Genomic DNA, 144,179 nt, shown 5'->3' on the forward strand with positions numbered 1-144,179 from the left:
ACATCCACCATTTCTTTCTCATGAGCAGAATACCACTGCTTGAGCCCATTCAACTTCGACTCCAAAGCAACTAGGATGTCTTTCTTGTACCAACACCCCACTAATAGCTTCTCTGAAGCATGTATGACACTTAAATGGTAACCTCAAAATAGGCCACCTCAACACCGATTCTGAGGCAATGGCTTTCTCAACATTGAAGTCGTGATACATGTTTCTGTCCACTCCCACCGTTGCCATTTCTTCAACAAATCAGTCAACGACTCTGCTTCTTAAGCACCCCGCAATGAGCTTGTGGTAAAATTTTCCAAACCCAAGAAAGATTTCAAATCGGGGACCTCTGTAGCAGTTGGCCATTCCATTATTGCCTACACTTCTTTGGATCCATCCTAACTTGGCCTTTAATCACCAAGTGCCCCAAGAACATGATTCCTATCTAGCAAATTCACATTTCTCCATCTTCACATACAATTGATGCTCTCTCAATTGCATCATTCCCTCTCAAGTGAACCAAATATCATCCAAATCCTGACTATAGATAACACTATCTCTAAATACAAACCACAAAATTCATTCAAGAACTCAATAGCACATCATTCATCAATTATAGAATGTAGTTGGCATTTGTCAAGCCAAACGATATGACTAAAAAAATCATATGAACCATAACTGGCACACAAGTGGTCTTAGGCTCATCGCTCGCAACAATTTGACTGCCAATACCCTGACTGCCGTCTAATTTAGGGAAAATTGAACCTTCACTAACCTGTCCGTGAAATCTGAACAAGGGGAACAGGATACTTGTTCCAGATGGTATTTTGTTCAAGCCCATATGACACACATACGAAGGGAACCATTTGTGTGCTTTTGTCACGCTATTCCGCCAATGTTGTGACAAAAGCCGCAAGTGTGGAGAGCGAGTGTACATGGTTGAGTGGTTTCACGAAGCATTCACATGTGGTGTGATAGTTGAGACACATGTGTGTTTCCTCCTGGCACTTGACAATGCTTCATACGAATCTGAGGACGGAGGTGCTTTGGGAAAGGAGTTTATGAGTCCTTCATAGAAGAAGGGATTAGCCATCCCACACAAACTGGTTGGGAGTTGGAGCTGCTTCGAATGAGTCCATGGCATGACAAAAAAAACCAGTAGACTTTGACCAGTGAATGTCACACGTGTAGGCTTACCCCTCTCTGCGAGTGTTGGGTGCACCCGGGCCATTCCGCTGCGTCAAAACTCTTGGGCGTGGACACCAGGGAAACCTCTTATCCTTTTCGGCAAATTGGTTAAACTATTTTACAATTTCTCTTCTTGTTGTGGCATTGTTATCCATAATATTATATATATATAATCCAGTAATTGTACCCGTACTCAAGTGTCCAACAATCCTTTGATTAATAAGTAAAGCCGTCTCCTGTTGAAAGATTGGACCAAAAGAACATGAAGAAATTTCTGAATGTACCGATTTGAGACATCAATAATATATTATAGTTATAATAAATTACTACTTGAAAGTTAACGTCAAGTGTTTTGCAGATCAAAAACGTGGTTCAAATTTTTAGTCTGGAAAGAATGATTAAAATGAAAATGCTCTAAATCTTGTCATTAATTGTTGAAAATTCTGAAACAGAATATCTTGGTGCAAGTAAAGATGGACAATTCGGGAGATATGAAAGAAATAAACCTAATCTATTGTTTAATAAGTTTTAAGGGCAAATTCATTTGGCAAAGTTCGACCACCCAACTGATACTCTTTGGTGCGCCAATCTCGCCGCGTTGGAGGAAGCTCGTGAGCCGAGCTATCCGCTAAAGAAAACAAAGTGGGCTTAATAGTTTGGTAATGGAGTCGAAACGATGGCGTTGTTATCAAATTAATAAAAACTCCCCACACCCTGTTCTCTACTCGGTTGTCAGAACTGTGGAGTAAACAGGGCTCTCTTGAGTATGTGAAATTCAATTCTGAGCCAGAGTACGGTGAGGGTTTAGCTTATGAACTAACTCTAGAGAAATCAACTGGCGGCAGTCGTGTTTTGGAGAAGGCGCACATTGTCATCTCAGGATCTTCACTTCTACGACAGGTTACTTGGAGCGCATGGAAGAAACTTTCACTCCTTCTCCAGAGATTCAATTTGAGGAAAATGAGTGCCAATTGCCAAGAGAGATTCCTCGGGACCATTTCGGGGTGTGTGATGAATATCACAGTGTTGCTTGCCCATCGGAGAAAGGCCCGCGGGGTTGGAGCCAACAGTGTGAAGCTAAGAAGTAAATTTTGTGGGGTGAATGATTTCATTGTTAAAAGGTTGAAGGAGTGGATCATTTCTTGAGCAATTATAATTCAGCAAGTGAGACCAATAAGAGATGAATGGGTGAAAATGTACAAAAGAATGCATATTTTTGGGGTTATGTTACAGCAGGAGATATCAAGACGTTGGATGTGCTAGAGTTGAAGAATGTAACTAAGTTTCAAAATGGACACATTTTGGCTACATTAGGTACCCAACAAACAAGTAAATTTATTTGGCTTTTCTTAGTTTGTTGTAACTTGTGTTTCTGTGGGAAGCATCGGAGACCGCTTATTATAAGGAATACAGTGGAGAATCCAAGTTGCCACAGGAAAGTTGTGTTGTTAAACTTAATTATACAGAAAGATGAAAAAAAAGCTTAGTTGCCTATTTTCATAAGCAATATCCCTCTTTTCATTAATTTATAAAAAAAAAAAAAAAAAAAAAAATAGGACACAGTCGAAATCTATTCCAAAACTTTAGAAATGAGGATAAATTTAAGGAAACTTCCTTTAATCTTCAAAAGCAGAATAAGATAAAAAGCGTTCCACTTTGAACGCTAGTAAAAATCCAACAGCCGCTGTCACCTAATGAAAAAAATAAGATAAAAAAAAGGTTCCAATTATCCTAATGTTGTCCGGACTCGCCTCTCACTATATAACCTTAAACCAAAATAACAACAACATCAAAAAAATACTTTTTACAAACAATTCGAAAATCTAGCTTAAGTAATTTAGCTTCTAAAAAAGTACATAGAGATCGTGGGAACTAGGAAGAAAATTAAAGTGGAGAGAAATGAGAAAATAAGTTTTAGTATATATATATATGGGTCTTGGGTTGTTAATTTATGAGAATTTCAAACATGGGTTAATTTGTAGAGTAGTTAACGACTTTCCCATCCAAATGATGGCCTAATACAGTTTTCCACCCGTAAACTTTAAAATCATCAACTACTATCCAATTATATTCCAATGGTAAATAGAGAATAAACTCGGTCAGAAATTGCTAGAGCTTTTGAAGAGGGGAAGCCATGAGTCTTTGGTGTGGAAGGATTTGATTTGGGGTTATGATTAATAAGATTACTTGAGAGGAGCAATTGCGCCAATCCTATCGTTGATTGCCTACGAAGTGACGGGGCGGGGTAGCGAGAGTAGAGGTGAGAGGTTTGGTGGAGTGATGATCGGAGAAGAGAATGGTTGTGTGGGGTCGTAACAATACAAGAATCGGAAGCAGGATATAAATTTAGATAGTAAAATGGTTATTTTAAAAAGTTTGTCGATGGGAAAGGTCATTAAGTATTATTTGGATGGGAAAAACCGTTACTCTTAATTTGTATTTTGTTATGTGGAAAAATGGTCAATGGCTCTAATTTCTTTAATCTCACAATCCCCCTAAGGTTTTATAAATTACAAATATCATTGAGGTTGCAAAAACAAAGGAAGAGTAAATTTCCTTAACCATCCCTCAGGTTCGTAAAGTGACGGTGCTTATCAAGTTTAGAGTTTTTCGCACGTAACACCCCTACGGCCATATCATTCTCAAAATTATGGTTGGCTTAATGAAATTTTAGTTTTTTAGGAATCTTTTAGTAATGCTGGGTTCCTATAAAGACATGTTGGTGCCTAAGGTTGTTAATTGCTAATCAGAGGATTAGCTAATCAGAGGGACCAAAATGTTACGCAGGGACTAAACTTACTAAAAACTTTTGGTAGACACATTTACTAAGCCAAACTTCATGGATGAAATTTGTCATTTTCCCGTTTGGTCTCTAGATTTCGAAAGCTGTGAAATATTTGTAACTTTACTAGGCATTTAAGGACTATAAAGTTTCCAAGATCCCAGTTCCCAGGAAAACAACAGTCTCTTTGACCGGTTGCCACTATGTCCTGTTTTGTCTTTCCAATTTTGTCTCTTGACTATATTTCACACACACACCGACTTTCCTAAACACTGTAAGCATTCATTCATTTTCATTTTGAACACTAGCAGGAACCTTTGGTTCCAAATTGTTTCTGCTCGTGACTTTGAACACTAGCAACCCTTTGAATGAAAGCTAACAAGTATGAGTTATAGTGTTTTCATGCTAGGCTCTATAAAAGGCTTCGGTAACAGAGCATATTGCAACACAAGCAAAGAGAGAAAGCAAACTTGCACCAAGAAATATCTGCACATTCCTTATATGAAGATGGATTATCAGTTGATGATGATGTTTGGAGCACTTTTAGCATCATACTTGGGGCTCCTTTTCTTGCAAAGTTCGAGAGAAAAGAAAAAGAGTAAATATGATTTATGAAGATTCAGAGAAATAAAGTTCGAAGGAATCAGTATAATGTAACACACCATTCGGAGGTTCCGGAAGCCAGATAAATATTGTTGGTGCTGGAGTTGCGGTTCAGCTCTGGCTTACATCTTGCCAAGGTAGTTACACTGCAATGTGAAATTGGTTTTCTTTTTTTAAAGACTAGGAATATGCTTTTTTCCTTATTCTGAGAGCTTTTTTGGATTTCTTTAAAACTCTGTGTGATTGCCAAGAAGCATAGAAGGAAGAAATAGAAAACTAACATCTTTATTTCCAGCCTTTGTTTTCTTAGTAAGTTCACTGAATCTGTTTGATGAAGATCACATATTGACAAAAGGAGGATATTGATTGGATGAATGAAGAATATCATATCCATACTTGTTTGAGTATGATATCAGAACTTGATTTAATTTCAGCTGTATGTTGCAGGATGGTCGCCGAGTGCATGTGATTGAAAGAGACTTGATGAACTGACAGAATTGGGTGAATCCTACAACCAGGAGGCTACCTCAAGTTGATAGAGTTGGGTCTTGAGGGTAAGCACAAATTAAGCTCAATCACTGTGCCTTTGGTCTTCTCATATTATGGCTACAAACACTCTATTCTAATCGTGAAAATGTTTGTGTGGCTGCAGATGTGGAATACGATTGATGCACAGACAAGTTTGGATATGCTCTCTACAAAGATGGAAAAAGTAACAAAGTATCTTTATCCTTGGAGAATTTCCATTCAGATGTGGCTGGAAGAAGCTTTCACAATGGCGGTTCATTCAAAGAATGAGAGAAAAAGCTGCGTCTCTATCCAAGTAAAGTTTCTCCTCGAACATCTCTTTCAAATTGCTTCTCTGTTCATAAGACGAAGCTTTAAAGTTTACACGTATGTTCCTCCAGGCTAGCCATTACAAATCTCATAGTTTGATATTCCTGGGTAACGCTGCAAAGTTATCTTAACTTATCTTTCAAAGCAATATCATATCAGCATTTTGTTTAAAAATTTTTCTTTTTCGCGCAGTGTAAGATTGGAACAAGGAACTGTAACATCTCTAATTGAAGAAGAGGGGATTATTAAAGGGGGACATACAAAACAAGACAGGTCAAGAGTGACAATATGTACCCTCACGGTTAGTATGTGATGGCTGTTGTTCAAATTTCGGCGCTCTCTCAGCAAACCTAAGGTTAGATCCTTGTCTGTTTGGTAGCATTTCAACAATCGATTAATGACTTGAATTTGGTAGTTTGAAAGTACAACCTACTTACAAGCTGGGTTTCAGCTATCACAGAAAACCTACTTATTGCTATAATTGTTTTGCACTAGAGGTTATTATAGGGTACTTATCTTTTAGGTTGAAATCCCCTCTTGTTTTGTTGGTTTGATCCTGGAGATTGTGAGCTCCTCCATACAAAAATCATGGCATGTATACTGGCAGATCCTTCTCCAATCTTGTTTTATCCTATTAGTAGTTTAAGTGCGCTGCTTAGTAGATGTACCAGGCCAGAAGTACCATCAATTCAAATGGTGAAATGACAAATTATTTAAAAACGTGGTGGTCCCAGGTATGTGTAATTTGTTTGAATGATCTCTACACAGTTGTTAATTTTACTACTATGCATAATTAGTTTAATGTGTTCTTTTGCAAATCAAGTGAATGAGATGTCACATTTGCTTATTCCTTAAAGTATATGGTGATTCGGCGATGAAAAAACAATTTTAAGTTTTAAATTTTCTTAACAAAATTGAATTAGCTTGTGACTGATTCCTAATACTATCGAAACTTGCATGTTTCGATTCCCCATGAACTCCACTTGCTTTCATCGCTGCAATGATAAAGGAAACATCAGAACAATGACTAATAGAAGCATGCCTTGCCCCGTTCGCACTACTCCCGGTGCTCTTTCTTGGGGACGATCGTTCAATATGCGGCATCCTAACTGGAGGAGGAAGACTGTGGTTATCTGAATTGTTACTAAGGGATTGTTAAGACCTATCCTCTCCCCCCTAACCCGCCCCTCTGGCGCCCCGCACCCCGGCTAATATGATGACCACCCATGACCTTTGCAGTATCTGGAATCTTTCTACACCCTCCGTAAGGTAAGTAGCATTCATCTATTCAACATCTGACAATGTCTATGCTTTGGCTATGGTATTTATAGATCACTGTTGGATTTACATGATTCTCATTTGCAGCCAGTGGCATCTACAATAAATACATTAGCTGGTGCCCTCTACAAAGTTTTTTGTGCATCACCTGATCCATCAAGAAATGAATTACGGAAAGCATGTTTTGACTATTTGAGCCTTGGAGGTGGTTTCACGAACGGACCAATAGCTATACTCTCTGGTCTAAATCCTCGTCCACTCAGTTTGGTTAGCCATTTCTTTGCTGTCGCAATCTATGGTGTGGGACGTTTATTGCTTCCATTTCCTTCACCTAAACGCATGTTGATTGGTGCTAGACTGATTTTGGTACGTATGTCTTCTGCTTTGTAACTTTAAATGGCCTAAATAATTTATCACTGATTTGTGTATCTTCTAATGGATTCAACTTTTTTTCATAATTTGTCAATTCTGTTCTTTTTCAGGATGCATCAAGTATAATTTTCCCGATTATGAAGGCTGAAGGTGTAAGAGAGATGCTCTTCCCTGCGACCATGCCAACACATTACACAGTTCAGGATCTATGCTTAAGTTAGGTGAAGAAATATGAGAATCATCAAACAATTTTTATTATATTTGTAGGATTTGTTCTCAATATATGACAGAAAGTTCGAATTGAACTGAAACTAGACATTCTTTGTACAATGTAAATTAGTTATTCAGTTTATTAACATGCCTTTTACACTGGAAAAAGGACTTACAATGTGATTGTGTATGTTGAAACTTAACATTCTCTGTGTATTATAAACTATTTGTTTATTCTCTAACATGCTTTTTCACTGGCAATGAACTTATATTGTGATTGTTTATGCTTAAATTGAGGGGAAAAAAAGTAGCTATTGTGAACTGCAGTGACCATATCCGTAAGGAATAACAATGATAGGCTAGTTTATCCTTGTGAATGTGTATACATTTTCATACAAGAAATGTTTAATGCAGACAGTATCACATTCTGTAGAAAGAAAACATGCAGTCAATCCTAATGTTATGAGTAGGGGAATTCAAATTATGGATCTTCATGAAATGGAAAACATGGCGATAGACATTTTTTCATTAAGCAACCATAAGGAGGAACGGAGCAATATCCTGTTCTGCAAGATTACTCAGTTATTGAAGGTTTTATTCCGTCCCAAAAACCAAATATGGTGTTTCTTACTTACAACTTTGCTGGTTTGAATGATGAAGGAACTTAGAGAAAGGCAGTTAAAGAATTGAAAAAACAAGAATTATAAAGCTGAACAGAACCCAGTGTGGCAGTATATCATTCAAGTTGATACATAATAATCCTAATAAATTTAAATTTGGTTGACTTTCTCAACCTCTGAACAAACTTTTCTACAAAGCACAAGTTCACCCGAAATTTGACGAAGTGGGCAAGTCAATTGTACTGCCTAATGAAACCATAAATGCAGGCTCAAGTTGGCATCAAAGATGAGAAGCTGCTTCAAAATTTTAAAGATTTCTTCAAACATAAATTAACCCATAACCCAGATTTTTAATAAAAATGGATGTATTCCGCTGCCAGGATTTGACTTCAATTAATTAAGCAAGTTTTTAGATTCCTGGGAATCCCAAAACTTTATGCTCAAGGCTTTTTTTTTGTCTGCGAATGCATGGCTGATGGCTCCTATCATGTGGATATCAAAATTTAAACGAGACTGTTGTTGGGACTGTCTTTTAGTTTATTTTAGGTGAAACGACATTTTCCCACCCGTCAGGTTTCAAAATGACACTTTCCCACCGTCAAGTTTCAAAATAACACTTTCCTACCCTCAGTCAGATTCCGTTAGGGTTTTTTGTTATAAAAAAGGGTAATAGGGTCAATTTTAATCTAGCCGCAAAAATAAAAAATAAAAAATTGAAATCTCAGTGAGTGTCGCCTGAATGGTTGGCTGCCTTTTCTCTCTCTGCTTTCTATAACTAAAACCATTGCGATCGGGTTATTGGTTGTGTGATCAACACATCTCCACCCTTTCTTCTGCTCATCGTAGATATACCGTATTGGCTTCTTTTTCATCTTTTGTCCGACCTACTTTTTAATATACTATAGCACCACTTTGACATGGGTATTTCCGCCCATTGACACTCACTCTCAACGCTCTAACCTTGTTGCAGAACCTTACAAAATTTCACTAAGGTATGTCTATATCAACTTATATTTATCTACACTACACATATATATTTTCCCTTTCCGTCTCCTCTCTTTTAACAAGTGTGTTTACTTCAACTTTCATTGCTTTTTGTTTTTTGGGTTGGAAATGGTGGTGAAGATTTGAACTCATCAGAAGCTTAGTTGGGCATTCAATATTCTTGTTGAATTTGGAGTTAAAGATAATGGGTAGTTTTGAATTTAGAGGAAATGCATTGTTAGATTATGTAAGGGCTAAGTAGTCGAAAATCTATCTATTGTTATTTGTAGTAACTACTCGATGACCAAACTTTGCAAAGCTTTGATTGAATTTTGAAACTTTTTGGAGTTTATATTGCTTAAATTGTAGCATTAAGATGTTGTATCGTTATTATACATTGTTGATTTCGCTTCTAATGGTCTCATTTCCTATCTTTAATTTCTTGCAATGTCTAAATTCAATTGTCATTTTTTTCCTCCCTGTTCCCACATTTTGACTAACTATAAATTAAAAAGTTTTCCGAACCTTGAATTTTCCATGAGGGAAAAAAGCGTTCTAATATGAGAAAACGACATGTATATTGATATAAGATGATTGAGTAGTTTTCAATCACTTTTGTTGTCATTAAATTATGTAGTAGATTGCGTCATTGAGATTTTCATTTCTATTCAGCTTGTGTTTTCATGGTATTGATGAATCTGCTTGAAAAAGTCCTTTTAGATAAGCTCTCTTAATTATGTTTTCGTTTGCTTGATATTTCAGAATATCTATCAGTCAAATAGCTAATGGGTGGGATACTTTAAAAACAAACAAGTTCTCGACAGTCTTCTTTTGGATCTAGTTCACGTTCATGGTGTCACACAATTATCCACCGCCAACATATGCTCAACTAAGCCAAGATTATGTGTCACAGCAGCATTATGCGCCTCCTCAAAATGACTATGGTTGGGTCGTTGAGTCAAAAAGGAAATTGGAAAGGAAATATTCAAAGATAAATGATGATTACAATAGCCTTGAGCAGGTTAGATAGTGTTCTTTGTTTCTCAGTATATCTAAATTTGTATTTGTTGGATATGAACAATATAGACTATTTCCATTCTGAGTGCACATAATACTCATTCTAGCAATGTGTTCTAAGGATCCATTTCATTAAAGATGATTTTTTACTCTGTAATGGCATTTCTGACTCTAAAGTTATTGACATGAAAAGTCCATTTGACATTTTTTTCCCTTATATTGTAAAATTAAGGATCTCCGTTTATTATTACTGTTATAATAATCTGTAAGCTTCTTAACAGCGTGTATTAAGGAACTGAGATTGTATTGGAATGTTTGTTACCCTTTTTTATAACAGAAAACTCAATTTTTTATAAGTGACATTGTTTGTTTGGGCCTTATTTTTTTGGTGCTAACCGTAAAAAAAAAAAAAAAAAAAAAAACAATTCCAAATCAACATTTCAATTGATTGACTCAAGGAAAAAGTAGATAATTTTAATAAAGACTGCATTAGTTGGTGAGGGCTCATATGGAAGAGTGTATTTCAGTGCTCTGAGAAGTGGCCAGTCTGTAGTCATCAAGAAATTAGATTCCAATAAGCAACCAGACCTAGATTTACATGCTCAGGTTTGGCTTATTATTGTGCATTATCTCCAATTCTTCTATAGTGTTGCACATGTTTGTAACTCTCTGTCTCTCTCTCTCTCCGATCTCTTAAACTGAAACAACTAACCTAGAGTTCAATTGTAACTCTCGTTGCTCTCTGAAATTGAAGGGTTCTCTCCCTCTTCTGTCGTAACCCTTTCTTCTGCTCATCATACGTAATAAGGGTACAACATATTGGCTTCTTTTCCAAACGCAGTTGCCTTCTATTTTGGTGTCTTCTTGGGCTGAGATAGAGTGATTATGGTAGTGGTTTGAATGGACAACAATTCTGTGGACTAACAAAAAGCAGATTTTGTGTTCTTCCTATTCTTCGAAACTAAAGCGATTGGGGACTTAAGCTTAGCGACTATGACGACGACTAACAAAAAAAGGTTTGAAAGGGCGAGTGACGATTGGCTACGACAACGAGTGAGAGAAAAATAATGATCGCTAGATTTCATTATAAAATTAAATCCCCTGATCCGATAAGGCAAAGCTTCCTCTATGAAATTTTTGTAATTTGTGGCTACTTGGTTTTTACACTTTTTCTTCTCTATTAGTTCTACAATACTATTTTTTATCTTTGCACACAGTTTGTGGAAACCTACTGTCTTGTTATTGAATTTCCTATTCGTATTGGGTTTCACACACACACACACACACACACACACACACACACATATATATATATATATGCACTGCAATTTTACAATTTGGATTCTCGTTTTCAAATATTAGTAACGCTAGTACTTTGTTTAATTGGGGTTTAAATTGACAAAATTTAAATATAAATGCCAATTTAGGGTTTCAACAACTATAAGGACAAAACGGTAATTCTATAGGTTTTAAAATTTTTAAAAATCCAACGGTAACTTCATACATTTGAAACATTATTTTTAATTAAAAACAAGGACAAATTGGTAATTTAATTATCATATAAAGTGGAGGGCATACTAGTAATTTCATATTTAAAGAGTGTATATTTTGATAATTGTTCTGTTGATATGACAAAAATAATAAAAAATTATGAAGTCAAATATGTAAGGGTATTGTCTTTTCGGTCAAATATTAACAAAAAATACTAACAGAACTTGATGGAGGGTGGGAAAATGTCATTTTGAAACTTGATGGGTGGGAAAGTGTTGTTTTGCCAAACCTTGGGGTTGAAAAAGTTGCTCTCCCTTTATTTCAATTAACATAATATCCAAATAAAGATTTATTTAATATGCATGGTACCCAAATACAGAATTTTTACTTCAACTGTTCCATATCATTCTTTGGTTTGTTTCTTTAAGAGTAAATGCCATTTTGATGAGAAGGATGAGGGGATGTTGATGGTGGTGTCGGGGAGGTTCAATAGTGTCAGAATCAGGTTGGATTTTTGGCTTGGCCGGGATCTCCTCTGAGGATTATTTTGGAGAAATTTGAGATGTAGGAATTGTTTTGAGAGAAAAGTAATGGTGTTAATTTAAGGGCAATAATCTATAATTTATGAAACCAGGGGTGGGAACATAGAATCACCAAACCTTGGGTGCTAAAATGTCGTTTACTCCTCCTTTAATGAGGTAATCCACGTCATACTAGAGCCTATGCCCTATTAATCTATTATTACAGGAATATAAATATTTCTAATTAAAAGAACAACATTGCCAAATATCAAAGTAAATGCTGAAGATATTGGAAGGTAGTATTCACGTGATTCAAGATGATGCACAACAGGAAAGGAGCCACCAAGGGGTGAGAATGGGCTCTAGCCGCCCACTGAGGCACTGACCCTATGAAAATTTTCAATTTGTACCCTTCTATTATGTGTTGTAACATTATCACCCGTTTGTTTTATTTATCAAAGTAGACTAAAATCCCCACATTATCACCGCTTTTATTTTATTTTATTTTTCTCAAATCTCAAATACAATATTTTAATTTTGCTGCTTCTAATGTATTAAAAAGTCGTTTTTTCATGAATAATTTTTTTATATATCAAATTTTTTTCTTTGCCTCCACCAAAACGAAATCCTGGCTTTGCCGCTGATGCACAACGGTCTTAATAAATGTGTTGGCAGCTTAACCTCCGAACAACTCAGATCTCAGGTGCACAAATCCAGCAAAATTCCATTCTTCTTGCTCCCTTGGTAGAATAAGTGATTGTTGAAATTGTATTGTATATACTTAAAGACATTCATTTGGGTTAATCTTGGGGGCCACAATCACAATGTGATCACAAGAGACAATTAGATGAAATAGTTATTTTAAAATAACCAACAGACACAAATAGCTAGTTCACATGGTATTCAGCATTGAGAACATCGCCACTTCAATTTCAACTATAAGCATTTGTCAGGTTTTGAGCTGTAGACATATAAATAATTTTATTTTGTCTAATACTGAGAACTGGATAGTCCATTATTTTAATTCCTCTACCACTGTTTGGCTCCAATGATTTGGAAAGCCTTGGAAATATTTGTTAACCTTACTTGGCATTTGATGAATTCTCTTTGACCAATTTCAGCATGCCCTGTTAATCTTTTGAATGACAATTGTTTTCACAAATTTTGTTTATCAGAGACCGACTTCTTCCTCGACCTTTTCTAAGTATTCATTACTTTTCATTTTGAACATTAGGAGGACCTTTTGGATCAAATATTTTTCTCTGCTCTTGTATTTTGAACACTATCATAAACCTTTGAATGAAAGGTAAAAAGTATTCAGTTATAGTTCCGTTGGCAGGTCTATAAAAGACTCGTAAACATGCAAATTACCAACACAAGCCAGAGAGAAAAGTAAACCTGCAGTTATAGCTTAAAAGATTCATCACATCTTTTCAAAATTAATTCTTGATATCTTAAGATGGTTTATCAAATGATTATGTTGGGAACAGTTATAGCTACTCTCTTGGGGCTGATGTTCTTGCAAAGTTCAAGAGAAAAGAAAAAAAGTGGAGATGCTTTAATGAGGAATTCAGAAAAATGAGTCTTCAAAGAGATCAGAAAATGTAACACTCTCTGCTGAGGTTACTGGAAGCACTACTGATACAATCATTGTTGGTGCTGGAGTTGCAGGTTCAGCTCTGGCTTACACTCTTGCAAAGGTAATAAACTCTGCAAACTGAAATTTGTCATCTTGTTTTCAAAAACTAGGGATATGCTTTTCTTTTTGAACTTCACACAACATTTCTTCTAAACTCTGTTTCATAACATAAGAAGGAAGAAATAGAAATCATTACTAGCCTTTCTTTTCTGGCACTAGTTCACTTAAATCTGTTTGATGCAAGAATAGAAGTTGACGAGTCTCAGGAATACTCTGATTGTGAATGATCATTGAATTTGTCCAAGGAGCCATATTGATTGGATGAATAAAGAAGATATGCCTGTCCACTGAGGTTTTGAGTATGATTAAAACCTTGGTTTTTGGCTGTTTGTTGCAGGATGGTCGCCGAGTGCATGTAATTGAAAGAGACTTGACTGAACCTCATAGAATTGTAGGTGAACTCCTACAACCAGGAGGCTACCTAAAATTGATAGAGTTAGGCCTTGAAGTTAAGCAAAAAAATTAGTATAATCTGTATTCTGTTATAGTTAGAACGCTTGCATTCTAATCTGTGATATGTGTGTGCGTCCAGATTGTGTGAATCAGATCGATGCGCAGCAAGTGTTTGGATATGCTCTCTACAAAGACGGAGAAAGTACCAAAGTATCTTATCCCTTGGAGAATTTCAATTCAGATGTGGCTGGAAGAAGTTTTCACAATGGCCGGTTCATTCAAAGAATGAGGGAAAAAGCTGCATCCCTATCCAATTCATTTCAAATTGGTTTTCTGAACACTAATGAAAATTCTCCTGACGCTCAAGTTATAGAAATTATCTAAGTTTGAGATAATTTCATTTAATTTACAAACATCTTGTTTAAATCATTTTTCTTGTTTTTTGCAGTGTACGATTGGGACAAGGATCTGTAACATCTCTAATTGAAGAAGAGGGGATTATTAAAGGGGTGACTTACAAAACCAAGACAGGTCAAGAGCTGACAGCATATGCTCCCCTCACGGTTTTATGTGACGGCTGCTGTTCAAATTTGCGGCGCTCTCTCAGCAAACCTAAGGTTAGTATCCTTGTCTGTTTTGGTATGCATTTAAACAATCTGATTACTGGCTTGAATTTCTTGGAAGTTTGAAAGTACAACCACTACTTACCAAACTGGGGTGTCAGCTATCACAAGAAAACCTACTTATTGCCATAATTGTTTTGCAGTGAAGTTTATTAAATGGTACTTATCAAATTTTGCAGGTTGAAATCCCCTCTTGTTTTGTTGGTTTGATCCTGGAGAATTGTGAGCTTCCATACAAAAATCATGGGCATGTCATACTGGCAGATCCTTCGCCAATCTTGTTTTATCCTATTAGTAGTACTGAAGTTCGCTGCTTAGTAGATGTACCAGGCCAGAAAGTACCATCCACTTCAAATGGTGAAATGACGAATTATTTAAAAACTGTGGTGGCTCCTCAGGCATGTGAAATTTGTTTGAATTGATCTCTCTGCAGTTTGTTGTTTTATTTTACTACTAAAGCATAATTATGTTTCAGATTCCCCGTGAACTTTGCTCTGCTTTCATGTCTGCAATTGAGAAAGGAAACATAAGAACAATGACTAATAGAATATGCCTTCTGCTGCCCCGTCTCCACTCCTGGTGCTCTTTTGCTAGGGGACTCATTCAATATGCGCATCCTTTAAACTGGAGAGGAATGACTGTGGCTTTATCTGATATTGTTGTACTGAGGATTTCTTAGACCTCTGCGCAATCTAAATGATACACCTGCCCTTTGCAAGCATCTCCAATCTTTCTATATCCTCCGTAAGGTAAATAGTACTAGGGTGAGCGGTTCCGGGTACCCTGCATTTTCGGGGGAACCGGAACCGCACAGTGCAGGTTCCACAAAAAGGAATCGGAACCGGAACCGCACAGTACAGGTTCTTCAATTCAAGGAACCGGAACCTAAAATGCAGGTTCCGGTTCCTTTCAGGGGACACCTATAAAAAATACAATTACCCCCTATTAGTTTTAAAAAATAACAAAAACACCTTATAAGTTTACAAATACACCCCTAACAAATTTTCATTATTTATTCATTTGTGTCCAATGTAACTCATACCTGTAATCTCTAAGCAACACTTGAATTGTTAATCTTATTAATTAGTATAATATTGTTATAATGAATGTTATAATTATTAAATATCATAACCATAAATTTATAAATATATGTTATAATAATTGATTAGTATTGTATAAATTAGTAAATTACTAATGTTTAAATATAATGTCATAATCAATTAAGTAATCATTTAATTATGTAATGTTATAAATTATATGATATAATAAAGTATAATGAATTGTATCATACTATAAATCATTTAATTTATATATTAATTAAATTTCAAATCATTTAATTAATATACTAATGTTTATAGAATATTATAATTGATTAAGTAATCATTTACAAATATATAAAGTAATGTTATAATTATTAAATTTTTAATCGTTTATTAAGTAATGTAATAGTATAGTAATTACTAATGTTTATATGTAATATTATAAATTCATAACTAATTAAGTAATTAGTAATCATTTAACTTATATATGCTATAATTAAGTAAGTGATCATATCAATGTAATATAATAATATTATAATTAATTGAATAATTATTAACTATAAAGTAATGCTTAATTAATGTTTATAATGAAAGTTTATAAGGTAATTTATAATTAATTAATTCTTATCATTTAATTAAGTATTGTGCTATTGTTTATGAAGTAAATTACTAATTACTAATATTTAAAACTAATACATACTCATAATCAATTAAGTAATCATTTAATTATGTAATGTATATAATTATTGATCATACTATAATAGTATAATGTAATGTTAATGAATTAAGCAAATCATACTTAAATCTAAATTTAATCTTATAATTAATTAAATTTAAAATCATTTGATTAATATACTAATGTTTATAATGGAATATTATAATTGATTAAGTAATCATTTATAAAATATATAAGGTAATTTTAATTAATTAAATTTTTATCGTTTAATTAAGTAAGATTATGATTTATGATTTATGTTTAACATTATAAATACTTATTACTACATAAACATTAGCACCAATTTTTAATTAATGATAAAAATTTAATTATTAAAACATTACCTTATAAACATTAATTAAGAATTACATTATAGTTAATAATTACTCAATTAAATTATAATATTATTATATTACATTATATATTATGATCACTTACTTAATTATAGCATACATAGTATTATGTACATAATTACATAATTATGTATGAATTTATAACATTACATTATAATGATAGAAATTTAATATATCATAACATTACCTTATAAACATTTCATTATAAACATTAATTAAGTATTACATTATAGTTAAATATTACTCAATTAAATTATAATATTATTATATACATATATATTATGATCACTTACTTAATTATAACATTATATAGTTAAATGATTACATAATTACATAATTAGTTATAAATTTATAACATTACATTATAAATATTAGTAATTTACTATATTATTACATTACTTAATTAAACGATTAAAAATTTAATTAATTTAATATTACTTATATATTTTAATAATTTATACTTATCAATTATAACATTCCATTATAAACATTAGTATATTAATCAAATGATTTTAAATTAATTAATTATAATATAAATTATAGAGATTTATAGTAAATTACTTATTCATTATAACATTACATTTACTATTATAGTATGAATATATTATAAAGCTTAATTGGTGTAATTATGTGTAATAGTATATGTATTGTATATTTATTTAATTAGGTATTCTAAAAATTTAATTTTTTCTATTTAAATTTTTTTATTATAAATAATAGAACTCCCCCATTATTTAAATTTATAAAGTAATATTAAATATGTAAATTATAATTTTATAATGTAATGTTAAAATTCATAACTAATTATGTAATAATGTAACTTTAACTATATAATGCTATAATTAAGTAAGTGATCATAATATATAATGTAATATACTAATATTATAATTTAATTGAGTATTATTTAACTTATGTAATACTAATTAATGTTATAATGAAATGTTATAAGGTAATGTTATGTTATTAAATTTCTATCTTAATTAAGTATTATGCTAATGTTTATGTATATTAGTAATATTAATATTTATAATATAATGACATAATCATTAAGTAATTAAGTAATTTAATATGTTTAATTAATTATATAATCATACTATATGTATGTTATGTGAATTACATTAAGTAATCATACTATAAATTTTTAATGTATATTATAATTAATTAAATTTTTAATCATTTAATTAAGTTTGTACTAATGTTTTTAATAAATGTTATAATTGATTAAGAATTATACTAAAATCTATAATGTAATGCTATAATTAATTAAATTTCTAATTATAAGTCAATTAATTAACTATTTAATTATGTTTAACTTATATTAATTAATTAAGTAATAATCAATTAATATAATGATATAATTAATTATACTATAAATTAATTAAGTAATGTTAAATTATAATTATAAGTAATCATTTAACTATAATGAATGTTATAATTTAAGTATGATATTTAACTAGTAATAAATTATTAATGTTATCCATTTATCATATATAATTAATTAAATTACTATTTATTTAGATATACTTAGAACTTGATAATTGAAGTAAATAACTAAATATTATTACTCAATCAAATATACTATTTTATTCAAAATAATTCTTTTAATAACATTAAAAATGTTAAAACACTTTTAATGGATCATAATTCCAATATTCACTTAATTGATCAAAACTTTAATATTAATGTTTATAATATATTAAAGCTTTTAATATGTGTGTAATTATATGTAATAAGTATAATTGTATTTGTATATTTATTTAATTAGGTTATTCTAAAAATTTAACTTTTTCTATTTTAAATTTTTTTATATTAAATAATAAAACTCCCCCTTATTTACATTTCAAAAATATTCATTCTAGTCTAGCGTTCCAAATAGGTTCCAAAACAGGTTCCAAAACAGGTTCCAAACAGGTTCCAAAATAAGTTTCAAACCGGGTACCCCCTACAGGTTCCAAACAGGGTACCCTTTTTACAGGTTCCGGTTCCGGTTCCTCCACATGCAAGAACCGGAACCAGAACCGCACAGTAGCGGTTCCAAAAAATTGGAACCGGAACCTACCTGCACAGTGCAGGTTCTGGGTAGGTTCCAGTTTCGGTTCCGGTTCTTACCCCCGGTTCCGGTTTTATCCGCTACCCGTGCTTACCCCTAGTAAATAGCATTCATCGATTTAACTTCTGATAGCATCATTCTAGGATATATAAACAAGTTGAATTTACATGATTCTTGTTTGCAGCCAGTGGCATCTACGATAAATACATTGGCAGGTGCCCTCTACAAGGTTTTTTGTGCATCACCTGACCCACCAAGAAATGAATTGCGTCTAGCATGTTTTGACTATTTGAGCCTTGGAGGTGCTTTCTCGAATGGACCAATAGCTATACTGTCGGTCTAAATCCTCGTCCACTCAGCTTGGTTAAACATTTCTTTGCCGTCGCAGTCTATGGTGTGGGACGTTTATTGCTTCCTTTTCCTTCACCTAAACGCATGTTAATTAGTGCTAGATTGATTTTGGTACGTATCTCTACTTGTAACTAGAAATGACAGCCTCAATAGTTTTTTAATGATCTGTGTATCTTTCAATGGACTCAATTTTTCGCTAATATGTCATTTATGTATTTTTTTTTTTTTTTTTTTTAAGGATGCAACAAGTATAATTTTCCCCATTATAAAGGCTGAAGGTGTAAGAGAGATGCTCTTCCCCGCAAGCATGCCAACAAATTACGGAGTTCAGGATCTATGCTTAAGTTAGGTGAAGAAATATGAGAATCATCTCATAATTTTTATGAGATTTTGTAGGATTTATTATTAAATTGTGACAGAAAGTTCCAATTGAACTGAAACCAGACATTCTTTATACGATGTAAACCATTTTTTCAGTCTATTAATATTCAATTTTTATTTATTTATTTTTTTGCACCGGAAAAATCAGTTGCAATGTGGTTGTGTATGTTGAAACTGAAAAATAGTTGCCACTGTGAATTATGATACTTCAAGAAACAGAAAAGGTGGTAAAAATGGAGTAAAGTTCTTAGGGGTGAGCGGTTCCGGGTACTCTCCATTTTTCGGGGGAACTGGAACCGGAACCGCACAGTGCAGTTCTCAAAAAAAGGAACCGGAACCGGAACCGCACAGTGCAGGTTCTTCAATTTAAGGAACCGGAACCTAAAATGCAGGTTCAAGTTCCTTTCCAGGGTACTCTATAAAAAATCAATTACCCCCTATTAGTTTAAAAAATAACAAAAATACCTTAAAAGTTTACAAATACACCCCTAACAAATTTTGATTATTCATTTATTGGTGTCCAATGTAACTCATAACCTGTAATCTCTAAGCAACACTTGAATTCAATCAATTCATCACAATTTACATACAATTCGTCAATCAAAACCAAAACACAAATAATTATTCATCACAATTAATGTTATAATTGGCCAATTGGGTATTTATAATATACTAAATATAATTTAGTAAATTTAATATTATAAATTAGTAATGTTATAATTAATTAAGTGATCATACTACAATGTAAATTGTAATGTTATAATTAATTAAGTCATATGACTAGTTATTAAATTGTAAATTTAAGTAATTTAAATTGTTAATTATTAATTAAGTATTGTAATATTGTTATAATAGAATGTTATAATTAATAAGTAATCATACCATAAATTTATATTAATGTTATAATTAATAAAATTCTAATCATTTAATTAAGTATTGTGTAAATTGGTAAATTACTAATGTTTAAATATAATGTCAAATCAATAAGTAATCATTTAATTATGTATGTTATATTAATTATATGATCATACAATAATAGTATAATTTAAATATAATGAATTAAGTATCTATAACTAAATCTATAATTTAATAATTAAATTAATTAAATTTCAAATCATTTAAAAATACTAATGTTTATAATGGAATGTTATAATGATTAAGTAATCATATTAAATATATAAGGTAAAGTTATAATTAATTAAATTTTAATCGTTTAATTAAGTAATGTAATAATACAGTAAATTAATAATATTTTATAATGTAATGTTATAAATTCATAACTAATATGTAATCATTTAACTATGTAATGCTATAATTAAGTAAGTGATTATAATATAATGTAATATAATAAATTTAATTTAATTGAGGAATATTAACTATAATGTAATGGTTAATTAATGTTTATAATGAAATATTTATAGGGTAATGTATAATTAATTAAATTTCTAATAATTTAATTAAGTATTGTGTAATGTTTATGTAGTAAATTAGTAATTACTAATGTTTAAAACATATCATAACTCATATCCGTTAAGTAATCATTTAATATGTATGTTATAATTAATTATGTGATCATACTATAATGTAATGTTATAGTGAACTAAGTAATCAGATATAGATATTTAATGTATATTATAATTAATAAAATTTTAATTATTTAATTAAGTAATTAATAATAATTATGTAGTAATTGCTAATGTTTATAATATGATGTTATAAATTTATAACTAATTAAGTAATCAATTTAACTTGTAATCTATAATTAATTAAGTGATCATAATATAATGTAATTTAATAATGTTATAATTTAATTAAGTAATTATTTAACTATAATGTAATATTAATAATTAAATTTCTAATCATTAATTAAGTAATCATGTGTGTTTATAATGTAATGTTATAATTAATGTTTATAATATAATGTCATAATCAATTAAAATCATCTAATTATGTAATGTTATAATTAATTATGTAATCAACTAATCATACTATAATGAAATAGTGAAATGTTACAATGAATAAGTAATCATACTATAAGTCTTTATTAATATTTATATTAATTTGTTTATATAGAATATTATAATTAATTAAGTAATCATTTATATAATGTAAGTTACAATTAATACATAATCGTACTACAAATTTATAATGTAATGTGTAATTAATTAAATTTCTAATCATTAATTAAGTATTATGTAATGTTATGTAGTAAATTAGTAATTATAATATTTATAATATAATGTCATAATCAATTAAGTAATCATATTAATTATGTAATGTTATAATTAATTATATAATCATACAATAATGTAATGTTATAGTGAATAACTATTAAGTAATCATACTATAAATTTTTAATGTAACATTATATTACTTAAATTTTTAATCATTTATAAGTTTATACTAATGTTTATAATAAAATGTTATAATTGACTAGTAATTATACTATAAATCATAATGAATGCTATAATAATTAAATTTCTAATTATTTAATTAAGTATATACTAAATGTTAACTTATAATTCAGAATTAAGTAGTAATCAATTAATGTAATGCTATAATTAATTATACTATAAATCAATTAAGTAATGTTATAAAATTATAATTAATTAAGTAATCATTTAACTATAATGTAATGTTATAATTGATTAAGTATGATATTTAACTAGTAATTAAATTTATTAATGTTTATCAATTTATCATATATAATTAATTAATTACTAATTTATTATAGATATACTTAGAACTTGATAATTGAAGTAAATAACTAAATATATTATTATTCAATCAAATATACTATTTTATTCAAAAATAATTCTTTTAATAACATTAAAAATGTAAAACACTTTTAATTGGATTATAATTCCAATTATTCACTTAATTAATCAAAACTTTAATATTAATGTATTATAATATATTAAAGCTTTTAATATGGTGTAATTTATATATAATAAGTATAATTATATTCGTATATTTATTTAATTAGGTTATTCTAAAAATTTAACTTTTTCTATTTTAAATTTTTTTATATGTAAAATAATAGAAACCTTCCATTATTCACATTTCACAAATATTTCATTGTAGTCCAAGTTCCCAAACAGGTTCCAAACAGGTTCCAAAGCAGGTTCCAAACAGGTTCCAAAACAGGTTTCAAACAGGTTCCAAACCGGGTACCCCCTACAGGTTCCAAACAGGATACCCTTTTTACAGGTTCCGATTCCGGTTCCTCCACACACAAGAACCGGAACCGGAACCGGAACCGGAACCGCACAGTATCAGTTCCAAAAAATTGGAACCGGAACCTACCCGCACAGTACCGGTTCCAGGTAGCTTCCGGTTCCGATTCTACCCCCAGGTTCCGGTTCTATCCGCTACCCGTGCTCACCCTTAAATTTAAGTTCTTGTCACCTGTCTTCCAAAATGGAATGCTAGTTTTTCAGGAAATTCAGTTCAAGAAGGTTTTAGTGTCAAGTAAGAAAAGAAAATGGAGTTCCCCTAATAAGGCTTCGGTAGCAAAATTGTGAATTAATGTGGAAATGAAGAATCTGAATTAGAAAATCTATTTGAAGATCTTAAAATCTTTAAACGGCCGAACAACATCCTCCCACCCAAACTTTGCCTAAAAGATAATTTAGTACCCAAAAAGTTTTGAAACGACAAACAAACACTTTCCGCCTGAATCAATTAGTAAAACCCGTTTGATGAAGGACATGTTGGTAATTTTAATGTAGCCAAAAATACTCTTTTCAATTTTCATTATACTATTTTCACAATTAATTTTAATGTGAAAGAGGAGGAAATGCGAAAAGCTCAGGAAGAAGAGAATGAAGTGCAGAAGTTGTCACATGAGCTAATTGCATATGAAAATTTCACGAAGTTCTATAAGATTCCCTATCTGGATGGCCAATCACATATGCCCAATAATATTGTCCAGGAAAGTATTGTTGGTGATCTTTGGAGCTTTGATGATGAAGCCAATGCTGCTACCCCTTTGAACTCAACACCTCTGTAACCATGCCCTGTTTTGTTGTTTTTAATTTTTTGCATCTTGTATTGTGTATTAAGTCCTTGAAATGGGTCATTAGTTCTGTCTTTCTAGGATCGTGTTTAGATTCGTAATTTTAGCTAAGAAAGGAAGAGAAGAAGAAAAAAGATATGAGAAATAGGAGGCGAAGAAGATGAAGAGATGAGATGGAAAGAAACTGAGAAAAAAACTAGGGTTTATAAAACTTAAGAAGTCAAAATTACTTTTTAAGAATGAAAGAATATCAATAATATCATGTTAATTAACAGATTTTACTAACCGATTCTGATGGAAAGTGGTTGTTTGTCATTTCAAAACTTTTTGGGTACTAAATTGTTTAAGACAAAGTTTGGGTGGGAGGATGTGGTTCGGCCATCTTTAAACCCGTGGAATAATTTGTTTTCTCACCAATTTCTTCAAATTGAATTGCTTATAATATTAGACATTTATTTGTATGTACCAAAATGGCAACAATTCTATAAGAGAAAAGAGGAAAAAAAAAATCCTAGTTCAATTTGGCATCAAAAGAGTTTCATAAATGCTTGATGATTATTTTGAAATAGTTAAAATCCTTTGCATAAGCCAAATGCCTCATTCCATTCCACCAATCTCACCATGAAAACAACTAAGATCTCAGGATGAATTTTACATCTCCTAATCTTCCTCCTTCCAGAACCAAATCCAGAAAAATTCTTAATAGAATAAGTGATTCTAAATATGAACAAAAAAGAAAGAAAGAATTAGATGAAATATTTAAAGACATTCATTTGGGTTTATGTTGGAAGCCACAATGTGATCACAAGACACAATTTGATGAAAGAGATAAAACTATGTACTTACTTTAATAGGTTACATATTCAAAATTTTAGTCCAATTATGTTAAGATCTGTTCCATATGAATAAAGAGAAAGAAGAGACTTTTATTAATTCAATCGATACCCTATTTTCCAGACTACTACTCTTAAATACCTAACAAACCAAGCATTCCTAATGACCCTAGGAAACCTACTTAATGTAAAATACTATTTCCATTAACCAATACGAAATAGATCCTAATTAACTAATAACTTATCAGAACCCAAAACCAACTAAACTACCTCTATTGCCGCATAATCCTTGGACCATATTGGAGGCTGCCAAACCCTTCTTGAAACTCTTCTTTCATTTTCATCATTTTCATCCACATCTTCATCCACTCCCATAACGTTGCCCATCCCATTCAACACAACCTTGTCCTCAGGTTGGAAGGCAACCCCCCATATTTCTCTGCCAAATTTGCAGCATCTTCCTAGGACGCATCCTTCAAAGGTAGTCCTTCCCACTGCACCAACAGCTGCTCCACCAACCCACATTTCTGACGCATTGTACCACAACCAACCATTGTTAGAGGCGAAACCAAAGGCTAACCTTGATATGTCGAAGGCGGTAGCCGTACTGTATCTTGCAATGGCACAACGTGACATGGTTTCAATAAGGATACATGGAACACGGGATGAATCTAAGAGTTTGGTGGTAGCTCCAGCTTATAAGCGACCTTCCCCACATGCTTGATAATCTTAAATGGGCCATAGAATCATCTCCCTAGCTTGGAATACATACCACCACAAATAAAGAGTTGTCGGTATAGTTGCAACTTCAAATAGACCGAGTCCCCTTCTTAAAACTCCAAGAAACGTATGTGCTTGTTAGTTGACCGTACCATTCGTTGTTGTGTACAAAGCAAATTGTACTTCAATTCTCGCAGAATGCTATCATAAGTGGCAAGCATGTTGTCCACTACATCCAACTTAGATTCCCTTGCAGCATATGAACAGATCAAAGGAGGATCTCGACCATACACTAACTTGAATGATGTAGTGCCGCAGCTGAATGGAAGGAGGTGTTGTAGAAGAGTTCTACGTAAGAAGTCAAACCACCTTTGCACCTAGTCCATAGTAAAACAACGAAAGACTGCTCTAACATGCAGTTGATAACTTCCGTTATGCTATGCATCTGTGGATGATAAGCCAAACTATGGCTAAGTGTAGTACCGCTAAGCTGAAATAAATCCTGCCAAAAAGTACTTAGAAAAATCAGATCATGATCACTTAATATGGACTTGGGTAGACCATTTAATTTACAGACCATATGTAAGAATAATTCTGCAGCTTTAGCCATTGTAAATCCCCTACGCAGTGGACCAAAATGTGCATACTTCGACAATCTATCAATCACTATCATAATCACTGTATAACCCGCTAACATAGGTAGCCCAATAATAAAATCCATTGCAACATCATCCCCAACTTGAGTCAGAATTTGCAGGGGTTGAAGAAGGTCGGATAGAGAGAGAGCCCGATGTTTTGCTTGTTGACAAACGTGGCAAGCACGAATGAAGGATTTGACATCATGGCCTAATCCCTTCTAATAAAAATTCAAGGCGATCCTACTTTTCGTCTTGCGAATGCCACTAGTCACCCTATGGGAGAAGAGTGAAACTCATCCAATAAATGTCGCCTCAAGTCATCCCGAGGTGGCACCATAATACGCCCCTGGTAAAACAACAAATTATCATGAACAAAATAACTCGGTTGCAAACTTGGGTCCCTTTGCACCATTGTGATCAACTTGGCACATGTGGCATCTTGAAGAAGGGCCTCTCAATTTTGCTATAAAATGTCAAAAACCAGGACTGTTAAAGCAAATACTGTAGGCTCCTAGGTTACCTCATGATGGTAGGACAAAACATCGACAATAACATTGTCTTTTCCTAGCTTGTAAGGGACGGTAAAGTCAAAGCCGAGCAACTTGATGAGGTACTTGTGTTGTTTGAGTGTATGAATCACTTGCGATCGTAAACTCTGCTGATAAGTGTAGATAAGAAATTTACACCCCAAGAGATACTGACGCTAATGCATCACAACTTCCATGACTACGAATAACTCTCTCACATATGCAAAAGTTCGTTGCAGTCTTGACGATAGTTTCTTACTAAAGAAAGCAATCGAATGACCTTGTTGCATGAGAACAACCTCTAAGCCTATGCCCGAGGCATCGATTTCAACCACGAACATGTCTTGGAAATTTGGTAACGCCAAAACATGCGCTTTAGTCATTGCCAATTTTAGATTATCAAAAGCGTTCTAAGCTTCTGTGGACCACACAAACTTGTTCTTCTGCAGTATGGAGGTAAGGGGTGCCCAACGTAGCATGAGACTTTATGAAACACTAATAATACCCAGTTAACCCTAGGAAGCCAAAGAATTGTCGTATTGTGCTTGGAATAGGCCAATCGGATATGGCTCGAATCTTTGCTAGGTTAGCTTCTACCCCCTCAACTGAAATAATATGGCTTGGGTACTCCTGAAGATTGACACCAAATACACACTTTTCCCTTTTTAGCAAACAACTGATTTTCCTTCAAACACTATAGTACAATCGAAAGATGGTGCACATGATCCTCCAGCCCACGACTATACACTAAGATGTCGTCAAAGAAAATAATAACAAACTTACACAGGAATGGATGAAATACGTCATTCATTGTACTCTAAAAGGTTGTCGGAGCGTTAGTGAGACTAAGTGACATCACCACAAATTCATAGTGACCCTTGTGAGTGCGAAATGCCATTTTGAAAATGTCTTCCTCTGCCATTCAGATTTGATGGTAACCAGAACGAAGATCAATTATAGAGAATATAGTCACACCAAGCAATTCATCCAGAAGCTCATCCACCATAGGAATGGGAAATTTGTCAAGAATGGTGATTTTATTTGAGGCCCTATAATCCATGCATAAACGCCATGAACCATCACGTTTTTTAACCAATAAAACCAATAAGGAAAAAGGATTGCAACTTGGATGAATAAACCCGCTCTTTAGCGTTTCGCGCACCATGCACTCTAACTCACCCTTTTGAACATGGGGATATCGATACGATCTAACCTGAACAAGTGGGGCAGCAGTAAGGAAATAAATTTGATGATCACTAAGGCATTGAGGAGGCAGCTCTATAGGGATCCTAAAGACTGGCCCATAATGTGTCAAAATGCTACTAATGGCTGGTGTAAGAGCTGAATTTTGTAGTTGTGTACCGGGTGAAATGGAACCTGAAATATCAAAACATTGGAAAGATTTATCAATGGAATTCATATTGAACAAACATTCTAATCGATGTAACTGAATCGGTGGAATGCGTTGAGGTTGTTGGCCTTGCAAAGTCAAAGAGTTTCCCTTCTAATTGAAGGAGATGGTTAAGGCCTCGTGATCCATAACGATAGGACCCAAACTCGCCAGTCATTGCGCTCCCAAAACAAGATCGGTGCCACGAATTGGTAGGACAAATAAATCCACTGGAAATTCATGGCCATCCAGTTGAAGAAGAACATTTGCACACAAACCAAAACAACACATGTGATCCCCATTACCAATCATTATGGTAAAATTGGTAAAGGCAACTATAGAGAGACCAGGATGAACAACCACTCACTCTTGTATGAAATTATTGGTAGAGCCACCACCAATTTACACTTCCACTTGCTGTCCTTGAAAACGCCCACTCATTCGGATGGTACTTGGATTGCGCTGTCCCAATGAGGCATGTAGACTAATTGCCGCCACCTTTTGATCCCTTAGATCGTCATTGTTCGTGGTCTTAATCTCAGTTAACAGATCCTCACCCTCATCAATAGTGAGTAAGTAAAACTTGGCCTTACATCAATGTCCAGAATGAAAACGTTCATCACAATTAAAACACAGTCCCTTTTCACAGCACGCCTAAATTTCAGCTGACTTCTTTAACGCAAGCAATGGGACTGGATCGTCTTTAGGAAGATAAAAAGGGTTTATTAAGACAGCAGTTACGTGTTTAGGTTCACGTAATTAGGATTCTCAAAGACCAGGATATAGACCATCATTCAGGCTACCACCCCTTCTACCCACACCAGAGCCACTTCATCATTTAGATGCCTGAAGACGATCTAGTCCCATTGCTTGCGTTAAAGAAGTCAGCTGAAACGAGTGAACCTCATGCTAAATATTAGATTTCAGCCCGAAATAAAACAACTAAGGAGAAAAGAATGAGAAACACTTGTGACTTTATTGGACAACTCCTCAAATTGATCCTGATATTCAATAATTGACCCTTTCTACGAAATCTTGGCCAATTGCCCCTGATAATCCACAAAAGCCGATGAACCAAAAAAAAATTTGTAAATCTTGTAGGAAGGGTAGCCATGAGCGAAGTTGTCCATTGGCGTGCACCCAATGATACCAAGACAATGTAGGGCCTTCCATATGGAAGGAAGTGATGGTCAAGCTCTACGCATGCAGAGTATCCTAATAATCAAAAAATTGTTCATCCTGAAATTGCCAGCCTTCAAGGTCTGTACCATTAAATAAAGGAACTTCCAACCGAAAAGGCTTGAAAAGAATGCCCCTAGAATTAGTGTGTTGGGATCCTGAAGCAGTAGAAGAAGTAGCGCCTCTTGTTGGGGCAATCGCACCACCTCCCGTCAACAATGGCTCACTAATTTGTGACTGTTGCCTGTTGGTGTCTTGAGCCAGAGAATGCTAAGGAAAAGAAAGTAAGAAAATGAGTTGAGAGAGGTTGAAATTCATTGCATTAACACTAAAAATTTATACAACAAAACAGCCCACTATTACACCAACTTTTCAAATATATTTACAAATTTGAAATTTAAAACAAAGCTTACAACTAATATAGCCTTAATTACAACTGAGTACACCTAAACTCATCACCAAAAGATATCAACTTCAGTAGCTCTTACATGGCAGAATGCAAGGCAAAATCAGGGGACTTCTTGGCTCAAAAAACTTTCAAACTAAACTGAAATTCAGTTGAATTTCCAGCAAAATATCACTGCATCAACATTCTTCCTTGATAATTTTGTTGGAAACACCAAGTCTGAGTCTGAAATCTTCAAACTTGGTTTTGGAAACAGCCACTTGAAATTCATCCCTGCAGTGAATCAATTCCACTTCACCAACTTGCTCAGCCTCTCTCACTGCATGAAACTTAATTTTTATGTGCTTTATATGTCCATGGTGCACTAGATTTTTAGCCATTGCAATAGCTGATTAGTTATCACACATGATTGTAGTATGCTTTACTTGTTTCAGCTTCAAATCTTCTAATATTTTTCTCAGCCAAATGGCTTGTTTCATAGTAGCGGCAGCCAAGATATATTCTGCTTCTGCTATGGATTGAGCCACAGTTTCTTACTTCTTAGATAACCAACATATTGCACTACAATTCAAGAAAAATGCATACCCTGAAGTGCACCTCATGTCATTTGTTGAACCAGCATAGTCACTGTCAGAAAAACCAACCAATTTGAAGTCTTTTGATCTCCTGAACCACACCCGAAAGTTAGTGTTGCCCTTCACATATCTTAACACCCTTTTTGCGCCCTTGAAATAAGTCATTGTTGGTTAACTCATAAATCTAGATAGGTTGACTCATAAATCTAGATAGCAAAATCGTGGCATACATTATGTCTGCCCTAGTTGTTGTCAAGTACAATAAGCATCCAATTAAGCTTCTAAATAGCCCCTCATCCACTATCATTGCACCATCATCTTTGCTTAACTTCAGATTGGGAACCAATGGAGTTTTTACTGGTTTGCAATTCTCAATGCCAAACTTCTTAAGAACTTCATTTGCATACCTTTCTTGGTATACAAAAATCCCTTCACTGGACTGATCTATCTCCATACCAAGAAAATATGTCATTTCCCCTAAATCAGTCATTTCAAATTCACTTTGCATGGACCTCTTAAACTGATTCAATTGCTCAACATTGCTCCCTATAATTAGCAAATAATCTATATATAAAGAGACTAAAATCAAGTCACCTTCAGCCTTCCTAACATAGAGTGTATGCTCATTAGGGCTCCTAGTGTATCCTAGGTTACATAAATAGTCATTTATTTGGTTGTACCAGGCTCTAGAAGCCTACTTTAGGCCATACAAGGCCTTCTTTAAGAGATACACCTTGTCCTCTTTACCTTTGACTTGATAGCCTTCGGGTTGCTCCATAAAGATCTCCTCACTAAGCCAACCATTTAAGAATGCTGATTTAACATCTAACTGGAATATTTTCTAGTTAAACTAAGCTGCTAGAGCAAGCAATAACTTGATGGTGTCATGCCTCGCTACCAGGGTAAAAGTATCAGAAAAATCTACTCCTTGTTGCTATACAAACCCTTTAACCACAAGTCTTGCCTTGTGTTGTGAACTAATCCATCAGGATTGAGTTTTTTCTTGAAGATCCACTTCACGTGGATTACTTTTCTATTTGTAGGTCTGTCAATAAGTTCCTAAGTTCTATTCTTTTCTATCATTGACAGCTCCTCCTGCATTGCAGCCCTCCATACTTTTGACTTTGCAGCTTCATTGTAATTCTAGGTTCAAGCACAACCATGTTGCATCTTGCATACACATCAGCCAAAGTTATGGTTCCTCTAACCAAGAACTCTTCATCCTTTTCGGCTTCTGCTTCATCAATCAAGTATTCTATCTGTTGGAGTGGTCTAAATTCTTCATCAATCTTCTTCTCTTCCCAGTTCCAGATTGATCTCTCATCAACCCTTATATCTCTTGTGATCATAACTCTCTTGGATTTAGGAATGTAGACCCTATAGCCTTTGGATTGACTATTGTACCCTATAAAGATTCCAACTTCAGCTTTGTCATCCAACTTTGTCCTCTTGTTTGCTGGAACCAAGACATAACAAATATTCCCAAATATCTTGAGATGATTCACTGCTGGTTTTACTCCACTCCAAGCTTCAAATGGAGTTTGATCATTAACAGCTTTGGTTGGAAGTCTATATTAAGAATATAGACCTCTGTATTAACAACTTCAACCCAAAACATCTTGGGAAGTTTCTTCTCAGCAATCATGCATCTTGCCATCTCCATGATTATTCTATTTCTTCTTTCACTGACCCTATTTTGCTGTGGGGTGTATGGAGTGGTGAATTGGTGCATAATCCCAGCTTCTTTACAAATAGAACCAAACTCACTTGATGTATATTCTGTCTCATTGTCACTCCTTACTGCTTTGATCTTCAGCTCTGCTTGATTCTCCACTAGAAGGTTGAATTTTTTGAACACAGCAGTCACCTCATTCTTCTACTTTAGGAAATGCACCTAGGCCATCTGGGAGAAATCATCAATGAATAGAACAAAGTACTTACTTCCATTCAGTGATTTAGTTTTCATGGGGCCACACACATTAGTGTGGATCAGTTGGAGTTTATCAGTTGCTTTCCAGGTCTGATCTGATGGAAAATATGGCCTACTAAGTTTACCAAGCTGGTAGGTTATGCAAAGGCTCTTATTCCCTTCAATTTCAAGTAAGTCTAAGACCATGTTTCTACTTAATTTTAAGCTCTTTAAGGCCAATATAGTGGAAATGGCCAAGCCTTTTGTGTCAAAGCTCAGACTCTTCTAGCCTACTGGTTAGTGCAAGCGTTTTTGATTTTTTTCCACTAATCGGGAAGCTCTTTCCCAACATCTTCACACTCATCAATTCATTTCCCTCTTTATCTAATATAACACATGATTGATTTTGAAAAAGCAAGGAGTAATCCTTTTCTAACATTTGTCCAACACTTAATAAATTCTGATTAATCTCAGGTACATACAAAACATTTGAAATAATTTTTATACCTGATTGTGTTAGGACAACAACATCACCAATTCCCTTGGACTCCACATAATCACCATTGCTTATTTTGACTCTGGAGCTGTATGACTCATCCAGCTTGATGAAATTTTACAAATCTATTGCCATGTGGTTGGTGCAACCGCTATCTATCAGCCAAACCTTATTGCTGACCTGAGTTGTATAACATGAAGCCACAAAAAGCTGTTCAGACTCATAGCCTTGTTGTTGTGGCTGAGTTCCTTTGTTCTTACACACCTTCTCAATGTGGCCAAATTGTTTGCAAGCGCTACATTGAATTCTAGGCCTAAACCAACACCTCTTCTCGAAATGGCCTTTCTTTCTGCAGTGACAGCAAGGTGGATACTCCTTCATCCCATCTGGTTTTCCCCACTGGTCATTACTTCTTTCTTTCCCCTTCTTATCTCCAGCATACCTCCCATTATTTTCTTGTGCAAGCTTGCCTTTGTAAGTTGCCATCATTGCACCCTCACTTGTGTCTTCTTGCCTCAAGAGTCTTCTTTGCTCTTGAGCTTGCAAGGCATAAGTGTAATATGAGACATGTCCTTTGAGTCCTCAAGAGAAGAAATTTTGGACTCAAACCTTTCGGGCAAGCTCACCAAAACTTTCTCTACAACTCTTCTATCGTCAACTCCACTCCTCTCCTAACAACTTGATTTTGTTGACTACACTTATCAACCTGTCAACATACTCCTTCAACTTCTCAGATTCTTGCATCCTCAACTTCTCAGATTCTTGCATCCTCAACATCTCAAACTCATTTCTTAGATTCAGCACTTGCATATTCCTTGTAGTGTCACTTCCCATGAATTCCTCTCTCAACTTGTCCCAAGCCACTTTTGTAGTTTCACAGGCCATTATCCTTGTGAATACAAGGTCTGTTACAACATCATGAATGTGGGACAAGGCTCTCGAAGCCTTAGCAGCTTCTTCTTCAAAGATTCTAATCTGATTTAGAGTTGGATTTGGACCTAATTGTGCTGGCTGCCTATTCTCCTCTACATACTACCACAAGCCTTAGCCTCGGAGGAAATCTTTCATTTTTACAACCCACGTGTGATAGTGTTCACCATTAAAAACTAGAGGTGACATCAAGGCTGATTGAGCAGCCATCGGTTCAAGCTAGAGGTCCGAAGCAAGAGAAATATGAAGTCTGAAACAGAGAGCTCTTGAGCTAAGATGAAGGATTGAACATGGAAGGGAGAGATTTCAAGTTTTTAGTATGGCTCTGATACCATTTGTTGGTGTCTTGAGCCGAAGAATGCTAAGGAAAAGAAAGTAAGAAAATGAGTTGAGAGAAAGGTTGAAATTCATTGCATTAACATTATAAATTTATACAACAAAACAGCCCACTGTTACACCAACTTTTGAGAGATATTTACAAATTTGAAATTTAAAACAAAGCTTACAACTAATATGCCTTAATTGCAGTTGAGTACACCTAAACTGATCACCAAAACATATCAACTTCAGCAAATCTTACATGGCAGAATGCAAGGCAAAAACAGGGGACTTCTTGGCGCCAAAAAACTTTGAAACTTCTAATTGAAATTCAGTTGAATTTCCAGCAAAATATCACTGCATCAACACTGCCTCAACATGCGTTCTGCATCCAAAACGGAAACCTTCATGCCCAGTTCTTTTAAAAACTGCCCCAAGGACTCCAGTTGTTCAACCATGGTGGCCTGACTTATCACCAATTGACTAACCTGCGTATCAAGAGTTTTCAAACAAGTATCGTCGGCCATTGGAAGAGAGCACCAATTGTTAAGATAAATCTGCTCTATATGAGGGAACAGTACCTGCCAAGAATAAAGAGAAAGAAAGACTTTTATTAATTCAATCGATACCCTATTTTCTAGACTACTACCCTTAAATACCTAACAATCCAAGCATTCCTAATGACCCTAGGAAACCTACTTAATGTAAACTATATTCCATTAACAAATACGAAATAGATCCTAATTAACTAATAACTTATCAGAACCCCAAATCAAGTAAACTACTTCCATTGCCACTTCCATTGCCGCATAATCCTTAGACCATATTGGAGGCTGCCGAACCATTCTTGAAACTCTTCTTTCAATTTCATCATTTTCACCGTATCTTCCTCCACTCTCCTAACAAATTATCTGGTATTAAGCCTAGAAACATTCAGCATTGAGAACATCACCAATTCAAAATAAGCATTTGTCAAATTTTGAGGTATAGACAGATCATTTATTTTGTCAAATAGTGAGATTTGGATAGTCCACTATTTTAATTTTTCAACCACTGTTTGGTTCTATTGATTTGGAAATACTAGACAATATATTTAACCTTACTTGGCAAGCATTTGAGGAATTATCAAATTCCAAGCGGATTTTAAGATAACACCAAAATTGCGGTACCTCCTGTTTATCTTTTCCATTGACTTATTTTCACAAATTTTGCTTACCATAGACCGACTTCTCCCTCAACCTTTCTAAGTATTCATTAATATTCATTTTGAACATTAGCAGGACCTTTTAGTTGAAATATTTTTCTGCTCTTGTGTTTTGAACACTATCAGAGCCCTTTGAATGAAAGGTAAAAGGTATTCAATTATAGCTTTGTTCGCAAGTCTATAAAAAGACTCGGAGTTGTAATTAACACAAGCCGGAGAGAAAAAGTAAACTTGCACTTACATCTTACAAGAATCAAGTTTTCAATATTAATTCTTGATATCTGAAGATGGTTTATCTGTTGATGCCGATGTTTGTTGCACTTATAGCATCTACCTTGGGAGTGCTTTTTCTGCAATGTTCTGGAGGAAAGAAGAAAAGTGGAGATGTTTCAATGAAGATTCAGAGGAATGTGTGCTCCAAGAGATCAGAAAATGTAACACTCCCTGCAGAGGTTTGTTAGAGTCATGAAAGTGACTCTATTTTGGTGATAAAAATACCCCATGTGTGATTAAATTGAAGTATATTGAGATAATTAAAGAATTTATGAATTTATTCACGAAAATCGCTTCCTAATACTTTTCTTATGAATTTAACGTGTTTGGAATGATTTTGGAAAGTATATGAGTTGATATTAGGTTGTGGTTTATGGATTAAGGGTGATTTTGTCTCATTTATGCTGTTTTGGGGGTAAAATGTCATGTTTTAATGGGCTGATTCTGTCATGTTTCAATCATGCAGGGACCAAATAGAAATTTGCCAAATTTTGTATAAAACTCCAGTTCAAGTTTGCAGAAACGTGGCTGCCGCTCACCAAAACTCTTCACCTTCTCCGATCAAGCTCCGGCGACCCTCCATCTTTATTTCCGGTGACGTTTCGGCTTCCTCGTGCACCGGTCACCATCATCCCATCGTCCCGGACCACCACCGCGAATCACGGAAGAGCCGCGGCGTTTCATCTTCCACCACCACGACTCTTCGTCTTCCCGGCCAGTTTTGACCGTTTTCCGGTGACGTTCCAGCTCCCCAAGGGTAGATCTTCATTCCCCATAGCCGGATCTAGCATTTCCAAGCTTCAGCCGCCGCGAAAACCGCCGGAATCCGCGGTTTTGCAGTCGCGCCTCTTCATCTTCCAGGCCAGATCTTGCTCATTTCCGGCAACTTCTCACCTCCCCAGGACCTGATCTGAACTCCCCATCACCAGAGCTTTCTATCGGTACCTTCGGATCCCATTTCTGCCACTGTTTTCCGGAAGAACCGCCGAAAAATTAACGTTTTCCGACGAACCGCGGCTGTTCGTATTCCGGGCTATCCGTTGGTCGTTTTCGGCCCTTCTTCGCATCATATCGCTGTCGGTTACCTCCTCTTCGCCATGATTAGCTCCGTTTCCACTGTTTCAGCCTCCGTCATCACCACCATGAGCGGCTGAGTTCCCGGTTGTCTGTTACGGTGTAGGCGAGATCGAGATTGACTCCACTGATCTCCTCATCAGCTCTCGACTAGTTGGATGAGCCCGAATGTTGGATATTTGGTTAAGTTTCTTGTATTCAGATTATATTTGTTTTCGTTTCAGTTTGTTTGCGATACTTTAATATTATTCTGATACTCGACGTGTTGAATTGATAATGTCCATTGAGAACGTTTATTGATATATAACTTTTCGCATAATTGAATGTCGGTTTGAGATTATTGAATGTTGATTATGACTTTAAATTGCTTCGGTACTGATTGCAATCAAGTTGTAGTAGCGTTTAATGTCATCTCTACTAGGAATGCATTTATTGTGTAATTAGTTGATTGGATGATACAGGTTGATAGGTTGTACTTGTTAACGTTGTACCAACTAGTGGTGTTTAAGGGTTTAGCATTTTTCGGTTAGTCAATGATAGTCTTTAACCAATCGATCTGTAACTAAGACGACGGGGAGACAGGATAGATTATGCCTAGATTGCTGGGAGATATTTCTATGGATTTGCCTAGCCTTGTAGGATTAGGAAATTGAAGAGCGAGGAGAGGAATTGTGAGAGTTGGTCTTGAGTCAAACCGAACCCGTAGCGACAACGTTTTTAATATTGTGTTTTAGTTAGCAATTTATTTAATGCTTTTTAATTTCCTGCAAGTAATTAGTTTCTTTAGTTTTAATTAATCATTCTGTCAATTTCTCTTTCGTTAACTCAAATTTACATTAGGTCATTAGTCTTGCTCTCTGTGGATTCGACCCTGCTTATCGCTAACTATGGTATTTAGGTTTAATTTTGTGACCGTGACGACCGGTCTAACAAGGTTGCTGGAAGCATTACTGATATAATCATTGTTGGTGCTGGAGTTGCAAGTTCAGCTCTGGCTTACACACTTGCAAAGGTAAAATACACTCTGCAAACTGAAATTGCTGTATTTATTCTAAAAGCAATTTTTGTTGGATTTCTTTAAAACTGTGTCTGATTGCGTAGAAAGCATAAGAAGAAATAAATAGAAACCTGTATATCTTTCATTTCCAAGCCTTTCTTTTCGGTCAGTAAGTTCACTTCAATCTGTTTGCTCTATAAGAAAAAGCTGTTGAGTTTCAGGAATACTTAAATTGGGGAATGATAACAGAATTTGCCAAGGAGCCATATTTGATTGGATGAAAGAAAAATATAAGCATATGCATTCTGGTATTAGGTATGATAACAGAACCTTGTTTTCGGTTGTTTGTTGCAGGATGGTCGTCGAGTGCATGTCATTGAAAGAGACTTAACTGAACCTGACAGAATTGTTGGTGAACTCCTGCAACCAGGAGGCTACCTCAAGTTGATAGAGTTGGGTCTTGAGGGTAAGCACATATTTAGCTATATCACTCTATCTTTGTCATCTCTTATGGCTACAACACCGCTATTCTAATCTGTGAAATATGTGTGTGTGGCTACAGATTGTGTGAATACGATTGATGCACAACAAGTGTTTGGATATGCTCTCTACAAAGACGGAAAAAGTAACAAAGTAACTTATCCATTGGAGAATTTCAATTCAGATGTGGCTGGAAGAAGTTTTCACAACGGCCGGTTCATTCAAAGAATGAGGGAAAAAGCTGCGTCCCAATCCAAGTAAAGTTTTTCTCCTCTAACATTCATTTCAAATTGGTTTTCCCAACACTATTGCCACTATTGCCAATCTCAATAGTTTGAAAATCCTTCTGGCGCTGATCAAGTTATAGAAATTCTAAGTTTGAGATAATTTCACTTACAAATATCTTGTTTAAATTAGTTTTCTTGTTTTTTGCAGTGTAAGATTGGAACAAGGAATTGTAACATCTCTGATTGAAGAAAAGGGGATTATTAAAGGGGTGGCATACAAAACCAAGACAGGTCAAGAGCTGACAACATATGCTCCTGTGATGGATGTTGTTCAAATTTTAGGCGCTCTCTCAGCAAACCTAATGTTAGTATCCTGGCCTTTTTTTGGTGTGCTTTTAAACAATCTGATTACTGACTTGAATTTCTCAGAAGTTTGAAAGTACAATCATTATTGCTATAATTGTTTTGCACTAGAGTTTTCTAAAGGGTACTTATCATTTTTGCAGGTTGAAATCCCCTCTTTTTTTGTTGGTTTGATCCTGGAGAATTGTGAGCTTCCATACAAAAATCATGGTCATGTCATATTGGCAGATCCTTTGCCAATCTTGTTTTATCCTATTAGTAGTACTGAAATTCGCTGCTTAGTAGATGTACCAGGACAGAAAATACCATCCGTTAAAAATGGTGAAATGACAGATTATTTAAAAACTATGGTGGCTCCTCAGGTATGTGTGATTTGTTGGATTTGATCTCTATGCAGGTTGTTGTTTAGTTTTACTACTGATGCATGATTATGTTTAGTATTCTTTTGAAATCAAGTGAACTGAGAATGTTCTAGTAGCTTATTCATCAAAGTATAAGTGATTGTGATTATGATCTAAATTTTTAATGCTTGTGCAACCAAAGGTTTGAATTTTCTTAACAACATTTGAATTTAGCTTGTGACTGATTCCTTAATACTTATCGGAACTTGCATGTTTCAGATTCCCCGTGAACTTTTCTCTGCTTTCATGTCTGCAATTGATAAAGGAAATATCAGAACAATGACTAATAGAAGTATGCCTCCTGCCCCATCTCCTACTCCCGGTGCTCTTTTGCTAGGGGACTCATTCAATATGCGGCATCCTTTAACTGGAGGAGGAATGACTATGGCCTTATCTGATATTGTCATCATAAGGGATTTGCTTAGACCTCTAGGCGGTCTAAATGATGCACCTGCCCTTTGCAAGTATCTTAAATCTTTCTGTGCCCTCCGTAAGGTAAGTAGTATCCATCAATTTAACATCTGATAGTATTCATGCTTTGGCTATGATATTTATAACATCGTTCTTGGATTTACAAACAATTTTTATTTACATGATTCTCGATTGCAGCCGGTAGCATCTACGATAAATACATTAGCAGGTGCCCTCTACAAAGTTTTTTGTGCATCACCTGATCCATCAAGAAATGAATTGCGCCAAGCATGTTTTGACTATTTGAGCCTTGGAGGTGGTTTCACGAATGGACCAATAGCTATACTCTCTGGTCTAAATCCTCGTCCACTCAGTTTGGTTAGCCATTTCTTTGCTGTCGCAATCTATGGTGTCGGACGTTTATTGATTCCATTTCCTTCACCTAAACGCATGTTGATTGGTGCTAGACTGATTTTGTTACGTATCTCTTCTGCTTCTAACTTTAAATATCCTAAATATTTTCTCTTCTAATGGATTAAACTTTTCTTACTAATATGTCAATTATGTTCTTTTCAGGACGCATCAAGTATAATTTTCCCGATTATAAAGGCGGAAGGTGTAAAAGAGATGCTCTTCCCCGCTACCATGCCAACACATTACACAGTTCAGGATCTATGCTTAAGTTAGGTGAAGAAATACGTGAATCATCACACAATATTTACTAGACTTAATTCGGAGGATTTGGTCTCAAAATATGACAGAAAGCTCGAATTGATGAACTGAAACTAGCCATTCTTTGTACGATGTAAACCATTTATTCAGTCTATTAATATACAATTTTTTAACACTGGAAAAATCACTTGCAATGTGGTTGTGTGTGCTGAAACGGAAAATAGTTAAAATTATGATTCTTCAAGAAACAGAAAAGATGGAGAAAATATAATTCGTTCAACTGCAGATGGAGTTCTCCTGATTGGGTTTCCCAGTAAATCTCTTTAAAAAAAATTCTAGAAACATAAATTCAGCCAATAATTGAAAAAACTGGGCAAGTCCTCTATTATTTAATTGAATTGTTTTTACTTAGTATTGAGATGAATTGGAATCCTAAGATGTAATTATCAAGACAAGTGATAATAACAAATTTAAAATTTTGTTGATTATAGTTATCCATTATCATAATTCATAAATACAACATGATAAGATAAATTATAATTGTTGCTGCCATATCTAACATGGACCGATGTTTTTAACAATTATTAGATTAGAATTGTAAATCAAGTATTTCAATTATTTTAATTATAAAAATTTCTAATAGTTTATTGAAATAACATGTTGATACAAAATTCGCACCAATAAGAGTGATCTGATTGACCATGACAGAATCGGAACCAATGTGTGTGTGATTAATTAAAACCAGAAATGACAGTATAAAAGTGCAGTAATGTAAAGAATGCAAACAACTTTAAAGTGGTTCGACAAGTTAGAACTTAAGCCTACGTTCATTATTCTCTTATTGCGTTGGAGAGCTTACAAGAGAAAAATAATGTAATCCTCAGAACAAATTGCTAACCCCCTTCTCATAATTGGAGGGGGTATTTATATAAGTTTGAAATTCAGGAAAGAGCGAGAATATCGGGATTGCAATCAAATTCAAATTGCAACTCCGATATTTCTCTGACTGGGAGCTAAGATCGTGCTGCCACTAGTGTCAACCTTATCCCTTCCGAAATATCCGAGATTTGAGCTTATCTATGGTTTTTCGAACAACTGCCAGGGTTGGTCGCAACTAGCTTATGTCAAGTCAAGCTATCACTGTCGACAAGCTTATGTTGGGTCGGACCAATGCTGAGTCGAACTGATTCTGGGTCAAATTAGCTCCTTGTGGGCTTCTGACTTCTTTGAGCTTTATGGAAAAAAATCACACACAACATCCCCCCTCTAGTGTTCGGAGTTCGTTTCAAGCTTCAAAGACTAATTTCCTGCTTTGCCATTTTAGCTCGAATTTCTTAAGTCGCAGACTTGGTCGAGCTTCGTGAATAGGCCTTGGTTTCAATCGACGTGAGCAGGACTTAGCTTTTATTGTGGTATTCTTGATGAATTTGAAATTTGAGATGAAGGGCACACAAGTAATTTCCATGCGATTGTGTCGCATTAAATATGGTCAGCTTTTGCAGTTACTTTTTGTCGCGCGTGGGCGACTATAGTTGTCCACGCACGAAATCAAGGCGACATGTAGTAACAGTTATGATTGATGTATTCTGATGGTTTATCGCACTTTGTTGATGACTAACACGTGAATCCATTGAGCGGTCAATATCGCTTGGCAAATGGAGGGCTAAGATTCGTCGCAGATCGACGGCTTGGATCGAATCCTGCCCTTTCGTCTCCCCGCTCATCACTATATAAATGGGCTTTTTTGCCAGAATTACAGTTGCAAGAATTCTTCTACACCCAAAATCATTTGCCTTCTCTTCTCAGTCGTTGCTTTCTAGATTCACAGACGACTTTCCGACGAGTTCTCATCACATCTCGTATTTTGGTAAGGTTCTCGTCTTTATTCTTTTCTATCTTTTAAGCTTTCTTGCTGTTAAAGGGGTCATTGTCGTGGCCGCATTAACTTATTTAGGTTTTTTGTAGACCCAATAGCTTGGGTTTTAGAAATGTTTAGATGGGTGGTTGTTGCAATCTTGGTAGCTCACTTGCATCCCTAGGTTGATGCAAGCTATCCTGGATGCCTGAACTGAAGGCAAGTGTGGATAGGTCGTCTATAGTCTGAGCTCTAACACTTGGTCCCTTATGTTTCAGGTATCCAAAGGCAAGCTTTCATGACATCTTCATCCAATGATTGCAGTATTGAGCGCCTGTTTAAAGTAGGTTGCCCGACAATCTTATTTGTTCGCGGGGAAGGAATCCCCAAAGAGGTTTTCGAGGAGGTCGTTGTGAGGAGCTTGGATAGTGATGTTGCAGGCTCTTCAAATGCAGCTTTTGCCAAAATAGCCCCACCTAGGGGCTCACCGGTCCCTAGGTTTAGAAAAGACAAATTCCTCGATTAATTCAAAGGACATTGATCGCATACAGGACATTGATCGCATACAGGACATCTATGCGACCCAACTCCCATTGATGGCTCCGGGAAATTCTTCCAGAAAAGATCCCCCCACGGGTTGGGTGGTGATCTTTGAAATCCTTCGGAGGTGTGGTATGTCTGCCCTAACTTATTTCTTCATTGCCGATGTGTTGAGAAGATTTGACATTGCTCCCCTTCAGCTCATAGGGAATTCAGACAAAATTATAGTAGGACAGTATATAGCTTACCAAATTGTTAACATAGGTGAGCTATTGGTGGACGAGCTTGTCTACTTGTATAGACTTTAAAAGAGTCAAGACCGGACGTAATACCTTTCCAAGGCGAGGAAGACGCGTTTGAATGGTCTGGTCGGAGTCCTAAAAAAGTTGGGTAATTGGGACTCTCAGTAATTCTTTTACCAAGATAGAGAGAATGGCACATTCACCTAGGATGCTTTCTCACACTCTTCTGTCCATTTGAAACCCTTGTTGCTTTTCAAGGTTTCAGAAAATAGCGGGCACCTGTTAATTGCTCAGGAGACAAATTTGCTCAGTACAGCTACTCGCCCTATCAAACTCTGAACTTGCTTTATTTTGGTTGGACTTTGCATGTTCAGAAGAGCGTAAATTTTGTCCGGGTTGGCCTCAACACATTGTTGATTCACTAGAAAACCCAAGAACTTCCCCTGGCTTACTCCGAAAGTACACTTTAAGGGATTCAGCCGCATTTAGTACTTCCTGAGGAAATCAAACATTTCTCCGAAATGCTCAATATGGTTTTCATCGACCTTTGATTTGACGAGCATGTCATCAATATACATCTCCATGGTCTTGCTAATTTGTTTGGCGAACATCTGATTCATTAAAGCTGGTAGGTCACCCCAGCGTTCTTCAGGCCAAATGGCATAACCTTGTAACAGTAAATATCCCTGTTAGTAATAAAGGAGATGTGCTCTTCATTAGGCTGATACATCAGGATTTGATTGTACCCTAAGTATGCATCCATGAAGCTTAGTAGTGCGTTCCCTGCTGTCGCATCTACTAATTGGTCGATTCGAGGTAACAAAAAGCTGTCATTAGGACAGGCCTTGTTAAGATCTGTGAAATCAACGCAAGTCTGCCACTTGTTATTTGATTTCTTCACTAATACAGGATTGGCAAGCCAAGCCAAGCCAATCCATGTATTTTAGTTCTCTAATGAAGTTGATGTTAAGGAGCTTATTAACTTCATCCTTAAGCGCTCGAGATCACCTAGAATCCATAAACCTTCTCTTCTGCCTTATAAGGCCAGCTTCTGGGTTGACGTTCAATCTATGACACATTACTTCAGGGGTGATCCCCACTATATCTGTATGAACCCAGGCGAACACGTCGAGGTTCTTCTTCAGGAACCCCACTAGACTGTCTGCTAACTCGTCACTCAGATTGCTTCCAATTTTTAGAACACGAGTTGGGTTTTTCTTGCTAACAAACACTTCTTGCAACTCTTCTGTCAACCTTGCTGCAGGCTTTTCTTTATGAATGTGAGGGTTTATGGTGTCTTTCAGTGGTTTAAACTTTGGCTCATACTCGATAATGATCATGGTCTTCGGCAATGCCCATTTTTATGCTATAGGTATAGCTTGGTTGTAGCACTCCCTTGAATCTTTCCCGTAACTCCTTATGACTCCAATCCGAGGTTGGGAACTTAACTGCCTAACATCACACTGAAGTGATTGCACTCAAGTCATCGAGGAGCGGCCTACCCAAGATGACATTATAGGTAGTCGGGCAATCGACCACTAAGAACTCCGTCATCATTGTTCCTATCTGTGGCTTCTCCACAAGAGTCACGGGTAGCTCGATTGTTCCCTTGGGGACTGGGCTATTCCCTTGGGTACTTGAATATGTATAACGGTGATGGACATGCTATTAAATCCCATTCGGTGAACCCCATTTCTCGGAAAGCTCCCAAGAAAATGATGTTCGTTGTACTGCCGTTATCAACCATTATCCGGAAGACTTGAGTATTGCCAATCCTCGCTGCAATTACAATCGCATCATGGTTGTGGTGAGGGAATTAATCACACTCTTCCTTAGTGAAGCCTATGACCTCACTTTCCATTTTAGGCCGTTTTGGCAGCTTTACTTCACAATTCATTATCTGGGGGACCGAGTTTGTCTTGGCTTCTCGCACTTATTTCTCACAAGAATGCCTGAAACTTCCTGTAATGTTGGGTCCCCCATAGATCATGCCCACCAGTACGTCATCATCGGGTTGGGCTAGGCCGATCTAGTCTGGTTAAACTGGGTCTGGTTACTTTGCTCGCTCTGTTTGTTGTGAGCTTGGTTCTTTTTCACAAATTCTTTCAAGTGACCCTTTCTAATCAAATCTTCGATGGCATCTTTCAAAGTCCAACACTCATTAGTGTTGTGTCTGATATCTCGGTGGAATCTGCAGTACTTTTGGTAGTCCTTTCTGCCCGATGCCCCTCTCATTCTCTCTGGTACGGGTAACCTTTTAGCCTCGCAAGAGACTTTGTAGAGGTGCGCCACATCCTCTGTCAAAGGGGTGTATTCTGCATATAGCGAAAAAGGTTGTCTTTCCCCACAAAATTATTCTCTGCCTTTTTGGGAACTTGTTTCGGTTTCTATCACCTCGATCCTGGCCCCTTATTTTGTCTGTTAGGCGGTCTTGCTGCCTCTTAGGGGCTCTCCTTAGTGAGTTGCTTGTTAAGGCCATCACGAGCTTTCAACTCGCTAATGCCTAGCGGCCATTCGGTAGAACTTGGTTAGACTCGCATGATCCTCACTCTGGATCTCTTTCCACAATTCTGTTTGTAGCCTTATACTTGCTATAAGCAAAGTGTGTATTGACTCCTTAGGTGCATCTGTGACCTTTGCCTACTCGTTCTAGAACCTCGTTAAATACGAGCTCAGAATTTCGTCTCTTTCCAAACGAATGTTGCTCAAGTAATTGAGCAATATTGCGAACTATCTCCTTGCTTGAAATTGCTGCAAATATAGCAAGGAGAATTGCTACCATGACTATATTGAGTTCACCTTGAGCCTCTTATACCACCTTTTGATGTCTCCTACCAGAGTCATCGCAAAGTAGCGACACTTTGCCTAATCTGAGACCTGGTGCAGCTCCATTAGGTCGTTGAAATTGTCTGGGTGGTCTCATGGGTCCCTTTTACCATCGAATTATTCTCGGGAGCCTTGAAACCCTATGGGAGTGGCGCTTGTCATACTTCCTCTGCAAACAGGGAACTCACTATCTTTTCCGTAGCATTGTTCTAGCGGGCTTTTAAATCATTGAGCATTTTCTACACCCGATCTAAATCCTCTTGTGAGAAGTGTTTTGACTATGAGCTTTATTTAGCCTTACTTCGAGTAGATGAGTTCAAAGATCAGTTGCTTGTGAGCCTGCTCTATTGTGCACACTAGTACGTGAGGTGGAGTCATGATGGATGGGATAGTAGGTGCTATCATGCTCCTCAATACATTGATCACGACGTTGGTTAAAACCGAAACGTCAATTGTTGCTAGACTGGTGTACGTGGCTGACCTTGCAAGCTTGCGAGGTTTGAGCTTGCCTTTAGCGTGGGTTAAAATCGACACGCTGGCATTGGGCGTTTCGTCGATTAGGACAAGAATCCCTTTGGAAACCATTATCTTCATTTTCCCCTATGGGCTGCTTGCCAGGTCACCTCCCAGGGTTAACTTTCCCCCAAGACTCTCACTCATGAGCGGAGTGTGCCCTAAAATGTCGGAGGTGATGGTCTCTCTTTGCTGCGGACAAAACGGATTGGTCGCCAACAGAATCATTAAACCTAGTAGGTGTAACTTCTGTGAAATATGGTTGATCGAGATTATGGTTGGCCTGTTGCTCCTTTCTCAGCTCAGCTACATTCTGTTGCGCCATCTATACGACTAGCATCCTTATCATCTCCATCAGTTTGCCATTCTCAATATTAGAGGTCCCAACCCCCAGTTGATTTGCAACCTGTTGCACCGATGGTACTGGCGGTCGACCTATGGCAACGACCTGATTCACCTCTTGGTGGGTGATTTCCGCATTGTCATGGTTTCCAGTATTTGCTTTGTATCTTGTATGGGCCATTGTGAATTTCAGGTGCTCGATTGTTCACTGAAATTGCTTGCTTCTTGTCAGAACTAGGAAAAGTAGGCGGAGGCCCTATTTCTAGCACCAAAATGTTGATACAAAATTCACATCAACCAGAGTTATCCTATTGAACATGACAGAATCGAAATCGATGTGTGCATCATTAATTAAAACCAGCAATGATAGTATAAAAGTGCAGTAATGTAAAGAACATCGGCAAGTTGGAACTTAAGCCTACATCCACTGTTCTCTTATTGCATTAGAGAGCTTACAAGAAAAAAATAATGTAATCCTCAGAACAAATTGCTAACCCCATTCTCATAATTGGAGGGGTATTTATACAAGTTTGAGATTAAGGAAAGAGAGAGAATATCAGGATTGCAATCAAATTCAAATTGTAACTCCGATATTTTTGTGATTGGGTGCTAAGATTACGTTGCCATCGGTGTCAACCTTATCCCTTCTGAAATACCTGAGATTTGAGCTTATCTATAGTTTGTCAAACAACTGTCAGGGTTGGTCATGACTAACTTGTGTCGAGTCGAGCTATCACTGTCGACGAGCTTATGTTGGGTCGGACCAATGCTAAGTTGAACTGATTCTAGGTCGAACTAGCTCCTTGTGGGCTTCTGACTTCTCCGAGCTTAATGGAAAAATCACACACAATATAGCACAATAATGCTTGTATTATTAATCTAATTTTAACAATTTGATTATTGATATTTAAAATTACTTTAAACATGTAAATATTTAAATAGATGATAATTGGTACTATATGCATCAAAAGGTCTGGCCGGAAAAGGCCAAATCTACGGCTAGATATGGCCGTTGACAACTAGACCTAGCCATGTTTTGTCATCAACGACAACCATATCTTGGCCGTCATTGACAACTAGATGTGGCCAAAGATTTGGTCATTAACAGCCAGATCTTTGGCCTTAGATTTGGTCTTTTTCGACTAGATCCATGGTAGATCTGGTTGAAAAAAGCCAGATTGATGCATGACCGACTAGATCCAACTGGTCATGCACCATTACAGTGACTTTTGGCCACCCTCTAGTGGTGGTGGTTGGCTAATGGCATTTAATGGATGGGTATGGGTGTTTTTGTTAATTTTCAAATCATATCCTCGTAATAACAACCTAACTCAACTTTTTTAAAAATACTACTCAAAATAATAAACCAAACATAGCCTAAATGTTTCATTCAACAAAGGAGATACAAAATCTAGGGTTACAATTTAAATTAGAGCAAATGACATGTTCCCACCCAAGGTAAAGCTAAATGGGAAGTTCTCACCCGGTTTCATAAATTCCAAATTTTCATTTTCCACCTTAAATAACAGAAAATTATTTAATTGAACGGTCAAAGGGTAAAAAGGTCATTTCAAATTTTGGATCCAAACTAAAAATGGGCCACCACCAGAACCACCGACAGGAAAATAACACATATAAAGTTATAATTTAGACTAGAAAACACTTCGTAATTGATCCCAAACGACCTCCAAACAACACACAAGCAGTCTCCTTTCAGAATCTCAACAAACAAAACTCCAATGAACCCCAATTTTGCCGAAAAAGCAAAACACTAAGAGAGTCGGCCCACGAACGGCAGGCAGAGAGGGTCAAGTCTGTTGGGAGGTTTAGATGAGTCAATTGGCTGTATAACGGCTGATTTCTAACGTTGGCGGCGATCGAAAAATTGCAAGAAGCGTGCGATGACGGTGACGATGTTGTGGCTAGCAAATGGTGGATGAAATCGAGTGGGGTTGGATCGAGGTTTGTGGAAGAAGATGATGAGAAATTGCAGAGTTCTTCTTTAACATGAAACTACAGCTACTGACTACTGTGTTAATGGGGTAGATATTGATGTCTTTGAGCCTGTCGTTTCTAACCTCAGCAAAAATGCATCAAGCAACAACAAAAGTCTCAAGCAGTTTGAGATATTGTGAAGTGTTTGGTGATGATTATGGTGTTGAAAAGGGTGAGAAATCTTATAATCTCTTCTTGGAGTTTGGTTGATTGGGTGAAGAAGAAGAAGATGAGAGGGAATTTGGCTGATCAGGTGAAGAAGAAGAAGATTGGAGGGCTATTTTATAATAGCATCCTTTGCATCCCTCAATGTTAATTTAAAAGTGAGAATTTGGAATTTATTAAGCCAGGTGGGAACTTCTTGTTTCAATAAACCTGGTGGGAATATGTCCTTTATTCTTTATTTTAATAGAGTAACACTACAATTACTAACACTTTTTACTAATTTTCTCTCATTAATGCCACGTGTCAATTTACAATTTGTCAGTTCATATGGGTCTCGCCTGTCCAATAATAGGTCCCGTCTAACTAAGCCAATCACAAACTCTCACATGAAGTTAGTGAGAGAAATTAGTGAGAGGGGTTAGTGAGGTTAGTATTATTGATTTTAATATATATATATGCAGGACAAATGTTGATCATATTAAAGAGTTTTACCCTTATCCTATAGAGTAAAAGACTTTTTTTCCACCCAAATAGTGGCTTAATAACACTTTCCCACTCATAAATTTTTAAAATATCATTTTACTATCCAAATTTATATTCTGTTTCGGATTTCGATATCGTTATGACCCCACACCACTATTATTCTCTTCCCTGATCATCACTCACCAAAACCCTTCAAACCTACTCTCGTCGACCCCTCCAATCGCCAGAAATTGAGCAATTAGGGTTTGCACAACCACCCCTTCCAAGTCAAATTCTGATTAATCTCAATCACTAAAATCTAACCTTCTACCACCAAAAAACTTATCGACCTTCCATCTTTAAAATATCTAATAGCGTACATCGAGTTTGCTCTTTGTTCGTTAATGGAATATAAATGTGAGTAGTAAAGTGATATTTAAAAATCTATGGGTGGAAAAGTGTTATTAACTCATTATTTGGGTGGGAAAAAAACGTTAACTCTATCTTATATTATATTATAGTATTTAATGATATAATCGAAAATTTGAGATAAATTTAGATACCATTGATAACATCTAATTAGTAGTTAATCACAAAGCTTATGCTAATCTTTATTTAATTAGTTAATATTTTAGACGATGTAAATGGAAATCCCCTTTTATTCCGCGTGGATTATTGGAAAAAGTTGATGATTACTGCTCATTTACCAGCATTGCTTTTAACAAAACTCAATGTCATTGTCTTCAACTCAAACAACTTCAAATCTAACATAAAATAAACAAAACCAAAATCTAAAATCCAACACCTAACATTCATGGCTTCCTTTCACTTCACTCTCCTCCTCGTCCTCTTCCTCTCTCTCTTTCTCTCCACTTCAGCCAATCTCCACAACACGAAAGCCCTTCTTCACAAGTCCTCAAATCTTTACGATTCACAACTCCTCACTCTCCCTCTCAATGACACCCCACCAACTCTTTTCTTTGAAGTAACCAAACCCATTAAGCATCCCAACACCGAACCTTGTTCGCATCAAATTCTCCGCCATGACTTTGGCTACACATACGGGAAACCCCCGGTTACTGCTAACTACACGCCGCCTACTCATTGTTCTTCCCAGAAGTTCTCCACGATCGTCCTCGAATGGAATGCCACTTGTAAAGGAAGACAATTTGACCGCATTTTTGGGGTTTGGTTAGGTGGGGTTGAGCTTTTAAGAAGTTGTACAGCTGAACCGAGGGCTACTGGGATAGTTTGGAGTGTTGAGAAGGATATAACGAGGTACTATTCGTTGCTTCTTAAGAATGAAACTCAAACTTTTGCTGTTTATATGGGTAATCTTGTTGATAAAACTTATACTGGTGTGTATCATGTCGATATAACTATGTATTTTTATCCTGCTGAAGAGGGTTTTGATAGGAATGAGCATGTTTTGAAGCATAATTTGAAATCTGGGTATAGTCCCGAGGCTGATTTGATTTTGCCCATTTCACGAAATTCGCCGGGAAATGATGGGTTGTGGTTTGAGATTGAGAATTCAACTGATGCTCAGGTGAAGGAATTCAAGATTCCTCAAAATGTGTATAGAGCTGTGTTAGAGGTGTATGTTTCTTTTCATGAGAATGATGAATCTTGGTATGGAAATCTTCCGAATGATTACATTGCCGAAAATAATCTGACTGGTTATGCTGGAAATGGACCTTTTAGGGAGGTTGTGGTGAGTCTTGACAGTGAGGTTGTTGGTGCAGTTTGGCCTTTTACTGTAGTATATACCGGAGGGATTAATCCTCTCTTATGGAGACCTATTACCGGCATCGGTTCATTCAATCTTCCTACTTATGATATTGAAATCACTCCCTTTTTGGGGAATATATTGGAAGGAAAGACTCATAGGATTGGGTTTAGTGTTACTAATGCTTTGAATGTGTGGTACATAGATGCTAATTTGCATCTTTGGTTGGACAGTGAGTACACGAAAACTGAGGGAAAGCTTTTGAAACATGAAACCACACCTCTCCATGTTAATTATGTATCAAATTATACAGGTTTAAATGGAACGTTTTTCACAGATGTAAACAGGTCCATATCCTCAACAGGATGGGTTAAGTCATCCCGGGGAATGATTACAACTAATTTTATTCAAGACTTTAGTTTCAGTAACTCAATGGTCATGGGCAATAATGCCGATTTGCAGATTGTGAATCAGACAATCCATTTTAATGACAGCGTTTCTGCCAACATGACGTCCTCTAAGGTCCACTCAGCGAAATCATTTAAAATGTTCTCCTTCTACATGTACTCAGATTCTTTGGATCAAGGAAATGGAAGTTATTTAGCTGTTGCAAATGTCAGTTTGGGATTTAATGTGAAGAAATCTAAGAAGGCTGGTTTTGGATTCTTGAGCAGCACTCTCAATAACTTGCAGAATGGACAGGGTGTCATGGTTGTGAAGGACAACTTAGTAAGGAGTGGAATAGGCAGCACACAACAATTGTACAACTATCGTGGTAGAGAGTTATGTTATTTTAGGAACGTAAGCAGCTCAAACTACACCATTCTTCATGATGAATTTCGAAATAATTGCCCTAAAAGAACAGTGTCTCGGTTCGGTTTTGGGGTGGCAAAACTACCAGCTTCTGCCAGCTAGAATGGCTCCTGTAGTATCTGAATAGTTTGATGGTGTCTTGTGAGCAACTAATTTAACGTTTGGACACAGTTCATTTGTCAGTTTCTTCATAAAGGTGCTACTTTACTTGGGTTTTCGGAGGGGTTCTGGAATGTGGCTGCAAGAAATAAAATTGTAATTGTCCGGTGTTCTTTATTTATTATGAACATATCAGCTTTGTGGATAATTTTATATTAGCCTTTTCAACTATATTACCATATTTTGATTGTTCATAATGGCATTTGGATCCAGTGTTGATGTTTGAGTTCGACGAACCATGGTTTTGAAGAGTATCTTTTTTTATCGTGTCATATACTAGTCGAAGCATGAGCTACAGATATGTTCTAAGCACAATTTCTATGGTAACATGGAGTATTCCTTGCTTATGATAATATGATCAGCTGAATTAGATGAGTCTGTTAAGATGGCTGCCTTACGACATAAATGAATCACTATCATAAGCTTATATTACCAGCAAGGCTGTAACCTTGTTGGATGCATCGTACAATAGAACTTCAGTGTTAGCCTTTGATAATACATGGCATGTGTATGTTCAAAACTAGTATAGTGTATTCGAAGAACAGGACAAATGTCTTGTTATGATAAATGGAAAGAGTACATAACAAATGTTATGAATACCCACATTTTAGATCTTTATTTATTATACCCACATACGGATCCTCTGGAATGTTTAACGAGAGGATTTTTTATGAAGCAATTACAGAATCAACTTATTCAAATAAGACTCCTTCCTTTTACTGCATGCATGTATTTGACACAATATCATAGAGAATGTTGTCTTTTAAGCTGCTTATGTTCCTGAAGTAGCACATGTCACTGCCACGATATTCATATGCTTGTTCTGTATTCCACAAAGCATCAAGAACATAGTTGCCCTCAATATCTATAATGACGTGCCCATTCTGCAGATTCTTGAGAGAATTGAATAAGAAATCAGAACCAGCAATCTTAGATTTCTCCTCATTGAATCCTAGCGTGATGTTTGTTACCAACGAATAACTTTCATCTCCTTTATCCAGCACATCAGTGGACATGCCAAGGGGAAACCTTTTATATGAATTCATTGAGAAAACAGAATAGGAAGGCATTCTGGTGTAAACACTGTCATTAAAATGGATCATCTGATTAATGATCTGCTTATTCGAATCTTTACTCATCGACATGGAGTTACTATAGCGAAAATCTTGAATCCATTCAGTTGTCATCTCTCCATATGAGGATTTGACCCACCCAGTTGAGGATATTGACCTGCTTACATTTGTCCAGAGTGTTCCATCGAGACCCGTAAAATCTGACTGCGAATGAACATCAAGAGCTNATTTATTATGAACATATCAGCTTTGTGGATAATTTTATATTAGCCTTTTCAACTATATTACCATATTTTGATTGTTCATAATGGCATTTGGATCCAGTGTTGATGTTTGAGTTCGACGAACCACGGTTTTGAAGAGTATCTTTTTTTGTCGTGTCATATAATAGTCGAAGCACGAGCTGCAGATATGTTCTAAACACAATTTCTATGGTAACATGGAGTATTCCTTGCTTATGATAATATAATCAGCTGAAGTAGATGAGTCTGTTAAGATGGCTGTCTTACGACATAAATGAATCACTATCATAAGCTCATATTACCAGCAAGGCTGTAACCTTGTTGGATGCATCGTACAATAGAACTTCAGTGTTAGCCTTTGATAATACATGGCATGTGTATGTTCAAAACTAGTATAGTGTATTCGAAGAACAGGGCAAATGTCTTGTTATGATAAATGGAAAGAGTACATAACAAATGTTATGAATACCAACATTTTAGATCTTTATTTATTGTACCCACATACGGATCCTCTGGAATGTTTAACGAGAGGATTTTTTATGAAGCAATTACAGAATCAACTTAAATAAGACTCCTTCCTTTTACTGCATGCATGTATTTGACACAACATCATAGAGAATGTTGTCGTTTAAGCTGCTTATGTTCCTGAAGTAGCACAAGTCACTGCCACGATATTCATATGCTTGTTCTGTATTCCACAAAGCATCAAGAACATGGTTGCCCTCAATAGCTATGATAACGTGCCCATTCTGCAGATTCTTTAGAGAGTTGAATAAGAAATCAGAACCAGCAACCTTAGATTTCTCCTCATTGAATCCTAGCGTGATGTTTGTTACCAACGAATAACTTTCATCTCCTTTATCCAGTACATCAGTGGACATGCCAAGGGGAAACCTTTTATATGAATTCATTGAGAAAACAGAATAGGAAGGCATTCTGGTGTAAACACTGTCATTAAAATGGATCATCTGATTAATGATCTGCTTATTCGAATCTTTACTCATCGACATGGAGTTACTATAGCGAAAATCTTGAATCCATTCAGTTGTCATCTCTCCATAGGAGGACTTGACCCACCCAGTTGAGGATATTGACCTGCTTACATTTGTCAAGAGTGTTCCATCGAGACCCGTAAAATCTGACTGCGAATGAACATTAAGAGCTGAGACGTTGTGTTCCAAAAGCTTCCCTTGAGTTTTTCTGCTCTTGCTGTCCAACCAAAGATGCAAATTAGCATCTACAAACCACACATTCATACCACTCGTGATGCTGAAGCCGAACTTATGGAAGAAAGGTAGATTATACAACGGGTTCTTTCCTCAATAAAGCTATAGTATTCTTCCTTCTAGCTTACTTGGTTACGGCCACTACCCTGAGGTCTTATCCTTCAATTAAGGAGGACATATCTAATGTCATTTACCGGTTTAACACGGTTGATAAAGTAGTAGTTCTCATTGAACAACCTCCCTAAAAGGTCCATTCCCTGGCGTGTTGCCTAGATGATTTGTTGAAACGTACTCATTGGGAAGATTTGAATACCAAAATTCATCTTTCTGATGGAAAGATAAGTAAACTTCCAACACAGCTCTGTAAGCATTCTGGGGAATTCTGAACTCCTTCACTTGAGTATCCATTGAATTCTTTATTTCAAACCACAACCCGTCATTCAATGGTAAATTTTGCGAAATGGGTAAGATCAAATCAGCATTAGCACCAAATCTAGATGCTGGATTATCTGAATTGTTCTCAGTAGAATTCAACTTCGCTTCAGCAGGATAAAAATTGATGGTTATATTCACATGATACACCCCAGTATAAGTGTTATCAACAACATTACCAAGATGAACAGCAAAAGTTTGTGTCTGACTCTTTACAAGCAATGATTGATACCTTGTAATATCTTTATCAACACTCCACACAATCCCGCTAGCTGTTGGCTCTGCTGTGCAGCCCCTGAGAAGCTCCACACCGCCTAACCAAACGCCAAAAATGCGATCAAATTGTCTTCCTTTGCATGTTGCTTTCCATTCAAGTATGATTTTGGATAACTTTTGGGAAGTGCAATGAGAGGGAGGCGTATAGTTTGCAAGTACTGGCGGCTTTCCATAGGTGTTGCCAAAGTCATGGCTGAGGATGAGTTGGGAACAAGGTTTAGTTCTGGGTAGTTTGATTGGTTTGGTCACTTCAAAGTAGACGGTTGGTCTGGTGTCATTGAGGTGTGTGGTGGTTGACAGTTGGGAAAGGATGGTTGATGTGAGGAACTTGGAGTTGAGAAGTTTGGCTTTGGTGGGCTGAAGTTGGAAGACGAGGAGGAAAAGAGAGAGAAGGAGAGGGAGGTGAGAGGAAGCCATTGACTAACTGTTGCCCTGGTGGTTTTTCTAGCCGGAATTTATATGCATAGTCTTGATCACCTTAAACCATGCATATTGGAGTAAAACATAATGCTGAAACCTGAATTAATGATGGAAAATTTCATGAGAAGTGGTTCCGGAGAGAGACACGGGGAATTTTGGAGTAAGAACACAGTAAAACTACTAAGAAACTGAAACTTGAAGAATTCTGATAGAGATTGTAAGGAGTGTTGTAGAATGCCAACGATTGCTACCATTTTCCAGCATCCCTCTAGCTTCTATAGGAGGAAGTCTCGAGTAAAACAGACGTACCGAATCGTCTAGAACGAAGACTTTTTCATGTATTAGGGTTTCATTGCCTCACATAGGGCCATTGTGTGCTCAGGGACCAGTGGGGAGGCAGGAAGTTGAGAGGATTTAGAGGGGAAGAAGGGAGTTGAAATGCAAGTGAGAAAATAGATAACAGCAGAAATATAATTGGATTATGACACCAGAACAAAGAGTTAACTTGGAGCTAAATTACTTGCAAGATAAAACTATGTAAATATAAAGGGTAAAGTTTCCATCATTTTGACAAAAACCAGAATTAAAGCTAAGCAATGTGCAAGCCAACATAAAAAACTATATTATACCCATATCAACAGCCTAATTGGATTAACATTGCCATCCTCATTCATATCAAACATGATCTATATCCAACCTTAGGTAGAGTGCAAGCTCTATTTCAGAGGTATGGTTATATTTCAAGCTGCAGATAATAATTCTGCAGAACATATTTTAAGAGTACCATAAAAGTTCTGTTCTTTGGCCATCAACATCATGGTGTGAGAAAATCAATGCGGAAAGCGCTACCTGAAAAAGACCAGGGTACCATGCCTACTGTTATAGGCCAAGTTCATTCTCCGCTCGATGAAGAAAAGGCCAGCTAAAAGAAGACTCAAAATATAAACATAATAAGTACATTTTTAGATGTCAAAGGTAACTCTTTCAAATAAGGTTATATTGCAGAAAGTATTTTCATTGAATATATTCCTCGGGGAGCTTTTAGGAAAAAAGAAAGTGTATGCACTAGTAGATTTACAGCTCAAGTTATCAGTAAGAAGTTTACATACACCAGTAACTCATTGATGCGAAAGTGTGAGCTTGATTTTCTTTTTCTATAAATAAAAATATTTGACTCGTTTTTATTTGATTCTCATAAGATAAACGAGATAAAAATATAAATACCCAGGCATAGACAGGTCACACAGATTAGGTAATACATTGACAATAAGTGTATATAGATGATCTTCCAAGCGTTGGACTATTAAGTAAGAATTTCATTGATAAACAATAATGAAAATTAATTCCAAAAACACTGAAAACGCCAAAATAGTGTTTTCCACTTTTCTTCAGAAAACTTATAGAATTCGTGGCTTACTCACGAGGGAAAATTGAAGTTGATATTTCCAGAGATCACATGTCAAGGGAAATATTTTTATACTTATTTGCTAGGCTGGTATGCTATATCATCAAGAAATTGGAGTAACAGCAATGGAGAAATTTACAGATTCAATAGCACAGAGCATTCTTGCATATTTATACATCAAGTGGAACATTTCAGATTTTGAAAAAGTGAAGTGCAATCAGAGATATATGTCATTTTATATAAGGAAATTAGGAACAAAGAATATTGTTCTTCAAAAACTCAACTAAGGGATCGATTCAGAACTGATAATTGACCAGAGTCTCCATTTAACAAGAAAACTTCCAGGGGAACATAGGGAGAAGAGGTCATTGACGATCCAAACCTATAGGAGGGTTGCAGAATTTTGCTACCTTTGGCACACTGAATTGTTAAGAGACGCGGTCCTGTTCTCATCTGCCAGACCTGCAATGAGTTGCACAGAGAATAATTATAAACAGGCATTAACTCAAAAAATTCCTAAACCATGAACAGAAGTTATGTACTGAAGAGAATAATGGCAGAATAATATTATCAAATGTCAACAACCAAGAAGAAAGATGGATAGATTAAAGAATTTATAATTTAGTCACGAAACATGATTAGTTGTTAGTTGCAAAACATCCAAGTTTCCCGTAAAAAAAAAATAGATAAATATCCAATTTTTCATCAGTTTTAAATAGACAAACCCACAACATATGGAAAATTTTGATTATGAAAACCAGCTCAGACCAAAACCCAAAAACAGTAACTAGGTTAGGGCATGGCTTAAGTAAAATCAGAACCTACCCATTTAGACTGGCAAAAACACAAGATAGAGACTCAGAAGTGATAATTTGCAATCAGACAATTCTCAAGTCATCAAAAACAAAGTTGAAGCAGGATTATGGTAGCAGTAAACATCCTTAAATACTAAGTTCATGATAAATGTACATCCATCAAAACACTAGAAGAGGAGAGGGGAACTGAATGTACCTCAATAATTCCTTTTCTAGGTGCATGAATAGCTAAACAAAGACAATAATCACTCTTCTCTGGTACATGATATGCAGAACTTGATGATGCGGTGTCTCTTTTGACTAGCATCTCCATAAATACACAACTAGCATCACGATAACCCTGAAAAAACAAGTACAGTTCATGGTTAGAAGATATAAACTCTCTCCCACCAGGAAAATAGAAGAAATGGGGAATTAAAAAAACGTTACAAAAAGAAAAAGGAAATTCATGAATGATTAGAGAAAACCTTCCACAAACGCACGACTACAAGTGCCTGAGTGTCTAAGAGCAATATACGACCCAGTGAATCTGTTATTGCAGCTAATGTACCACTAGGTGATAGTGTGAGCTTTTCACCCTTTCTAGGATAATCTTTCAAACATGTCAAAGGGGAAGCTGCAGCAAATCATTGAGCCAACTACTCAGCAATTGTGTTTAGTAAGTTGAAAAGAAAATGTAAATAGATTTATCAAAGCTTCATAACTACAATGGCAATAAGCAAGTAATGATATTTGTATGATCTTAGCGTAACTAAATTATATGAGATAATTACAAGGGAGCTTTTGTATGCTCTATTTGTCTATGTAACACTTTTGAAGAATATTCATTGACTATACAAACTTCTCTATCATATATTTCCGAAAAAATGCCATAATTGAAAAATATAATGCATAGGTACATGACAGTAGTTAATGAATGATGCTATATATTCCAAGTTTTTAAACAAAATATCGACTGCCATATTATTTCATCATTCATACAACACTAATCAAGCAACGGCATATCACTTGGGATCTTAAAATTGGGATACATGGTATTGTTTGCAGTGAAAATGAAAAGGAAAAACACTATGAATAGAGAAAACATCAGCACCAGAATTAAGGAGATAAACAGGCTCCTCATAAAGCTAAGATACAGCAATAATAAGCACATAAAAGAATGTGTGAATAGGACAAGTGGACAAAAAACACCATAAACAAAATAACCTGCTACTTTAAAAAGAAATATTAATTAAATATCTTAAAATAAGAAACAAATAAAAGATATCAATTAACTTCACCTCGAGCAAATGGCTGTGGCTTTGGTTCTGTTTTTGTTGGTGAACTTTCACTCCACCAAATCATCTTAGAAACAGAAGCAATTGTCGAAAAAGCTGCAGGCACAACTTTTGATAAAATAGCTCCAACTAATGACCTGCTTCTATCTTCTGAAAGTCTTTAACAGAATGAAAGAACAGTTGGTCAATAGAATACACGAATGAGAAAAATGAAACAAGAGATCAATACAACAGAAACACAGAATATATAGAGAAATCCTAACAAACACTAACCTGAATGCTGAAATCACAGCATCTTCTCCAATAGTGACTGCACAGTAATATCGTTGACTTGACTGCCCAACAATAAAAGCAGCTGAATTCAAATATCAGAATAAGTTCAGAAAGCTTCCATCATTTAGCGGGCAAATTACCAGCAATATCATTGCATTTGCAAGAGGTCAAAAGAAACATGGCATTAAGACAACAATTGGTCGAAATATTTTAGAATGCATTTTCGTCATTACAAATGCTAACTAAATAAACTAGCGTACATCCCAAACAAAGTATCAATGGGTATATAGAATTAAGCAAACAAATTATCACCTGTAATTCCATCAGTGGTGGAGGCATTACGCCAGTAATAGCTGCATCAGCACATGGCCCATACTTGTTGACATTCCACAATTGGTAAGGCAATCTCTCTGAAGAATTCCCCAAATATTCCGAATCTCGCCGTTTCTGATCCCAAAAGTTAGAATTTGTTTCTTGAAACCACTTTTGCAGCATTCTCTACATTCCAGCAATACAAAAATGTTATAAACCATACCAAATTTTTGTAAAGGCTTAAATTGAATCACCAGAGCTAATATTTTTGTTAATCTACCTCAAAAGATTACATTATGAACTAAAATTCAAACAATTACCTGAATATCAGAACCATCAAAACGAGCAATCACACCGGGCATAACAACACAAACCTCCTCTGAAGATGATGACTCATAAGTCAAACCACTCTTAGTTCCACGAGCCCTCAACTTCAAAATCCGCCCAGAATGAACCAACTGCAAAAATTACGACTTTGATCGACGATTTCATATGCTGTAAATCATATCACCTTCTCAAAAAAAAAGAAGTAATCTTAACACTAACCTGCCTGTGAATCAAACCGCCATTCAAATCAAAGACCAACATGTACCCTCTTGAAGTTCCAACAGCAATTACTCTAATTTCGTCAAATACCAACCACTCTATGGCCGTAATGTACTCGGCCTCGATGGGGGAAAGGTCGGGTCGGATCTTGGTTCGGAGTCCAGAATCATCCGGGTCGGCCCAATTGATAATGAAAATAAGAAATTTGTTGGAGAGAGCGATGGAGTGGATGTCCAAGGCGCAGAGGAGGTTGGGGTCGTTGGCCAACCAGCCTTCCTTGCCGGCGCCCAGATCGCTGAGATTGACGTAGGCTATTGAGCCAACGTCGGTTGTGTGGTTGCGTTTTGACATTTTGGTTGTTGTTTTGATGGGTTCACGGCATTGGATTTCAGATCAGAGAAAGAAGAAGTGCGAGGAAAGTTAACGGACAGATAGAAAAAGTGATTAATATTGCCAGAACAAAAGAGGAAGTAAAGTTGAAGAGTGAAGTACTGAAGTTTCACCAAAACGCAGTGTTTTGTCTCTTATAGTTTAAACTATTTACCTCACTTTTGAACATGAAAATTATTAAAATACCTGAGAAAAAACAATTTATTAATCACTATTAAATACACAAATTTGAAATGAAGCAAATAAAATAATCTCTATGACTAAAATATAATACATTTCATTGGAAAATTATATTATTATTATTGGCAAAATATTTTATATAATTAACTATTATATATAATGTCAAAATTAATTATATTAATATAAAAAATTAATCTTTTCATTTTTAGATAATTCCTTTGTTTTCTTTTAATTTTTTTCTTTCTTGGCTCAAATTTTTATTTCTAATGTAACATATGGAATACCTTTTTTTAAGAACCTTAACTGTTAAAGAATCATAATAAAGATTTTTAATTTATAATTTTAAATACTTAGAACAGATGTTGAAAATATATTAAAATGTTATAGAGGTAAGAATGAAGGGTAAAAAACTTGAATTTAAATTTTTTTTTAAAAAGACTGCAATTACAAAAAAAAAAAATATTTATATTATTAATAAAATAGATAAAATATATTTTCTGATAAATAAATATTTGTCAATAACTGAATATAATAAGCGCGTGATTATGGAGCATTTTCTAAAGCATTTTTTTATATCAAATCATGAGTTTGGAGTAAAACGACTTTCATACCCTTCAAACGGTAGGTTTTAAGTCATTGACATGTCTGCGTAAATATGTCATACTGCTGGATTTCGGATACTTAGGGAGAGGTAAGGCAGGCGCCAGGCAGGGGGTTTTGCGTCATTACTGGTACTTGAGGGGGTTTAAGGTAATGATACCTATATCTATACAAACGCAGCCATAATGTAGATAATTCCCTTGCAATCCCAAATGTCGCTGCTTCCCCAAGACCTCTCCTTCTCTAAAACCCTGAACCCTGCATTCTCTCTTTTCCCCAAACCCGAATGCAGATTTTCCCGCCAAATTCCCCAATTTTCACGCTTAAACATTTGGGCAATGGCCGGTCGAAGCAAGAAACCGAGACTAGATGGGACATATCGACCGCCTAAGCGCAGACCAAAATTCAGAACCGTTAACTTAGCGGAAGCCCCCTTTTATCGTCTCAAAAACTCCAACAAGTCCCATCCCGATAATTTCACAGAAGCGGAGCTCGAAGCCGTTGGGCTTGGCTACGACCGCATGGTCCGGTTCATGGAGAAAGACGACCCGGATCTGCGACACCCTTATGATTGGTACAAGTATGGCGAATACGGACCCTACTCGTGGCGCGGAGTTGTCGTTGGCGAACCAATACGTGGTCGTTTTAGTGATGAACGCGTGACGATTTATGGGGAAGTGAAGGACCATGAGGAGTGGGAGAGGATTGAGCAACATGAAATGGCGGTTGATTTTGGGAATAGATTGAAATCGATGGATAAGAGTGCTGGGTTTAGGTACTTTTGGGTGTTTGTGAGACATCCAAGATGGAGAGTTAATGAAAAGCCGTGGCAACAGTGGACTTTAGTTTCTGAAGTGGTGCTTGAAGCTGGAAAACAGAGGTTGGATAAGTGGAGTTTGATGGGTAGATTGGGGAATAGAGCTAGGGCTTTGATTACTCAATGTGCAGCTTGGATGAGACCTGATATAATTTATGTTAAGAGGCCAGTTTATCAGTGTAGGTTTGAGCCTCAAGATGGGTTTTTTAGGGCTTTAATGCCTTTTCTTGATCCGAAGACGGAGGGGAAATTTTTGTTTGAGTTGAGGAATGAGGGTGGGAGTGTGGAGATGTGTACTTATTTTGGTGGGTTGTGTAAGATTGTGAAAGTGAGTCCAAAGGCTTTTGTGGATGATGTGGTGAAAGGGTATGAGAAGTTGAGTGACGAGGGGAAGTCAAGGTGTTTGGAGTTTTTGTTGGAGAATCATCCGGTGCATTTGTTGCATCCCTATACGAAAGAGTGGAAGGTTAAGTTGGAGGAGGAAGAGCTAGGTTGTGATGCCCCGGATGATGATGAGGATGTCCGTCATGGTAGAAATGCTGGTGAGACCGAGTTTGTGGATTGGATTGAGGATGATGCTGACAATGATGGCAATGATGATGGTGATTTGGGTGATGAGGATGATGAACAGGATGGTGTGGTTGTGGACATGGAAGCTGGAGATGATGAATTGGGAATTGAAGAAGAGGAATCTAGTCCGGAGGAGGATGAGAAGTATTGGGAAGAAGAGTTTAATAAGGCGGTGAGTAATTCTGAAAGAATGGAGTTGCTTGCAAGACGAAGTGTGGAGACATCTACTAAAATGTATAAGAAGCAGATGGAGTCTACGGAAGCAATGGAGAAGGAAAATATTGTTGAAGATGGAGATGAAACTGCTTTGTGGGGAAAGAGAGCCAAAGTGAGTCCTGAAGAATGGAAGAATGTTGGTTTGGGGCAAAATAGGAGAAGGATTAAGAAAAGTAGAATTCCTCCCAAGTTGTTTTTGCGAGCAGCAGTTAGGCCTTTTACATACAGAAACCTGGTAAAGGAAATTGTTTTGACAAGGCATGCAATTTTGGATGGTGAGATTGGTGTTCAAGAAGACTAACATGAAGGATCTTTGCCTTCTCATCCTTGAAGCCAACTTGAACAAGCATTTATGGCTTTATCAGGCAGTATAATGGACTTGTCCACTTTGTAAAAAATTTGGTGAACTTGTACCTTTTAGAAAAGTTTGTTTAGAGGTTGAGAGAGTTACCAAAATGAAGATTTAATAGGATTGTTATGCATCACCTTGAATGATATACTGGATTCTGTTCAGCTTTATAATTCTTGTTTTTTCAATTCTTAAACTGCCTTTCTCTAAGTTTATTAATTCACCGTTCAAACTAGCAGAGTAAGAATACCATATTCGGTTTTTGTGACGGACTAAAACCTTCAATAACTGAGTACTTTTGCAGAATAGGATTTATTGCTCTGGTCCTCCTTGTGGTTGCTTAACGATAAAATGTCTTTTGCCATTTTTACCATTTCATGAAGAACAGTAATTTAAACTCCCCTGTTCTCTATCATTAGGATTGACTGCTTGTTTTCTTTCTACACAACATGATACTGTCTGCATTAAACTATTCTTGCATTAAAATGTATTCATCACTGCATGAAACATTTCTCGTATTTCAAATGCTTCTTTTTTCTTTCTTTCCTTTTTTTTTCCGTCAATTTCAGCATACACAATCACAATATAAGTTCATTGCCAGTAAAAAGGCATGTTGTAGAATAAACAAATAGTGTACAAATACAGAGAATGTTAAAGTTTCAACATACACAATCACATTGTAAGTCCTTTTTCCAGTGTAAGAGGAATGTTAATAGACTGAATAATTAGTTTACATTGTACGAAGAATGTATAGTTTCTGTCATATTTTGAGAACAAATCCTACAAATATAATAAAAACTGTTTGATGATTCACATATTTCTTCACCTAACTTAAGCATAGATCCTGAACTGTGTAATGTGTTGGCATGGTCGCAGGGAAGAGCATCTCTCTTACACCTTCAACCTTCATAATCGGGAAAATTATACTTGATGCATCCTGGAAAAGAACATAATTGACATATTAGGAGAAAAGTTGAATCCATTAGAAGATAGACAAATCAGTGATAAATTATTTAGGCAATTTAAAGTTACAAGCAGAAGAGATACGTACCAAAATCAGTCTAGCACCAATCAACATGCGTTTAGGTGAAGGAAATGGAAGCAATAAACGTCCGACACCATAGATTGCGACAGCAAAGAAATGGCTAACCAAACTGAGTGGATGAGGATTTAGACCAGAGAGTATAGCTATTGGTCCATTCGTGAAAGCACCTCCAAGGCTCAAATAGTCAAAACATGCTTGGCGCAATTCATTTCCTGATGGATCTGGTGATGCACAAAAAACTTTGTAGAGGGCACCTGCTAATGCATTTATTGTAGATGCCACTGGCTGCAAACGAGAATCATGTAAACAAAAATTGTTTGTAAATCCAAGAAGGATGTTATAAATATCATAGCCAAAGCATGAATACTGTCAGATGTTAAATCGACGAATACTGCTTACCTTACGGAGGGTATAGAAAGATTTAAGATATTTGCAAAGGGCAGGTGCATCATTTAGATCACCTAGAGGTCTAAGCAAATCCCTTATGATGACAATATCAGATAAAGCCACAGTCATTCCTCCTCCAGTTAAAGGATGCTGCATATTGAATGAGTCCCCAAGCAAAAGAGCACCAGGAGTAGGAGATGGGGCAGCAGGCATACTTCTATTAGTCATTGTTCTGATGTTTCCTTTATCAATTGCAGACATGAAAGCAGAGAAAAGTTCACGGGGAATCTGAAACATGCAAGTTCCGATAAGTATTAAGGAATCAGTCACAAGCTAAATTCAAATGTTGTTAAGAAAATTCAAACCTTTGGTTGCACAAGCATTAAAAATTTAGATCATAATCACAGTCACTTATACTTTGGTGAATAAGCTACTAGAACATTCTCGGTTCACTTGATTTCAAAAGAATACTTAACATAATTATGCATCAGTAGTAAAACTAAACAACAAACTGCATAGAGATCAATTCCAACAAATCACACATACCTGAGGAGCAACCACGGTTTTTAAATAATTTGTCATTTCACCATTTGAAATGGATGGTACTCTCTGGCCTGGTACATCTACTAAGCAGCGAATTTCAGTACTACTAATAGGATAAAGCAAGATTGGTGAAGGATCTGCTAATATGACATGCCCATGATTTTTATATGGAAGCTCACAATTCTCCAGGATCAAACCAACAAAACAAGAGGGGATTTCAACTTGCAAAAATGATAAGCACCCTTTAGAAAACTCTAGGGCAAAACAATTATAGTAATGAGGGTTGTACTTTCAAACTACCAACAAATTCAAGTTAGTAATCAGATTGTTTAAATGCATGCCAAACTAGACAAGGATGCTAACCTTAGGTTTGCTGAGAGAGCGCCGCAAATTTGAGCAACAACCATCACATACTACAGTGAGGGGAGCATACGTTGTCAGCTCTTGACCTGTCTTGGTTTTGTAGGTCACCCCTTTAATAATCCCCTTTTCTTCAATCAGAGATGTTACAGTTCCTTGTTCCAATCTTACACTGCAGAAAACAAGAAAACTGATTTAAACAAGATATTTGTAAATGAAATTATCTCAAACTTAGAATTTCTATAACTTGATCAGCGCCAGAAGAATTTTCAAACTATTGAGATTGGCAATAGTGTTGAGAAAACCAATTTGAAATGAATGTTAGAGGAGAAAAACTTTACTTGGATTGGGACGCGGCTTTTTCCCTCATTCTTTGAATGAACCGGCCGTTGTGAAAACTTCTTCCAGCCACATCTGAATTGAAATTCTCCAATGGATAAGATACTTTGTTACTTTTTCCGTCTTTGTAGAGAGCATATCCATACACTTGTTGTGCATCAATCGTATTCACATAATCTGTAGCCACACACATATTTCACAGATTAGAATAGAGGTGTTGCAGCCATAAGAGATGACAAAGATAGAGTGATATAGCTAAATATGTGCTTACCCTCAAGACCCAACTCTATCAACTTGAGGTAGCCTCCTGGTTGCAGGAGTTCACCAACAATTCTGTCAGGTTCAGTCAAGTCTCTTTCAATGACATGCACTCGACGACCATCCTGCAACAAGCAGCCGAAAACAAGGTTCTGTTATCATACCTAATACCAAAATGCATATGCATATATTTTTCATTCATCCAATCAAATATGGTTCCTTGGTCAAATTCTGTTATCATTCCCCAATTTAAGTATTCCTGAAACTCAACAGCTTTTTCTTATAGAGCAAACAGATTGAAGTGAACTTACCGACAGAAAAAGAAAGGCTTGGAAACGAAAGATATACAGGTTTCTATTTATTTCTTCTTATGCTTTCTACGCAATCAAACACAGTTTTAAAGAAATCCAACAAAAGTTGTTGTTAGAATAAATACAGCAATTTCAGTTTGCAGAGTGTATTACCTTTGCAAGAGTGTAAGACAGAGCTGAACCTGCAACTCCAACACCAACAATGATTATATCAGTAGTGCTTCCAGCAACCTCTGCAGGGAGTGTTACATTTTCTGATCTCTTGGAACACTCATTCCTCTGAATCTTCATTGAAACATCTCCACTTTTCTTCTTTCCTCTAGAACTTTGAAGGAAAAGCACTCCCAAGATAGATGATATAAGTGTAATATCCCACTTGAGGTACGTATTTAAGATTTGCTGTATTAGTTAAAAGTTTATTGTTTCAGCTTCAATTGAGTTTGCTTGTTGTCATGGTTAGTTGGTATGTTGAGTTGGTTGAATTGTTGCCTTGAAATTGGTTGAGTTTTGGAGAAGTTGGAAATCCAATCTTCGCCGGGGCGAAGAAGGAGCTTCGCCGCGGCGAGGTGGAGGAGTTGCACCATGGGTAGGTTCTGCCCTATTTCGCCGAGGCGACGAAAAATGCTTCGCCGCGGCGACGAGCCTAAGACAAAGTTTCTTGAGTTTTCTAGAGAATTCTTCTTTTGGGGCACAATGATCATTCTACCCCTAATTAGTAGGAAAAGTGGGGAGTAAAATAAAAGGAAATTTAGTAGAGATTGTGTTTGGATGGGGGTGTATTTGTAAAGAATCAAAGGATATAGATGGAATTTTCAAGGAAGAGCAAGGGCAAAATGGGAAAGGATGCTTATAATATGAACTAAAAAGGGTTAAGTGTAGAGAAACCCTTTATTTCTTCATTCCACCGCCTCTTCCATTTGCCCATTTTCTCTCAATTTCTCCATCCAATCTTCCAAGATTTCTAAGGGATTTAAGAGGGGTTTTGAGTAGAGATTTCATCTAAAGCATCCTAAGGTAAGGATTCATGCTTTAGATGTGAGTTTTCTTATAATTGTAGTGAAGTCTTATTTGGTTGTTGCTGTCCTTGTGGTTGTTTTGAGTTGTAGAGAAGAGACAAGACCACAAAGGGAAGGAAAAGTGCTAAAGAAGTCATCTTTGCACAAGGTAAGTAAATCCAACCAACTTGAGTTTTGAATAAGCTTTTGTGTAGAGATGTATGCATGATCAGTATGTAGTATGATTAATGAGAAAATTGAATTGAGATGAGTAGCTATTTTTGTAGTTGTTGGATAGATTCCATGTATGAGAAGTGTTTTAATGTGTATTGAGAATGGAATTTGAGATGAAGTTTGAGAGATGTTGTGTGAAGCTTTTTGGGAGTGCTTTTCTTGACAGGGATTATGAGTATTTGAGGGAGTTTTCCCCCATTTTGGATGGCTAGAGAATGAAGTATAGTAGTAATTTTAGTAGAGTGTTTATATGCACATGAGTTGTTTGATGAAATGCCTAAGTGAAATCTGCCCTGTCACTGCCGTAACTTTCTAAGTAATTTTTGGGCATCTTACGGTTTGAACTGGGCTGAGACCAAAACATCAAAGATGTAGCCCTGTTTCTAAGCTTTAAAACGAGACCAAAACCGTAGCAATCAGAGGTGTATAACGAAAGTTATGGTCTTTTTAGTGTGACCTGTGCAGAATGACGGTTTTGAGGAAATCTTGTAGTTGGCATTTCATTAGTGCATTAGGGAGCATGAGCTAGCTCTACACCTTTGTTTATACACTTGAGAAGTAGCTTGAGATTTAGTAGAGAATTTGAGTATAAGTTCCTTAAGAGTTAAGAGAAAGAGAATAGAGTAGGTTGTGCGATGGGGAACCCGTGAGTAATGGGTAGAGTATTTCCTCATGTACGCCGCATTGAGAGAGCGGCATGAGTATCAGATAGAGAAGTGGTGTAGCCCGTGAGAGTGCATGCGGATGAGGGCTATACCCGAGTACCCGAGAGAGAGATTATGCACTCACATGGCCAAGGGTTCCGAATCCATGCATAACCGAGTCTGATCGGCTAGAATGAGTATAGGTCACGTAGAGTGGGAGCGAGTCCCGGCCGTGCCCTCGGTAAGATGGGGTCGTGATTTATGAAAGAGTTATAAGAAAAAGTTCTAAGGGAAAGAGAAAGAGAAAAATAGAGAAGTACCCAAAGAGAAATTGAATGAGGACTTGTAAGGAAAGAATTAGAGAGAGAGAGTTAAGAGGCTAGCATGAGTAGAGGATTTACTTACTGAGCATTATTTTAGTGCTCACCCCGTTGTTTTCCTATGTTTTGCAGGACCTAGGTGAGGACACTGTCGGATGGATGTCGGCGTTCGAGAAGGAGTGGTTACACTGTCCCTTATGTTTTTGATGACTTTTGTATATGTTATACATTTTGTGTAAAAATGTATATGTTTGTAAAGAATATATATATATATGTTTAATAAAAGAAAATTTTGGGCCCAATTTCTTTATATTATTTTGTATGTATTTCATTATAAGTGTTTGAGTAGTAGTGGCTATTACAATAAGTGCAACAAACATCGGCATCAACAGATAAACCATCTTCAGATTTCAAGAATTGATATTGAAAACTTGATTCTTGTAAGCTGTAAGTGCAAGTTTACTTTTTCTCTCCGGCTTGTGTTAATTACAAATCCAAGTCTTTTTATAGACTTGCGAACAAAGCTATAACTGAATACCTTTTACCTTTCATTCAAAGGGTTTTGATAGTGTTCAAAACACAGAGCAGAAAAATATTTCAATAAAAGGTCCTGCTAATGTTCAAAATGAATATTAATGAATACTTAGAAAGGTTGAGGGAGAAGATAAACAGGAGGTACTACAATTTTGGTGTTATCTTAAAATCGGCTTGGAATTTGATAATTCCTCAAATGCTTGCCAAGTAAGGTTAAAAATATTGTCAAGCATTTCCAAATCAATGGAACCAAACAGTGGTTCAAAAATTAAAATAATGGACTGTCCAAATCTCACTATTAGACAAAATAAATTACCTGTCTGTAGCTCAAAATCTGACAAATGGTTATTTTGAATTGGTGATGTTCTCAATGGTGAATGTTTTTAGGCTTAATACTAGATGATAGGACTAAAATTTTGAATATGTAACCTATTAAAGAGAGTACATAGTTTTATCTATTTCATCTATCATAACCGCAAAAAATGTTGGAGTAAATCTTTCATCTAATTGTGTCTTGTGATCACATTGTGGCTTCCAACATAAACCCAAATGAATCTCTTTAAATATTTCATCTATTTCTTTCTCTCTTTTTTTCATTTTTAGAATCACTTATTCCAGTAAGGGAGCAAAAATGGAACTTTTCTGGATTTGGTCCTGGGACGAGGAAGATTAGGAGATGTAAAATTCATCCTGAGGTCTTAGTTGTTTTTATGGTGAGATTGGTGGAATGGAATGAGGCATTAGGCTTATGTAAAGGATTTTAAATTTTTAACTATTTCAAAATAATCATCAAGCATTTATGAAACTCTTTTGATGCCAAACTCCTCTGGCACAGTCGTACAAATTTGTTAATGTTACGCCATATATTTGTGCTTTCCCTTGTCAGCTTATCTATAATTGCTAATTTGCTATGTCATTTGTAGGATAAACACACACAAAACCTAACAATGCAAACTGATCAAGCAAACACACAAAGAATCAACACCGTACTTTTACCATGGTTCACCTTTCCAAGAATTGGAAAGACTACGTCCACGTTGAGCTCCAAAAACAGAAGAAGCTCACTGCACTATCAAGAATCAATATTATAGACTTCAGATCAGTCGATCCAAGAACAAAACCCTTAATTGAACCCCAACTTGTAACTAATAACCTAGAGAAGCAAATTCGAGATTCCCTAGCCCTTGAGAGACAAAAACCCTCACAAAATGACTAATCCTAATCACTCAAATACCAGTTACAAATGTACCAATCAAGAACTAGAGAAACCCTAGCAGAGCTAATTTTTTTCCCTTTTTCTAAACATAATCAACTCACTCTAAAAACCGATGACTTGTCTGCTTAAATACCGTTAACCAGGTCTAGAGAGATTTGTAGCCGTTGGATCTCAGAACAACGGATGGCCTTGATTTGTTCTAGCCACACTTGAAACAACAACGCATTAATAATTTGTGTTACGGCATCGTTTTAGTCTTCACATTTACAATCTCCACCTTGAAGACTTGAAACTAACTCATTCACTTGACTCTCCTTAGTGCAGATCACTCAACTGATTCCCTCATAACTCTGTTGCTTCTTCTTACTTCACAAAAAATAGGTCCAAGCAATGCTTGAACTTTGCTGGAGTGACAATTTTTGTTCCCATGTCCGCTAGATTTTCTTCAATGGGAATCTTCCTCAACTCAATTAATCCTCTGGTGATCAAGTCTCTGACAAAATGGAATCGTACATCCACATGTTTAGTTCTTTTATGGTAGATGGGGTTTGCTCAACAATATTGCACTCTGACAATCTGAGTAAATGGTCACCTTGCCATTAGTTAGTTCAGCTTCTATCAATATTCCTTGCAATCACAGAGCTTCTTTAAAAAACATCAACCCACGCCACATATTCTGCTTCAGTCGATGAAAGGGCTACTAGAGGCTGGAGTTGTGATTTCCAACTGATGTAGTTCCCTCCAAGTGTGAAACAATAAGCTGTAGTTGACTTCCTGCTATCCCTGTCACCTGCAAAATCTTTAGGGATTCCATTTCCTTTCTCATTACTTGCCACCATTTGTCTTTGTCCTTTGAATTCATGGCTTCAACATCTGTCTCAGGCTCTGTCCTCTGTACTTCAGTTCCTGGCAGTAGGGTTGTATAGATCAATTCTACATATGAGTACCTTGTGGGGGTCCTAATCTCTCTTCTGGTTCTATCCCTAGCTAGCTGGTATTGTTGCAGTTCATCAAGCTATGGATATTGTGCCTACTCTGATCCACCTTCTTCTTCGTGATCTGGTGTATCAGGTGCAGGTTCGATTTTTGGCTGGGGAACTTCTGGTTGCCTATTGGTTGCCTCCACCTCAATTTGTGTGACACATGTTTGGCCTGGTTGTGCTTCAGTGTTGCTTGAGGAACCTGCATCATTGTTAGTAGATTTGCAGGGGAAGTCTCCCTCATTGAATATCACATTCATACTTACAATGACCTTTACCCTTGGGGTCTCTTTGTCCCACAACCTATAGCCCTTAGTACCTTCTTGGTATCCCAATAATACACACTTTATAGATCTAGGCTCTAGTTTACCATCACTTATGTGTGCATATGCAGCAAACCCAAACACCCTAAGATGGCTCAGACTCAGATCCCTTGCAGACCATTCAGTTTCTGGACATTTGAATTCCATAGATCTATTGGGACTTCTATTTATTAGATGAGCAATAGTTGTTAAAACTTCTCTCTAGAAAGTTTTTGGGAGGCCTAAGGTGAACAAGAGGCACCTGACTTTTCTAAAAGAGTTATGTTCATCCTCTCAACAATCCCATTTTGCTGAGGGGTTTTCCTAACTATTTTGTGCCTCAATATACCTTGATCTCTGCAGTAATTATCAAATTTAGTATTACAAAACTTCAATCCATTATCTGTTCTTAAAGTCTTCACTCTTCTATCAACCTGATTCTATATTAGTGTTTTCCAGGTTTTAAACTTAGTCAAAGCCTCATCTTTGGACTTCAGTAGGTAGACCCATACCTTCTTACTAAAGTCATCTATTATAGAGAGGAAGTAGTTATTCCCTCCATGAGACCTAACCCTCTCGGGTCCCCAGAGATATGCATGAAGGTAGTCAAAACAGTTTGAGGATAGGTGTGTGACTTTAGTGAAGCTGCCCCTATGTTGCTTGCCTATTACACATGTTTCATAGAAATCCAATGAGTTGATCTGGTCCTTACCAAACAACCCATGTTGGCTAAGGATATCCATACCCTTTTGACTCATGTGTCCTAGTCTCAAGTCCCATTTGTCAATTACAATAAGGTTGGAAGAGACCAGGGCATTATTTCTCTTCTTAAGGTGATAACTCCCACATAGTAAGTATAACCCATTTTTCTTCAGCCCCCTTAATACTATGTGATTATTTTTAAACACATTAATGCACCCCCTTTCAGCTTTATAGCTGCATCCTGATTCATCTAAGGTACCTAAAGATATTAGGTCTCTTTTTAATTTAGAAATGTACCTTACATTAGACAGCACTATCAGTTTTCCATTTTCCAATCTTAGGGTTATATTTCCCTATTCCTAATACTTTACAAGTATTATTATTCCTCATGAGCACTATTTCTTGTTCACCACTCCTAAAGTCTTGAAACCACTCTCTATTAGGGCTTGTGTAAAATGAGCATCCTGAGTCTAACACCCAATCTTGGATTTGATTAGTCCTAGACATAGTAAGTACTTCTGGGTTAGTAACATTATCCTCTGTAAAAGCTACATTACTCTGAGGATTTCCTGTTTTTTGCTTTCTAATCCAGTCGTAGCAATTCATTTTTAAGTGACCTGCCTTTTTACAATAGAAACACTTTCTAGTTTCCCCTTTCTTCTTAGTACCTTTTCCTTTCTTCTTAATTTTTGACCTTGTAGTTCGTTGCATGCCATTAGAAGAATGTCTTGGTTCTATTTTACCCTTTATGAATAAATTGTTTCCATTTCTTTTCTGAACCTTCAACTCTAATTCCCTAGCTTTTAGTCCTGTTATGATTAGATCTACGCTAGGGACAGTACCAGAGTACTGTAAGACATTCTTGACTACCTGTTAGTCTTCAGTCAATGAGTTTAAAAGGATCATGGCCAGGCTTGTATCTCCTAATTCTTGGTCAGTTCCTTTCAAGATTATACTCATTTTCAAGAATTCATCTAAGTTGTCTTCTATAGACTTACTATTATCCATTCTATAAGAAAACAGGGCACCTTTTAAGAAAGCAAGATTGGGTGAAGTTTGTAAAGCATACAGTGATTCGAGCTTACTCCATAGTGTGAGAGGAGTCTCTAGTCCATCCACTTTCCTTGGAACGTTATTGGCCAAGTTCATCACAATCAAGTTGTAGGCCACCTCATCGATTTCTGCCTTTTTCTTCAACTTATCCTCCGGCCACTTCTCATTGTTCTTTTCCAATGCAATCCCTACTTTATTGTGTGACAGTAAGGCCTTCATCTTCTTTTTCCAAGAATTGAAGTCAATCTTCCCATCATACTGGGAGATTTCCATGCGGGTTGAACTCATGGTGCTAGAACTCGAAATTGCTTTTGATTCTTGAGAATTAAAGGTTTGTTGGTGATCTACAGACTCCTAAAGACCCTAGAACTCGACAACTCTGAAAACCCCCAAATTTGTCAAAACCCTAGAATTTGGAATTTTCTAGATTAGGGATCCTGGAGTCACAACAGGCCTTAATGGAACCTGCTTTGATATCATTTTAGGATAAACACACATAAAACCTAACAATGCAAACTGATCAAGCAAACACACAAAGAATCAACACCGCACTTTTACCGTGGTTCACCTTTCCAAGAATTGGAAAGACTACATCCACGTTGAGCTCCAGAAACAGAAGAAGCTCACTGCACTATCAAGAATCAATATTACAGATTACAAACTTCAGATCAGTTGATCCAAGAACAAAACCCTTAATTGAACCCAACTTGTATCTAATAACCTAGAGAAGCAAATTCGAGATTCCCTAGCCCTTGAGAGACAAAAACCCTCACAAAATGACTAATCCTAATCACTCAAACACCAGTTACAAAGGTACCAATCAAGAACTAGAGAAACCCTAGTAAAGCTAATTTTTTCCCTTTTTCTAAACAGAATTGACTCACTCTAAAAACTAATGACTTGTCTGCTTAAATATTGTTGACCAGGTCTAGAGAGATTTGTAGCCGTTGGATCTTAGAACAACGGATGGCCTTGATTTGTTCTAGCCACACTTGAAACGACAACGCATTACTAATCTGTGTTACATCATCGTTTTAGTCTTCACATTTACGTCATTCATTAGAGCTCTTTGTTTTCTGGGCTTTCTTCTTCTTAATTTACCACTAAAAAAAATCCTTTTGTCCAGGATTTTCATTTATTTATTTATTTAAAGATTGACAGAGTAGCTAAACTATGGATTTATTAGTGTTTTTCTGCATTTGCATTTGCATTTGCTATTATTGGAGAGGTTGATCTCTTGCCATATTTCTAATTCAGATTCTTCAATTTCCACATTAATTCACAATTTTGCCACTGAAGCCTTATTAGAGGAACTCCATTTTCTTTTCTTACTTGACACTAAAACCTTCACGAACTGAATTTCCTGAAAAACTAGCATTTCATTTTGGAAGACAAGTGGCAACAGATTTACTCTATTTTTACCATCTTTTCTGTTTCTTGAAGAATCATAATTCATAGTGGCAACTATTTTTCAGTTTCAACATAAACATCGACATTGCAACTGATTTTTCCGGTGAAAAAAAAATGCATATTAATAGACTGAATAAATGGTTTTACATCGTACAAAGAATGTCTGGTTTCAGTGCAATTGGAGCTTTCTGTAACAATTTAATAATAAATCCTACAAAATCTCATAAAAATTATGAGATGATTGACATATTTCTTCACCTAACTTAAGCATAGATCCTGAACTCCGTAATTTGTTGGAATGCTCGCGGGGAAGAGCATCTCCCTCACACCTTCAGCCTTTATAATGGGAAATATTATACTTGTTGCATCCTGAAAAAGAACAGAATTGACATATTAGGAAAAAAAGTTGAATCCATTAGAAGATAGACAAATCATAAAAAACTATTGAGGCTGTCATTTCAAGTTACAAGTAGTAGAGATACGTACCAAAATCAATCTAGCACTAATTAACATGCGTTTAGGTGAAGGAAAGGGAAGCAATAAACGTCCCACACCATAGATTGCGACAGCAAAGAAATGTTTAACCAAGCTGAGTGGACGAGGATTTAGACCAGATAGTATAGCTATTGGTCCATTCGTGAAAGCACCTCCAAGGCTCAAATAGTCAAAACATGCTAGACGCAATTCATTTCTTGATGGGTCAGGTGATGCACAAAAAACCTTGTAGAGGGCACCTGCCAATGTATTTATCGTAGATGCCACTGGCTGCAAATAAGAATCATGTAAATTCAACTTGTTTGTATATCCTAGAATCATGATGCTATCAGATGTTAAATTGATGAATGCTACTTACCTTACGGAGGTTATAGAAAGATTGGAGATACTTGCAAAGGGCAGGTGCATCATTTAGATTGAGCAGAGGTCTAAGCAAATCCCTTAGTACAACAATATCAGATAAAGCCACAGTCATTCCTCCTCCAGTTAAAGGATGTCGCATATTGAATGAGTCCCCTAGCAAAAGAGCACCAGGAGTTGGAGACGGGGCAGCAGGCATACTTCTATTAGTCATTGTTCTTATGTTTCCTTTCTCAATTGCAGACATGAAAGTAGAGCAAAGTTCACGGGGAATCTGAAACATAATTATGCTTTAGTAGTAAAATAAAACAACAAACTGCATAGAGACCAATTCAAACAAATTACACCAATTCAAACAAATTACACATACCTGCGGAGCCACCACGGTTTTTAAATAATTTGTCATTTCACCATTTGAAGTGGATGGTACTTTCTGGCCTGGTACATCTACTAAGCAGCGAACTTCAGTACTACTAATAGGATAAAACAAGATTGGTGAAGGATCTGCCAGTATGACATGCCCATGATTTTTGTATGGAAGCTCACAATTCTCCAGGATCAAACCAACAAAACAAGAGGGGATTTCAACTTGCAAAAATGATAAGTACCATTTAATAAACTTTACTGCAAAACAATTATAGCAATAAGTAGGTTTTCTTGTGATAGCTGAAAACCCAGCTTGGTAAGTAATGGTTGTACTTTCAAACTTCCAACAAATTCAAGTCAGTAATCAGATTGTTTAAATGTATACCAAAACAGACAAGGATACTAACCTTGGGTTTGCTGAGAGAGCGCCGTAAATTTGAACAGCAGCCATCACATACTACCGTGAGGGGAGAATATGCTGTCAGCTCTTGACCTGTCTTGGTTTTGTAAGTTACCCCTTTAATAATCCCCTCTTCTTCAATTAGAGATGTTACGGATCCTTGTTCCAATCGTACACTTCAGAAAACAAGAAAAACGATTTAAACAAGATGTTTGTAAATGAAAATAACTTAGATAATTCTATATCTTGAGCGCCAGGAGAATTTTCAATAGTGTTCAGAAAACCAACTTGAAATGAATGTTAAGAGGAGAAAAACTTTACTTGGATAGGGATGCAGCTTTTTCCCTCATTCTTTGAATGAACCGGCCGTTGTGAAAACTTCTTCCAGCCACATCTGAATTGAAATTCTCCAAGGGATAAGATACTTTGGTACTTTTTCCGTCTTTGTAGAGAGCATATCCAAACACTTGTTGTGCATCAATCTGATTGACACAATCTATAGCAACATAAACATATTTAACAAATTAGAATGCTGGTGTTGTAGCTATTTGAGAAGACCAAGATATAATTACAAAACTAATTTGTGCTTACCCTCAAGACCCAATTCTATCAATTTCAGGTAGCCCCCAGGTTGCAGAAGTTCACCTACAATTCTGTCAGGCTCAGTCAAGTCCCTTTCAATCACATGCACTCGGCGGCCATCCTGCAACAAACAGAACATCACAAGGTTCAGAGAATACTCAAAACAACAATGGAAATAGATATCATTTTCATCCATTGAAATATTCAATCAATATAGCTAATCGATCCAACTTCTATGACCATTCATCATCTGAATTTGAATCAGACCTGGTTATCTATTCACAAGGCAGAGCATACTACTTCTAATCAAAGAATCCCAAGTCTTTAAAACAAGATAAACAAAGTAATTAATTTAGCATATCACCTTGGCAAGAGTGTACGCCAGAGCTGATCCTGCAACTCCAGCACCAACAATAATTACATCTGTGTTTCCAGCAACATCAGCTGAATGATGTGTTACATTTTCTGATCTCTTCGAACACTCATTTTTCCGAATCTTCATTACAGCAACTCCACTATTTTTCTTTCCTCTTGAACTTTGCAAGAAAAGCAACCCCAAGATAGATGCTACAAGTGCTCCAAACATCATCATAAACTGATAATCCATCTTCAGATATAAAGGAATGCTATTGAAAAGACCAGATAGTTATTGGTGCAAGTTTACTTTTCTCTCTTGCTTGTGTTTGCAATATGCATGTTACTATGAGTCTTTTATAGAGCCGAGGAAGAAACCAACTGTAGCTCAATAATTGTTAGCTTTCGTTCAAAGGGTTGTGCTAGTGTTCAAAGTAAAAGAGCAGAAGAAAATATTTGAACCAAAAGGGTCCTGCTAGTATTCAATTTGAAAATTAATGAAGGTTCACAGAGTTTAAGGATAGGGTCGGTCAGTGATCAACAAAAATTTTGAAATAATAGTCCAAGAGAATCAAAATTTGAAAGAAAAACCAAGACAGATTGCAATTGGTGTTATCTGGGAAATTCAATGATCAATCAAATTCCCAGTAAGGTTGAAAATATTTTCAAAGCTTTCGAAATTATAAAAATAAGTAAATCTGAGGAACTGTCCAATTGCCGCTAGTAGACAAATGAAAGCAATTCTCTCTCTATAGCTAATAGCTCATAGTAAAATGGTGAGGTTTTAGAAAATTATAAAGATGAATTATGGTTGAAGTGACTGGATGGCATGATAGTATAAGAACAAAATGAAGTTTCATAAGATCTTAAGTTCGATTGAAGGGTTTACCTGGCTCAGAGCCCAGAGGATTAGTTGAGGTGTTGGCTCGGACATCCCTAGTCACCTTAAAAAAAAGTCTGAGCAAAAGTCATTTTCCCTGATATGATCTCGTTGCTAAAATAATTTAATTATGGCCATTTTGGCATGTTATATTATAAGCAATGCAATTGCAATGAAGTGGTGAGAAAAAAAAAAATTATTCTGGGTCTAAAGATTACAAGATCTTCAAGTATATTTTCTAGAGATTGAGTGACGAATTCAATTGTTTGGTTTAAGAGCAAAGCAGAAAAAGTGAGAGAGATTTCTTTAGAAGAATATTTAATCACTACCTCTAATGGGGCTCTGAGACTGAGAATTAGGTTCTTACTTTACTTATTGTTATTCCCATTTTCATAGATGGGCTCGGATCTTCCTCTAACCCATTTTTCGTTTCGAATGATAAAATCCTAAGTTTGAATCAATGAGGATGCCCTTTTAACCCCGCCATAAAAGTGGGTAGGACAATAGGTAAGAACTTAATGAGTCCCGCCGGAGGAAGTGTATATTGGTCATGTCATCCATAATAACTCTTACTTTTCTCTGGGCTCTCTTCTTCTTAATTTACCTTAGTGAATTTCTTCATGGGCTCAAATTCCTTGAACAAAATCCAACTCCCACCGATTCTAGTATATATATTAAAAATAAAAATTATTAAAGAATCTAGTAATGTAGAAGAATCCATAAAAATTATAAATTAGTTCCCAGAAAATTCAGTTGGCCTAAAAGTTTGAAATATAAAAAAAAAAATACTCCTACAAATTATAAGTCCTACAGGTTTGAAATCTTGCAAAAACACCCCAAACATCACTACCGACGTTGACAAACCAGGGAAAATAGAGTATGTTTCTAGTGACGACAACACTCCCCATCACCACAAAAACACTCCTCTTAGCCTCCTGACCAAAACCATATCACCCCTCCCTTGATTGCCTCGCCAATCGGCGACAACAACCCACTGTTGCCACCAATTTAGTTTTGCAATTTCCAATCGATTCCCTCACTGAAAATCAGATATGTCGCCACCATTGTATTCACCAGTCCTTTCTCTTCAAAAGTTTCAACATCCTGGCCTTCAATTGTTTGTCGATCACCGTCCCAAATCCTNTGTAAAAATACCCCAAAAATATGCAATCTTTTGTACATTTTCACCACATTCATCTACTTTGATTGGTCCACTTGCTGAATTATAATTGCTCAAGAAATGATCCACTCCTTCAACCTTTTAACAATGAAAATCATTCACCCCACAAGAATTTAACTTCTTAGCTTCACAGTGTTGGCTCCACCCCGGCGGGCCTTTCTCCGATGGGCAAGCAACACATTGATATTCATCACACACCCCGAAATTGCCGCATCTCTCTGGCAATTGGCACTCATTTTCTCAAATTGAATCTCTGGAGAAGAGAGTGAAAGTTTCTTCCCATGCGCTCCAAGTAACCTTGTCGTAGAAAGTGAAGATCCTGAGATGACAATGTGCCGCCTTTCCAAAACAAGACTGCCGCCAGTTGATTTCTCTAGAGTTAGATCATAAGCTAAACCCTCACCGTACTCTGGCTCAGAATTGAATTTCACATACTCAAGAGAGCCCTGTTTACTCCACAGTTCTGACACCGAGTAGAGAACAGGGTGTGGGGAGTTTTTCATTAATTTGATAATACAACGCCAATCGTTTCGACTCCATTACCAAACTATTAAGCCCCATCTTTGTTTTCTTTAGCGGATACTCGGCTCACGAGCTTCCTCCAACGCGGAGAGATTGACGCACCAAGAGAGTATCAGTTGGGTGGTCGAAACTTTGCCAAATGAATTTGCCCTTAAGAACTTATAAACATATAGATTAGGTTTAATTCTTTCATAATCTCACGAATTGTCATCTTTACTTGCACCAAGATATTCTGTTTCAGAATTTTCAACAATTAATGACAAGATTTAGAGCCATTTTCATTTTAATCATTCTTTCCAGACTTAAAATTTGAACCACGTTTTTGATCTGCAAAACACTTGACGTTAACTTTCAAGTAGTAAATTTATTATAACTATAAATATATTATTGATGTCTCAAATCTGTACATTCAGAAATTTCATTCATGTTCTTTTGGTCCAATCTTTCAACAAGGAGACGGCTTTACTTTATTAATCAAAGTGATTGTGGACACTTGAGTAAGGTGTACAATTACTGGATTATATATATAATAATATTAATGGATAACACATGCCACTAAACAAGAAGAGAAATTGTAAATAGTTTAAACCAATTTGCCAGAAAAGGATAAGAGGGTTTACCTGGTGTCACAGGCCAAGAGTTTTGACGCAGCGGAATGGCCCGTGTGGCACCCCAACATCTCGCTAGAGAGGGGTTAAGCCTACACGTGTGACATTCACTGGTTCAAAGTCTACTGGTTTTGTCATGCCATGGACTCATTAGCGAAGCAGCTCCAACTCCCAACCAGTTTGTGTAGGGATGGTCTAATCCCTTCTTCTATGAAGAAGAGCTCATAAACTCCCCTTTCACAAAGCACCTCCGTCCTCAAGATTCTTATGAAGCATTGTCAATGTGCCAGGAGGAAACACACATGATGTCTCAACTATCACACCACATGTGAATGCTTCGTGAAACCACTCAACCATGTACACTCGCTCTCCACACTTGCTGCTTTTGTCACAACATTGCGGAATAAGGTCGTGACAAAAGCAACAAGATGGTTCCCTTCGGATGTGTGTCAATTATAGGGCATTGAACAAAATTACCATCTGGAACAAGTATCATGTTCCCCTTGTTCAAGATTTCACGGACAGGTTGAGTGGAGGTTCAATTTTCACTAAATTAGACTTGCAGTCAGGGTATTGGCAAGTCAAAATTGTTGCGAGCGATGAGCCTAAGACCACTTGTGTGACCAGGTATGGTTCATATGATTTTTTAGTCATATCGTTTGGCTTGACAAATGCACCAACTACATTCTATAATTTGATGAATGATGTGCTATATGAGTTCTTGAATGAATTTGTGGTTGTGTATTTAGAGGATATTGTTATCTATAGTCAGGATTTGGATGAATATTTGGTTCACTTGAGAAGGGAATTGATGCAATTGAGAGAGCATCAATTGTATGTGAAGATGGAGAAATGTGAATTTGCTAGATAGGAAATCATGTTCTTGGGGCACTTGGTGAGTAAAGGCCAAGTGAGGATGGATCCAAAGAAAGTGTAGGCAATAATGGAATGGCCAACTGCTACAGAGGTACCCGATTTGAAATCTTTCTTGGGTTTGGAAAATTATTACCACAAGCTCATTGCAGGGTGCTTAAAGAAGGCAGAGTCGTTGACTGATTTGTTGAAGAAATGGCAACGGTGGGAGTGGACAGAAACATGTATCACGACTTTCAATAAGTTGAAGAAAGCCATTGCCTCAGAATCGGTGTTGAGGTTGCCTAATTTTGAGTTACCATTTAAAGTGCATACAAATGCTTCAGAGAAAGCTATTAGTGGGGTGTTGGTACAAGAAAGACATCCTATTGCTTTTGAGAGTCGAAAGTTGAATGGGGCTAAGCAGTGGTATTCTGCTCATGAGAAAGAAATGGTGGATGTTGTGCATAGCTTGCAGGTATGGCAACTGTATTTGTTGGGCACAAAGTTTGTGGTGATAACAAATAATGTGCCAACACTTTCTTTAAAACAACCAAAAACAGGTCCGACGGCAGGATCTTTTGCCTAAATATGACTTTACATGGCAGCATAAGCTTGTGAGGCACAATCAGGTTGCCGATGCTTTGAGTAGGAAAGAAGTTATTGCTACTCTATATGTAATAACCTGTGTGGAATTTGACATTTTGGATAGGTTACAAGGGGCTACCCAACAAGATGTCGAGTACAAGGACTTGTTGACACAGATTCATGATGGGATTATACGACGACATTGGTTAGAGGATGGGTTATTGTATGCTAAAGGGGATAGATTGTATGTTGCAAACAAGGGTGGATTGAGGCGACTTTTACCAAAAGAAGTTCATGATGCACCATGGGCAAGTCATCTCGGTAGAGAAAGAACTTAGTTTTTGTTGACAATGGATTATTATTGGCCTAAGATGGAAGTTTACATTGAGTCTTATGTCAAGACTTGTCTTGCTTGTCAATTAGATAAGACTGAAAGAGGGAAGGTAGTAGGGTTGTTGCAGCCCATGCCCATTCCCGAGAGGCCTTGGGTGTCAACCTCTCTTGATTTTATCAGCAGGTTCCCAAAGGTGGAAGGTATGTCTTTTGTCCTTATTGTGGTGGACAAATTTTCTAAGTATGTAGTTCTCGTGGCAACCCCAGATGCATGTATAGCAGAGACAGCTGCTGCCTTGTTTTATAAAAATGTGGTGAAGTATTTTGGGGTGACAGTGGATTTGGTTAGTGACCAAGATGAGAGGTTTACTGAACGATTTTGGACTGCTCTTTTTAACATGATAGGAACTGAATTGAAGTTTTCTATAGCTAATCATCCACAAATGGATGGTCAGACTGAATGGGTGAATGCATTGTTGAAGGAATATCTTCGGCATTATGTGATTGCTAGCCAATGGAATTGGCTAGATTTGTTAGACTCTGTGCAGTTTTGTTATAATCTTCATAAATTGTCTTCAACAGAGTTAAGTCCCTTTGAGTTGGTGTAGGGATAGCATCCTTTGACCCCTATAGAGATTGCAAAACAGCCAATAAGGGAAAAATTTCTTCTTGTTGATCGGGTGGGAAAAGATAGGCAAGAGCTTTTAGATTAAGCTCAAGACAATTTGCAAAAGGCAAGCAAACAAATGAAGAAGTATGTGGGTGCTAAGAGGAGACCTTTAGAATTTGATATAGGTGATCAGGTGCTACTCAAACCCACTCCTCAGGTTTGGAAGAAAATCAATAGCAAAGGAGTGCACAGGGGGTTGCTATTGAAATATGATGGATCATTTGAGGTTGTAAGCAAAATAGGTGTTATTGCTTATAGGTTAAAGCCGCCTGAATAAATCAATGTACATCTCACATATCATGTGAGTTTCTTGAAACCATTCCATGAAAACAAAGGGGATTCTTCACAGACCCAAGCTAAGAGAGCTCCTCCTATGATCAGGAAATAATTCGATGAAGAAATTGAGAAAATCTTAGATCATCGGAGGATGGGACATCATAAGAAGAATCGTTGAATTGAGTATTTGGTGAAATGGGAAAGGGGTAAAGATAGTGAAATTTTGTGGGAAAGAGATATTGACTTGTGGCAGTTTGAGGAGATTGTGTAGGAGTACATTTCTACCGTTCTGACGAGGACATCGGGCTCTTTTGGCGAGGGAGGTTTGTTGACCCTATGGGCAAGCATGTAGCTTTCATCCTTGGCCACAGCCTTGCCAAGATAGTGCTTGGGAGCATACCAAATGAGGATGGGTGGTGTTAGACATGTCGTGTTTGAGCGTCGGGACGTCAAGCACGCGCTGATGCAAGATGGTGAGAACACAATCCCTTAGGCTTGCCAGTGTGGGCACTTGCAAGCACATACTTGTGCGGAAAAACATGTATTGGCACAGGCGTTGGGGCGTCCATGAGCAGGACAAGCAATGCATGGGCTAGGACATGTACAAGTGGGTAATGTGAGCAGCAGGCAGCAATGTACGTGGTGTGCATGTGGGCATGTGCTAGACTGATGGGAATGCTTAACATTGTATAGCCCAAAGTGTAAGTTGGCCCAGTTCGTAAGGTAGCCCTAGTCATTAAGAGACGCAACTCGTAAAGTAGCCCAACTCATGGAGAGGGCTGACTCGTGGTGTGATCTAACTCGTAGAATAGGCCAGCCCATAGAATGAACCTTCTCACAAAGTGGGTCCATATGATGGTCAATCCACAAGATGAATATAAATGTAGGCCTAACCGGAATTGGGCTAAGGCATTGGGCTTTATTTAGTATGTATTTCGTTATTGGGCCTTACAAGGTCCAATACGATTTTTAACCCATACAAGATGTGAATACACTTGCTTTTGACAAAAATAATTTGCATAAACGCGTACAGACCTAAATTTCATTCACTAGTAATACAGGATATGACATTAACACTTCCCAGTAAATTCCAAGTAGAAAAGTACTTTTTCTTTCATTTATTTCAAAAGGCTAATTTGTAGAAACGCATAAAGACCTAAACTCTTGATATGGTCAAAAGAGGAACATAAAGTCAAGATAGAAACAGAACCTTGATATTTTGCATTATATATTGGGTGGTTCATATTCACATGGTAGCATTAATGCAAGAGGAATCTTGCACCAAATTAATAGCAAGAGGAACTTATAGTCAAGATGAAAAGATGTGATGTCCAATTATTGAGACCTAACTTATTGACAAGTAATAGTAGGGATGGATGAGATTTCATGTTCAAATAAAACTTTCTTTTAACTCTTTGAACCAAATTAATAATTAATTGGAACAGTTGCTATGGTGGCCAAAAAATATTAATCAATAGCCTACAATGATCATATGTTAGTAAAGTGTAACTATACTTTAGTAACATTCTCATATATTATCAATTGGTCTCGAAATGTTAACTCTTTATAACATATGTTACCCAAAAATCGTTACATAGTCTTAAATCTTGTTGGAGTGTTGCAAGTTGCATGGTTGCTTAGACAAATGCTAGGAGACAATTATGTTTGTCTAGGTAAACTTTTGTAATTATCCAATTGCTTGGTGACTTCTATGTAGGTTGTAATTGCTCTTGTAACGATCATGTAACTGCCTTGCCAATGTGTATATAAGGCAAGCAAGCTGTGGGGGATATGTGTGTATGTGCCATTGTTGTAACTTGACTGTTATATCTGTGTGTGTAGGATCAAATTGTAATAGTGGGGAAAAACTGCAGGAGCATTCTAGTTATCCTTGTATTCTTTATACATAATATAAGGGATACGCATATTCAAGAAGGCTAACAAGCACTTGGCATGCTTGTCCTGAGCAATGCCTAGAAAGGAGTTTAGGCCTTGTGACATTGGTATCAGAGCTCGGTTTATCCAGGTTCGTTTTTAAATTTTCCTTATTGCTTGTTCATGTCAAGAAGGGTTGAGATGGAAGCACAAAGGGAAAGAGTCACTCAATTGGAAGAACTAATGGGGGAGAATCAAGATGACCAAAATATGACCATCAATGAGAGACTTGATTAGTTTGAACAACTGATAGATGAAAATCAAGATGGCCAGACTATGACCATCAATGAGATACTTGATCAGTATGATCAAAGTTTCGAAATTCTCCATAAGAAATTTATGGAATTGTTAGATTTAACCAACAAGAGACTTGATGCCCTAGAGGATGATAATGTCTTCTTGAAGCATACCCAAATGAAATTTGTAACTCCAAGGTCCTTCATATCAAATTGTGCAACCAACAAACCCTTGATAGAATTTATTAACTCCTTGCTATTCCCTATTAGTAACATATCATCCACACATAAGGTTAAAATAACAAAAACATTATCTAACCTATTCACATGCACACAGTGATCCACATTACTACGACTGAAGCCATGCTGAAGAATGTGAATCGAACTTTTGGTACTACACCCTTGGTGACTATTTAAGCCCATACAAAGACTTCCTCAACCTACACACCAAGTCTTCCTTCCCTTTACATACAAACCCCTCAGGTTACCTCATGTAAATTTCCTCCTCCATATCTCTATGTAGGAACGTAGTCTTTACATCCAGTTGCTCAATTTCAAGATTATACATGGCAATTATTGATAGACCATACCTTATTAACGTTAACTTGGCCACACATGAGAAAATCTCACCATAATCAACACCCTCAATCTACGAGAATCCCTTTGCAACGAGCCTCGCTTTATACTTTGCAATTGTTCCATCTGCCTGCAGTTTTCTTTTAAACACCCATTATCAACCAATTTTCTTTCTATCCTTAGGCAATTTACATAGGACCCATGTATTATTCTTGTCTAGTGGTTTTATCTCCTCATTCATCGCAAGCTCCCACAAATTTGCATCTTCAATGGCTCTTGCTTCATTTACATTTCTAGGTTCATCACCAGTCACATTCAAACAAGCAATCCACTTAGGGCACTTAGAGAGTAACAAATTGGTGCCCTTCTAACTCTTGTAAATCTCTTCAAAGTTGGCGATACCACAACTTCTTCATTAGAACCATCATCTGAACCATCCAGAGAGCCCTCATCAGCCACACAATCAAATTGATGTTCATGATTAGATTCTATAGAATCTAACTTATCAGTCTCTGCAGCAACATTAGGAATTACCTCCTCCTCTTACTCCACTATAGTCACATCAAATTGAACTTTCTTTGACTATTCAAGATCTTCAGGAGCTGCCACTCGTTGTTTTACCTCTCTAAAAATTATATCTCTGTTGTAGATAATATTTGTATTTACAAGATTCCACAACTTGTGCCCCTTGATGCCATCCTTGCCCCCACAAACTTACATTTTTCGGATTTACTGCCAAGCTTGGTTCTCTTTTCTTTTGGCACATGCACATTCGCATCACAACCAAAAACCCGAATAAAGGACATATTAGACTTCTTACCATACAGAACTTCATAAGGCATCATGTCTTTAACTGAAAAAGTGGGAGACTAATTCTTCAAATAATAAGCCATTGCAGTAGTTTCTACTCAAAACCCAGACCCCAAATATGTCGTATTCAGCATACACATAACCTTTTCTAACAATGACCAAATGAGATGTTCAACCACTCCATTCTGCTGAGGCGTGTAAGGTGTAATTTTCTGCCTTGTAATTCCATGTGCCGCACAAAACTACTCAAACTTACCAAAACAAAATTGCCCACTATTATCAGTTCGCAAAGCCTTAATCTTCTTATTGAACTGGTTCTCAACTAGTGCTTTAAATTCTCGGAATTTCTCTAAAGTTTCAAACTTGCTATGAATGAAATAAACCCAACAGTATCTAGAAAAAAAACATCTATGAAAGATACATAATACCTGGATTTTCCAATATATTCAACTAGAGTAAGGTCAAAAACATCGCTGTGAATTAACCCCTGAATTTTTGTTGCTCTAGTGCCTGTGGATTGAAAACTGACCTGATTCTACTTGCCTTGTAAACATTCCTCACAAAACCCAAAACTCATGGAATAGTTAGGAATCCCTTCCGCCATTTTCTGAGTCACCAAAGTAGGCAAAGCCATCTCCCCAATGTGCCCCATTCGTTGATGCCACAACGTTGCAGAACCAATTTCTTTTTTAACTTCCTTTTCTGAAACATAACCATCCACAAAAGGGATTTTTAACAACTGATGCCAGCAACTTGTATAGTGTGCCATGTCGAATTCCTCGTGCAATAACCATAGATTCTCAAGTCATCTTGAAGGATGTTCTGTCACAACTAAATACTATTCCTGCATCAGCCATCGTTCCAACAGAAAGTAGATTTCTACTCATACCAAGAATGTGCATCACTTTAGGGAGCGTCTTCACAGAACCATCATGCAACTTTAGTTTGATTTTCCTACGGCCAATAATCTTCATAGTCGTATCATCTCCTAACAAAACGTTACCTCTATTATATGTCTCATACTCACAAAACCATTCATTGTGAGGTGTGATATGGAATAACGAACCAATATCAACATACTAGACCGTTTAGTCTGATCCAACCATACATGTTGCAGCCACATACATGTCTCTATCTGATTCTCGTTTGTATGATGAGGTTTCAACTTCCTTCCCCTTCACAGGTTTGTTTCTGCAATCTTTCTTTAGATGCTCGAATTCCTGACATCTCCAACATTTAATCTTACATTTATCCTTACTCTTTGACCTACCTCGTGACTTTCCCCTATCGCCAGACTTATTTGAATTTCTATCAAAGTTTCATCCCTTGGGTGTTAAAGCATCCCTAAACGAATCCTCTGGACCTCTTTGCCACATATCCTCTATTAGCAATGTAGAACAAACAATTTCCCACGACATCTATGTCGCTTTTCCACCACCAATCACAACAATCAAGTTGTCCCACATATATGGCAGCGAGCATAATAACATGACCACTTTCTCACCTTCAATAAGTTGTACATCCATAGCCAGCAGTTGATTTACCAGAGTATTAAAGTCATCCAGATGTGCAGTAAAAGAATCCCCATCATGCATACAAAGATTGTAGAGTTTCTTGCGATATGGAACAACACGTTCACCAAAGACTTACTCAAATACATATTTTCTAACTCATGCTATAACCCTTAGTCGTATCCTGATCCATCACATTCGTTAAAACGAAGTCCTCAAGGCAGAGGCAGATCAAACCTTTGGCTTTCCGATCCATCTTGTTCTATTTTGCAAGTGCGGCACAATCAACCATTGATAATTCTCCTACAGATGTCATTGCAGGTACAAACCCAGGCGTAAGCGACACTGTAGTTCCAAACGTTTCACTCGTAATAGTAGCGGCTATCCCGATTGTCAGCCTATCATTTGCAATTGCATCCCACAGATCCCTATCAATGAGTAGATCTTCCATCCGTAATTTCCAAAGCTCGAAGCATTTGTCGTCGAACTTCTCAATTTCAACCTTTGATCCCGTCATCTCTAAATCACAATCTAACTAACTTAAAGGCTCTAATACCAATTGAAAGAATAAAGAGCAATATGAAAACAAAAACAATAAACACATACAAACCATAAACAGTACAAAGAAAGAAGAAATACGCGCGATTTACCTTGGTTCACCCAATTAACAGGCTACGTCCAATAAAGTCAATATTATTGCAATACTGCCTCACCTCCCTCGTTTACAATGAATGTAATTTACCCTATGATTTGCTATCACACTCATACAAGAGAAAAGTATGTTTATATACTAGGACTCCCGAATGCATTTGCGTGGCCCCTTATTGTTGAAGTGGTTGACAACTCCAACAATGAGGTCATGACACATGGATTCATCAAGGAAGCGACTCCAGCTCCCAACTAGTTTGTGCAGGAATGGCCTAATCCCTTCTTCTATGAAGAACAGCTCCTACACTCCCTTTTCACGAAGCACCTCCCTTTTAAAGAGTCTTATGAAGCCTTGACAATGTGCTAGGAGGAAACACACCTGATATCTCAGTTGTCACACCCCATGTGAATGCTTCGCGAAATCACTCAACCTCGTACGCTCTCCACACTTGTTGCTCTTGTCACGACATTGCGGAATAAGGTCGTGACACTGGTACAATTTTATTAAAATGCTCATTTATAGATCTTGACAAGCTGAAGTGTGCACTGCAAATCTTGAGACGTTTTCCATGTTCCGTAATCTATGAGAAATCTAGTTAATACTTGATGGAAATTAGGAATTAAAAAAGAAAAGTCGTGCTACATATATAAACTAAGTATATTTTTTTTGTATATAAACTGATGTAATATAACTCTTTTATTATCACATCATTCATGTATTTAATTAACCATTTATTAAGTTAATTTTTTGTATAAATTCGTTTATTCACTTTCTATCACATTAGTTTATATGGAAGAATTTATACATTTAGTGTTATTCAAAAAAGAAACACTGGAATAGGTAAATCGTTGATGCAATCTAAGTAATAAATTAATAAACTTTGTGTGTGGTTTTGTCTTGTATATGTAATGAGACAATCCGGGATAAAATAGTGAAGAGATATTCGAAGGCTTAATTGTAGAAAACACCCGCTTGGTTTTCGAAGTTCAACCTTATAGTTCTTGTTTTCTCAACTAGCAAAAACTATTCAAACAAGCAAAGTTGTAAGAAACACCATATTTGGTTGTTGCGACAGACTAAAATCTGCAATAACTGAGTACTCTTGCAGAATAGGATTTATTGATCTGTTCCTCCTTATGGTTGCTGAACGAAAAAATGTCTTTCGCAATGTTTTCCATTTCATGAAGATCCATAATTTAAATTCCCCTGCTCACTAACATTAGGATTGACTCCTTATTTTCTTTCCACACAACATGATACTGTCTGCACTGAACTTTTTCTTGTATTAAAATGTATTTATCACTGTAATACACATTCGCCGGGATAAACTTAGCCTATCATTGTAAGTCCTTACGGATATGGTAACTGCAGTTAGCATTAGCTACTTTTTTTGTTCCCCCCTCAATTTCAACATACATAATCACAGTATAAGTTCATTGCCGGTAAAAAGGTATGTTGTAGAATAAACAATAGTTTACAGTAAACGAAGAGTGTTAATAGACTGTTGTACAAAGAATGTCTAGTTTCAGTACAATTGGAACTTTCTGTAATATTTTAAGAACAAATCCTACAATTTAATAAAAATTGTTTGACGATTCTCATATTTCTTCACCTAACTTAAGCATAGATCCTGAACTGCGTAATGTGTAGGTATGCTTGCAGGGAAGAGCATCTCTTTTACACCTTCAACCTTTATAATCGGGAAAATTATACTTGATGCATCCTGAAAAAGGAACAGATAAGACAAATTATTGATAAATTGTTTAGGCCACTTAAAGTTTCAAGCAGTAGACATACGTACCAAAATCAGTCTAGCACCAATCAACATGCGTTTAGGTGAAGGAAATGGAAGCAATAAACGTCCCACACCGTAGATTGTGACAGCAAAGAAATGGCTAACCAAACTGAGTGGACGAGGATTTAGACCAGAGAGTATAGCTATTGGTCCATTCGTGAAACCACCTCCAAGGCTCAAATAGTCAAAACATGCTTTCCGCAATTCATTTCTTGATGGATCAGGTGATGCACAAAAAACTTTGTAGAGGGCACCAGCCAATGTATTTATTGTAGATGCCACTGGCTGCAAATGAGAATCATGTAAATCCAACAGTGATCTAGAAATACCATAGCCAAAGCATAGACATTGTCAGATGTTGAACCGATGAATGCTACTTACCTTACGGAGGGTGTAGAAAGATTCCAGATACTTGCAAAGGTTATGTGCATCATTTAGATCGCCCAGAGGCCTAAGCAAATCCCTTAGGATAACAATATCAGATAAAGCCACAGTCATTCCTCCTCCAGTTAAAGGATGCCGCATATTGAACGAGTCCCCAAGTAAAAGAGCACCAGGAGTAGGAGACGGGGCAGCAGGCATGCTTCTATTAGTCATTGTTCTGATGTTTCCTTTATCAATTGCAGCGAAGAAAGCAGAGTGGAGTTCATGGGGAATCTGAAACATGCAAGTTTCGATCAGTATTAAGGAATCAGTCACAAGCTAAATTCAAATGTTGTTAAGAATATTTAAAACTTTGGTTGCACAAATATTAAAAATTTGCTTTTCTCGCCAGAATCACTCAATATATTTAGAGGAATATCAAGCTAATATTACATTCTAATTTCACTAGTTTTACCAATGAACATTTAAAACATGATTATGTATTAGTAATAAAATAAAACAACAAACTGTATCGTTTCAAACAAATTGTACACACCTGGGGAGCCACCACAGTTTTTAAATAACTTGTCATTTCACCATTTGAAATGGATGGCACTTTTTGGCCTGGTACATCTACTAAGCATCGAATCTCAGTGCTACTAATAGGATAAAGGATTTGCCAGTATAACATGTCCATGATTTTGGTATGGAAGCTCACAATTCTCCAAGATCAAACCAACAAAACAAGAGGGGATTTCAACCTGCAGAAATTATAAGAATCCTATATTAACCTCTAGTGTGTTAAAATTTATAGAAACAAACAGGTTTTCCCGTTATAGCTAAACCCCATCTTGCTAACTAAAGCCTGCACTTTCAGGCTTCAAAGCAATTCGATTGTTTAATTGAATAACAAAACGGATCACAGGGGATATTAACCTTAGGTTTGCTGAGGGAACGCCGAAAATTTGAACAACAGCCATCACATACTACAGTGAGGGGAGCATATGTTGTCAGCTCTTGACCTGTCTTGGTTCTGTAAGTCACCCCTTTAATAATCCCCTTTTCTTCAATCAGAGATGTTACAGTTCCTTGTTCCAATCTTACACTGCAGAAAACAAGAAAACTGATTTAAACAAGATGTTTGTAATTGAAATTATCTCAAACTTAGAATTTCTATAACTTGATCAGTGCCAGGAGAATTTTCAAACCACTGAGATTGGCAATAGTGTTGAGAAAACCAATTTGAAATGAATGTTAGAGGAGAAAAACTTTACTTGGATATGGACGCAGCTTTTTCCCTCATTCTTTGAATGAACCGGCCGTTGTGAAAACTTCTTCCAGCCCCATCTGAATTGAAATTCTCCAATGGATAAGATACTTTGTTACTTTTTCCGTCTTTGTAGAGAGCATATCCAAACACTTGTTGTGCATCAATCGTATTCACACAATCTGTAGCCACACACATATTTCACATATTAGAATAGTGGTGTTGTAGCCATAAGAGATGACAAAGATAGAGTGATATGGCTAAATATGTGCTTACCCTCGAGACCCAACTCTATCAACTTGAGGTAGCCTTCTGGTCGTAGGAGTTCACCAACAATTCTGTCAGGTTCAGTCAAGTCTCTTTCAATCACATGCACTCGGCGACCATCCTGCAATCAATCAGAATTTTAGAGAAATCCAACAAAAATTGTTGTTTAGAATAAAAGAAAAAAAAAAAGCATATTCTTAGTCTTTGAAAACAAGATAACCAATTTCAGTTTGCAGAGTGCCATTACCTTGGCAAGAGTATAAGCCAGAGCTGAACCTGCAACTCCAGCACCAACAATTATTATATCAGTGCTTCCATCAACCTCTGCTTGGTGTGTTACATTTTCTGATCTCTTGGAACACTCAATATTCCTCTGAATCTTCATTGAAACATCTCCATTTTTCTTTTTTCTTGTACAACTTTGCAAGAAAAGCAGTCCCAGGATAGATGCTATAAGTGCTCCAAACATCAGCATCAACTGATAAACCATCTTCAGATATATATCAAGAATTGATATTGAAAAGGCCAGATAATTCCTGGTGCGAGTTTACTTTTTTCTCTTTGTTTGCAATATCCATGTTACTATGAGTCTTTTATAGATCCAAGCATGAAAGTAACTATAATAAAAGGATTGTGCTAGAGTTCAAAGTCAAGAGCAGAAGAAAATATTTGAAGCAAAAGGGTCCTGCTAATGTTCAATATGAAAATTAATGAATGCTTACAGAGGGTCGGTCTGTGATGAACAAAATTTCTGAAATAATAGTCAAAGAGAAGCAAAATCGAAAAGAAAAACAGGACATGGTGCAACTGATCTAAGAGATTGGTGTTTTCTGGGAACTGGAACTTGGAAATCTAATAATCCATCAATCTCTAAGGTTAAAAATATTTTCAAACGTTTTGAAAGAGTTAACGACGTTTCCCACCCAAAGTGGCGTAACGTCACTTTTCGTCCCCAAACTTTTAAAACACTATTTTGAGTGCATTTGGTTTATTATTTCATACCCTATTCCCAAAATATTTGTTTGTTTAATTATTTAGGAAATACTATTATATTTTTTTAATTACTTTTAGACCCCTTAAGTTATTAATTTCATTAAATACCCCAAAAAAAGTTTAAAAATTAACAAAAATACCTCCACCCACCCATAGTTGTCAGATTCTGGCAACCACCGTCGGTGGTAGACAAAATCTATCACAATGGCCTACAAACGATCGGAATTGGTTGGTAATTCGTCAATCTAGCCGTCGTTGATCGACAACGACGACCATAGTTGACGGCCAAATCTGACATTTTGCGACCATTGGCGGCCATATCTAGCCGTTGATCTAACCTTTTCTGGCTAGATCCACGGAAAAGGTCAGATCGACGCAAGTACGGTCAAATCCGACTGGTCTACGTCGTAATGCCAGATTTCAACGGTAGTGACCGGAATTTGGCACTGTGGATGGATGGGGATGTTTTTGTCATTTTATAAAAAAATTATACATTGGGGTTTTTAGTTAAATTAGTAAACTTATGGGGTTTTTTTGTTAATTTTTAAATTTTATCTCGTAATAATCACCCTATTCAACTATCCAATATTATTTCTAAAATCCTATCCAAAATAACAAACCAAACGGACCTTTTAATATCCGAAGCAAAAATCCATTAGTAATTTACGAAGTAAAGAAGGATAAAATGGTAAAAAGATAGTTATAAGCGAGGGTAGAATTATCATTCCATCTGAAATCAGATTTTAAAAATAAAGTGAGAGGAATCATAGAGCTGGGAAGATAACACGTGGCCGAGGGAGTTTGACTTTAGTAAGGAAAACGGATAGGCAAAAGTGATTCCACTTGTTGCATGTTCTGGAAGAGGCGACGTTTGCGTTTTCTTCTGGCGAATTTCGACCCGTTTCTGGCAATTCTGGCGGTTTTTTTCGGCGGCGTTTGAGTGTTAACGGCGACTTACATTGACGGGTTAGACTGGTGGTTGGCGAGTTTGGAGTTTTGGCTCAGTTATAGGTGTTGTCGACAAGGTTTTCGGTTGTTGTGGCGCAGTTTCTTCGGCGGACAAAGAGGGTTTGAAGCGACTTCAGAGTGGTTTTGTTTTGTTACTCTGGTTTCTACGGTGTTGATTTGGTTAAAGGTTTTGTGAAATTTGAAGCGTTTTTCTCTTACCCTTTTTGTTTGGTTGCTGAGAAACGGAAGAAAATAGCATGCGAGAAAAGAGATTTCTGAACTTTTAACGTCAGAAATTCACCTGAAAAACAAAGAAAAATCCAATTTTGGATAATCTGTGTTCAAGATGTTAGATTTCAATTTTTTTTTCACTTTATTATTATTATTATTATTATTTTTTTTTTTTTTTTGGTGATATGTATGCTGTTTCTTTGTTTTTCTGTGTATGGTTGCTGAGAAACTGCAAAAAAAAAAAAAAAAAAAAAAAAGAAAGAACTTTTGAATGTGTTTGAGTGGTTTTCATAATAGCGCTCATGACTAGCTTCTTCTTCAAAACCAACAACAATGGAGATTGACAGGATTGTGCTTGAATGTGTGTTGAGTGGTTTTTAATTGTTATGTTTGGATACAGGAATTTGAGGCTGCAATACCCTGGTCGGGTTCAAATGAGAATCGAGAATCATCGTCGCCGTAGAAGGGAAGATAGATACTACACCACGAGAGGGTCAGTGGGTGGTGATGAGAATCTGTAGATACCAATAATGGAGAGGACAATAAATTGGTTGTTTGGCTGAAGCTGTATATTACTTTGTCGAACAAAGAGAAAGAGGAGGATTTCTTGACATGTAATTAAAAAAAAAAAATTAAAATCAAACAGTTAAGGGTATTTTTGTCTTTACAATGAATACTACTGTTTGTAACGAAAACTGTTAATGAAATGTAATGTTTGTGTATTAAAGTGGTATTTTAAAAGTTTGAGGGTGAGAAATGTAATGTTCTTATGCCATTTTTTGGGTGCGAAAAATTTACTCGTATCCAAATCATAGGAGCAACACAGTGGTAGTTAAGGAACTGTCCAATTCCCATTACCAAACAAATAGTGATTATTCTTTATTTTGGTGCATATGTCTTTTCATTAGTTATCCTATGTTTTTCACGTTTAAATTATTTTTAAATTGTGAAAATTAAATTGATTTTTTTTAAATAACGTTATTTCAATAATATTATAGATTTATTATTATAAAAATCTATCAGTCCACGTGAAATATTTTTTTTGTTGTGAAAAAGTGAAAGAAGGTAATTTGAATTATAAATCAGAAAATTTATATGTGATTTGAAATTAGAATAAAATTTAGAAGGAGAATTTTTAAGAAAAACATATTAATTAAACGATTTACAATATAGAATGCACAGCATTTGGTTTGTTCAACAGAACATATATTTTTTAGCGAAATGACACGTCCTTGTTCAGGTAAATATGTCGTCCCGTTCTGACCTACGGTATATGTCACTTAAGTCCACGAAGATTCGTGATGTTGGGGGTTTTTTGGTATTTATTGAACCAGAGGGAGCGCAATTGATATAAGTCAGAAAGGTAGGACAGGTCGTCCCAAACGAGACAACAAGCCGTTTGCATGTAATCCTCGTGTTGTTTACAGCTTACAGACATGTCGTTTTTGATGGAATAGACATGTCAGGATTTGGGAAAACGACTTGCCGTCCATTTGTCAAATATCAACCAGTATCAGTGCCCCCTGAGTGTTTTATATTATCAATAAAACCCCTATATACTATAAAGTATATACGTCAATCTTTCTGGACTTAAAGGATATTTACCATCTAAAGAATATTTAATTTCGTCTTTGAACGACGCGTCGTTGATAATGAAACGACATGCCATCCATAATACAAGTAACATCTACTTTCTATAACGAAGATGTGGGGCCTATTTTATCCAGGAGTGCTACCGTGGTAAAATCTGATCCGTCCCCTTCGAATACTAACGCAAAGTCAACCTTCTAATCACTACCCTGAACTAAAACGAAGAAAAGATAAGAAAACAGAGAGCAAAACAGCAAACCAAAAACCTCTCTCAACAAATCTCTACACTGAAGAATGAGCTTCTCTTCTTTAACCAGGTGATTTCACCATTCCATTCTTTTTATAAGTACATTTTATTATTGGTCTTTCATTTTTATTTAGATTTTTTTTTTTTAGCNACCCTGAACTAAAACGAAGAAAAGATAAGAAAACAGAGAGCAAAACAGCAAACCAAAAACCTCTCTCAACAAATCTCTACACTGAAGAATGAGCTTCTCTTCTTTAACCAGGTGATTTCACCATTCCATTCTTTTTATAAGTACATTTTATTATTGGTCTTTCATTTTTATTTAGATTTTTTTTTTTTTAGCTCTAGTTCTGACTATGCTAATCGGTTGTATGTATGAAGTGCGTGCAGTTCTTTAGGAAGCTCGTTCGTGCAGTTAGGGTTTCATTATAATTCTTTAAATGGGGTTCTATTTTCTTCTTCTAAGAAGACGAAATTTTCTGTCAAGAGATTAACTGTGTCATGCTCTTCTTCTGGTATGTTCAATTCTATCTCCAATTAATATTTCTTTTCAATTATAGGAATTGCTTATTCATCTGTAATTTTTGCTTGTGAAAAGTTGTTAGCTTTTCAACATATTGCATATTAAATTCATCAGCTTTCTAAGAGGTTTATTTGGAAGTCTAGATGTGCTCACTAGTAGAGATTTCTTAACCAATTAGGAATGAATTTGATAGAAGAAGTGGAAACATAACAGAATTTAAGATATAAGTGGGCTTATTCTGTCAATTGAGGAAGAACGAGACATGGTCACATGAAATGGTTTGGCTTTGTGCAATGAAGGTTGCCAAAATTTGCAATGTTATGTGCCAAAGAATTGCGTAAGTATCTCAGTTGATTGTTCCTGGGATTTGGTGATTTTAAATAAATTGTTCTTAGTTGCTGTCATTATATCTCTTATTCATATTTTGTATAGATCCGCTATTGGTTAAGGCTGCAAAAGGACATCCTGTAAGTCGACCACCTGCATGGATGATGCGCCAGGCAGGAAGGTATATGGCTGTTTACAGAAAGCTTGCAGAAAAACAACCATCCTTCAGAGAGAGGTCAGAGACGACTGATCTCATTGTGCAAATTTCTTTGCAGCCTTGGGAAGCTTTCCATCCGGATGGAGTTATCATATTCTCTGACATTCTTACTCCTCTACCTGCATTTGGTGTCCCATTTAACATAGAAGAAGTGAAGGGACCTGTTATTGAATCACCAATTCGTTTGGAAGAAGACTTAAAGGCATTACATCCCATTGACTTGGAGAAACTTCAATTTGTAGGGGAATCCTTGAAGATTTTGCGCAAGGAGGTAAATTTTCTTCTTGTTTCTTTTTTGTTTTTCCCCTTCACACAGACTAAAATGAGGTGAAAATATTACTGTTATTTGTATTATATCTCTCAAAGTTGTTCTTTTTACGTAGGTCGGGGATTATGCTGCAGTTTTGGGTTTTGTTGGAGCTCCTTGGACAATTGCTACATATATCGTTGAAGGGGGTACAACTCGTACATATACAACCATAAAGAGTATGTGCCATAAGGCACCACATATAATAAGGGCTCTTCTCTCTCATTTAACAAAGGCAATAGCTGACTACATTATCTTTCAAGTTGAGTCTGGGGCTCACTGCATACAAATATTTGATTCATGGGGTGGACAACTACCACCACATATGTGGGAGCTCTGGTCAGAGCCTTATATTAAAGAGGTAAGTTGGAGCTGCTTTATTGAATCTCAAGAAAGTTGTCTTCTTCTCAGCTCGATGTCACAGCTACATTGTTTGATCATTGTAAAGCAATGATTATTCATAAAGGAGTTTCAGTGACATTTCTTTTTCTAATATTATTTTACAATGTGTGTTATTCTACTTGAATTGGTTGCACCATCTCACTCTCTTATTCAATTTTTCTGGGTGATCTTATATTATTGATAAAATTATTATAGACTTCCGTGAGGACCAAGATAGGAACTCTATATAAAACCTTTTGATCAAAGGATGAGATAGTGAGCCTGAAATATCAAGCTTTTCTATTACTAGTCGTTTTTTGTTGGCATGTTTTTGTCCTGCTTATACGTTAGAAAATTGTATGATAACTAATAATTAGTTTGGGGTTTCTGAATATGCAGATTGTCAGTTTAGTGAGAACTAAATGCCCTGACACACCGCTTGTGCTGTACATTAATGGGAATGGTGGCGTCCTAGAGCGGATGAAAGGAACTGGTGTTGACGTGATTGGGCTTGACTGGACAGTTGACATGGCGGACGGGAGAAAAAGATTGGGCAATGACATCGGTGTTCAGGGAAATGTTGACCCTGCTTACTTATTCTCTCCTCTTCCTGCATTGACAGATGAAATTCAAAGGTAATGAAGCTTTATTATTTCAATTTCCTACTGGGATATATATATTTTAATGTGGGTTTATTACATCTAGGATGTAAGGGATGTCCACACTACATTGGTGACATAGCAAGCAATCACCATGAGCTAGAATAATTTTGGCTAGGATCTTTTAGGTTTTTTAATTTCTATTTCACAGTGCATCTTGCTAGAGATTAGTTAGTATGGACTGACATTCAAAATTCACTAACGGTTCCTCCAAATTTCTCTCCTCTCCCCTCTGGCTCTCTTGGTTTCTCTTATCTACTACTTTCTTTATTCCTCCTGTATACCTTTTACTGGAATCTTCCACATTATCTCTTCTTGTTGATTGAACATGAAGTTTGAAGCATTGTTAAGGCTGTCTTATTGCTTTGTCTTGACTTGTGGACTCTACACTGCTGTTTCTTCATTATTTCATTCTTCTTTTCCGTAACCAAGTTATCATTTTCCATATCTGTTGGCAACTAGTCCTAAGGCTCTTACCCAGATTCTTCTCATATTTTGTGGTGGTTGCTAGTCAGGAGTGACTTAATTGTTCCACATTTGAAGGCTTTTGAAACACTGTCATTACATAAATAGTGAATATTATATTAATGCAGCATAGCTGTTGTTAATTCACAGACAAAAGGAACAATAGTACTGGAGTATCATTTGACATAGATGCAATTGGCTTGGCAGATCAGTTTGCTGTTTCTTTCTGCTCAGGATAGTACTTGACATTTAATTCACTACCTTCATAGGTGCTCACAATTATAAATTTCATTTTTCAGGGTTGTCAAGTGTGCCGGACAAAAGGGGCACATCCTTAATCTAGGACATGGAGTTCTAGTTGGGACACCTGAAGAAGCTGTTGCACATTTCTTTGAGGTTGTGAAAAGCTTGAAGTATGATTCCTCGTCTCAAAATCGTGCACTGGAAGAGTCTAAATTGGTAGTCTGAGGACATACTTATCATCAAGCACAAGACAGCAATTTTGTTTACAGATTGGCTGTTCACTGTGAAGTTACAGCCTTTTCCTTTGTGATGACCGCATGATCACTGTTAACTTACACTTTCTTGAGAGGTAGATTAAAGCTAGAGTTTGTAAATGCTTTTGGTGAGCTAACTAGTTCTTTTCTCTTGTATCATTTATTCAAAATATTCACAAATGAATTAATATATTAATTCTTCTTATCACTGATTTTGAAATGTTTGAAGGGCTTTGTAGTGTCTAATCAAGAAAATATTTGGGGAAGTTGCTCTTATTGCTATTTCTCTACATGTGTTAGTAATGAGGCCTCTTTGGTCTCCTTAATTTGCAATTGGTTCATTAGTCTAGCTAATTGAAATGTAGCATTCTTTTGATTAATTGAAAAAATCAGCCGAACAGTTTTTATTAGAAACACTATCCACATATTGTTGACAATGGACGAAACACTTTCCTTTGTGGTAACTGTTTACGAAATAAATTTATTTATTTTTTATTAGTAGCTTTTTGCAAAAAAAAAAAAAGTAGCCGAGTAATTCAGGTCTTGCTTTTCCAAACATATTCTCATTGTCAAGGACAGGTCAGAATTTTTGTGTCGTGCACACCAGCTTATGCAATTCATACTCAGTATAGGAGGGACTTATTAACTGAGATGAATGTGGTGATGGAGGTAAATAACCCTAAATCTCCACTTAACTTTTTCATGTTTAATTATAAGTAATTTTTTATTTTCATATGGTCAACATTGCACCTGAGCTGTCTACCAAACAGTTCTCATAAAGTTTTAAATGTATAGTAGCTTAATGTATACTCATCTTTTTCAAAGTGCTTTGAACTGTTTGTTGAATTTTTGTGGGGCTTTGTATGGATCCCAAGGATTTCATATTGCAGGTATCCAGGTGAGGCCCTTCGATAACCATACAAGTTCATTGGAAGTGAAGTTCATTGCTCATTATCATCAATCAAAATTTATATAAATGTCAGATTCATTGTTTATGTTTTGTCTCTTTTTTTCTCCGCTTGTTATGTGTCAGTTATCCATTCAGTTTTCAACTTCCAGAATATGATGTCTTGTAGTTGCCATTGCATTCATTTTAGAACATTTACTATGTCATGAAGTTAACTCTACAGTTTGATTTCTTCTGATGTGGGTGAAGGCTAGTGATTTCTGGACAATAAATTGAATGTATAACTTTGTCTTGATTCATGGATGCTTAGGAATATTAGGTTTGAGAAAGAAAGAAATAAGGCATACTTTGTTGTTATGCTTCAGGGCCAGGTGAGAAAGAGAATGGATGTTACTCAATGAAGTCTTTCTCTTGCCTATCAAGTGGAATATTACACCAACTCGTTTTTCTTTTTCATTTCTTTCATGGTTTCTAGTATTAAACTATATCTATTATAATGCTTTCTTGTATCAGATGACATCAATCTGCGCCAAGGTGAAACATATCGCTGACGTTTAGAGCATGGTTTGATTGGGTAGCCGTCGCCCATCAAGGTGAAACATATGTTGACGTTTACAGCCCAGTTTGATGGGGTAGCCATCGCCCATTGGCATCCACCATTCTGTAAAGTGCAACAGATACTTTTCTTTTTTTTTTTCCAGGCACTATTCTAGATTGTCAAGATCCTTTTTAACTGGTGACTGTATTAAAATTTTTACTCTTTCTCTTTCTTTTGTTATTGCTATGACTTCATATTGTGGAATAACCAGGAATACAATCATTTTGTTATTCTGGATTTTAACTCGTGGCGAAAGGTTAGTTTTTATAGACCCAACAGCCTTCAATTTCGAATTAAGAAATAAGGAATTTGGGCCGTAACAGTAATTCCATCATAATTGAATTTGATACCATATATATTTCGCTTGGTAAGATAAAGATAATATGTTTTGATTATTTAATTTCAAAGAGGTAAATCGTGTTTATGTAGTTAAATACAAAAGAATTATGCCCCATTTTATTTTCAGTAAATTGTGACATGAGTTTAAAGTCAATTAGATCAGTATTTTATGCTTTTAAATTATTAATTTCAAAACTCATATATGAAAGTTAATGCATATTACTGAATATTAATAGCATGCATAGATATGCTGTATTATAAATATTGTGTAAGGCAAGGAAAAAAGAAATAAATAAGGCTATATTTGGCTGAAGCAGTTTGTAATTATTCTTCTCTCTCCATGTAAGGCAGTAAGCGCATGCATGTAACATGCAGTAACATAAAACGTACGTACAATAACTGTATATTCTCTGTTACGGGTTAAATTATTTGATAACCTTTACTATAATTTAAGGTTAATTAATGCACACACAGGCACACTAGATTATGAGATCTTAATTTTATTTATTATCATTGAGTGTGAAATTAATTATGGCAAAGCAAGTTTAACTTTTAATTAGTCGGATTCTGGTGTTTGATAATTATAAAAACATGAAAATAACAGTGATAACTGGTAAATCTGATCACTTAGATATTTCTTCTTGTTTAAAACGTTTGAGTAAATACAAGTGTGCTAAAACTCAAATGCTGAGGTTAATTAAGACATGATCATCTACTATAAACAGGCAAAGAAGAGTCTCATTGAAATCAAACTGCTGAAAACTTTCAAACAAAGAGAAAAGGATGATGATTTTGATGTTTCAAATTAATGAATATTGCTTGACATTCATCTGAAAGCTCGTCATAAATGGATATCAACAGACGAAGATCAGAGGCAGCTTCAAATCTGTAAAGTGCTTTGTTGAATGAAAATGCTTTCTATAAAAGAACTCGGTGGTGACATCAATATACATATGCTTTTCCAGAAATCATTTTAAGTGCTTTCCTCATCTTAATTATTAATTAATTTATAATTGATCTCTATTACATTTAAACAATATTGTTGGAATTGTTTTTAAAAGCACTTCTTCAAANATATCTTGATTCATGGATGCTTAGGAATATTAGGTTTGAGAAAGAAAGAAATAAGGCATACTTTGTTGTTATGCTTCAGGGCCAGGTGAGAAAGAGAATGGATGTTACTCAATGAAGTCTTTCTCTTGCCTATCAAGTGGAATATTACACCAACTCGTTTTTCTTTTTCATTTCTTTCATGGTTTCTAGTATTAAACTATAACTATTATAATGCTTTCTTGTATCAGATGACATCAGTCTGCGCCAAGGTGAAACATATCGCTGACGTTTAGAGCATAGTTTGATTGGGTAGCCGTCGCCCATCAAGGTGAAACATATGTTGACGTTTAGAGCCAAGTTTGATGGGGTAGCCATCGCCCATTGGCATCCACCATTCTGTAAAGTGCAACAGATACTTTTCTTTTTTTTTTTCCAGGCACTATTCTAGATTGTCAAGATCCTTTTTAACTGGTGACTGTATTAAAATTTTTACTCTTTCTCTTTCTTTTGTTATTGCTATGACTTCATATTGTGGAATAACCAGGAATACAATCATTTTGTTATTCTGGATTTTAACTCGTGGCGAAAGGTTAGTTTTTATAGACCCAACAGCCTTCAATTTCGAATTAAGAAATAAGGAATTTGGGCCGTAACAGTAATTCCATCATAATTGAATTTGATACCATATATATTTCGCTTGGTAAGATAAAGATAATATGTTTTGATTATTTAATTTCAAAGAGGTAAATCGTGTTTATGTAGTTAAATACAAAAGAATTATGCCCCATTTTATTTTCAGTAAATTGTGACATGAGTTTAAAGTCAATTAGATCAGTATTTTATGCTTTTAAATTATTAATTTCAAAACTCATATATGAAAGTTAATGCATATTACTGAATATTAATAGCATGCATAGATATGCTGTATTATAAATATTGTGTAAGGCAAGGAAAAAAGAAATAAATAAGGCTATATTTGGCTGAAGCAGTTTGTAATTATTCTTCTCTCTCCATGTAAGGCAGTAAGCGCATGCATGTAACATGCAGTAACATAAAACGTACGTACAATAACTGTATATTCTCTGTTACGGGTTAAATTATTTGATAACCTTTACTATAATTTAAGGTTAATTAATGCACACACAGACACACTAGATTATGAGATCTTAATTTTATTTATTATCATTGAGTGTGAAATTAATTATGGCAAAGCAAGTTTAACTTTTAATTAGTCGGATTCTGGTGTTTGATAATTATAAAAACATGAAAATAACAGTGATAACTGGTAAATCTGATCACTTAGATATTTCTTCTTGTTTAAAACGTTTGAGTAAATACAAGTGTGCTAAAACTTAAATGCTGAGGTTAATTAAGACATGATCATCTATTATAAACAGTCAAAGAAGAGTCTCATTGAAATCAAACTGCTGAAAACTTTCAAACAAAGAGAAAAGGATGATGATTTTGATGTTTCAAATTAATGAATATTGCTTGACATTCATCTGAAAGCTCGTCATATATGGATATCAACAGACGAAGATCAGAGGCAACTTCAAATCTGTAAAGTGCTTTGTTGAATGAAAATGCTTTCTATAAAAGAACTCGGTGGTGACATCAATATACATATGCTTTTCCAGAAATCATTTTAAGTGCTTTCCTCATCTTAATTATTAATTAATTTATAATTGATCTCCATTACATTTAAACAATATTGTTGGAATTGTTTTTAAAAGCACTTCTTCAAAATTCCTAGTACAACTATAATGAACAAAACAAAGAGTAAAAAAAAAAAAAAAAAAAAAAAGAAATTTAAAAAGAGGAAAAAGAAAACATAAAGAGGTCGGGCAATTGTTGTGGCAGCATAAATTGGGAGAAGCAACTCACTAAGAACGTCTTTAATTTTTTTTTGGTCAAAAAGATAGAAAATTAATAGATTTTTGTCAGAAGTGTTTTAAGAAGTGGGACATGATCTAGATCAAGTAATTGTAGCAATTTTAATTTAGGGTTTCGTGCAGCTTGGCGTGGGGCTGGGCTGCCATGGCCATCACTGTTCCCTGGTTATAAGGAAAATGCTCTCCAACCTGATCAAAGCTTACTGCCACTATTAAAAAAAAAAACTTTGTTGCAACTTAATTTTATTTTTTTCTTCAAGTACTATGTTTAAGCTCAAAATATATACATACTTTGATTATTATAAATTTGGTCTCGACAACCTTATTATATGTGAACTTTTTTCCCTTTAGATTTTGCTTCAGGAATATGCCACTTTCTTTATTTTAAGTTTTTTCTTGATAATCCCACATATTCTCTTTGTCTCACTTTAAGTATTTTATTTATATGTTTCTTTAACATCCAAATCTACACCTACGGACAGGATTATGTTTATGTCCAACTGTTCTATGTACTTAACAGACATCTTTGACATTTATCAGAGGGACTGTAGCTATCGAAACATGAATAAATAAATAACTTTTCTGATTCAGTTGTATTGAAAATGTAAAATTTTATTCATTAACAAAACTTCTGATATCAAATATTTTAAAGACCCTATATTAATTAGGTAATTGAATAATTAATTAGTTTTATATGTATATGATGTATGCATTTTTGTAAGTATGGATGAAATGATCAATCCATTTGACTCTATTTGCGTATTGGATCCGACAAAAGACGACTAATCTAATACATTTTGTGATGGAGGGATGAAGATTTCAATCTAGGTATGTGTGGCTCAATTTTTATCATATATCCAAATATATATATATAGAAGAACAAAAATGCATAAACATCAAAGTATAAAATGGGTTCTGTTCACGTTTACCTACAAATTTATGATAGCGAGTCTTTTGATAATACTTTTAAATGGCCTAGATCTCTGTCTTTTCCTTGAAAGGCAGAGAAGCTAAAAGAAGAATTGAAGCCAAGTCCCTTCTACTATGTTTTGCAATAATAGAAATCAAGAAGAACAGGAGATTCTCAAAGTAAATTACCCCAAATTTATGATACTAATGGTTTTGGGATGTTGGAGGAAATGGTAGGTACATCTATCCATTATCGATTTGGCCAGTAATATAGTGAGATCATAATCATATTTAACTAAATGACAAATTCGTATTAATGACAAATCACTTCAGATAATATATAAAAATTGAGATATAAACTTAAGATATATAACATTATTCAAAGGTAGATTTGAAAAAGATCCTATTATAAGAGTTCATAAGAAAAAATTAGAAACAACAGTGTAATATATATTGAGCCCTCACCTATAACTTAAGTTTTTAGGTGGGATGACAACTTAACATGGTATTAAAGCAAAATGTCTCAAGTTTGAATCCTCACATATAAACTAGAAAAAAAAAATAAAAAAAACAATCCAACTTTGATGAAAGAGGAACTGTTGATCTAATATATGTTAAGTCATCTCACCTACAAGCTTAACCTTTTAGATGGGAAGGTAACTTAACAAAAACAATCAAAATTAGTTGTATTTACTTTTTTTGTCTTTTTCTTATATGTACTAACTTTAGAAATACACGTTAAGATAACTCGTAATATAAGCAAATAAAACAATCCATAGTTCGATTAATTGTTTTGGAACATATATAGTATATATAGGAATGAAAAGATAAAAAGTTTAATAGAGTCCTGAAATTATCAATATAGCATGTGAACACTAATTAGTTTAATTTATTAGAGTTGCAAAAGAGGCTTTAAAGGGTGATTTTTTGTTGGTTGGCTCTGTTTTGGTGATAGTTGTCTTGTGTATGTTTTTAATACGATCTTGTATAGACTTTTGTTTTCATCCTAACACAGGGATTGTCTTGTGATAGGATATGCATTGAAAGAGAGTATTTTGTGTAACTCTTTTATCTTGGTTAGAATTTTGTTTTTGATCTTATCTCAAGGGTTTGTTCTGTGGTAGACTAGTCGTCTTTATAAACCTGTTTGTATATTTTTTTTCTCTTTTTATTTAAAGATTAATTACCACAAAAAAAGGCTTTAAAATCAAATCTTATTTACAAAAAAGAAGGCATAGAGTTCAGTTTCAATTTGTAAGTTTGATTGAAAAATCAGGAGTAATCAAATGTTAATGTAAAAAGAGGTTAAAGTATAGTAAATAATGAAGAAAAAATAGGTCAACACAAAAGTATATATTAATGTAATTACTACTGAGAATAAGAAGAGGAATCCTATGGAAACTTAAACCAAAAGACATTATGAAGATGAAGATGTGGGACAAACAAAAAAATTGTCTCAGTGGGGGATACTTACATAGGATGATCTAAAGAAACTAATACTAGATGTCTCGACAATCCTGATGGTGCCTTTCTGTTTTATTAATATTTAAAACTCTTAAACAAACATATAATAGATGTTTAATGACTCAGAATTTTGTTGGCATTTGGCCCCCAAAAACTTTTCCTTCTATGATAATTTTCACAAACAAACGTGTGATCATTGAACAACCTAGTAGATCATACTGAATACTTGCATAAAATTTCACAATATTGTAAGTTTAAAAGATCCGGAAACATAACTGCAGTATAAATTTACATATTTTTGGAGATTGTTTGTGGGCAACAAACTTGACTATATATATGTATATATGTTTGATAATATTATGATTCAGAAGATCAAAGGGAAGAGAGGAAAAAGGAAAGGAACTTACTGACTTCAGCTTAACTCGGTTGTTGCCTTCACCATCTCGATCCATATATTACTTCATGCTTTAATTCTGATAACTTAATAGCTAGATTGCTTCAACTATAAAGATGTAGTACTTCAAGAACTTCATCCAAGAAGACTTGTTTGCAGTCCGATAGAGCTCCAGAACATGATTGCTGAATCAATACTTGGAGCTTTTGAAAAGGCCTGAAATCAATTAGAACAAGAAATGAAGTTAATTGTATACAAAATAAGAGAGATTTAGAAATCTTAATTCTAATATTTTGGAATTTTGAAACAAATGTGTATATTTAGGAATCTTAATTCTAGTGATTTTGTCATATTGCTTCAAATATGTATAAACAAGATATTGTATACAGTCTGATCAATCATAACGAACTTTGTCCAAACGCTCCCTACATTATTAGCTGCAAAGCATTTGTGGGTTGAATAATAATATATAATAAAATGCCATTAATTAGCACTTCTGTAATGCAAACAAAAGACAAATTTGATTCTATACAAAGGTCAATTACATATAACATTAATTAACAAGGAAAGGGACATTCACATAATTAATGGAAATTAAATTAATTAAAAAAATAAAAGATATATAAAAAAAAGTACTATAAATAATTAGAGACAGATAATCAGATTTAATTAATATCCCTGCAGGTTGTATATATATATATATATATATATATATAGGTGTAAGATCTTAGGAGTAGCTGATGTAAAATGCTGAATAAGCGATATTTGGTTTATCCCACTTACCCGAGATCTTCTTCAGCCATTAACTAATTTAATTTTCATAATATTGTGAAGAGGATAACATTATATACAATGTTATCTCCATTCATGGCGGGCACAAGATCATGCTGGAATCTCAAAAGAGGTAGGAGAGACTAAAGAAAAGCAAACATGTTTGTAGGAGATATATTAAATTGAGAAATTAACCACAAAATTATGTGAAATTTCAAGTCTGTGTATGAAAGAAAGAGAGAGACAAAGAGAGGAAGAGAGGGAGAGGGGGCGGTGGAGATCCTTCGATTTTCATGGCATATCTAATGTTTGTTAAAAATGGTAAGGTAAAGTGAGTAACTTAAACAGTTGTTATGTCTTTTCTATTAAAGTAATTACTCTACAGATTAGGGTTTTTGAGGCCTTTGGACTAGGGTTTATTATGAAAGGAAATGAGAGATGGGGCCTGAATTCCAATGTAAAAATTATGTATGAAAACTGGTCAACCATTTTCTTCCACTTCAATTGCTTCAACAAATCATTCTGGGCAGACCATGAATTCATATAGTTGAGTTTGATGATTAATTAAATGTTTGTTTTGTTGTATAATTAATATTTCATGAATCAAATCTCATCCTATTTGATGGATCTAACTTGAAATAATTAGAAGAAGAAGAAGGACTAATAATCATGTAACAAAGAAATAAAAGTTACCATTTTCCTATAGGAAAAGCAATAGGAACCAAGTTTATTGCATAGGAAAATTTGAAGTCTCATCGTTTGGCTTCATTGTCGTCGTCATGACCCTCTTCTTCTTTTTCTTCTTATATGGAATTCCTCTAGCCTTAGCTTGAGAGTCCCTCACTTCACGCAAATAAAGCCGAATACCTCCGCTTGCAAACGGGTTCGTCTCCGGCAAGCCACCGTTCTCTTCGTATGCCGCTCGAAGCCTGCCGATGAGAGCGTCAAGGCTCCCCCAAGCTTGTTTAAGCGGGCAAGAACAAGGACCCGGTGGCTCAGGCTGACCAAAAAACACGCACCCCTGTAAGTGCACCTTAGTCTTCCCGAATTGGTCAAGATACCGAAGAAAATCAAGCACGTGATTGGAATTGCACTGGGAAAGAGCCACCGGAGGGCGCTGGTTCCTCAAGTACTGCCCAAAAGTGTTCCAATCCCGCCTCTTTTGAGACTCATAGCGGCTGAGAGGAGGTGGAGCGGCAGTATTAGTTAGTTGATTATGGTGATCAGCAGTGGATCTTGAAGACGATCCTTCTGCAACATCTTTTCCTTTGTTACTAGACATCGATCAGTGGTACTTGTTCTGCAACATGAATGAATTTGAGGAAAAGAATCTTAATTGGGGAGAGAAATAAAGGGGAAGGGAAGAGAGAGTAATTGAATTGAGAGGACAAAATGAAGATCACATCATGGGGCTAATGAGGAGACATGAAATGGGGCCTATCAAATTGCTTTAGCTCTCTCTTTTTTCTTGCTATTACATTATTTTCTTCCTTTAATTGTACTATTAGCATTAACTATTACCTTTTTCTATATATTATAATTGCGCTTCCATCATCAAAGCAATCATTATAGACTATATTACCCTAATAAACACTTTGGTTTAAAACTCTTCCTCACTAACTCCCCGCTCCCCCTGTGCTTATAACCTGAGTTAATTACAGCTTGGTTCACTTTAGTAAACCCAACCCTTTATACAACCTATAAATTAATCTTACTATATATAAAAAAATTCTTAGATGCAAATTTCTATAATTTTATTTTAAATTTGGAGTTTCTTTTATTAAGCATTTATAATCCTATACAATTCTATTCCTCTACCAAACCTTAAATAAGAGAAAATATATCTTAGATTAGGTTTCAACTATTTGTTTGAACAAATTAACTATGTTTTTTATTTTTATTTTAAAGTGAAATATGATGGCTTCAAAAGGGATTAGAATGATTCTAAATTCTAATTGCCCATTCAAGTTTTTTTTATTTATTTTTTAGAGTAAACGACTTTTTGTCACCCAAATAATGGATTAATGACACTTTTTTACTCACATACTTTTAAAATGTCATTTTACTATCCAAATTTATATTCCGGTGACGAACTAAAAGTAAACTTGGTCTAGGTTGTTAGGGCTTTTGAAGATGAGAAGTCGTTGAGTCTTTTGGTGGTGGAAGATTAGATTTTGGTGGTTGGGATCAATCGAAATTTGACTTGGGAAAGACGGTAGCGCAAACCCTAATCACTCGATTACCAATGATTGGCAGGGTTAGTAAAAATAGGGTTTGAGAGATTTTAGTAAGTGATAATCATGGAAGAAAATGGTGGTGATATGGTGTCATAACGACGCCGAAATCAGAAATGGAATATAAATTTGGATAATAAAGTAGTTATTTAAAAGTTTGTGGGTGAAAAAATGTCATTAAACTATTATTTGGGTGGGAAAAAAATCATTTACTCTATTTTTTATTATAAAGAAAAATAAAAACCATATGCATCCTTAATTTGCTGACAGGAACTTACTTTCGGATTTGTCAATAATACTAGGGAGTTTGTTGTTGGGTAAGAAACGTAAAAGAAATAGAAAAAAATGTGAATAAATTATGATGTGAAACATCAAATTGATGACGGAAAGAGATAATTAAGGTATGGTTAAGACTGTATTCTTACTCTAATTTTGGAGGCTTTTGATTTAATTTCTTGCTGACCGTACAGAAAGAGGTTTTAATTAAATTGGGATTGCGTGGCGAAGATGCTGTCCCGAATATTTTATATCTCAATACCAAATTATATAAAAATAATACAGACCATGGTTTCCATTAAACATGTCTTGTTCAAGAGGTGATGCATCTACAATTTGGGCACTAATAATAAATTTGTAGCTTCTATTTAAACGAACAATAAACGTAATTTATTCTCTTTTGAACCTTTTTCTTCAATCCATAAATTAAAATCTTTTCAAGCCAAGAAAAACTATAATTTCCCAGCACTGAAATTGGTACCCAATTATATATATATATATGATCGAGATGTACAGGTCAGCTTACGTGCACCTTAACTAATCTCTTAAGACCCTGTACTATCGGTCGTATAAGAATTTTAATGACTATCCCTATTAAGAATAGAAGAAGGATTCGAACTCAAGACCTCTTTAATAATATACCCAAGAGTCTATCAAATCACTTGGTCATCCAGAGATTGTTAAATTCTATATTCCTAAAAACATCATTTGGTTTAGTTCATAAAAGAATATAAATTTTGTAAGTTTATCTAAACTTCAATTTATTATTGCGTAGAAGAATAAAAGTACGTAATTCCCTGGGTTAATATCTAAATGGTAAATTTTTTATGTCATAAATCTCTCAATCTTCTTTCTTTACATTCGTCGACCTTTAAATTAAAAATTATATTCATAACTTTGTAGTCAAGAAACTTATAATATAAAATATGTCAGATTTCAACCTTTAAATATCTTAGTTGAAACCAATAACTTTAATAATTCACTGATTTTATGACTGAATTCGTAATTTTACTAAGAGATTGTTGTTGGGTTCAAGTGTATAAAATCTTCAAAAATCATCCATGCACTCCTAGTATTATTAAAGAAATTTTTTTGATATGATTTTGACTGCATAAAGGTGGAGGATTAGGCTTAAACAGTATCAATTAGATGAGCTGGTTGACCCTCAAAGATTTTAATTAAATTAATTAATTAACAATTAATTATGAACACATAACAGCTTGGTTGAATACAAAAGATTCTAAAGGCATTTCCAATACTTTGATCTCTTCCAAACCATGAAACCACAGCCATGTGTTGAACTCTGATTAAGCATTCGTAGAAGGCTGAAAATGCAGTGTAACAATAACAATTATATATATATATATATATATATATATCTTTATTATAATGATAGTCACCACAACCATTACTACCACAAATCATCACTGTTGATAATGCAGAATCATGATTCTAAAACAATATCTAAATCTTCTAGTGTTAGTGATGTTTTTTGTTTTCTTTCGATTTTCTTTTACTTTATTTTACCCTTTCTTACTTTTGGATTTTTTTTTTTTTTTTTAATTATCAGATACATGCACACACAGCTTAAAGGATTAATTTTATGAGTAATGTTATGCTTACAACCTATTCTCACAAACTTCTCTTATAACCTTAACGTAGCAGTTAAGTTAGCACTGTCAAGTTAACTTCACCACACCCAAGACACAAAATAATTTTGACTAAACCAAAGAAAAGATCATTCCTTCATAGGGAACTGTTGTTCCTTATGAAGAAACAATCACTTCTTGTGAAAGGAATAGTCATTCCTTATGAAAGAACAATCATAAGGAATAGTTGTTCCTTTATAGTTCAGTCGTTCCTTTATAGGGAACGGTTATTCCTTATGAAAGAACAATCATTCATTGTAAAAGAAATAGTAATTTCTTATGAAGAAATAGTCATGAGGAATAATTGTTCCTCAAGGAATAGTCATTCCTTATGAAGGAATAGTTGTTCTTTCATAAGAAAGAATAATTGTTCCTTCATAAGGAACACGGTCATTCCTTTATAGGGAATGACCGTTCGTTTTTCGTAGTGCATTAGGTGTTGGAATTTATTAGTTAAATTGAATGAAATGAGATGTGGTGATATAAGTTGGGAATTTGAAAGGTAAAAGGTTAGTGGATTAATGGAAGAGGTTTTAAAGTTGGAAGTAAAAAGGTTGAAAATAATGGTGGAATTGAATGTTTTGTCCCACTTTGAGTAGTATAAAAAGGTATTTTTCCTCTCATTCTTAACACACAAAAATTGAAAATTCTTTCAATCTCTTATTTTCTCTCCAGTTAAAGTTTTCCTTTGTTGGAGTTAAGGTTTAATTCAGCTTGTTAGAATAGAAGAGTGGTGCTTCTCTTACTATTCATCTGTCGTTGTATCTTAGGAAACAGATGCTGCTCAAATCCTTATGCACTAAGTGAATGAGGCAAATCTGTTTTAAGGAAATTGTGTATTACATAGGCCTCAGCATTCATCCTAAGATTGTATTCTTTACCGAATCTCTTTCTATTATTCTGAAGGATCTCTTACATGTGATCACGTTATTGGTATTGTTAATTTTATTGTATTATTATTTTATTGACATTTAGTTATATTGTTTTCATATTCAATATGTTTATTATTTGTGGTTACTAATATAATAATTGACTCTTTTATAATATTGGGTGTCTTGGGTATAGTGTGAGCTGACATGATAATATCAATCTACTGATACATTATAGTTGTAAGAGAAAGTTGTGAGACATTATAATTGTAAGAGAAAGTTGTGAGATTAGATTGTAAACAAAACATTTTTCTAATTTTATTAACACTCTTGTATCCTGTTTCAGCCATCAATTAATTCTCGTAAAATGAGCTTCTTCGATCCATTTGATGAGTTCATGCATGCAATTGCAGGATTTTATTTATTCTTGGAAAATTAAAAGATATAAAGGTCAACAGGGTTTTTTGAGATCTTGTTATTTAAAAATTGACTTAATAAAATGGAGTAGATAGTTCATGTATTTTATTCAGTAATTAGATTTTGATCCAAAAAGTAATAGTATTTATTAATATTGCTGGTTTTAAAACTTTCCAAATCATTAGATTAAGATAGATGAAGAGTTGTTGAGAGTAATTGCATTATTTTAGTCAAATATTCTTGTTTAGTGCTTATTAAAGCAAAAACAGGAAAATGCACTTTATGTTTTAAAAATAAAATAAAATAAAAGTAGAAGAGTTTTGTCTATTTTCAAGATCTTGTTTTCTAAATACAAACATTAGTATTTTCAAGATCTCTTATGTTTTCTTAATTGTTTTTCAAGCATAACACCGAAAAAGCATATAATCAAAAATTTTAATTTATATATACAATATTTCAATATTAAAAAAAAAAAAGTGTTTGATTAAAAAACAAAACTGGTTTTTGTTAGTAAAAAAAAAAAGGCATTTAAAGAAGAAAATATGGCTACTAATTAATCGCAAGGCTAAATTTTGGCATGAAATGAAATTAGCGTGCAAGTTGGTTTAGTGCCCATTAAGGAAGAACAAGAGAGTGATAAACTGATAATCAACTAATCAAGTTTTGGTAGCACAATTCTTTTCGTGGTGACGCTTGTGTGGATCTTCTGAGATCTTTTTCATTAATTTCGTTATAGAAATAAATCTCCTAAATTATTTTGTCGAAAGGGCATTAATCAATGAGATGGGTTTGATAAGACCTTTCATAATGACAAGTAAAGTGGCATTTTGCTTCCAAATCTCTCTTATGTTATTGAGTGGAGTTGTTAAAGTGCTATTTATATCTAGTTTTGTAGGGGTGTAATGAACCGAGCCGAGCCGAGGTCGAGTCGAGTTGAGTCGAGCTTTGAGCTAATCAAACTCAACTCGTTTGCTATATTGTTGAGCTCGAGCTTGGAAATTTGAGCTCGAGCTTGAGCTCACAAAAAATCTCTCCACTTTTCCATTTTTTCCAACGACTTGTCGAGATCGAGCTTGAACTTGAGCTCAAGCTTTTCGAGCCAAGTTCTATTGAATTCGACTCGACATTGTAGCCGAACAAAGCCTAGCCGAGCCGCTCGCAAGCAGCTTGGCTCGGCTCGACTAACACCCCTTGTTTTAATTGAATGCAAAAAATATGGTAAAAACAAAACAAAAAATTGTTGAGAATTAAATAAAAAAACATATCTAAAATTTTAATATTATAAATACTTGGTACAATAGATGTAAAAAATGTTTTTATGGGCATATATATATATATATATAGTCGTAGAACCTCTCTATAGTAATATTCTATATAGGAATAACCTTCATGTAGTTATAAAACATTATGGTCCTAACTTTGGCCAGTTATAAATAATAATAAATTTTACATTGTAGTAAGTTATAATTTTTTCTAGATTTCATCTTGAGAAACTTGCCTCCATATAAAAATAATTATTTGTATATTGCAAAAAATATATGTTATGTTACATTAAAGGTTTAAGATGAACTAAAATATTTATCTAAAGTTGTTTAGGACAATGATTTAGGTTTTATAATTGTTACCACATCTTTTAACTTATAAGCATGTAAAAACTCGCCAGCATAGACATCTTATTGTTGAAGCCAAAATATTTTTTTAACTTTTCAAGTATGTTTAGAGCTTCTTGACACATAACTTTTTGTATTTATATATTACCATCATCAAAATTATCTCCTTCCCCTTCTTGCTTAATTGCAACAATGATTTCTTCTTATATTAAAGTATAAATGACTTATTGCTCATTTAAATGATTGAAGAAAACATTAATATCCATTCGATTAATGTAGTGAAGTTGTTAATTCTGATCACTCAATTCTGTAATGACTTTTTTATTCTCCTCATCCACTTCATTTGTAACTTGAATCCTAATACTACTAAAACAATTAATTGAAATCCTAATACAGTAAAACTTCTCTATAATAATACTTTATATATGAATAACCTCTATGTAGTCATAAAAAGTTTTAGTCCTTAACTTAGGATAGTTATAAATAAGAATAAACTCCACATTGTAATAAATTATAATTTTTCTAATTTCCATCTTAAGAAAATTGTCTCCATATAATAATAATTATCTATATATTTTGCACAAATATATGTGTGTGTGTGTGTGTGTGTGTTATGTTACATTAAAGGTATAAAATGAAATAAAATATTTATCTAAAGTTGTTTGGGATAATGATTTATGTTTTAGAGTTATTACCACATCTTTTAACTTGCGGGTACATAATAGCTCACTAGTATGGACACTTTCTTGTTGCAGCCAAAACATTTCTAATTTCTCAAACATGTTTACTGTTTCTTGACACGAAACTTTTTTTTATTTCCGTACTATCATCCTTAAGATTATTTCTTTTCTCTTCTTATTTAATTGCAGCAATGACTACTAAAACAATGAATTAAAAATTAAATACATACTATTAAAATATTAATTATAAAATCAAAAACCAAAACAGTAATTTTTGTAACTACAACTCTGTTAAGATATAACCTACTTAAAATAATAAATTAATTTGATCTCATCATTATGATTGTAGAGAGGTTTTACTGTATTACTAAAACATGATTTGAAATCCTAATACTAATAAAACATAATCTATAAAATAAGAAATCAAAACAATAATTTTTATAGCTATAACTTTATTAAGTTATAACCTCCTCGTAGTAACAAAATTAATTTGATCCCACCAATATGACTATTATTATTATTATTTAACACTATCCTTTTATAAAAAGAAAAAAAAAATTGCTAAGTAATATACATTTTTTTACTTTCAAAATCAATTAATTTTATTATTATTATTATCATTATTATTATTACTATATTGCTAATAATGACAATATTATTGATATTGTCATTATTAGCAATAGCTTTGTTAGTACTCTAATGTTTGGTGACTCATTATAATGTCATTATAATGTTTATTTTGAAAGGATTTTTTTGAAGAAGGTTGCATAGGAAAGTTCTCTCTGGATTTATATTTCCTTAGAAAGTCTTATTAAAAGAATGATTGATTAATGCAAGGAAAACTACAACTGTAACACGAGCCTTAACAACCAACAAAAGGTTGATTAAACACCAAAGAGAGGAGCTATATAAGCCAAAAGAGAAATTAGAAAACAAGCAAGTGTTATTGTCTTATTGAATTCCATTGATTTATAATGAAAAGTACTGTATCATAACGACACCATAAATGTAACCCAATTTGTGGTGAACCACGTCAATCGCTATAGCTTATTATTATTAGTNATATATATAAAGTAGAATCTCTCTGTAGTGATATTCTATATAGGAATAATCTTCATGTAGTTATAAAACATTATGGTCCTAACTTATGCCAGTTATAAATAAGAATAAATTTCACATTGTAGTAAGTTATAATTTTTTTAGGTCTTATCTTAAGGAACTTGCCTCCATATAGTAATACTTATTTGTATATTACAAAAAATATATGTTATGTTACATTAAAGGTTTAAGATAAACTAAAATATTTATCTAAAATTGTTTAGGACAATGATTTAGGTTTTAAAATTGTTACCACATCTTTTAACTTACAAGTATGTAAAAACTCACAAGCATAGACACCTTATTGTTGAAGCCAAAACATTTTTTTAGCTTTTCAAGTATGTTTAGAGCTTCTTGGCACAGAACTTTTTGTATTTATATACTATCATCATCAAGATTATCTCCTTCCTCTTCTTGTTTAATTGCAACAATTATTTCTTCTTCTGTTAAAGTATAAATGACTTATTGCTCATTTAAATGATTGAAGAAAATATTAATATCCATTCGCTTAATGTAATGAAGTTGTTAAATCCGATCACTCAATTCTGCAATGACTTTTTTATTCTCCTCATCCACTTCATTTGTAACTTGAATCTTAATACTACTAAAACAATTAATTGAAATCCTAATACAGTAAAACTTTTCTATAGTAATACTCTATATATGAATAATCTCTATGTAGTCATAAAAAAGTTTTAGTCCTAACTTATGATAGTTATAAATAAAAATAAACTCCACATCGTAATAAATTATCATTTTTTCTAATTTTCGTCCTAAGAAAGTTGCCTCCATATAGTAATAATTATCTGTATATTTTGTAAAAAAAATAAAATAAATATATGTTATATTACATTAAAAGTGTAAGATGAAATAAAATATTTATCTAAAGTTGTTTGAGACAATGATTTATGTTTTAGAGTTGTTACCACACCTTTTAACTTGCTTGTACGTAATAGCTCACTAGCATGGACACCTTCTTATTGAAGCCAAAACATTTCTAATTTCTCAAGTATGTTTAAAGTTTCTTGGCACGAAACTTTTTTTTATTTCCATACTATCATCCTCAAGATAATTTCTTTTCTCTTCTTATTTAATTGCAGCAATGATTACTAAAACAATAAATTGAAATCTTAATACATATTATTAAAACATGAATTATAAAATCAAAAATCAAAACAGTAATTTTTGTAACTACAACTCTATTAAGTTATAACCTACTTAAAATAATAAATTAGTTTGATCTCACCATTATGACTATAGAGAGATTTTACTGTATTACTAAAACATGATTTGAAGTCCTAATACTAATAAAACATTATCTATAAAATAAGAAATCAAAACAATAATTTTTATAGTTATAACTCTATTAAGTTATAACCTTTTCGTAGTAACAAAATTAATTTGATCCCACCAGTATGACTATTATTATTATTTAACACTATCCTTTTATAAAAAAAATAAAAATAAAAATTGGTAAGTATTATACATTTTTTTTTACTTTCAAAATCCATTAATTTTATTATCATTATTACTATATTGCTAATAATGACAATATCAATCTAATAATGACAATATTATTGATATTGTCATTATTAGCAATAGCTTTGTTAGTACTCTAATGTTTGGTGACTCATTATAATGTCGTTATAATGTTTATTTTGAAAGGATTTTTTGAAGAAGGTTGCATAGGAAAGTTCTCTCTGGATTTATATTTCCTTAGAAAAGTCTTATTAAAAGAATGATTGATTAATGCAAGGAAAACTACAACTGTAACACGAGCCTTAACCCCATAAGAATTAATTAAGTGAAATCAACAAAAGGTTGATTAAACACCAAAGAGAGGAGCTATATAAGCCAAAAGAGAAATTAGAATACAAGCAAGTGTTATCGTCTTATTGAATTCCATTGATTTATAATGCAAAATACTATATCATAACGACACCATAAATGTAACCCAATTTGTGGTGAACCATGTCAATCGCTATAGCTTATTATTATTCTTGCTTTGCGTATTGTTAATCAAGCCTAGGGTTGCAAACGAACTGAACATGAACGAACACCAACATTCAAAAATCATTCGATAAGCATAAAGGGTTGTTCGAACTCAAACGAACATAAAATGATCGTTCGAGTTCATTCAATTAACAAAACGAGTTATTCATGATCGTTCAACTAATCATTCGAATAACTTGTAAATACATGTTTGAATAACTCATTTGAATAAAAAATATACACCAATTTTGGGCTGGGCCGGGTTAGTTTTTGATTATTGGGCTTTTATTTTATATATATATATATATATATATATATATATATATATATATATATATATATTATAATTTAGGTTTAATTAAGCTATATGTTATTAAATTTGCATGCTATATATCAATTGATTATACAATATGTTATATTCATAATTTACCATACTATATTTTATTAAGCTATTAGTTATTAAATTTGTCATGTTATTTTATCATTGATTATACAATATGTTATGTTCATCAATTTATACTACTATATTATTTATTATTAAATGTTATATCTCATAATATTTAATATTGATTACATTTGGAAAAATATGAAGCTATTAGTTATTAAATTTGGCATGCTATGTATCATAATAATTTATTATTTATTAATTAAAATGTTATATACTATATATTAATTATTGATGACATTGGAAAAAAAAAATCCAAACATATTATATATATAAAAAAAAAACAAAAAACAAAACCATCATAATATTTTATTATTGATTACCATTAAAAAAAAATCATCCAGACTAAACCAAACATTATATAAAAAAGAAAAAAAAAGAAAAAATATAAATATGATATTAATGTAACTCAAACTAAGGACCTTAAAGTCAAAAGAATTGCATTTTTAACACTAATTCATAAAAAATCCTTGATAAACTTAGCACCATATAAATATATATAATAATGTGTATCATATTTTCGAATATAAACAAACAAATAAGCGAACAGAGTGTTCGCGAACGGATGGATCACTCGAACGCAGTATGTTTACGAACATAATCAAACGAACACCCCATGTTCGAACTCGAATTGAACACATTATCGAATGAACATCGAACTATTTGTGAACAGTTTGTTATCAAGTCGAATCGAAGAGCTCGATTCGTTTGCAGCCCTAATCAAGTCCAAGGCCTAATCTACGTATTTAGTTTTCGTATCGTAACTAAACTACAAAATAGTATCATTGCATATCAATTTTAACATAATTTTAAGCAATGAGATAAGTAACAATAGTTTTTTTATTAGAACTTATTACTATTGTTTTACCATTGCCAGTAGTACCAGCAATAGTTTTATTAAAATTATTTGGTTTCACAATTTTTTTTTTTTTTTTTTTTTTTTTTTTAATAACTGGGGTGTCTGGGTAGCTTGCACGTACCTCGACTAATCTCCAGAATTCATTAAACACCCTATACGTTCAAAGGACTAGATAAATCACAAATATGGTAGGTAGTCCCAAGGTTCGAACCCAAGAAGTCAATAAAAAGAGCAAACTTTCTTGACCGTCAAGTCAATATCTTGAGGTTAGTTTCACAATTACTATTGCTAGTACCCTTATTCCCTTACTTTTGTTAGTCCTTATTACTTTGATTACTACCACTACTTTTACTATCATTGTTGATTTCGATTTCATAAGAATGTTGAATTTGATTGTTTCTTGGAATAAACAGAAAGCAATAATCATATTCATTTGTAATTGTTAGGACTTGGGTTTGTGAAAGCATTGATAAGAAAAACAACAAAATCTTCCACATTCAATCCTTAAATTATTGCTTTTTACAAGTTACATATTAAAATCAAAAACATAACTTCAATTTTATTATTCTGTAAATTAATCAATATCATTTTCCATAATTTTATCAAAACAGATCTTTTATAATCTTAGCTTCAAGATAGATCTTGAAATGTATTATTCTACTCACATCAAGACTGAAATTAAACCCTAGTTGTACTACTATAAAATTACACAAAGATAAGACTTAATTAAAAAAAAAAAATTGAACAACTTCTTATATACATCTTTTAAAAAAAAAAAAAAAAAAAATGGTATTCGATTTCATCATAATAATAACAATAAAGATTAAAAGAAAACAACTTTTAACCGTTTTACAAGTAAAAAATTTTAAAAAAAAAATCGTATTGAAAGTTAGGTAAAATAATTTTTTTTTTTTTAATAATCGAAGATGTCCAAACCAGCTTGCACGTAACTCAATTAATCCTCCGAGGGCTAGAATTGTTGGTCAAGTAAAAATACTAGTGATCATCCTTATTAGTACTTAAAGGGACTCAAACTCAAGAGCTTATAGAAACTCATTTGACTCTTTTACATCAGGCCTCCTAATGGTGGTCAAGTAAAAAAAATTTTAATCATACTAAATAATTAGAATTGACACTAGGTATAGCTTTCTTATGTGAATAACAAAACACTTAATTTTCATTGCATGGTAAGAGTTTATATGTATATAATAATTTATAAATAGTTGGGTTGCAAGAGGTTACAAGGCCATGAAGGTCCTTCATAGGGAGATTACCTACGACAATTATTGGAATTGAACTATATATAAATGACAACTAACCTACTTAATTAATTATTTAGAAGACTTTGTGCCACTAAATATTTTAATCATCAATAATCTCAACATCATGCTCCCATAAACCTATAATTTAATTAATTGATTATATAATTCTTTATTTTGTTAGTGAAAGGTTAATTAAAATATTAAAGTATTCCTAGGTGGAAAAAAGGTGATCCAACTTTATATCCAAATCCTAGAGAGATTTGAGAATGGTTATATTTTTATTAAATTGCACCCAAAAGGTTGATTCCTCATATTGTTGGGACTTGAAAATTTTTGGTCAATCAACATTTCAACAAAAGGATTGGTCACCACTCACAATCATGCCAACTTTGATTCCCCATCAACAATGTAAATTTTTTCAAAGTTACATAAGTAATTTTTTTTTTTTTTTTTTTTTTTTTTTGTATAGTAAATGACCACTTCTTCGTACAACACGAACTTAAGACTATGGAGTGCGGTCTCTATCCATCCAATCACAAGTGGGTGTTACATAAGTAATTTTATCCAAATCTTATCTGGATTGAATTAGGTTTTGTTTTCTTTGTGTTAAAATTTATAATGATATAATAAGATTAAGTATTAGACATTCAAATAAGAAAAGTTGTAGATTTTTTTATTGTTAAAGAGAATCTAGCTTTTGTTTTCACAACATATATACCATTGAGTTTGGGTACACATTTTGATCTAAAATAGGTTTTTCAATATTATCTTCTTTATTGAAAGTTGATTCCATTTTTTGAATATTAATATAATATTATTATTATTTTTACTGGTCAATCACTTCATTTAATTGATCACTATTTTTTTTCATTCAACTCTAAGAAAACTATAAAGTTTACACTTCTATCTCCAATTGGTTGATGAATGCCTTTTACCAAGTTTTTCTCATTATGCAGATGTTTGAGAGACAGTAAGGGGAATTTTAGGAAATAGGTGGGGTGTATTTGGAAGTAGAAAAGCCCAATTGGGATAGGCCTATCTATTTTTAATGAACAGGCCTTCATGTTGTTTTCTTGAAAACTTGTGTAAAACATTTTTCAAATCAATCTGTTTTTATTTTTTATTTATTTTTTCATTTCTTTACAATAAAAAAAATGCTAAGAACATTTTGAAGCAAATGGTATTCATATTCATAGCATGTTTTGCAATGAATGTTTGCTATTGCATTTATCTTGAAAACAGACTGAGAGTATTTTTCAATCAAATCCTATATGTTTTTTGAATTTTTATACACACCCACAAATTAAATGCTTCTGTCTTCCCAGGTAATATTTTAGTTGACTTATTGTTCGGTTCAGCTAGCATCCTGTACCTCTGCTCTTGTTTAAATTATTTTCCACTTTATCTCATGCTCAGTTCAGTGTTCTAATTAAGGCTAAAGCCTTTCTATTTTGTCCATAACGAGGCAAAAGTTGATCAAGAAACATTGAACAAAAGTATAAAGAGTAACACTAGTCTTACAAAAAGACAATCTCTACTCTTAAAATTCATGATTGTCTTTCACTTTCTCTTTCTCTCTTTTTTCCTTCTTTTAAAGGCAAGAATTGTCTCTTTGTATGGTTCTTTGTATACCTCTCTGAAAGGCTAGTGTTACTCAAGTATTAATGTCACTACTCACTAGTATTAAGCCACAATATGATTAACTTATGGGCAAAGACTCATAATAGTGAAGATAATTATCATATATATGTAGCATTTGAAATCAACCCAGCCCTTCAACTGTGCTCTTTGGCTGATCCAATAATACTTATGGGAGGGTCAGTTTGCTCTACAAAGTTACCTTGATAGGACTAAAAAAGAACTTACCCAGTACGCTGTACTCAACATTTGATTATTGACATGATACAACTTTTGCAATAAAAACCTTTCCTAAATTCAGAAGTACACAATACTAATAGAAAGCATTAAAATCCTTTTTTATTTGGTTGGATTAATTCTCATAAACAAATTTACACTCCATACTTGATATATCCCACTGAAGTATTCTGATCTTTAATGAGAGTTCCAAGCATTGGTGCAAGCAAGCATTTTGAACTATCTTCCTTGTAGAAAAATCCCAAACACTTGCAATCCTTGTTACATTTGTCTCTACATTCTGCAACCTTCATTGGCCCCTCTCCGTCGTTCAAATATGGATTCAGAAAATGCTCCACCCCCACAATCTTATAGTAACCAACCTTAGCCCCTTTCCCGCACGGTGGCACCTTCGGCGGCATGCAGCTTTCGCTCCATCCCAGCAGCCCCTTTCGGGTTGGGCAGGCCACGCACATCCTCTTGTCACATAACCCGTATGTGCCACACTTTGATGGCAATGCACATTCCCTCACGAAGTAACTTGAAAAGAATGCAAAACTCTCTTCCCATTTTAGATAACTCACTTTGTCATAATAAGTGAAGGCCTTTAGATTCCCATCTGAATCAAGCCGCAGGAATGAATATGTAGCATTGTAATTGAGTTTATTGAGGTTAATTTGCGCCCCATTACCTATAGGACGAACCTGAAGGAGACGGCGCCCATTGGCGGGTGCCGGTGCAGCCGGCGCCTGATCCTGGTTTACAGTCAGGACTAGCTCATATGCGGTTGCTTCATCATTCTCAGGTACAACATCGAAGGTTATGATGCTTCCATAATCAGTTTCCGGCCAGCCTCCATATATAAGTTGCTGACCTGAATTATTTACAAACATGGTGAACCCCTTATGATCAAGAACTATACTGTAAGGTCCACCGGAGCCGATCATGTCAGAAGTTCGGCTAACAAGCTTGTTAACACCGTTGATTTTAACCGACTGGCCCGCTAATAAAGTATCAGTGGGATGATCAAAACTTTGCCATATGAATTTCCCATTCTTATCATGCAGCACTAAGTTACCATTTGGTAGCAACTTGATGCCAGTGACACCTTTATTGGTTGTGTTTGTTTGCCACACCACGCGACCGTCCGCGTCGGCTAACACAAAGTTTCCATCCTGACCGAACGTCAGCGTGGCGTTTTCGTGCACCGGATCGTTGCGGTTGGCGTCCCAAACCCAACGCATAAGGCTTTCGTCGTCGGGGATGCCGGCCCGGATGGCGAAAATGTAAGCATCAGGAGTGGTGTTGTAGAAGCATAGGCGAAATGGAAATGTGTAAAAGGTGTAAACATCGTTTCGGATAACACGGTAGCTAGCATCGTATTCGATTATTCGGTCTCCGAAATCACCTTGGTTGATGAATTTGAAGGTCTGGTTTTTAGGGACTTGGGATAGAGTGGTAAAGGCAAGGTAAAGAAGAGTGAATGTGAACAAATGGAGTGAAATCAATGCTTTGTGAGAAGCCATTTGAGCTTTAACAATTGGTGGTTTGTTGGGGTATTTATAATTCTAGATTTTCTCTTTTGGGAGCGTTGAGAAGTCAAGAAAGGCAGATCAGCAATAAACAATTAAGCATTTGGGACCATATGCACTATTTTATGATAAAATGAGGCACTAAATAGAGTAAAAACTTTTTTCCACCCAAGGTTTGCCTTAATGACACTTTCCTACCCAAAAAGTTTCAAAATACCACTTTCCACCCAAAGTTTATATTCCGTTAATACCCAAACTATACTTCACTTTCTCAATTGGCATTCAGCAAGTTACCAGGAGTTAGGGTAAGAGGGGTTTTGTATAGTGGAGGCCAGTAGATTAAATGGTAATTACCGGTTAAATATTCAACCGTCAGAATCAGTTGAAAATCGGCTAAGAAAAGGAAATTCTAGCTTTGCGGTGGTCGGCAATCAATGAGAAATCAGGTGCCAGAGTGAGAGCGGTTTTATATAGAGGAGACCAAAGGTTCAAATGATAGAGACAAAGAGAATTTTTGTAGTCGAAATCTGCTTTAGATAGTAAACAAAACATTAACTTTGGGTGAAAAAGAGGTATTTTAAAATGTTTTTAGTGAGAAAGGGTCATTAAGACAAATCTTGGGTGGAAAAAAGTCGTTTACTCCACTAAATACAAATAATGTGCTGGGGACACCATATACACTCTGTTTTCTGACAAAATGAATGCAAATTATGCAAATAATGTATGCACCAGGAATGAAAATGTGAAAAAGGTATAGACATTGTTTTAGTTAGCGTTGTATTCAATCTTAATGAATAAAATTTTCAGTCTGTTTTATAGAATTAGTATTGTTTCCAGCCTCTGACAAAACCGATGAATCATCACAATGCAAAAATATGGTGTGAGAAAATATCCTGATGTAGCCGGCCTGATATGAATGAGTTGACTCAAGTGGATGAGAACTGATGAAGAAAAAATATCCTGACGTAGCCGCCTTGGCGTTTTCGGGGAATTAAAGATGTCCACTTGATCCATAATCCTATCCAGTTGTTTGAGTTGCTGCATATTTATAGCATGAGTAAGGCTGTTATTCTTAAAATGTGTTTAGAACGTAATTAATGTATAATTACTCTTTCATCACAATATTAATGTTGATTATGGTTAAGAGTTAATCGATTCAATTATTGATCAATAACCTACAATTTTGTCTGTGCGGCAGCTTCCTCGTTTTACATATCTAAAATTTGCTTCCAACTAATCTTTTCAACTCCATTACGAACTCCATGTACGACATACTTTTACTTGTTCAGTTGAATTAAAGTTGACCATATAAATGTAAATAATGAAAAGCAAATATTTGAGACATTTGAATAACATTTCTCACAAACAGCTAAGTGTAATGGAATCCCCATTGAAAGCATATTGGGGAGGTCTTGAGCTTATAAAGTGAGGGAGTCCACCCATTTAATAGGTTAGTCTTTTGGATGTAAAACTTTCAACCTGTGACAAGTGTTATTAGGGCGGACTCAACCTGTCTTTTGAAGTCTTGTCAAGCGTCCACATAAGGGCGTCTAAATGTGATTGTGGGTTTACACGAAAGTGAGGTGGACGGGTAGACAGGGGACCCACCTGTGACGAGGGCATCACAATATTGGGTGGGGGAGAATGTAACCGAATCCCATATCGGAAGCGCAATGGGGAGGAGGTCTTAGGCTTTGGGTGAGAGAGAATGTAACTGAATCTCATATCAGAAGCTTATTAGAGAGGAGGTCTTGGGCTTATAAAGGGAGGAGTCCCTCCACCTAATAAGTTAATTTTTTCGGTGTGAAACTCCCAACCTAAGACATTAGGCATAATATGTCAAACATGGTAGGATTCATAGCCATAATATATGTCAAACACCTTATATTAATGACCCTTGGCTTTATTTTATAAACCTTCAAAGTTTAAAAACTTATCATTTGAATGATAAATTCGAAAATTTTAGGGGTAATCTATGACATTCTCGCCAAATATAATATTTCAAATACTGTAGGATTCAAATATCAAACACAATAATTTTATAGCCAAAATATGTCAAACACGGTAATTTCTTAGTCATTATAGCTCGTTCGGTAATAATATTAAATCTGATATTTTGCTTGTTTTAGCAAGTTTTTCTTACATTGAAGCAATTGATTTAAATATTCTTAACTAGATCTCAGGATGCGTGCCTAAATATATATCAAGACAGGAAAGAAATGGTCTAATTAAACAATTTTTTCAACTTTGATGTATAGTCTTCTATCAGCCGCATAACATGTCCAGTTGAAATCCGTTTGTTATTTTATTCCGCATTGCCTTATCGGATCTTAGATTCTAGAGGACAAAAACACAAGAAAGATATATTAATTTATTATTACCTCTTTCTCTATCATCTTTACTGTAATGCATTTATGAATGGATCGGTCAAAGCCACCAAAAAAGAACTATTGAGTTGGCGTGGCACCTTCTTAATTCCTCACATTCCCATCAATATTGACCAGATTTCCCTTGACCGCCGGATTCAGAAAGAAAAAAAGTACGTCTCAAGAGCTGTAATGCACACTTCAACTTGTCAAGATTTATGAGCATTAGTGCATTATCATAAGTAGGCGAACCCACCGATCCTTCTCTGGCAAATTGGCTTAAAATATATACAATTTCTCTGCTTGCTCAGTGGGATGTCTTATCCATTATCAGCACTATATAGAATTCACAATCTCGCCGCCTCCTTTGTTAAAAGATACGACAAAAAGAACATGAAAAATGAAAAGTTTCTTAATGTACAAATTTTAAGTACAGATATAATAGACCAATAATCCATTTATACGCGAAAGTTAACGTCAAGTTGTTTGCAGTTCAGAAACGAGGTTCAAAACTTCAAATTTTAAGTCTAGAGAGAATGATTAAACATGAAAATGGCTCTAAAGCAGATTATATTGGTGTAAAGATGACAGTTTGTAAGATTATAAAAAGAATTAAGCCTAATCTATATGTTAATAAAGTCAAAATCTGTTATATATTCAACCCTACAGATTTTTTTACACGGTAAAGAAAATGACCTTTCTAATACTGTGTACCATTAATTAGATAACGATTGAATCACAAATTCTAGTTGAAAATTACATAAACATATAAAATTCCAAAACGTAGCTGTCAAGTTGATTGGAAGATGCATGTATAGAAGAATAAAATAGTATTCAATGTTAGATCATGTCACCTTGGTTACTATAAATAGAACCTGAAGACTCAACTCGATCCACAACATCGAGCAAAATGTCATCTTCATCTGCATTGTTCTCCTTCTTCTTCTTATCACTCATTTTCTCCATTGTTAAAGCTTCTGTTCCTCCCTCAGCCACATTTCAATTTGTCAACGAAGGTGAATTTGGAGAATACATTGTTGAGTATGATGGGAATTACAGAGTCCTAAGTGTGTCCAATTCTCCTTTCCAACTTTGCTTCTATAACACCACCCCAAATGCTTACACTCTTGCTCTACGCATGGCCACCACTCGATCAGAATCACTCTTCCGTTGGGTTTGGGAAGCCAACAGAGGCAAACCGGTTCGTGAAAACGCCACCCTCACGTTTGGAACCGATGGAAATCTTGTCTTGGCCGATGCTGATGGCACCATAGCCTGGCAAACAAACACTGCCAACAAGGGCGTTGTTGGATTCAAGCTACTGTCAAATGGCAACATCGTGCTTCATGACTCAAAGGGCAATTTCATTTGGCAAAGTTTCGACCACCCAACTGATACTCTCTTGGTGGGTCAATCTCTCCGCGTTGGAGGAGTAACCAAGCTCGTGAGCCGGGCATCCGATAAAGAAAACAAAGATGGGCCTTATAGTTTTGTATTGGAGTCGAAACGATTGGCGCTGTATTATCAGATCAAAAACTCCCCACGCCCTGTTGTCTACTCCGCGCCAGAACTATGGAATAGTCAGGGCTCTCTTGAGTCTGTGAAATTCAATTCCGCCCCAGAGAATGATGACGGTTCTGCTTATGAACTAACTCTAGAGCTCTCAACTGGCGGCAATCTTATTTTGGGTAGGCCAAAATACAACGGCACATTGTCAATTCTCCGACTAGGAGTAGACGGAAATGTCAGGATTTTCACTTACTACGATAAGGTTGATTGGGGGGCATGGGAGGAGACTTTCACTCTCTTCTCCAGAGATTCAATTTGGGAAAATGAGTGCCAATTGCCGGAGAGGTGCGGCAATTTTGGGGTGTGTGATGAGTATCAATGCGTTGCTTGCCCATCAGAGAAAGGCCTGCTGGGGTGGAGCCAGCAGTGTGAAGCTAAGAAGTTAACATCTTGTGGGGTGAATGATTTTCATTATTATAAGGTTGAAGGAGTGGATCATTTCTTGAGCAAGTATAATTCAGGAACTGGACCAATCAAAGTAGATGAATGTGGGAAAAAATGTACAAAAGATTGTAAGTGTTTGGGGTATTTTTACAACCAGGAGACATCAAGATGCTGGATTGCTTATGAATTGAAGACTCTAACTAAAGTCTCAAACTCAACACATTTTGGTTACATTAAGGTACCCAACAAGTAAATACATTTGTGTTTTTCTTGTTTGTTGTAACTTTTGTTTCTGTAGGAAACGATTGGAGACTCATTTTAATAAGGCAACTGTCGCCACAGAAAGTTGTGTTTGTTAGTAGATAAAAAAAATAAAAGCGTTGGTTTATGAAAGCTTTCCCTTACAATGCTCTTCTCTTCCATTTTGTTCTTGCTTCAATTTTACAGAAAACGGTGATTGGTTAATCTATATTCCCTTATTTTCCATTATAATTAACGTAAATGTTTTTTTTTTTTTTTTTTAATTCTTTTATTGATACAGATTTCGGGGTTAGGGTAGGGGCCAAGTCCGAAAAAATTCGGGGACAAATCCTGCCCCCGATATTTTGTGCATCTTCCCTGACCCAAATATTAAGAAGGCCCACAGGGTGCTCTGGGGCCGTTTTGCTTTGCATACTCACGGATAGCTTTATATAATATTTAAAATAATACAATCAAGTTTTAGCCTGAATGTTCACATGTGCTGACAGCATAATAATACGTATATATTAAATTAATTACAGATCCAGTATTTTTAAATTATTAAATATAGTTCAATTGAAGAACATCGAAATAATGGTAAATGCATGAATCACAGAAGAAAATCATTTAAAAGCAAAAGAAAAGGGAGACACGGCCGTTGGTCCAACGGCTTTATTTTCCATTAAAAAACACCAAGTTGTAGTTCCTGTTTTAATCTCAGTACTCGAGCAGAACACAAATCTATCCTCCATTCATGAATTAAACACGCACAAAAAAAAAAATAAAAAAATGAAGAAGTTATAATATAAAAAGAATACTGACTTAAAATGCTGAATTTAATAATCTAAAATTGTTATGTTATGCCTAGTTCCCAAGTGGTCAGATTTGTGCTGCATGTCCCTAAAGTACGTGGAAACCTAACGGCCAAGATCCTCCCACACATCATCCCCTCCGTATTTGACTTCCTTTACAAGGTGATTACTATCATAAGTATAAGTTAAGCTGTCATTAGCATGGTTCGGTCTACAACAAGCATGGGGATTATTGACCTAGATCCTAATTATAGGGGATTATGCGTACAAGAAGCCCCGTAACACCCATTCTCATCCACTGTCAGACGAGATGGGTATAAAAGGAGCCCCCAGCCTTCGCTTCAGGGGACGATTCCAGCATTAATAAAACTCAAGAGGAAAATACACCGACCTTTTAGAGAGAGTTAAGAGTGGCTAGGCCGTGAGGACTGAATGTCACCGGTTCATACTCGCGGACTTTCCCTTTTGTAACCTCATTCAATCTTGTATCACCTCGCAATAATAATACGATAATGGATGTAGGTTTGGTTCTCATAACCGCCGAACCACTATAAAATCTCTTGTGTTCTTTATTTTATTACTTTGCTTTAACGACCTTGTTGGTTACCTGTAACCACATGTACATCTTGTTTGGTCCCTTCCAAGGTCGGTCGGGTATCTTTGGTTGATACGATTCATCGCATCAATATTTTGACGCTAGAATGAGGGTCTCTCCCTTGAACAAACTTTGTGGAGGGAGAATCCCTCCACGCATACACCAGCTACAAGCTTCGCAAAAAGGAAAAATGGTTCTCACCAGAACTTCCAGAAGCCAGGTGGCCGGCCCTGAGGAAGCCAACCACCAAGAGGCTCATCAGGGGCCTCAGACCAGTCGCCCGACGATGACTCTGCCCTCACCAGTTACCTAGGCAACAAACCCACCTGGAACGGGTACTTCCAACCCCAGCAACGTCTAGATGATGGACACGCTAAAATCGTTAACTAACGCGATACAGGCTTTGCAACAAAACGCACCTGGGATGAGGAACACACAACCGGGACCCCATTCGCCAATGAACGCTGAAAGCCAACCAACACAGAGTTGGAAACTCGAAACCGTGAGCTCCAAATCCACCTCCTCAAGGGCGGAAAGTGTACAATGCCCCCAGGTGCGAACCAGGAGAGAAACGCAAAAGCGAGAAGCCCACAGGCAGAACTCTCCCAGTAGGAAGCCCAGGAATGAAACAGCGGCGAGGTAGACAGGCCGCCGTGAAACCATTCGCCTAGACAACAGCCAGCTCTTGCTAGTTGGCGTGAGTGCACGACGGAGAAGAACCGACCCAGAAGACAACAACACTTACCATCCCAATAGTTACAATTAGTCAGCATGAATAAGCGCACACCGCAGGCTCGTTTATCTTGACGCAAGGAGGGAAGAATAAATTGTGTTTGTTAGTAGATAATAAAAATGAAAGTGTTGGCTCCTTACGATGTTCTGCTCTTCATTTTTATTCTTGCTTCAATTTTACAGAAAAGGTTGATTGGTTAATGAATATTCCCTTATTTTCCATTATAATTAACATAAATGTTTTTCCTTTTTTTTTTTTTTTTAACTTATTTATTCTTTTACTGATTTCGGGGCCAGGGTTGGTGACGAGTTCGAATAAATTCGGGGACAAACCCTGTCCTCGATATTTGTGCTTCTTCCCTGGACCAAATTTAAGAAGGCCCACAGGGCTCTCTGGGGCCATTTGGGTATCCATACTCATGGATAGTTTTATATAATATTCATGAACACATTGATGTTTAAATTTAATTAAATATGTTGTTATAAAAATCCGTAACAACTTGCAATACCCAATTGACTTTGAAGGAATTGGGTAGGATATGTGCATGACTAATTAAAATCAGCAAGTAAAGGTTAAACTAAAATAAACAAGAATCAAAGAAGATTTTTAAAGTCGTTTGGTAAGTTTGAATGATGCCTATGTCTACTGTTATTTTATCCAAAAGCTCTTAGAGACTAATACAATGGAATTGCTTGTGTTAGCCTAATAATAATGATCTTTTTCTCTTAATTTTTCCCCAACCCCTTTACAATGATTTTCAGGGATTTATATACTATGAAAAGATAACGGTTATAATAGTAAATTTCGAGATAATACCTTGATTTTCAAGGGATAATCCCATGATCACCAACCTAGTTGTTAGGCCAAAATTATAAGGAGTATTTTCATGATCCTCTCCTTGATTTTAAGAGATAACGCTTATCCATGGGGATAAGACTTATCCCTGATTTAGAAGATAACTACCCAAAAGCTCGCTTCAGTCTGCTGGTTGCTTCACAATTCACCTCGAGCTATAGCTCGCTCCTGGTGACAGCTCCCGCCAAGCTAAAACTCGCTTCAAGTTACCGCTTGCTCCAAGCTAATCGCACATCATTGCACAACAAAATAGAATTTAATAATACGATGAGTTGTGTTATGCCCGGGAAATAAAGAGTTGACGTGGAGTCACGTGACGAGACGTGGCCTGCTCCCGTCAGAATGGTAAGCGCACGTCAGGCCTGCCATGCACCATGGAGCTCCACGTGTCCGCTTACCTGCTCCAAATCGCATAAAATCGGCTTGGGAAGTGGGTAATGGGACGTAAAGCCTGATTATGTTCTGACATTCACACCAACCCAAGGATTTAATGATGATTACACGCATTCAGCTTGGTATAAGAAGAAGACGACCCCTTCATTAAAGGGATTCGATCATTTTGACATTGAATCTCTCTCTCTCAAAAAGGCTCTGTATTTTTACTTTTCAATCATTTGTAAGTCAGTCCGCTTTAGCGACCTGACCCACCATATCAATACAAATCAGTGGATGTAGGATTTGCTACCTTAGCATCCGAACCACTTTAAAAGCTTTCATTACATTTATTTCCTTTTTATTCAAAATCACGTGTACTTCTTGATCAATCAACGTTGTCCACGTGTCAGTTGGTTGGTGTCTGAAATCACGCATCAATAGTTTAGCGCTAGAAGGAGGGCTTGATTTAGCATTTACCTTTCATAAGGAGAATCTTCGACCCACTGGCCCTACAGTAACAAATGGCCCGCCAATCAGAACCTGAGCAAGCGAATCAGCGCCCTGAAGGAGTCCCCTTGACCCAAGGGGATACCCTCTCCAAGGTACTTCCAGTTCCTCAAAATGCTGCGGGAGATATCCCGGCAGCTTCGCAACTTGACCCCGCCATTAGAAGTTACCTGGAGAGGTTCGACAATACTCTCCAGACGATCAACCAGAGGTTGGACCGTTTGGACCAAGGCATGTCACCTACAACAGCTGGGGCGGTGCAACCGCCAAAGACGCCTGCAGGTCGCGCGAAAGCGCGGCAAAGGACAATAGCCCGAGTCGCGAGCACTGCAGCGCGTATACGCAAGGGAAAGCAAGTGGCAAAAGGTAAGCCTACGGGCTCCCAAGGACCAGCGAGCACAAATCGCGCCCCTAGCAGGGTGCCGGTAAAGCTGAGACTCGGCGAAAAAATAAATCCTGAGCTGTCCCATGCCGCGTCGCAAACTAACCCAAGCAAAAATGTCAGGTGTGATGATTCATATCACCGCCAACAGAATGGTCCCGATCATTATGCGGGTGGCCCCCACACCTCGCGGGGCGGTTCTTACCACCGCGAGGGTCGTGAAAACGCCCCGCATAACCCATCGCCTTCACACGCCACTAGCCAGCGTGTGTCGAGTGCGGCCGAAAATGCCGGTCGAGGCGAAGAGGAATCCGACCTCCGGACTTTCCTGAACCGTAATCGCGAAGGCCGGACTCGCATGGGTAAAAGCAACCCTCAATTGGGCCCGTTGCCATAAATTGAGGAGCTACAGCGAGCTCTAGACAGGTTAAGGGAGCAGCAAAGCGAACAGGCTCAGGTCTCCTCTGCATCCCCATTCTCTCCCGAAGTGCTAGCTGCTCCACTCCCACCAGGGTTCAAAATGCCCGACATGCGACCATTTGACGGGAACCATGACCCGCAGGATCATTTGTATGAGTTCAACGACCTGATGGAGCTCCATCAGGTTTCAGACCTTGCTAAATGCCGCTGTTTGGCCGTAACGCTCACTTCGCATGCCAAGCGGTGGTTAAGGTCACTCCCAGCGGGATCGATCAGTTCGTGGCCTCAGATGAGCACGACGTTCTTACGGCATTTCCAAGCCAATCGGAAATTTTCCATACCTTTGAGCTATCTCAGCAACATAAGGCAAGAAAGAGACGAACCCCTGCAGTCCTACATCGACCGTTTCCACAAGGAGCTGAACAAGGTGTGGCTCATGATCCAAAAGAGTCCATCCGAACACTTATAATAGCTGGAGTTCGCCCGCAAACCGACCTGTGGAAAGAACTGCAGGCTGAGGACGATGTTTCTCTCACCAGATTTTACAATCTTGCAGAAAAGTACCTCCGGATAGAGAATTCGTTGGCGGCACTCCGCCGTCGCGATCAAGGCACTTCGAGCAGTATGTCTCGTCGGGGAGGAAGCAGGAGGGCTGATCGCAAAGGAGACAATGATCAACAGAAGGGGAAGAAACCTCGCTACGAGCACAAAAAGTCCTATGCTCCTGTTCCTCGTCGCGACAGGGACAGACCTTAATACACTTCGCTGAACGTGTCCATATCTGCGATCCTTGACAAATCCGAGGAGGCCAGCCTGCTCGGTGAGCCAGAGCCAATGAAAACTCCCGCTACGGCCAGAAACAGCAAAAAATACTGCCGTTACCATCGGGATAACGGACATCACACTGATGAATGCCGAGCCCTAAAGCAGGCAATCGAAGAGCTCATTAAAAAGGGGCACTTCAAGGAGTTTATTGATGACTCCCCAAAAGAGAGCCAAGGGGAGCAAAAGAAAAAGCATCGTGATCGCAGCGGGTACAGTAGCGTTAATATAATTTTCGGAGGTCCACACCTCACAGGAAACACGCGAGGAGCACAAGAAAGGTATGCTCGCGAGGCATATCATGACCCGATTAGAGTAATGAACACTTCGCAGCCACCGCAAAAGGCTCGAAAAGAGGAGCCGATCACCTTCTGCGAAAGGGAAGCAGCTCGCTTGCACCATCCTCACGAGGATGCCCTGGTGATCACGCCTCTGATAGGGTGTCATAATGTCTGCAGAATGCTTGTGGACAACAGAAGTGCTGTAAACATCCTGTTCAAGACTGCTTTTGATAGAATGAACTTAGACGCGGCCGACCTAAAGCCCGCCTCGATACCTCTCTACGGTTTTACAGGGGACCACCTGATCCCCAGAGGAACAATCCAGCTACCAGTCATGCTCGACAACTATGACGAGGTGACTAGGGTTACCGAATTCCTGGTCGCGGACTGCCCATCGGCCTTTATTGGAATCTTGGGGCGACCTCTGTTGAGAAGCTTCAAGGCAGTTACTTCCATTTATCACCTCAAGATGAAGTTCCCCACTCCCACAGGGATAGGGGAAGTAAGCGGATCGCAAAGCGCATCTCGCGAATGCCATATAAAAGCAGTGCAGATGGCAGACAAAGGAAATGGCATTTCGCGATGTGTGCCTCGCCAGGCTATGGCGATCAGTCGGATCGAGCCTCAGCCCGGTCCGGCAGAGGATAACATAGATCCGCGAGTCCAGGAAATTCCTCCTAGTGGCCCGGTTGAGGATCTGACCAAAGTTTCGGTTGATCCAAAAGAGCCAAGCCGAGTATTAAAAATTGGGAGCTGTCTCAACCCTTAGCTCGCTTCCGAGCTGATAGACTTCTTAAAGGAAAACATGGACGTATTTGCCTGGTCGCATGCAGATATGGTCGGGATCAGTCTGGATATTATTTGCCATTCATTGAACATTAGCAGTGAGGCCAGACCGGTTCGCTAGAAAAGAAGAGCGATGGATCCAGAGCGGTACGCCGCACTAAAATCGGAAGTGGAAAACCTCCTCCGAAATGGGTCCATCCGAGAGGCACTCTACCCGACTTAGGTCGCTAACCCGGTCTTGGTAAAGAAGTCGAACGGCAAGTGGCGGACCTGTGTTGACTTTAGCGACCTCAACAAGGCTTGCCCAAAAGACAGCTTCTCTCTGCCGAGGATCGACCGGCTCGTTGATGCCACCTCAGGGCACGAGCTGCTGAGCTTTATGGATGTGTACTCGGGGTACAATCAAATCCTGATGTATGGGCCGGATGAGGAGCATACGTCCTTCATTACGGACCGGGGGCTATACTGTTACAAAGTTATGCCTTTCGGTCTCAAGAATGCAGGCGCAACCTATCAGAGGTTGGTCAACCGTATGTTCTCCGATCAGATCAGGAAGACAATGGAAGTCTATGTGGACGATATGCTGGTCAAATCCCGGGTCGCCCCAGAACACATTGCGCATCTCGCTGAGATGTTTGACATTCTCCGACTCTACAGAATGAAGCTAAACCCTCTTAAGTGTTCGTTCGGGGTGTCATCGGGAAAGTTCCTGGGGTATATGGTTAATCAGTGGGGCATAGAAATAAACCTTGAGAAGATCCAAGCCCTACTCGATATGGAGAGCCCGACCAGCAAGAAGCAGGTCATGAGTCTGAATGGGCGGATAGCGGCGCTTAGTCGCTTCATATCAAGGCTAACAGACCGCTGTTTACCATTCTTCAATGTTCTGAAGGCGAACAAGAAATTCGAATGGATTCCCGAATGCGAACAAGCATTCCAAAGTATAAAAGAACACCTGGGGAAACCACCTCTCCTCTCTAAGCCTCTTCCACAGGAAATCCTGCTCATCTACCTGTCCGTCTCTCAGTTCACGGTTAGCGCAACTTTAGTGCGGGAAGAGGAAAAGGCGCAGTGGCCAGTTTATTATGCAAGCAAGCGTTTATCGGATGCCGAGATGCGGTATCCAGAAATGGAGCAACTAGCCTTTGCTCTGCTGATCGCGTCCAAAAAGCTGCGACCTTACTTCCATGCCCATACAATTAACGTAATGACTAATTACCCCCTTAGGCAGGTCCTCCAGAAACCGGAAGCCTCAGGTAAACTGCTCAAATGGGCCATGGAACTGAGCCAATTTGACCTGAAGTACAAGCCCAGATCAACCATTAAAGGGCAAGCTATTGCAGACTTCATCTCAGAATTTTCCTATCGCCCGAGCGAGCAACAGCCCAGCGAGGTCGTGCGAGAAAGTATTCAGAACCTGTCAACCTGGAACCTCTACGTTGACGGGTCATCGAACAGGGAAAGAGCCGGTGCATGTCTTCTCCTTGTAAGCCCTGAAGGGGCTCGAATTCATGGTATTCTCCGGTTCGGGTTTAAGGCGACCAACAATGAGGCAGAGTATGAAGCCCTGCTCGCCGGGTTGCGGCTTGCCAAAGAAATGGGTGCAACCGCTATCAACATTTGCAGCGACTCCATGCTGGTCGTCAACCAAATTCTAGGGGAGTGCCAAGCTAAAGAAGAGAACATGGTCCGCTATCTAAAGGAGGCCAAGACCGCTCTGGGGTCATTTAAGCACTTTGAAATCACTCAGATCCCCAGAGATAGCAATTCCATAGCGGACGCTCTAGCAAAGATAGCCTCGTCGTTGGACTCAGAGGGTCCAGACAACATTCCTGTTCGTTTCATGGATGCTCCAACTATCAGCTCAACCGAACAGGCCGTTAACATGACTCAACCGGATTCCTGGATGAATCCCATCTCCCAGTACCTCAAGGATGGGACTTTGCCAGACGACAAGGTCGAGGCAAGAGTCCTGCGAGCAAGATCTACCCGTTACACACTCATTGGGGACCAGCTGTACAGGAGAGGATTCAGTGCCCCCCTCCTCCGATGTGTAACTGGTGAAGAAACAGACTACATCATGAGGGAGATTCACGAAGGAATCTGCGGTAATCACACGGCTGCTCGATCTCTCGCGAACAAGGTAGTTTGTCAGGGATATTATTGGCCCCGGATCCAGAAAGATACGCACAGCTTTGTCAAAAAATGTGACAAGTGCCAGCGGTTCACGAATATTTTGCGAGTCCCCTCACACAAGCTGATAACAATGTCTAGCCCCTAGCCATTTTCCATGTGGGGGATCGACCTTATCGGTCCCATGCCAGTTGAAAGGGAGGGGTCAAGTATGCCGTGGTCGCGGTAGATTATTTCACGAAATGGGTGGAAGCCGAACCACTGGCCACGATCACGACCAGAAAGTTAAAAGACTTCGTTTTCAAGAACATAGTGTGCCGCTACAGAATTCCTCACACCCTCATCTCGGACAATGGAAAGCAATTCGATAACGAGGAGTTCAAACAATTCTGCGACGAGCTGGGCATCCATAAAAAATTTGCCTCAGTCGCTAGACTGTAAGCAAATGGCCAAGTTGAAGCAGTCAACAAGACCATCAAGCATACCCTAAAAGCTAAGCTCGGGGCGGCCAAGGGAAATTGGGCTGACGACCTCCCCGAAGTCTTATGGGCGTACAGGACAACTCCAAGAACTTCTACCTCGGAGACCCCTTTTTCGCTAGCCTATGGCTGCGAAGCGATGGTTCCTATGGAGGTGGAACTGGTTCACTTCGGAGGGACTTGTACGATGAGGTTGAAAACGAAGCACTTATGAGGGCAAGTTTGGACCTCGTTGAAGAGCATCGCAGTAAGGCTTCGCTAAGGATAGCAGCCTACCAGCAGCGAGCAAAGAGGATTTTCGATTCAAAGGTCAAGCGAAGAGACTTCCAAGTCGGGGACCTTGTGTTAAAGGAAGTTCTCCTGGGGACCAGAGAGCCGAGTGTAGGGGTACTAGGGCCTAACTGGGAGGGACCGTACCGGGTCGACAAGGTGATTAGACCAGGGACTTACCATCTCAAAAGATTGAACGGTTCCAGAGTACCCCGAGCTTGGAACGCCGAACACCTCCGGCCGTACTATCAGTAATCCCGAACGCAGCTCTCAAACAGTTTTTGTTTCTTTTTTAATGTAAAGCATAATTTTGTTCGCTGGAAACAGTTCGCGTGTAAGAATTCGCATGAAAGATTACCTATGTAAAACTGAATTGTAAATTGAACTTATGTATGAAAGCGAACTGTTATTAGAAACAATGTATTTTCATTGACGTACAAGCAAAAATTTGACCCACTTTCAATGAGGTCAAGGCCTATTACACTACGGCTGGTCAGGGGGATCCCTGGAAGCAGGACCCGAACCCTCTGCCTGGTCGGACCCCCTGGCGGCTGCTGCTGCTGCTTCGTCGTCTTCCTTTGCCAAGACCCGCAAGGTCTCTTGCCAACCCGGTGGGAGGACGGACACGTCCAGACTTGGGTTCTTCGGTCGCAGCGTATAAATAGCCCCGATCGCCCAGTTGGCGGCCTTTTCCTCCGTCTCCTTTGACTGAACCCGCATTTCTTCAGTCAGTGAAGCGATCTTTTCCCGACTCCCTTGGAGTTCGGCCTCAAGAGCTCGCTTCTCCTGTTCGGAGGCCTACCTTTCCTGTTCGGCCTTCTGAGTCCATATGGAGGTCGTCTGGATCACCTGGTCCTTCTCTCCGACCTCCTTGGAGAGCCTGGCGGTTGTCCTTTGAAGTTCTTTCACTTCTTCTGCACGTCGCTCAAGCTCCGCCTTTTGGAAATCCACAGTTCGCAAAGCAGCATCCTTTTGGATCAGGTACCTGTTCGCCGCTTCGAATGCTTTTGTTCTTTCAGCTTTGGCGGACTCCAGACTTTTCTTGAGCTTCGCGATCTCCTCTAGCTTGCTGGACTCCTTCGCGGCCCCCAGCCGAGTCTTCTCCATAGACATCCTCATCGCAAGCAAAGCCTACGAGTAAGAAGTGGTTAGAAATGAACTAAATGAAAATTTAAGAGCAGCTCGTTTACCTTGCTTAGATGCTGGAACGACGTGGTCTTTAGGTCGTCGCCCGTGTCAGTAAACTCATCGTATGACTCCGATAGTCCACACTCGAGCAGAGAATAAACTATCGGTTGCAGATATTCAGGCAGGCTCCCCAGTGAGTCGAGCACTGGTGCGTCCTTCGTGGTTGCCTCGCTCACAGGTTCCTTGCCCGGCCTCCTTGAGTCTGCTCGCGACCTCAAGGGCTCTTCCTCAGATTCGGTCTCAGACTCGTCAACCTGAACCTGTTTCCTTTCTTCGACCTTCGGGTCGGAGCCCTCCGCCTTGGGCGAGTCGGTGGTGCCTGAGCGACCTGTCCTGCCCTGGTCGCTCCCTGCACAGGTTGGGGCTGCGAAGGCGCAGCAGTTCGCGTCGGCTGAGTCGGAGTATGGAGAGCAGCTTCGGCCGCTCTCTCACTCCTCGATCGAGGAAAGACGAACGGTGCTCGGCGAGGCTGCTCGGACTCATTCGGAGGCATAGTTTCTACATGCAAGTGCATTAGTAAACAAAACTACTCAGCGACCAGAAAGGAAATCAATGTAACTCACCTTTTAGGGGCTCTAAAGACGCGTTGCTATTGATAAAACCGTACTTCCGCAAGTTCGCGGTAGTTACAAGCTTCCTCGCATCCCGGCTTTCCTCGGGAAGCACTCCAAAAGATACAAGTCTATCCGGGTCGTCGAGCAAGTCTTGGCTGGTCGTTCTATTAACTGCAAAAGAAGAAACAGGTCGTTATCATAAAGCATGCGAACAGATAATATACCTAACGAGGAAGAACCTACTTGGCATCTGAAAGTGGCAGTAGTCGTCATAGCAGAAAAAGAAGAATTTGGTCTCGTAGGCTCCCGCGTTGCTGGGATAGCTATGTATCCCCTCGGCAATGGTAGGTCACCGGGACAAGTAATACAAATCCTTGTCCCTACTCTTTTTGCGATAATAGGCGACGCCGAGCTCCACCGCCGTTGGCTCGCCTAAGCCGCTCTCGCAGCATGCGATGTACATCGCGACGGCGATGATATACGCGTTTGGTGTGAGCTGCATCGATGCAATCCCGAAGTGATCCAGGACCGACCTGATGAAAGGATGGAAGGGAATCATCCCTCCACCCTTAAATATCTCTTCGGAGATCGCAGCAAGACCGTCAGCAGGATGTCGCGACGACCTGGTGTGGTCGAGGAACACCTCTGCTCGGACGTTATACTGTCTTTTAATCCTATCAAACTCTTCTCGGGTGAGAGCCGAGAAGACGTCAAGGGACGTGTCCACGGGAACTTCCCGCGTGGACGAGCTGGTTCCTTCCTCGGGTCTGGATGTTGACGATTCCATTCCAGAGTCTGCAACACTGACAGACACGGTCATTTTAGTCTCCATATTTTGTCTCGTGTGACGGCATGGGACAAAATCCTTAAACCCTAACAGTAACCCGAGCCGCCACCCACGGCTCGAGTCCGGCAACAATGGCGCATCACTGGTGGGACACCAGGGGACTCAACGCCGTTGTCCACCAACCAAACAAACAAAAAGGGGGGGGGGGGGGGGGGGGAGAAACAGGGTCTTACCTTCTGGGATGCGTAACTAAGGCCGAATCTTGTTTCGGACGTCTGAGAAGTGCCAATCGGAAAAGAATAACCTCTGGTTTGCAAAGGTTTAGCACGCGAAGCAGAAGGAGTTTTAGTGGCTTCATCTGAAAAAATGCGAGTTCTTATATGGGCAATGAACCGACGGTTGCAACCTCTCGGAACCGAAGCAACAGCCTTCTCTCTCTTCCCCGCATTTAATGCGCCTCACGTTGCATTAAATGCCGTAATAAGGGCTGACGTTTCAAATGCGTCGTGCCGTTAAAAGCTGTCAATATGACGTCGGGTCAGCACACCACGCATTTAATGCGCCTGATAGATTACAGCGTGAGCAGAGTGCCCGACAGCGTGGATACAGGTTCATTGAATCTCCAAGGCATAGAAAAGAGTGTCCGACGAATCCAGGTCGCTAGAATGATGCTTATCAGGCCGTTTGGGCAAGAATTACGCGAGGTGGTGCTCGCAAAAGGTTCTGTACCGAGCTTCTTCCATTCAGGTCGAAAACGACCAAAATCTCCAATCGCGGCATGACTTAGTTTCCAAGGTTCGATCCTCAAACCTTAAAAACTAGGGGACTTCTGTTATGCCAGGGAAATAAAGAGTTGACGTGGAGTCACGTGACGAGACGTGGCCTGCTCCCATCAGAATGGTAAGCGCACGTCAGGCTTGCCATGCACCATGGAGCTCCCACGTGTCCGCTTACCTGCTCCAAATCGCGTAAAATCGGCTTGGGAAGTGGGTAATGGGACGTAAAGCCTGATTATGTTCTGACATTCACACCAACCCAAGGATTTAATGATGATTACACGCATTCAGCTTGGTATAAGAAGAAGACGACCCTTTCATTAAGGGGATTCAATCATTTTGACATTGAATCTCTCTCTCTCAAAAAGGCTCTGTATTTTTACTTTTCAATCATTTGTAAGTCAGTCCGCTTTAGCGACCTGACCCACCATATCAATACAAATCAGTGGATGTAGGATTTGCTACCTTAGCATCCGAACCACGTTAAAAGCTTTCATTGCATTTATTTCCTTTTTATTCAAAATCACGTGTACTTCTTGATCAATCAACGTTGTCCACGTGTTGGTTGGTTGGTGTCCAAAATCACGCATCAACAAGTTGCTTGATTAAACTTTTTAGCCTTAATGTTCACATGTGGTGACAGTATAATAATACATATATATTGTATTTTTTAAATTATTAAATATAGTAAAAACTTTAATTGAAGAACATGAAAATAATGGTAAATGCAAGAGTCAGTCACATAAGAAAATCATTTAAAAGCAAAAGAAAAGGGAGACACGGCCGTTGATCCAACGGCTCTATCTTCTATTATAAAACACCAAGTTGTAGTTCCTGTTTTAATCCCAATACGCAAGCAAAACACAAATCTATCATCCATTCATAAATTTAAACACAAAAGAACATTAAAAAAATTATAATATGGCCAAACAACCAGAACAAAGGACAATGTCATCTTCCTCTGCATTATTCTCTTTCTTTTTCACATAAGATTACTGCTATGTAATCAAATTTTCAAATGTCAGACTTCTTTTGTTACAATTTAGCAAATTGATTGGGTTTAAAAATAAATAAATTTACTGGAAAAGAGGAAACGTTAGAAGAGATCTGGTTGATTGAGTTTTGTGTCGAGTTAAAATACATGCTTGGAGGAACTAACGAACAGACGACTTGACGAAAAGCTACGAGCGGAAACTACGACAAGGAGGATAAACTGATATGGAATGCGGATTGATGAACATATTAATCACAGAAAACGGTAAACTAGGCGGTGGAGATTGAATGAATATATGAATTAAGTGATAATTTATTAAAATAGATAAATATAATTAAGATTGAATCAAATTAAAAGTATTAGTTTATTTGTCAAGTGGTTACATGTGGGTTTATTTTATTTGATAGTCTCACCACATAATCATGATGAAATAGTGAATCAGTCTCATATAAATTTTGGGTAATACTATGCTGACAAAAACAACTTTGATAGGGAGGAACAGTCGTTCATTCATAAGGAACGGTTATTCCATTCATAAAAAACGCTCGTTGCCATAAGATGGAACAGGTGTTTTATATGGAACCCCCGTTCCATAACACCCATTCCATCTTATGGAACAGGGATGGGCATTCCATCTCACATTACAATTGTTGTTCCTCAACCAAGAACGAACATTCCTCATCCAAGGAACAATTGTTCCATCCAAGGAACGACTATTCCTTGTCCAAAGAACGGTTGTTCCTATTTCATAATAGTCATTCCCTATGAAGAAACGATCATTTTTTAGATATAGTCGAAATTATTCTGCAACCGTTGTGATAAACTACCAACTCAGTGCCACGTGTGCAGTTTGTGAGAGGCGTTTGTCAGACTATTTTTATTCATAAATTTTTCATGTTTTCTACAATTACGCCTCCAGATATTCGTATTTTATTCCGCCTTGTCTCATTAGATATAGAAAACAAAAATTTACCTCTTTCTTTCTTAAATCCAAGTTCCCATTAGATATTGACTAGATTTCCCTTGAATGCGAGACAGAAAACGTCTCAAGATCTGCAATGGACACTTCAACTTGTCGAGATTTATGAAGAAGGCAAACCCACTTGGTCTAAAATATATACAATTTCTCCGCTTGTTTAGTGGCATGTGTTATCCATTACCATTAATATCATTAATACACCTTACTCAATTGTCCACAATCACTTTATTAATTAAAGTAAAGCTGCCTTCTTTGTCGAAAGATTCGACAAAATGAACATGAAAAATGAAGTTTCTTA

The 144,179-nt window shown here is 36.3% G+C and overlaps 10 protein-coding genes and 5 pseudogenes across 11 annotated transcripts; 7 read left to right on the top strand and 8 right to left on the bottom strand.

Moving 5' to 3' along the window:
- Nucleotides 1-923: 923 nt before the first annotated feature.
- On the top strand, nucleotides 924-7,291 carry LOC116109254 (annotated as a pseudogene).
- Nucleotides 7,292-9,712: 2,421 nt separating this feature from the next.
- On the top strand, nucleotides 9,713-23,508 carry LOC116109255 (annotated as a pseudogene).
- A 10,189-nt stretch (nucleotides 23,509-33,697) lies between these two features.
- On the top strand, nucleotides 33,698-41,918 carry LOC116109256 (annotated as a pseudogene).
- Nucleotides 41,919-49,291: 7,373 nt separating this feature from the next.
- On the top strand, nucleotides 49,292-51,451 carry LOC116109301 (peptide-N4-(N-acetyl-beta-glucosaminyl)asparagine amidase A-like). The gene has a single exon (XM_031395542.1). It carries the CDS (start codon nucleotides 49,292-49,294, stop codon nucleotides 51,119-51,121), a length of 1,830 nt encoding a protein of 609 aa, XP_031251402.1. The 3' UTR covers nucleotides 51,122-51,451.
- A 1,623-nt stretch (nucleotides 51,452-53,074) lies between these two features.
- On the bottom strand, nucleotides 53,075-55,274 carry LOC116109257 (peptide-N4-(N-acetyl-beta-glucosaminyl)asparagine amidase A-like). The gene is given in 2 exon segments (XM_031395489.1): nucleotides 53,075-53,842; nucleotides 53,954-55,274. Coding segments are annotated over 2 exon segments (1,659 nt in total). The 5' UTR covers nucleotides 54,845-55,274.
- Nucleotides 55,275-56,296: 1,022 nt separating this feature from the next.
- LOC116109291 (rab3 GTPase-activating protein non-catalytic subunit) lies at nucleotides 56,297-59,916 on the bottom strand. The gene is made up of 8 exons (XM_031395525.1): nucleotides 59,476-59,916; nucleotides 59,250-59,387; nucleotides 58,930-59,115; nucleotides 58,618-58,679; nucleotides 58,348-58,502; nucleotides 57,535-57,683; nucleotides 57,264-57,407; nucleotides 56,297-56,714 (listed from the first exon to the last, which is right to left on the bottom strand). Exons 1-8 carry the CDS (start codon nucleotides 59,824-59,826, stop codon nucleotides 56,532-56,534), a joined length of 1,368 nt encoding a protein of 455 aa, XP_031251385.1. The 5' UTR covers nucleotides 59,827-59,916; the 3' UTR covers nucleotides 56,297-56,531.
- Nucleotides 59,917-60,854: 938 nt separating this feature from the next.
- LOC116109287 lies at nucleotides 60,855-62,778 on the top strand. Its single transcript, XM_031395520.1, has one exon. The coding sequence runs from the start codon at nucleotides 60,858-60,860 to the stop codon at nucleotides 62,547-62,549; it is 1,692 nt and encodes a 563-aa protein (XP_031251380.1). The 5' UTR covers nucleotides 60,855-60,857; the 3' UTR covers nucleotides 62,550-62,778.
- Nucleotides 62,779-63,423: 645 nt separating this feature from the next.
- On the bottom strand, nucleotides 63,424-71,233 carry LOC116109258 (squalene monooxygenase SE1-like). Its single transcript, XM_031395490.1, has 10 exons — nucleotides 70,828-71,233; nucleotides 70,574-70,689; nucleotides 65,994-66,215; nucleotides 65,543-65,654; nucleotides 65,274-65,448; nucleotides 64,932-65,104; nucleotides 64,576-64,793; nucleotides 64,042-64,317; nucleotides 63,649-63,927; nucleotides 63,424-63,534 (listed from the first exon to the last, which is right to left on the bottom strand). Exons 1-10 carry the CDS (start codon nucleotides 71,231-71,233, stop codon nucleotides 63,424-63,426), a joined length of 2,088 nt encoding a protein of 695 aa, XP_031251350.1.
- A 3,251-nt stretch (nucleotides 71,234-74,484) lies between these two features.
- LOC116109277 (squalene monooxygenase SE1-like) lies at nucleotides 74,485-77,040 on the bottom strand. The gene is made up of 8 exons (XM_031395506.1): nucleotides 76,798-77,040; nucleotides 76,443-76,554; nucleotides 76,173-76,347; nucleotides 75,855-76,027; nucleotides 75,456-75,673; nucleotides 75,084-75,359; nucleotides 74,717-74,995; nucleotides 74,485-74,599 (listed from the first exon to the last, which is right to left on the bottom strand). The coding sequence occupies exons 1-8, from the start codon at nucleotides 77,038-77,040 to the stop codon at nucleotides 74,489-74,491; spliced, it is 1,587 nt and encodes a 528-aa protein (XP_031251366.1). The 3' UTR covers nucleotides 74,485-74,488.
- Nucleotides 77,041-78,737: 1,697 nt separating this feature from the next.
- On the bottom strand, nucleotides 78,738-80,334 carry LOC116109259 (annotated as a pseudogene).
- Nucleotides 80,335-90,025: 9,691 nt separating this feature from the next.
- Nucleotides 90,026-92,595, bottom strand: LOC116109261 (annotated as a pseudogene).
- Nucleotides 92,596-96,285: 3,690 nt separating this feature from the next.
- On the top strand, nucleotides 96,286-100,352 carry LOC116109283 (uroporphyrinogen decarboxylase 1, chloroplastic). 2 transcript variants are annotated; one of them, XM_031395513.1, is made up of 6 exons: nucleotides 96,286-96,376; nucleotides 96,496-96,629; nucleotides 97,070-97,452; nucleotides 97,565-97,849; nucleotides 98,269-98,504; nucleotides 99,293-100,352. In XM_031395513.1, exons 1-6 carry the CDS (start codon nucleotides 96,354-96,356, stop codon nucleotides 99,459-99,461), a joined length of 1,230 nt encoding a protein of 409 aa, XP_031251373.1. In that variant the 5' UTR covers nucleotides 96,286-96,353; the 3' UTR covers nucleotides 99,462-100,352. The 2 variants fall into 2 exon arrangements, with proteins under 2 accessions (XP_031251373.1, XP_031251374.1); XM_031395514.1 differs by lacking the exon at nucleotides 96,286-96,376 and adding an exon at nucleotides 96,816-96,974 and having other exon boundaries at nucleotides 96,546-96,629.
- A 6,509-nt stretch (nucleotides 100,353-106,861) lies between these two features.
- Nucleotides 106,862-109,267, bottom strand: LOC116109276 (protein LIGHT-DEPENDENT SHORT HYPOCOTYLS 7-like). Its single transcript, XM_031395505.1, has 2 exons — nucleotides 108,511-109,267; nucleotides 106,862-107,262 (listed from the first exon to the last, which is right to left on the bottom strand). Exon 1 carries the CDS (start codon nucleotides 109,097-109,099, stop codon nucleotides 108,545-108,547), a length of 555 nt encoding a protein of 184 aa, XP_031251365.1. The 5' UTR covers nucleotides 109,100-109,267; the 3' UTR covers nucleotides 106,862-107,262; nucleotides 108,511-108,544.
- Nucleotides 109,268-122,998: 13,731 nt separating this feature from the next.
- LOC116109288 (EP1-like glycoprotein 2) lies at nucleotides 122,999-124,588 on the bottom strand. Its single transcript, XM_031395521.1, has one exon. The coding sequence runs from the start codon at nucleotides 124,586-124,588 to the stop codon at nucleotides 123,218-123,220; it is 1,371 nt and encodes a 456-aa protein (XP_031251381.1). The 3' UTR covers nucleotides 122,999-123,217.
- Nucleotides 124,589-127,834: 3,246 nt separating this feature from the next.
- Nucleotides 127,835-129,241, top strand: LOC116109292 (epidermis-specific secreted glycoprotein EP1-like). The gene has a single exon (XM_031395526.1). The coding sequence runs from the start codon at nucleotides 127,871-127,873 to the stop codon at nucleotides 129,164-129,166; it is 1,296 nt and encodes a 431-aa protein (XP_031251386.1). The 5' UTR covers nucleotides 127,835-127,870; the 3' UTR covers nucleotides 129,167-129,241.
- The last annotated feature ends 14,938 nt before the right edge of the window (nucleotides 129,242-144,179 follow it).

Source organism: Pistacia vera, unplaced genomic scaffold (genome assembly GCF_008641045.1).
Source record: "Pistacia vera cultivar Batoury unplaced genomic scaffold, PisVer_v2 Contig577, whole genome shotgun sequence".
Taxonomy (NCBI): Eukaryota; Viridiplantae; Streptophyta; class Magnoliopsida; order Sapindales; family Anacardiaceae; genus Pistacia; species Pistacia vera.

Excerpts from the sequence above, each read along its gene's own strand:
- LOC116109288 (XM_031395521.1), bottom strand. The coding sequence starts at position 124,588 with ATGGCTTCTCACAAAGCATTGATTTCACTCCATTTGTTCACATTCACT.
- LOC116109277 (XM_031395506.1), bottom strand. The coding sequence starts at position 77,040 with ATGGATTATCAGTTTATGATGATGTTTGGAGCACTTGTAGCATCTATC. Across the intron at positions 76,555-76,797 it reads TGGCGTACACTCTTGCCAAG|GATGGCCGCCGAGTGCATGT; the intron begins GTGATATGCTAA and ends TGTTTGTTGCAG. Across the intron at positions 76,028-76,172 it reads AAAGCTGCATCCCTATCCAA|TGTACGATTGGAACAAGGAT; the intron begins GTAAAGTTTTTC and ends TGTTTTCTGAAG.
- LOC116109287 (XM_031395520.1), top strand. The coding sequence starts at position 60,858 with ATGTCGCTGCTTCCCCAAGACCTCTCCTTCTCTAAAACCCTGAACCCT.
- LOC116109276 (XM_031395505.1), bottom strand. The coding sequence starts at position 109,099 with ATGTCTAGTAACAAAGGAAAAGATGTTGCAGAAGGATCGTCTTCAAGA.
- LOC116109301 (XM_031395542.1), top strand. The coding sequence starts at position 49,292 with ATGGCTTCCTTTCACTTCACTCTCCTCCTCGTCCTCTTCCTCTCTCTC.
- LOC116109292 (XM_031395526.1), top strand. The coding sequence starts at position 127,871 with ATGTCATCTTCATCTGCATTGTTCTCCTTCTTCTTCTTATCACTCATT.
- LOC116109291 (XM_031395525.1), bottom strand. The coding sequence starts at position 59,826 with ATGTCAAAACGCAACCACACAACCGACGTTGGCTCAATAGCCTACGTC. Across the intron at positions 58,503-58,617 it reads GCTGTGATTTCAGCATTCAG|ACTTTCAGAAGATAGAAGCA; the intron begins GTTAGTGTTTGT and ends ATTCTGTTAAAG. Across the intron at positions 57,684-58,347 it reads GCCACAGCCATTTGCTCGAG|CTTCCCCTTTGACATGTTTG; the intron begins GTGAAGTTAATT and ends GATTTGCTGCAG.
- LOC116109258 (XM_031395490.1), bottom strand. The coding sequence starts at position 71,233 with ATGGAATTCAAATGTCCAGAAACTGAATGGTCTGCAAGGGATCTGAGT. Across the intron at positions 70,690-70,827 it reads ACCAGATCACGAAGAAGAAG|GAACTGAAGTACAGAGGACA; the intron begins GTGGATCAGAGT and ends CCCTACTGCCAG. Across the intron at positions 64,794-64,931 it reads TCTCAGCAAACCTAAGGTTA|TTGAAATCCCCTCTTGTTTT; the intron begins GCATCCTTGTCT and ends CATTTTTGCAAG.
- LOC116109283 (XM_031395513.1), top strand. The coding sequence starts at position 96,354 with ATGAGCTTCTCTTCTTTAACCAG. Across the intron at positions 97,850-98,268 it reads CAGAGCCTTATATTAAAGAG|ATTGTCAGTTTAGTGAGAAC; the intron begins GTAAGTTGGAGC and ends CTGAATATGCAG. Across the intron at positions 98,505-99,292 it reads TTGACAGATGAAATTCAAAG|GGTTGTCAAGTGTGCCGGAC; the intron begins GTAATGAAGCTT and ends TTCATTTTTCAG.